General features: G+C 41.3%; 2 protein-coding genes and 1 long non-coding RNA gene across 3 annotated transcripts; 1 reads left to right on the top strand and 2 right to left on the bottom strand.

Annotated features, from left to right (window-relative positions):
- Positions 1–34,091: 34,091 nt before the first annotated feature.
- On the top strand, positions 34,092–100,834 carry LOC143513736 (uncharacterized). The gene is made up of 7 exons (XM_077004472.1): positions 34,092–34,322; positions 34,576–34,642; positions 34,757–35,058; positions 35,731–36,111; positions 36,736–36,873; positions 37,035–37,147; positions 100,351–100,834. The coding sequence occupies exons 1-7, from the start codon at positions 34,107–34,109 to the stop codon at positions 100,832–100,834; spliced, it is 1,701 nt and encodes a 566-aa protein (XP_076860587.1). The 5' UTR covers positions 34,092–34,106.
- Positions 100,835–102,070: 1,236 nt separating this feature from the next.
- LOC143513735 (ribonuclease inhibitor-like) lies at positions 102,071–108,960 on the bottom strand. The gene is made up of 5 exons (XM_077004470.1): positions 108,944–108,960; positions 108,723–108,899; positions 104,610–104,786; positions 103,995–104,171; positions 102,071–102,159 (listed from the first exon to the last, which is right to left on the bottom strand). The coding sequence occupies exons 1-4, from the start codon at positions 108,958–108,960 to the stop codon at positions 104,159–104,161; spliced, it is 384 nt and encodes a 127-aa protein (XP_076860585.1). The 3' UTR covers positions 102,071–102,159; positions 103,995–104,158.
- Positions 108,961–109,012: 52 nt separating this feature from the next.
- On the bottom strand, positions 109,013–112,693 carry LOC143513989 (uncharacterized). Its single transcript, XR_013130743.1, has 2 exons — positions 112,480–112,693; positions 109,013–109,440 (listed from the first exon to the last, which is right to left on the bottom strand). It is a non-coding gene; the product is annotated as an uncharacterized LOC143513989 (long non-coding RNA).
- Between the last annotated feature and the right edge of the window lie 2,404 nt (positions 112,694–115,097).

Below are 115,097 nucleotides of genomic sequence, written 5' to 3'. Positions count from 1 at the left end.
TTGATGAGGTAAACCTACTCCTGACATCATGCTGCTACTGAGTCTCAACCTGTTCCAGCTGTTATGGTCCCCCTGCTTCACCCCAACTCCACTGGGCTGGACAGATGTTCCTGTGCCAGATGTTTTTCAGACATACGTACACCCAGCAAATCCTTAATCAGAACACACTGACATGTTGTTCATTCCCTTATCTGTGTGTCTGCACCTCACTTAGAATCTCTCTCCCTGGACTTTTCCATTCCCCTACATCCAGTCTACTGTACCTCCTCTCCTGATAAGGAGAACACCAATCACACATATGGTTTATTATTCTTACCAAATTGTCTTAAGACCCATCTATTTTGTTCTGTATTCAACTACACATATTATCATTAAACTTTAGAAGTCTTTCCTGATACTTGTGTGTTGTGAATCTGTTCTCCTGGTTCCTGAAGTGTTCACTTAGGGTGACCGGATCAGAGATGGTGAAAAAGAGGACACCTCAGCGTGGGCATATAGTTGATATTTATATGAAAATGCTTTACTGGCCCTTAACAAACACTGCAGAAAAAAAACACTGCCCATAAAGGCTATTTGAACTCTTTTACATTTAAAATGTGCAAAACACAATTATACATTTCCATGACATTCTGTGCTGTGATAAATCATGTGTGGCTCTTTCTCACCAAGTCAAAGTGTTTGTGTTCTTCTTTTCAATGTCTTTACTTACTCTAGTTAGCGCAGCAACATCCCAATCCCAATCTATTAAGTGGCCAATTGACGGCCCCAAAGGGGGGCTGCGCGCCGAAGCCCCCAGATTTTTGCCGGGTCGGCGGATGGGTCAGGCCCCGAGGGGGGGACCCCCAAAGACGAGGGGAGTTGTCCCCCCGCCTCTAGCGCCCCCATGAGGCCGGCAATAAATTATTGAAAAACGGGCGTTTTTCGAGCGATACGCAGTTCGGCCACAGTGTGGAGCACATCCAAATAAATTGGAAGTGGGATAGGTAAGTAAAAAACGTCCCACTTCCAATTTATTTTTCCGATTATTATGGGATGCCTAATCAAATAGATTGCAAATGGGATGTTTTGTGATTACCTATCCCACTTCCAATCTATTTCAGCTATTATGGGATGCCTATTCAAATAGATTGCAATTGGGATGTTTTGTGATTACCTATCCCACTTCCAATCTATTTCAGCTATTATGGGATGCCTATTCAAATAGATTGCAATTGGGATGTTTTGTGATTACCTATCCCACTTCCAATCTATTTCAGCTATTATGGGATGCCTATTCAAATAGATTGCAATTGGGATGTTTTGTGATTACCTATCCCACTTCCAATCTATTTCAGCTATTATGGGATGCCTATTCAAATAGATTGCAATTGGGATGTTTTGTGATTACCTATCCCACTTCCAATTTATTTCCATTATTATGGGATGCCTATTCAAATAGATTGCAATTGGGATGTTTTGTGATTACCTATCCCACTTCCAATCTATTTCAGCTATTATGGGATGCCTATTCAAATAGATTGCAATTGGGATGTTTTGTGATTACCTATCCCACTTCCAATTTATTTCCATTATTATGGGATGCCTATTCAAATAGATTGCAATTGGGATGTTTTGTGATTACCTATCCCACTTCCAATCTATTTCAGCTATTATGGGATGCCTATTCAAATAGATTGCAATTGGGATGTTTTGTGATTACCTATCCCACTTCCAATTTATTTCCATTATTATGGGATGCCTATTCAAATAGATTGCAATTGGGATGTTTTGTGATTACCTATCCCACTTCCAATCTATTTCAGCTATTATGGGATGCCTATTCAAATAGATTGCAATTGGGATGTTTTGTGATTACCTATCCCACTTCCAATCTATTTCAGCTATTATGGGATGCCTATTCAAATAGATTGCAATTGGGATGTTTTGTGATTACCTATCCCACTTCCAATCTATTTCAGCTATTATGGGATGCCTATTCAAATAGATTGCAATTGGGATGTTTTGTGATTACCTATCCCACTTCCAATCTATTTCAGCTATTATGGGATGCCTATTCAAATAGATTGCAATTGGGATGTTTTGTGATTACCTATCCCACTTCCAATCTATTTCAGCTATTATGGGATGCCTATTCAAATAGATTGCAATTGGGATGTTTTGTGATTACCTATCCCACTTCCAATCTATTTCAGCTATTATGGGATGCCTATTCAAATAGATTGCAATTGGGATGTTTTGTGATTACCTATCCCACTTCCAATCTATTTCAGCTATTATGGGATGCCTATTCAAATAGATTGCAATTGGGATGTTTTGTGATTACCTATCCCACTTCCAATCTATTTCCATTATTATGGGATGCCTATTCAAATAGATTGCAATTGGGATGTTGGCCACTACCCACCCCAGGTGGGCTTGTACAAGTTCAGGAATGTCGTAGGGGTCCGAAACTTGATAGGGGGGTAGTGTGGGACCCCCTAAACAACATATTGAAGCCCCGCCCCCTAAAAGTGGGCGTGGCCGGAAGTAGGTGTTCCCATGGGCCGATCGGCTCGAGACTTGATAGGGGGGTAGTGTGGGACCCCTCAAACAACATATTTAAGCCCCGCCCCTAAAAGTGGGCGTGACCGGAAGTAGGTGTTCCCATGGGCCGATCGGCTCAAAACTTTGCAGGGGAGTTCTATTTGGGACCACAAACAACATACTAAAAGCTCGTGTCCGTAGGTGGTCGGGAAGTCGAAAAATGAACCAGGAAGTGGAACAGGAAGTGACTTTCCCGAGGTCGTAGGGTCATGAAATTTCATAGGGGAGGTCTGGGGGGGCACTGGAGCAACATACTGTAAGCACGAGTCCGAAAGCCAAGCGGAATTTTTACACCACTAACCCAAACTCTATCGCATCCCAATTCCAATTTATTTCCATCAGTCAAATAAATTGGAATTGGGATGCCATTCAAATAAATTGGAATTGGACGATTTGTACTTACCGATCCCAATTCCAATCTATTTGAATGGGATCCCAATTCCAATTTATTTCCATCAGTCAAATAAATTGGAATTGGGATGCCATTCAAATAAATTGGAATTGGACGATTTGTACTTACCGATCCCAATTCCAATCTATTTGAATGGGACCCCATTCAAATAAATTGGAATTGGACGATTTGTACTTACCGATCCCAATTCCAATCTATTTCAATGGGACCCCATTCAAATAAATTGGAATTGGACGATTTGTACTTACCGATCCCAATTCCAATCTATTTCAATGGGACCCCATTCAAATAAATTGGAATTGGACGATTTGTACTTACCGATCCCAATTCCAATCTATTTCAATGGGACCCCATTCAAATAAATTGGAATTGGACGATTTGTACTTACCGATCCCAATTCCAATCTATTTCAATGGGACCCCATTCAAATAGATTGGAATTGGACGATTTGTACTTACCGATCCCAATTCCAATCTATTTGAATGGGATCCCAATTCCAATTTATTTCCATCAGTCAAATAAATTGGAATTGGGATGCCATTCAAATACATTGATTTCTAAGTTTTTTTTCTTATCACTAAAACACTTCAAAAATCATTTATCCATGCTCCCCATGTCTGGTTTATGCAAGTTGGGTGTTCAGAGTTGTCAGACTGTGGTGTCCAAAACCCCACTATTTTGATGACTTGAATAAATTGGAAGTGGGATCTCCAGATCTCAGCTTTGGAACATGATAGCACAATTCTTTCACCACTCCTCTCTAAGTTTGAGTCCTCCTAACTCACTGTGTGAGTTTGGTGAAGTTTGCAGAAAGTCAAAATTTTGGCTCAAAAAAACTCACACACTAACCCCTTAGAGTTTTTTTGAGCCAAAATTTTGACTTTCTGCAATCTTCTCCAAACTCACACAGTGAGTCAGGCACACCTAAACTTAGTGCTGAGCGTTGAAATTTTCAAGCTATGTCATTCTAAGGCTGAGATCTGGCGATCCCACTTCCAATTTATTCAAGTCATCAAAATAGTGGGGTATTGGACAGTGGAATTTCAAAACTCTGACCACCCAGTTTGCATCAGACAGACATGGGGAGTATGGATAAATGGTTTTCTAAGCTTAGAATAAGTGTTTTGTAAAATAACTTATAACCTCATTTTACTGCATCCCAATTCCAATTTATTTCCATCAGTTAAATAAATTGGAATTGGGATGCCATTCAAATAAATTGGAATTGGACAATTTGTACTTACCGATCCCAATTCCAATCTATTTCAATGGGATCCCAATTCCAATTTATTTCCATCACTTAAATAAATTGGAATTGGGATGCCATTCAAATAAATTGGAATTGGACAATTTGTACTTACCGATCCCAATTCCAATCTATTTCAATGGGACCCCATTCAAATAAATTGGAATTGGACGATTTGTACTTACCAATCCCAATTCCAATCTATTTCAATGGGACCCCATTCAAATAAATTGGAATTGGACAATTTGTACTTACTGATCCCAATTCCAATCTATTTCAATGGGACCCCATTCAAATAAATTGGAATTGGACAATTTGTACTTACCGATCCCAATTCCAATCTATTTCAATGGGATCCCAATTCCAATTTATTTCCATCAGTTAAATAAATTGGAATTGGGATGCCATTCAAATAAATTGGAATTGGACAATTTGTACTTACCGATCCCAATTCCAATCTATTTCAATGGGATCCCAATTCCAATTTATTTCCATCACTTAAATAAATTGGAATTGGGATGCCATTCAAATAAATTGGAATTGGACAATTTGTACTTACCGATCCCAATTCCAATCTATTTCAATGGGACCCCATTCAAATAAATTGGAATTGGACGATTTGTACTTACCAATCCCAATTCCAATCTATTTCAATGGGACCCCATTCAAATAAATTGGAATTGGACAATTTGTACTTACCGATCCCAATTCCAATCTATTTCAATGGGACCCCATTCAAATAAATTGGAATTGGACAATTTGTACTTACCGATCCCAATTCCAATCTATTTCAATGGGATCCCAATTCCAATTTATTTCCATCACTTAAATAAATTGGAATTGGGATGCCATTCAAATAAATTGGAATTGGACAATTTGTACTTACCGATCCCAATTCCAATCTATTTCAATGGGATCCCAATTCCAATTTATTTCCATCACTTAAATAAATTGGAATTGGGATGCCATTCAAATAAATTGGAATTGGACAATTTGTACTTACCGATCCCAATTCCAATCTATTTCAATGGGATCCCAATTCCAATTTATTTCCATCAGTCAAATAAATTGGAATTGGGATGCCATTCAAATACATTGATTTCTAAGTTTTTTTTTCTTATCACTAAAACACTTCAAAAACCATTTATCCATGCTCCCCATGTCTGGTTTATGCAAGCTGGGTGTTCAGAGTTGTCAGACTGTGGTGTCCAAAACCCCACTATTTTGATGACTTGAATAAATTGGAAGTGGGATCTCCAGATCTCAGCTTTGGAATATGATAGCACGATTCTTTTACCACTCCTCTCTAAGTTTGAGTCCTCCTAACTCACTGTGTGAGTTTGGTGAAGTTTGCAGAAAGTCAAAATTTTGCCCCAAAAAAACTCACACACTAACCCCTTAGAGTTTTTTTGAGCCAAAATTTTGACTTTCTGCAATCTTCTCCAAACTCACACAGTGAGTCAGGCACACCTAAACTTAGTGCTGAGCGTTGAAATTTTCAAGCTAGGTCATTCTGAAGCTGAGATATAGAGATCCCACTTCCAATTTATTCAAGTCATCAAAATAGTGGGGTATTGGACAGTGGAATTTCAAAACTCTGACCACTCAGTTTGCATCAGACAGACATGGGGAGTATGGATAAATGGTTTTCTAAGCTTAAAATAAGTGTTTTGTAAAATAACTTATAACCTCATTTTACTGCATCCCAATTCCAATTTATTTCCATCACTTAAATAAATTGGAATTGGGATGCCATTCAAATAAATTGGAATTGGACAATTTGTACTTACCGATCCCAATTCCAATCTATTTCAATGGGATCCCAATTCCAATTTATTTCCATCACTTAAATAAATTGGAATTGGGATGCCATTCAAATAAATTGGAATTGGACAATTTGTACTTACCGATCCCAATTCCAATCTATTTCAATGGGATCCCAATTCCAATTTATTTCCATCACTTAAATAAATTGGAATTGGGATGCCATTCAAATAAATTGGAATTGGACAATTTGTACTTACCGATCCCAATTCCAATCTATTTCAATGGGATCCCAATTCCAATTTATTTCCATCAGTCAAATAAATTGGAATTGGGATGCCATTCAAATACATTGATTTCTAAGTTTTTTTTTCTTATCACTAAAACACTTCAAAAACCATTTATCCATGCTCCCCATGTCTGGTTTATGCAAGCTGGGTGTTCAGAGTTGTCAGACTGTGGTGTCCAAAACCCCACTATTTTGATGACTTGAATAAATTGGAAGTGGGATCTCCAGATCTCAGCTTTGGAATATGATAGCACGATTCTTTTACCACTCCTCTCTAAGTTTGAGTCCTCCTAACTCACTGTGTGAGTTTGGTGAAGTTTGCAGAAAGTCAAAATTTTGCCCCAAAAAAACTCACACACTAACCCCTTAGAGTTTTTTTGAGCCAAAATTTTGACTTTCTGCAATCTTCTCCAAACTCACACAGTGAGTCAGGCACACCTAAACTTAGTGCTGAGCGTTGAAATTTTCAAGCTAGGTCATTCTGAAGCTGAGATATAGAGATCCCACTTCCAATTTATTCAAGTCATCAAAATAGTGGGGTATTGGACAGTGGAATTTCAAAACTCTGACCACTCAGGTTGCATCAGACAGACATGGGGAGTATGGATAAATGGTTTTCTAAGCTTAAAATAAGTGTTTTGTAAAATAACTTATAACCTCATTTTACTGCATCCCAATTCCAATTTATTTCCATCACTTAAATAAATTGGAATTGGGATGCCATTCAAATAAATTGGAATTGGACAATTTGTACTTACCGATCCCAATTCCAATCTATTTCAATGGGATCCCAATTCCAATTTATTTCCATCACTTAAATAAATTGGAATTGGGATGCCATTCAAATAAATTGGAATTGGACAATTTGTACTTACCGATCCCAATTCCAATCTATTTCAATGGGATCCCAATTCCAATTTATTTCCATCACTTAAATAAATTGGAATTGGGATGCCATTCAAATAAATTGGAATTGGACAATTTGTACTTACCGATCCCAATTCCAATCTATTTCAATGGGACCCCATTCAAATAAATTGGAATTGGACGATTTGTACTTACCAATCCCAATTCCAATCTATTTCAATGGGACCCCATTCAAATAAATTGGAATTGGACAATTTGTACTTACCGATCCCAATTCCAATCTATTTCAATGGGACCCCATTCAAATAAATTGGAATTGGACATATTGTACTTACCGATCCCAATTCCAATCTATTTCAATGGGATCCCAATTCCAATTTATTTCCATCACTTAAATAAATTGGAATTGGGATGCCATTCAAATAAATTGGAATTGGACAATTTGTACTTACCGATCCCAATTCCAATCTATTTCAATGGGATCCCAATTCCAATTTATTTCCATCACTTAAATAAATTGGAATTGGGATGCCATTCAAATAAATTGGAATTGGACAATTTGTACTTACCGATCCCAATTCCAATCTATTTGAATGGGATCCCAATTCCAATTTATTTCCATCACTTAAATAAATTGGAATTGGGATGCCATTCAAATAAATTGGAATTGGACAATTTGTACTTACCGATCCCAATTCCAATCTATTTCAATGGGACCCCATTCAAATAAATTGGAATTGGACGATTTGTACTTACCAATCCCAATTCCAATCTATTTCAATGGGACCCCATTCAAATAAATTGGAATTGGACAATTTGTACTTACCGATCCCAATTCCAATCTATTTCAATGGGACCCCATTCAAATAAATTGGAATTGGACAATTTGTACTTACCGATCCCAATTCCAATCTATTTGAATGGGATCCCAATTCCAATTTATTTCCATCAGTCAAATAAATTGGAATTGGGATGCCATTCAAATACATTGATTTCTAAGTTTTTTTTTCTTATCACTAAAACACTTCAAAAACCATTTATCCATGCTCCCCATGTCTGGTTTATGCAAGCTGGGTGTTCAGAGTTGTCAGACTGTGGTGTCCAAAACCCCACTATTTTGATGACTTGAATAAATTGGAAGTGGGATCTCCAGATCTCAGCTTTGGAATATGATAGCACGATTCTTTTACCACTCCTCTCTAAGTTTGAGTCCTCCTAACTCACTGTGTGAGTTTGGTGAAGTTTGCAGAAAGTCAAAATTTTGCTTCAAAAAAACACACACACTAACCCCTTAGAGTTTTTTTGAGCCAAAATTTTGACTTTCTGCAATCTTCTCCAAACTCACACAGTGAGTCAGGCACACCTAAACTTAGTGCTGAGTGTTGAAATTTTCAAGCTATGTCATTCTGAAGCTGAGATATAGAGATCCCACTTCCAATTTATTCAAGTCATCAAAATAGTGGGGTATTGGACAGTGGAATTTCAAAACTCTGACCACTCAGTTTGCATCAGACAGACATGGGGAGTATGGATAAATGGTTTTTTAAGCTTAAAATAAGTGTTTTGTAAAATAACTTATAACCTCATTTTACTGCATCCCAATTCCAATTTATTTCCATGTGTTAAATAGATTGGAATTGGGATGCCATTCAAATAAATTGGAATTGGACGATTTGTACTTACCGATCCCAATTCCAATCTATTTGAATGGGATCCCAATTCCAATTTATTTCCATCACTTAAATAAGTTGGAATTGGGATGCCATTCAAATAAATTGGAATTGGACAATTTGTACTTACCGATCCCAATTCCAATCTATTTCAATGGGACCCCATTCAAATAAATTGGAATTGGACGATTTGTACTTACCGATCCCAATTCCAATCTATTTCAATGGGACCCCATTCAAATAAATTGGAATTGGACAATTTGTACTTACCGATCCCAATTCCAATCTATTTCAATGGGACCCCATTCAAATAAATTGGAATTGGACAATTTGTACTTACCGATCCCACTTCCAATCTATTTGAATGGGATCCCAATTCCAATTTATTTCCATCAGTCAAATAAATTGGAATTGGGATGCCATTCAAATAGATTGGAATTGGGATCGGTAAGTACAAATCGTACAATTCCAATCTATTTGAATGGGGTCCCATTCAAATAGATTGGAATTGGGATCGGTAAGTACAAATCGTCCAATTCCAATCTATTTGAATGGGGTCCTTAAGGCCTACGACTACAGCGCAATAGATTAATGGCTGCCATACGCCAACGCTTCGAGCTACGGACTTGCAACTTGGGATGGTCCATCGGGCCATCACAGAGACGACCTCGACCGATTTTGGGACCTCTACGTCAAATTTTGGCCCCTCAGGGGCCCCAAATGTATGAAAATTTGGGTTTGACCTTAAGGCCTACGACTACAGCGCAATAGATTAATGGCTGCCATACGCCAACGCTTCGAGCTACGGACTTGCAACTTGGGATGGTCCATCGGGCCATCACAGAGACGACCTCGACCGATTTTGGGACCTCTACGTCAAATTTTGGCCCCTCAGGGGCCCCAAATGTATGAAAATTTGGGTTTGACCTTAAGGCCTACGACTACAGCGCAATAGATTAATGGCTGCCATACGCCAACGCTTCGAGCTACGGACTTGCAACTTGGGATGGTCCATCGGGCCATCACAGAGACGACCTCGACCGATTTTGGGACCTCTACGTCAAATTTTGGCCCCTCAGGGGCCCCAAATGTATGAAAATTTGGGTTTGACCTTAAGGCCTACGACTACAGCGCAATAGATTAATGGCTGCCATACGCCAACGCTTCGAGCTACGGACTTGCAACTTGGGATGTTCCATCGGGCCATCACAGAGACGACCTCGACCGATTTTGGGACCTCTACGTCAAATTTTGGCCCCTCAGGGGCCCCAAATGTATGAAAATTTGGGTTTGACCTTAAGGCCTACGACTACAGCGCAATAGATTAATGGCTGCCATACGCCAACGCTTCGAGCTACGGACTTGCAACTTGGGATGGTCCATCGGGCCATCACAGAGACGACCTCGACCGATTTTGGGACCTCTACGTCAAATTTTGGCCCCTCAGGGGCCCCAAATGTATGAAAATTTGGGTTTGACCTTAAGGCCTACGACTACAGCGCAATAGATTAATGGCTGCCATACGCCAACGCTTCGAGCTACGGACTTGCAACTTGGGATGGTCCATCGGGCCATCACAGAGACGACCTCGACCGATTTTGGGACCTCTACGTCAAATTTTGGCCCCTCAGCATCCCCAAATGTATGCTCGTGACCTCTCTGTGTTAGAAAAAAATCACTTTCAAAAGTTAGCCACGCCCAATCCGTATGACCTAAGGGTCTGTGCTCGGAGTATCTTCCTCAGTGGGTGGGGTATATTAACACTCTGGAAGCACGTGTGGATACGTGCAGGTTTGGTCCTTCAGGGGCCCCACACACATGGTCTTGTGCTTTAAGTGTTAGAGGAGATTCTGCCTAAAAGTGCAAATTCAAATGATAGCCACACCCAAACCATATGACCTATGAGTCTGTGCATGCACTATCTTTATCAATTTGTTGGGTCTAATAACACTCTGCAGGCACGTGTGGATACGTGCAGGTTTGGTCCTTCAGGGGCCCCGCACACATGGTCTTGTGCTTTAAGTGTTAGAGGAGATTCTGCCTAAAAGTGCAAATTCAAATGATAGCCACACCCAAACCATATGACCTATGAGTCTGTGCATGCACTATCTTTATCAATTTGTTGGGTCTAATAACACTCTGCAGGCACGTGTGGATACGTGCAGGTTTGGTCCTTCAGGGGCCCCGCACACATGGTCTTGTGCTTTAAGTGTTGGAGATTCTGCCTAAAAGTGCAAATTCAAATGATAGCCACACCCAAACCATATGACCTATGAGTCTGTGCATGCACTATCTTTATCAATTTGTTGGGTCTAATAACACTCTGCAGGCATGTGTGGATACGTGCAGGTTTAGACTCTCAGGAGCCACAAGTGTGTGCACATTTGTGTTTGACCTTTAGGTGTACGACTACAGCGCAATAGATTAATGGCTGCCATACGCCAACGCTTTGAGCTACGGACTTGCAACTTGGGATCCTCCATCGGGCCATCACAGAGACAACCTCGACCGATTTTGGGACCCCTAGGTTAAATTTTGGGCCCTCAGCGGCCCCAAATGTATGTACATTTCTGTTTGACCTTTGGCCTACGACTACAGCGCAATATCTTTTAGGCTGCCATACGCCAACGCTTTGAGCTACGGACTTGCAACTCGGGATCCTCCATCGGGCCATCACAGAGACGACCTCGACCGATTTTGGGACCCCTACGTCAAATTTTGGCCCCTCAGCGGCCCCAAATGTATGAAAATATGCGTTTAAACTTTAGGCCTCTCCCTACAGTGCAATATCTTTTTTGCTGCCATACGCCAACGCTTCGAGCTACGGACTTGGGCCTTGGGATCCTCTTTTAGGCCATAACATACATGACCTCGACCGATTTTGGGACCCCTACGTCAAATTTTGGCCCCTCAGCGGCCCCAAATGTATGAAAATTTGCGTTTAAACTTTAGGCCTCTCCCTACAGTGCAATATCTTTTTTGCTGCCATACGCCAACGCTTCGAGCTACGGACTTGGGCCTTGGGATCCTCTTTTAGGCCATAACATACATGACCTCGACCGATTTTGGGACCCCTAGGTTAAATTTTGGCCCCTCAGCGGCCCCAAATGTATGAAAATATGCGTTTAAACTTTAGGCCTCTCCCTACAGTGCAATATCTTTTTTGCTGCCATACGCCAACGCTTCGAGCTACAGACTTGGGCCTTGGGATCCTCTTTTAGGCCATAACATACATGACCTCGACCGATTTTGGGACCCCTACGTCAAATTTTGGCTCCTCAGCGGCCCCAAATGTATGAAAATTTGCGTTTAAACTTTAGGCCTCTCCCTACAGTGCAATATCTTTTTTGTTGCCATACGCCAACGCTTTGAGCTACGGACTTGGGCCTTGGGATCCTCTTTTAGGCCATAACATACATGACCCCGACCGATTTTGGGACCTTTACGTCAAATTTTGGCCCTTCAGCGGCCCCAAATGTATGCTTGTGACTGTTCTGTGTTAGAAAAAAAACACCTTTAAAACTTAGCCACGCCCAAACGGTATGACCTAGGGCTCCGTGCTTACAGTATGTTGTTCCAAAGCCCTCTCAGACATCCCTTATGAAATTTCATGACCCTCCGACCTCGGGAAAGTCACTTCCTGTTCCACTTCCTGGTTCGTTTTTTGACTTCCCGCCCACTTACGGACACGAGCTTTTAGTATGTTGTTTGGGGTCCCTAACATAACTCCCCTGCAAAGTTTCGAGCCGATTGGCCCATGGGAACACCTACTTCCGGCCACGCCCACTTTTGGGGGCGGGGCTTAAATATGTTGTTTTAGGGGCCCCACACTACTCCCCTATAAAGTCTCAAGCCGATCGGCCTATGGGAACACCTACTTCCGGCCACGCCCACTTTTTGGGGGCGGGGCTTCAATATGTTGTTTTAGGGGTCCCACACTACCCCCCTATCAAGTTTCGGGCCCCTACGATATTCGGTTCTCTTCCTGTGCTCTTAACTCTAATTCTGAACTTTGTACACGCCCACCTGGGGTGGGTGGTGGCCAACATCCCAATTGCAATCTATTGTGTGTCTAACCATCCCACTTGCCATCTATTTAAGCATGCCAACAGGTAATTGCTTTTTCAATGTGTCCACGAAAAATGAATGGAAATAGATTGGGATTGGGATGCGGCCAATCAGGGTTTAGGGAGGAGCTTCGAAGTCGGGGCGTCGAATGCTGGTTCGTCCCGGGGCCCTCGACCACATATCCGAAAACCGCATGTCTAGGCCCTTCCAGAGCCTTGTAAAAAAATCAGAAAAAAATATTCCTGAAAATTATTTTCAATGGACTAGGTGAATAGGATTTGTGTCCACGAACCATCTATGAGCACTATGTGAGATAAATTGGAATTGGGATGCGGCCAATCAGGGTTTAGGGAGGAGCTTCGAAGTCGGGGCGTCGAATGCTGGTTCGTCCCGGGGCCCTCGACCACATATCCGAAAACCGCATGTCTAGGCCCTTCCAGAGCCTTGTAAAAAAATCAGAAAAAAATATTCCTGAAAATTATTTTCAATGGACTAGGTGAATAGGATTTGTGTCCACGAACCATCTATGAGCACTATGTGAGATAAATTGGAATTGGGATGCGAAAGGGTTAGTAAGGATTTGGTTGGGCGGTGTGAAAATTCCGCTTGGCGTTCGGACTCGGGCTTACAGTATGTTGTGCCGGAGCCCTCTCAGACATCCCCTATGAAATTTCATGACCCTACGACCTCGGGAAAGTCACTTCCTGTTCCACTTCCTGGTTCGTTTTTCGACTTCCCGACCACCTACGGACACGAGCTTTTAATATGTTGTTTGTGGTCCCTAACAGAACTACCCTGCAAAGTTTCGAGCCGATTGGCCCATGGGAACTACAACTTCCGGCCACGCCCACTTTTTGGGGCGGGGCTTAAATATGTTGTTTTAGGGTTCCCACACTACTCCCCTACCAAGTCTCAAGCCGATCGGCCTATGGGAACACCTACTTCCGGCCACGCCCACTTTTGGGGGCGGGGCTTCAATATGTTGTTTAGGGGGTCCCACACTACTCCCCTATCAAGTCTCGAGCCAATCGGACCATGGGAACATCTACTTCCGGCCACGCCCACTTTTGGGGGCGGGGCTTCAATATGTTGTTTAGGGGGTCCCACACTACCCCCCCACCAAGTTTCGGACCCCTACGACCTTCGGTTCTCTTCCTGTGCCCCTACCTTTAATTCCTGAACTTGTACACGCCCACCTGGGGTGGGTGGTGGCCAACATCCCAATTGCAATCTATTTCAATACCAAGCAAACACATGGTATAAATTAGAAATGGGATGTGGGTGGGGTTTGGGGGAGGTGTGTTGAAACCTCCCACTTGCAATCTATTTGAATAGCATGCCAACACATTGAATAAATTGGAAGTGGGATCCCTTGCCAGCTTGCCCATTATGCCACGTGCCACGACTTAAAACTGACTTCGGATCAGTGGCCGGTATCGGGCGTGGTCCACGGACAGCGCGAGGGCGCCCCTACAGGCGTCCACGAAGCCCCTATTGACTTACCAGTGTGGTCAGTAAGGAAATCACAAAGGTGTCCATTCGGCAATTTAGTTAAACGGCAATTGGGATCCAAATTCGGGTTACAATCCCATTGCCCCACTATTGCGTACAATGGCAATTTATTTAGTTCATCAAAATCCCAAAACCCCACTACGTTTACTTACTAAATAAAAATGGTAGCCTAAAAAATAAATACAAAATTTTAAAAATATTCTTTGTATTTGTCATTTAAAAAATTGTACACTAAGCCTATGGCTGATACTTTTCAGTCCACCTCATATTGGGCGTATTTTTCAGCAGACTGAATCTTTCCCAACAGTTGACGATTACTCATCATACTTCAGTTTTACTATTAGGTTACTATTACATCATACTTCAGTGACATGAATTAAGCATGTTAGGTCTCATTGGTGACCCACATGAGGTGAGGTGATGGGGTGAGGTAACCATCACCCTTCCTCTTCGTCATCGGGCCAAGGTCTCCTTGTTCTCCAGATGTACCATTCTGACGCAAGATCAGGCCGTGCTGCTCACCGGTTTGTACGTGTCTTTCTCCTTTGACTGTCATGAGATCACCAAGTGTTCAGAAACAGCAACTGCCCTCCCAAGACTTCTGATTGGTCAGAAAGGGAGGAATGAACTGCTTTGATCTGTGTCCTCTGTCCATGCTGTGCAATTACTGGCCAAGGACACAGAATAATGAAAGGGCATAATTTAGGAGAGTGTCTGAAGTGATCTATCTATCTATCTATCTATCTATCTATCTATCTATCTATCTATCTATCTATCTATCTATCTATCTATCTATCTGTCTGTCTGTCTGTCTGTCTGTCTGTCTGTCTGTCTGTCTGTCTGTCTGTCTGTCTGTCCGTCTGACTGACTGACTGACTGTCTGACTGATGCCAATGTACATAAATTAACAAAAGGCAACTTTGTCTTATCTGTGATGGCAGTTAAAGTAGTATGTGTTGAGCAGTGATATTTCAAGCTTATCCTAAATTTGCACACAGGTCAGAAAGCAAAATTTGCACCCTGGCTACATTCATCTGTGTTAATGTTGCTAGTCATGAAAAAACCTCTTATTCACTTGTGCTTGTTGCTTGCTCTTCATGGTACCCAGCTGAAAGTGCCCACCTCTGATAAGTCAGGAGGCACAGTGAATTTTGGAAGGCTGCTGCTCAATTGCTGCCAGAAGGAGTTTGCGAAGGACAAGGACAGCAACGAGCGCAAGCAGAAGGAGCTGGAAGCCGCATCAGAGGTGCGACAGTCTCACCATCTTGATAGTGCACCTTCCCTCCAAGTGCACAACATTGGATGTGTATTGTTAGCGTGAAGTCCAGTCGTTTTAGTTGTGTTAAATGTGCCGTATATCCGGGCCTCGTCTCGTGTTAACGCCAACCCCCCGATATTTCCCGCCAGGATGAGGAGCGTCAGCGCCTGATCTAGGAGCTGGACGCCATAAAGGACGAGGCCCGCCACCGTTCCCTCGGTAACATCAAGTTTATCGGGGAGCTGTTTAAGGTGGAGATGCTGTCGGAGCTTATATTGCATGACTGTATAGTCAAGCTGCTCCAGAAGAGCCACAGCGAGGAAAGACTAGAGTGTCTCTGCATCCTACTCTCCACCATTGGCAAGGACATCGAGAAGGCCAAGGTATCATGCGCTTATGTTCCTCCTACCTGGCTGTTAACTCTTGGCGGTAGTTTTTACCAGGCGGTAGCCACAAGCATGCTAACGAGAGTCTTGTTTTTGACTAATCAGCCCAAAATGGACCACTATTGCAGCTACATAAGTAAAATAATAAACGCGAGGAAGACCTCATTGAGGATCCGCTGCAAACTGCAAGATGTCCTGGACCTCAGACAGGTAAGTGTTACACACCCATCCGTTGGACTTCTTCAGTGTCTCTACAAATGTTTCCTTGCTTTCATTAATTTATACTCGAATGCTTACTGTACAAGTATAGTTTATAGAACAGCCATTGACCAGCTTCAGTATTTGAGTGTGGAGGTTTCATTGCTAGTCATGCAGAGGTGGTTGGACTGCTTTCCTTTTGCAGGTTTGCTTTTCTTAATTGCCCATCCTGACAAGGTGGCTGCCGTGTTGAATGCATTTTGAAAGCGCTCCTCTCTTTCCAACTATGGTAGAATAACTGGGTGCCCCGGAGGGGTGACCAGGGCCCCAAGACCATCGTCGAGATCCACAAAGAGGCAAACTTGGAGGAGCAGAGGGAGCAGATCAAGGTACCTGAGCAGCTCCTGTCTAAGAAGGACTCCAGTCGGGCGTGTTGGTCACGACGGGGCCCACCCGTCCGGAGGCCGCATCACCCAACCTCAGGAAGATGCCTGGAATTCGGTGCCCATCATTACCAAGACCAGGGTCTCGGCGGGTCCTTTAAAAGGCTTAAATAAAAGATTTTTAAGGTCTTTAAATGTATTGAATTACATTCTTTTTTGAAGAGTGGCATTAAATTTCATCTAAGGGGAGTGAAAAAGCTATTAATGTCCAAAAAGACAAAAAATATTTTCAATTCTACTTCTACAGCGCAAGTCTCAGTCTAACCACACAGTAAAAAAGAAGCATGGTTGGACTAGTATAACACGGCTAAATCAGCCACAGTTTCATTTCAAATTCAATTCAAATACCAATTAAAACAGTAGTATTTTGAACCCATGATTGTTCTTCTATAAAAACATTCACATACACACAGTAGCGCCATTCACTCTAGTTCTCTTGCCAAGTGCATGTGTGCCATGTCTTGCTATTTTTTATCCATCTTAAAATCAATTTATTTACTTAAAAAACCAAGGGCTGATGCAGGAATACCCTCAACTTGGTGATGTCGCCTTAAAGATTCTCCTACCTTTTGCTTCGACATATTTGTAGAAATATTGCCATATTTGAGGCAAGGTTCTCAAAAATGACCATTCAAAAGTAAATACTGCAATCGTGCACAAATGATTTGATGATTTGAGGCTGTGTTTATCAGACATTGTGCTAATAATTTGCAAGGCAAAGCAGGTCTCACATTAACATGGACTACCTGAAAGCTTTGGAGGGGCCCAGCTTGAGAATTCATGTTTTTGCCATGGTAATGGTCTTAATTTTTATTCTTGGAGGTCTTAAGTCATTAAATTTGTAGGTCAACAATGTGCAGATACTCTGCAAGACGCGGCCCATCGACATTGCCTGCAGGACATAAGAATTTGGCTGTCCAATAATTTTTAAAAATGGAATGATGGCCAAACAGAGGCTATTATTATTATTTTTTTATCCAGACAGTGTTACACCAAATGCTAAACATCTGGAGCCTTTATTAATAAATACTCAGAGCTACGTAAGGAATCTCAGCGTTCTCTTTGATTCCACACTTACATTTGATAAACAGATAGTTCCAGTTTTTATCAGCTAAGGAAAATCTCTAAGCTCAAATCTATTTTAACTTTTAAAGATATGGAAACAGTTGTTCATGCTTTTATTACATCATGGCTTGATTACTGTAATTCTCTGTATTTGGGTATCAACCAATCAGCTCTGTCACGCCTTCAGCTTGTTCAAAATGCAGCAGCTAGGCTCCTGACTGGAACTAAGAAAAGGGAGCATATTTCTCCAGTGTTGGCCTCCCTACATTGGCTGCCTGTTAAGTTCAAATTAAATTTAAGTTAACCTTACAAATTCATGTTTGACTGAATATGCCCTCTTAAAGTATGTAGGCATACCGTACTATTTTCATGTTTAACTGAATAAACCATTGAACACGAGTAGCCTACATTTTATTGAGCATGTTTTTTTTCTTCAAGTATCAAAGTAGAACAGCTTTCTCAATCAGTTATTGATGCATTTTGAAAACAGGAGATCCTCTGTATAAAGAACCCTTATCTCAAAAACGGACTTTTAATCATTACTTGGGTAGCACGCATATTCCGAATGAGCCATTTTAATCTAGATTAATTAAGATTAGTTTCAAGATTTCAGTGAGATTAATCTAGATTTAAAAAAAATAATCTATGGCCACCCCTAATTTTAAATAAAGAAAATATTGTCATTTTCAGAGCAAGATAGCCTATAGTCGTCTGACAAAAAGACAGAAAACTATCATTTAAAATTGGGTGAATGCTATTGTCTAATTGCTTGTCTCATGCCTGTGCTATTTTCTAGCTCCACCCTTTTAGCTGTGCTGCCATAGCTAGATTTGCTGGAGCCTTGCACACTATAGTCCATTAATTTATACTTCTCTGTACTAAGGCATGCCTAATGATCTTGTCTCTCCTCTTGATGAGGTAAACCTACTCCTGACATCATGCTGCTACTGAGTCTCAACCTGTTCCAGCTGTTATGGTCCCCCTGCTTCACCCCAACTCCACTGGGCTGGACAGATGTTCCTGTGCCAGATGTTTTTCAGACATACGTACACCCAGCAAATCCTTAATCAGAACACACTGACATGTTGTTCATTCCCTTATCTGTGTGTCTGCACCTCACTTAGAATCTCTCTCCCTGGACTTTTCCATTCCCCTACATCCAGTCTACTGTACCTCCTCTCCTGATAAGGAGAACACCAATCACACATATGGTTTATTATTCTTACCAAATTGTCTTAAGACCAATCTATTTTGTTCTGTATTCAACTACACATATTATCATTAAACTTTAGAAGTCTTTCCTGATACTTGTGTGTTGTGAATCTGTTCTCCTGGTTCCTGAAGTGTTCACTTAGGGTGACCGGATCAGAGATGGTGAAAAAGAGGACACCTCAGCGTGGGCATATAGTTGATATTTATATGAAAATGCTTTACTGGCCCTTAACAAACACTGCAGAAAAAAAACACTGCCCATAAAGGCTATTTGAACTCTTTTACATTTAAAATGTGCAAAACACAATTATACATTTCCATGACATTCTGTGCTGTGATAAATCATGTGTGGCTCTTTCTCACCAAGTCAAAGTGTTTGTGTTCTTCTTTTCAATGTCTTTACTTACTAAATAAAAATGGTAGCCTAAAAAATAAATACAAAATTTTAAAAATATTCTTTGTATTTGTCATTTAAAAAATTGTACACTAAGCCTATGGCTGATACTTTTCAGTCCACCTCATATTGGGCGTATTTTTCAGCAGACTGAATCTTTCCCAACAGTTGACGATTACTCATCATACTTCAGTTTTACTATTAGGTTACTATTACATCATACTTCAGTGACATGAATTAAGCATGTTAGGTCTCATTGGTGACCCACATGAGGTGAGGTGATGGGGTGAGGTAACCATCACCCTTCCTCTTCGTCATCGGGCCAAGGTCTCCTTGTTCTCCAGATGTACCATTCTGACGCAAGATCAGGCCGTGCTGCTCACCGGTTTGTACGTGTCTTTCTCCTTTGACTGTCATGAGATCACCAAGTGTTCAGAAACAGCAACTGCCCTCCCAAGACTTCTGATTGGTCAGAAAGGGAGGAATGAACTGCTTTGATCTGTGTCCTCTGTCCATGCTGTGCAATTACTGGCCAAGGACACAGAATAATGAAAGGGCATAATTTAGGAGAGTGTCTGAAGTGATCTATCTATCTATCTATCTATCTATCTATCTATCTATCTATCTATCTATCTATCTATCTATCTATCTATCTATCTATCTATCTATCTATCTGTCTGTCTGTCTGTCTGTCTGTCTGTCTGTCCGTCTGACTGACTGACTGACTGTCTGACTGATGCCAATGTACATAAATTAACAAAAGGCAACTTTGTCTTATCTGTGATGGCAGTTAAAGTAGTATGTGTTGAGCAGTGATATTTCAAGCTTATCCTAAATTTGCACACAGGTCAGAAAGCAAAATTTGCACCCTGGCTACATTCATCTGTGTTAATGTTGCTAGTCATGAAAAAACCTCTTATTCACTTGTGCTTGTTGCTTGCTCTTCATGGTACCCAGCTGAAAGTGCCCACCTCTGATAAGTCAGGAGGCACAGTGAATTTTGGAAGGCTGCTGCTCAATTGCTGCCAGAAGGAGTTTGCGAAGGACAAGGACAGCAACGAGCGCAAGCAGAAGGAGCTGGAAGCCGCATCAGAGGTGCGACAGTCTCACCATCTTGATAGTGCACCTTCCCTCCAAGTGCACAACATTGGATGTGTATTGTTAGCGTGAAGTCCAGTCGTTTTAGTTGTGTTAAATGTGCCGTATATCCGGGCCTCGTCTCGTGTTAACGCCAACCCCCCGATATTTCCCGCCAGGATGAGGAGCGTCAGCGCCTGATCTAGGAGCTGGACGCCATAAAGGACGAGGCCCGCCACCGTTCCCTCGGTAACATCAAGTTTATCGGGGAGCTGTTTAAGGTGGAGATGCTGTCGGAGCTTATATTGCATGACTGTATAGTCAAGCTGCTCCAGAAGAGCCACAGCGAGGAAAGACTAGAGTGTCTCTGCATCCTACTCTCCACCATTGGCAAGGACATCGAGAAGGCCAAGGTATCATGCGCTTATGTTCCTCCTACCTGGCTGTTAACTCTTGGCGGTAGTTTTTACCAGGCGGTAGCCACAAGCATGCTAACGAGAGTCTTGTTTTTGACTAATCAGCCCAAAATGGACCACTATTGCAGCTACATAAGTAAAATAATAAACGCGAGGAAGACCTCATTGAGGATCCGCTGCAAACTGCAAGATGTCCTGGACCTCAGACAGGTAAGTGTTACACACCCATCCGTTGGACTTCTTCAGTGTCTCTACAAATGTTTCCTTGCTTTCATTAATTTATACTCGAATGCTTACTGTACAAGTATAGTTTATAGAACAGCCATTGACCAGCTTCAGTATTTGAGTGTGGAGGTTTCATTGCTAGTCATGCAGAGGTGGTTGGACTGCTTTCCTTTTGCAGGTTTGCTTTTCTTAATTGCCCATCCTGACAAGGTGGCTGCCGTGTTGAATGCATTTTGAAAGCGCTCCTCTCTTTCCAACTATGGTAGAATAACTGGGTGCCCCGGAGGGGTGACCAGGGCCCCAAGACCATCGTCGAGATCCACAAAGAGGCAAACTTGGAGGAGCAGAGGGAGCAGATCAAGGTACCTGAGCAGCTCCTGTCTAAGAAGGACTCCAGTCGGGCGTGTTGGTCACGACGGGGCCCACCCGTCCGGAGGCCGCATCACCCAACCTCAGGAAGATGCCTGGAATTCGGTGCCCATCATTACCAAGACCAGGGTCTCGGCGGGTCCTTTAAAAGGCTTAAATAAAAGATTTTTAAGGTCTTTAAATGTATTGAATTACATTCTTTTTTGAAGAGTGGCATTAAATTTCATCTAAGGGGAGTGAAAAAGCTATTAATGTCCAAAAAGACAAAAAATATTTTCAATTCTACTTCTACAGCGCAAGTCTCAGTCTAACCACACAGTAAAAAAGAAGCATGGTTGGACTAGTATAACACGGCTAAATCAGCCACAGTTTCATTTCAAATTCAATTCAAATACCAATTAAAACAGTAGTATTTTGAACCCATGATTGTTCTTCTATAAAAACATTCACATACACACAGTAGCGCCATTCACTCTAGTTCTCTTGCCAAGTGCATGTGTGCCATGTCTTGCTATTTGTTATCCATCTTAAAATCAATTTATTTACTTAAAAAACCAAGGGCTGATGCAGGAATACCCTCAACTTGGTGATGTCGCCTTAAAGATTCTCCTACCTTTTGCTTCGACATATTTGTAGAAATATTGCCATATTTGAGGCAAGGTTCTCAAAAATGACCATTCAAAAGTAAATACTGCAATCGTGCACAAATGATTTGATGATTTGAGGCTGTGTTTATCAGACATTGTGCTAATAATTTGCAAGGCAAAGCAGGTCTCACATTAACATGGACTACCTGAAAGCTTTGGAGGGGCCCAGCTTGAGAATTCATGTTTTTGCCATGGTAATGGTCTTAATTTTTATTCTTGGAGGTCTTAAGTCATTAAATTTGTAGGTCAACAATGTGCAGATACTCTGCAAGACGCGGCCCATCGACATTGCCTGCAGGACATAAGAATTTGGCTGTCCAATAATTTTTAAAAAATGGAATGATGGCCAAACAGAGGCTATTATTATTATTTTTTTATCCAGACAGTGTTACACCAAATGCTAAACATCTGGAGCCTTTATTAATAAATACTCAGAGCTACGTAAGGAATCTCAGCGTTCTCTTTGATTCCACACTTACATTTGATAAACAGATAGTTCCAGTTTTTATCAGCTAAGGAAAATCTCTAAGCTCAAATCTATTTTAACTTTTAAAGATATGGAAACAGTTGTTCATGCTTTTATTACATCATGGCTTGATTACTGTAATTCTCTGTATTTGGGTATCAACCAATCAGCTCTGTCACGCCTTCAGCTTGTTCAAAATGCAGCAGCTAGGCTCCTGACTGGAACTAAGAAAAGGGAGCATATTTCTCCAGTGTTGGCCTCCCTACATTGGCTGCCTGTTAAGTTCAAATTAAATTTAAGTTAACCTTACAAATTCATGTTTGACTGAATATGCCCTCTTAAAGTATGTAGGCATACCGTACTATTTTCATGTTTAACTGAATAAACCATTGAACACGAGTAGCCTACATTTTATTGAGCATGTTTTTTTTCTTCAAGTATCAAAGTAGAACAGCTTTCTCAATCAGTTATTGATGCATTTTGAAAACAGGAGATCCTCTGTATAAAGAACCCTTATCTCAAAAACGGACTTTTAATCATTACTTGGGTAGCACGCATATTCCGAATGAGCCATTTTAATCTAGATTAATTAAGATTAGTTTCAAGATTTCAGTGAGATTAATCTAGATTTAAAAAAAATAATCTATGGCCACCCCTAATTTTAAATAAAGAAAATATTGTCATTTTCAGAGCAAGATAGCCTATAGTCGTCTGACAAAAAGACAGAAAACTATCATTTAAAATTGGGTGAATGCTATTGTCTAATTGCTTGTCTCATGCCTGTGCTATTTTCTAGCTCCACCCTTTTAGCTGTGCTGCCATAGCTAGATTTGCTGGAGCCTTGCACACTATAGTCCATTAATTTATACTTCTCTGTACTAAGGCATGCCTAATGATCTTGTCTCTCCTCTTGATGAGGTAAACCTACTCCTGACATCATGCTGCTACTGTGTCTCAACCTGTTCCAGCTGTTATGGTCCCCCTGCTTCACCCCAACTCCACTGCGCTGGACAGATGTTCCTGTGCCAGATGTTTTTCAGACATACGTACACCCAGCAAATCCTTAATCAGAACACACTGACATGTTGTTCATTCCCTTATCTGTGTGTCTGCACCTCACTTAGAATCTCTCTCCCTGGACTTTTCCATTCCCCTACATCCAGTCTACTGTACCTCCTCTCCTGATAAGGAGAACACCAATCACACATATGGTTTATTATTCTTACCAAATTGTCTTAAGACCCATCTATTTTGTTCTGTATTCAACTACACATATTATCATTAAACTTTAGAACTCTTTCCTGATACTTGTGTGTTGTGAATCTGTTCTCCTGGTTCCTGAAGTGTTCACTTAGAGTGACCGGATCAGAGATGGTGAAAAAGAGGACACCTCAGCGTGGGCATATAGTTGATATTTATATGAAAATGCTTTACTGGCCCTTAACAAACACTGCAGAAAAAAAACACTGCCCATAAAGGCTATTTGAACTCTTTTACATTTAAAATGTGCAAAACACAATTATACATTTCCATGACATTCTGTGCTGTGATAAATCATGTGTGGCTCTTTCTCACCAAGTCAAAGTGTTTGTGTTCTTCTTTTCAATGTCTTTACTTACTAAATAAAAATGGTAGCCTAAAAAATAAATACAAAATTTTAAAAATATTCTTTGTATTTGTCATTTAAAAAATTGTACACTAAGCCTATGGCTGATACTTTTCAGTCCACCTCATATTGGGCGTATTTTTCAGCAGACTGAATCTTTCCCAACAGTTGACGATTACTCATCATACTTCAGTTTTACTATTAGGTTACTATTACATCATACTTCAGTGACATGAATTAAGCATGTTAGGTCTCATTGGTGACCCACATGAGGTGAGGTGATGGGGTGAGGTAACCATCACCCTTCCTCTTCGTCATCGGGCCAAGGTCTCCTTGTTCTCCAGATGTACCATTCTGACGCAAGATCAGGCCGTGCTGCTCACCGGTTTGTACGTGTCTTTCTCCTTTGACTGTCATGAGATCACCAAGTGTTCAGAAACAGCAACTGCCCTCCCAAGACTTCTGATTGGTCAGAAAGGGAGGAATGAACTGCTTTGATCTGTGTCCTCTGTCCATGCTGTGCAATTACTGGCCAAGGACACAGAATAATGAAAGGGCATAATTTAGGAGAGTGTCTGAAGTGATCTATCTATCTATTTATCTATCTATCTATCTATCTATCTATCTATCTATCTATCTATCTATCTATCTATCTATCTATCTATCTATCTATCTCTCTATCTATCTGTCTGTCTGTCTGTCTGTCTGTCTGTCTGTACGTCTGACTGACTGACTGACTGTCTGACTGATGCCAATGTACATAAATTAACAAAAGGCAACTTTGTCTTATCTGTGATGGCAGTTAAAGTAGTATGTGTTGAGCAGTGATATTTCAAGCTTATCCTAAATTTGCACACAGGTCAGAAAGCAAAATTTGCACCCTGGCTACATTCATCTGTGTTAATGTTGCTAGTCATGAAAAAACCTCTTATTCACTTGTGCTTGTTGCTTGCTCTTCATGGTACCCAGCTGAAAGTGCCCACCTCTGATAAGTCAGGAGGCACAGTGAATTTTGGAAGGCTGCTGCTCAATTGCTGCCAGAAGGAGTTTGCGAAGGACAAGGACAGCAACGAGCGCAAGCAGAAGGAGCTGGAAGCCGCATCAGAGGTGCGACAGTCTCACCATCTTGATAGTGCACCTTCCCTCCAAGTGCACATCATTGGATGTGTATTGTTAGAGTGAAGTCCAGTCGTTTTAGTTGTGTTAAATGTGCCGTATATCCGGGCCTCGTCTCGTGTTAACGCCAACCCCCGATATTTCCCGCCAGGATGAGGAGCGTCAGCGCCTGATCGAGGAGCTGGACGCCATGAAGGACGAGGCCCGCCACCGTTCCCTCGGTAACATCAAGTTTATCGGGGAGCTGTTTAAGGTGGAGATGCTGTCGGAGCTTATATTGCATGACTGTATAGTCAAGCTGCTCCAGAAGAGCCACAGCGAGGAAAGACTAGAGTGTCTCTGCATCCTACTCTCCACCATTGGCAAGGACATCGAGAAGGCCAAGGTATCATGCGCTTATGTTCCTCCTACCTGGCTGTTAACTCTTGGCGGTAGTTTTTACCAGGCGGTAGCCACAAGCATGCTAACGAGAGTCTTGTTTTTGACTAATCAGCCCAAAATGGACCACTATTGCAGCTACATAAGCAAAATAATAAACGCTAGGAAGACCTCATTGAGGATCCGCTGCAAACTGCAAGATGTCCTGGACCTCAGACAGGTAAGTGTTACACACCCATCCGTTGGACTTCTTCAGTGTCTCTACAAATGTTTCCTTGCTTTCATTAATTTATACTCGAATGCTTACTGTACAAGTATAGTTTATAGAACAGCCGTTGACCAGCTTCAGTATTTGAGTGTGGAGGTTTCATTGCTAGTCATGCAGAGGTGGTTGGACTGCTTTCCTTTTGCAGGTTTGCTTTTCTTAATTGCCCATCCTGACAAGGTGGCTGCCGTGTTGAATGCATTTTGAAAGCGCTCCTCTCTTTCCAACTACGGTAGAATAACTGGGTGCCCCGGAGGGGTGACCAGGGCCCCAAGACCATCGTCGAGATCCACAAAGAGGCAAACTACAAATGATGTCACGACACTATAACCCGCGCGCCAACAGCGACTCCACCCACATTGTGGTGGTCCACCATTGTAATGGAAACGCAACGCGACCGTACCGTTCCGTTGCGAATCGATCCGTATCGAACCGTACCGCTTCAAGCAGGACCTAGTGGAAATGCGCCATCTGTGACCCCTGACACCCTTTTCACACCTCTCTCCCCTCGCTTCACACCCCCCCCCCCTTTCACACCTTTTCCCTCCTCCTGTGCGTTCTGAGTGTGTGTACCAAGAACTGGCTCAGCATTTCTCCTCAAGGTGCTGCGCTTGATGCACACGTATGAATCATGTTTCCCCTCCACACAGGCTTATCAAGAACAATGCATTTGCTTCCATATATGGTAGAATATATCACCTTTGTTAGACTAGCCTTCTTGAGCCCACCCTGTTGCTTGCATGCACAGGGCTGGTCTGTGTATGTATGAATGAGGGGAGCGCCCTCTCATTTTTGAACATTTGGGTACAGCTGGCCTGTGTGAATAAACCTCTCTTCTTTAAGAGTAGTTTGTTCCTCATTTGTTCCGAGAGCTCTCAGCCACACACTTCTCTGCAGCGTGTTACTATCTATTAAGGATTTATAGTGGTGTTCCTCCATGACCCTCCGCTCATTTGCTGAACACAAGAAAAGGGCTTTCTACTGAGAAACAAAACTTTTACAACCTGTATCTTGTTTAGTTCCTCATTGTACTTATATCCCTGTTTGTAACTCTTCTTACCCCATGGTTCTAGCCCTGAAATAACTTGTTACTATTCCTAGTGTGTACTCGTTTTTGTTACTATTCCCGGTCTGTATTTGTTGTTGTTACTATTCCTGGTCTGTATTTGTTGTTGTTACTAATCCCAGTCTGTATTCCTGGTGTATTGTATCCCTGATTGTGCTTCATTACTTGTGCCCCACTCTAGTCTTGTTAAGGCAGTTACTCGGTTTTCCCTGTGTGTTAGTATTTTGATTCCGTTCAGTCCCTGCACCTGTTCAGTCCCTCTGTTTCTTCATGCCCTGACCACCTTGTGTGTCTAAACCCAGTTTGGGTTTCTCCCACAGTTGCTAATAAACCCAACTTCTCTCAGTAATTGTGTCTGCCTCCTACGCTCGTCTACCCACAGTCTGTGTGTGTATGTTTGTGTGTGTCAGTAACTCACTCTAGTTTCTCCAGTTTACAGTGTAGATCCTTCAGTAAAGCAGAGAGCTGCTTCACTCCTGAGTTGAATAGTTTATTGTGGGTCAGATTCAGCTCTCTCAAGTGTGATGAAGGGTTTGACTTCAGAGCTGAAGACAGAGCAGCGCAGCCATCCTCTGAAATATTGCAGTCAGACGGCCTGCAGACAGAAGGAGATAAAACACACCTACAGCTGCACATAACAAATGCATCTCACACATAAGGTCTTTCACATTTCAGAATACACACTCTCAGAAATGAAGCTGCACCAGTCTAATCACCCCAAACACATATGCTGTGTGTGTGTGTTTATTAGAGAGGGATGCTGCGATGTGTGTGTGCATGTGTGTGTATAAATAGAGAGTGAGAAAGAAGGGAGTGTGTGTAAGTGATTAATGTGTATGTGTTCTGATAAATACACTGATAATATGGGTGTTTCAGAGATAGAAAAAGGGTAATAGCAATTATTTGTGTGTATGTGAAAGAGACACACACTATTTTAAAGTGTGTATTTATAAGCACATATATAAAGCATATGTATACATATACTTTTGCATATTTGCCAAATCCGTTACTTTAGTTATCCTTTACTTTAGTTATCTCTCATGCTCTTAACATTTTTATGGTGCTTTGACACTTGTATTCATTTCATACTAATAAAGATACTTTGAACTACTAAGACTGAGAGAAAATTGAGTGAAACATTGTGTGTCTTTGTGTGTGTGAGTGAGTGAGAGAGAGAGAGAGAGAGAGAGAGAGAAAGACAGAGAGAGATTGTGTGTATGCATGTATGAAAAAACAGTAAGTCAGTAACTCACAGCCTTCCTGTGTTGCAGCTAGATAACCTGCAGAGAGAAGGAGAACAACTCCCCCCATGCACTACAACACACACATACACACCACATACTAAATGTCACTTCTACATAAACACAACCAAACACTAACACCCACATACACACACTCAGAAGTTAAGCTGTACAACTCTACATTTTTTAGTGGCACTGAGGCTGATTGTTTTGGGGAACAGTAAGAAATCTTCAGTTGGAAACTTCTTCAGATTTCTTGTCAGAATTCAGTGGACCCCTCACTTTGACCAGTCCTATATGTCTAGCAATGGTTTTACTTAGAGACATTAATCCATGCTGACACTGATTGTACTGTCATGATACGGGGGCCCCCTGCCTGCTGCCTCCGTCCACAGCGGCAGTAGTTTATGTTGTTCTGTTGCTGTTGCATTGTGTTTGTGCCTCAGGTGGGTGGGGACCATTATAATCCCCAGCACCTGAGGGCCATATGTTCATCTATATATAGCTTGTCTTTGTACCAGTACTGCTGGTTATTGTTTCCTTAATTCGGATCATGTCACGGGTTTTTTTGTGCACCTTATTCATTAAATTCCTCCTTTTCCTCAAGAGTTTTGTTTATTCTTAGTCATTAGAAACACTGCACATGTCATGTTCACTTCCTGTTCATAAATCTCACAATGTTAATGTTAATCAAGGAGCACCCCAGGGATCAGTTCTTGGCCATTTCCATGTAATTATCTATATGTTACACCTTGGTCAAATTAGTCATGAATATGGTCTTCACATCCACTGTTATGCTGATGACCACTACCCTAGCACCCCTTGCTATGCTCTCCTATATTCGAGATCTTAAAATGTAGATGAGCATTAATTACCTGACTATCCTTACAAAACTGTGGTTCTAGTCACTGGTCCTAAGTTCATAATTTCCAGACTTCATGGTGCCACGATCTTCTTCTACCCCTGCTATATTGCTAGACTTGGGCTCATAGCCAGCCACCACCACACTGACGCTCTGGTTCATGCTTAATCATGTCCAATCTTGATTATATTAAGTTATTATATCTTGATAACTCTCTTTCTCCTGAAACTCAAAACTTTGTTTGGCAAACCAAAACAAACTGGTCTGCTCACTTTATTATGTCTGCTACGTTACACTGGTTATCTATCTCACAATGCATTCAGTTTAAACTTATTTTCACACACACACACACACACACACACACACACACACACACACACACACACACACACACACACACACACATCTTGGTGAAGCGTACTTACTGGCCATGGCCTCCACTAGACACAGCCAAATGAAAACATGAGCATAGTATTAAAAATGCGTCCACAACACTGTTGTCATTAACGTACCCTTTACCGCCTTGTGTTACAATCTGAAGATGAGGTGTTGGTCAGCCTTTTCTCATAATATCCACTTTTTCGTTGAATGGCCGTCTTGAAAATGGTTGTTATCCTGCGATTCCATGCTTTCCGCTTGTAAAACCTCACGCTAGTGCTGGCTAGCAGCTGCTAACTAGCTAGCACACGAGCTAAAAGCTCACGAGACACCAACCACGACGCACGAGGACCAGCGAGCAGTGTTGCCAACTCCTCAGTAAGGAAAGTAGCTATTGGTTGTCCTTAAAGTCGCTAGAAGTCGCTAAATGACGTCACCACTTAATTTGCATAATACATGTTTTTGAAGTTGTAAAGGAATAACGTTGGGAGAGAAAATGAGTAAAAAAACACCCTAAATATGTTAGAACTACAAATGAACAACATCTGTTGCCTTTGAAATAGGCAGTCACTTCTCAAAAGAACATGGCTTTAATGTTTTGTATAAATAATTTTTACGTAAATTACAACGATTTTTTGCTGTGTTGTTAAATGTTAGTATAAGAGTAGCAGTTAGCAGGATTGAATGAGGTGAAGAATGGCTGAGACTGGGTGAGTTAAATGCAGTGATTTCTTTTCGTGTCTCACTGAAGACTAAAGCATTTATATTTACATCCCGCTCTGTAAATACGGGGCGGGGCGTCAGCGGCAGCTTTGGGCATGCGCAGTTCATTTGCAGTGTGGACGTGGAGACTGCACTGAGTGTTGTGCGGCAGCACCCGCCCCAGAGGACAGCAACTGAAGAGCGTGTGTGTTCAGAGTCTCCAAAAGTCGCTAGATTTGTCGCTAGTCGCTTTTTACTACAAAAAGTCTCTAGAGGGTCTGAAAAATTGCTAAATATAGCGACAAAGTCGCTAAGTTGACAACACTGCCAGTGAGAATACCCTGAGACCATTGGACAAGCCCCCACCATTCTAATTCGAAATATGATTGGTTGATAAAACAGCCCCCTTGTTTTATATCCGTTACCATAGCACCCCTTGTTTTATTAGCATGATGTCACAAAGCGGCAACTGTATATAAACTCGTGCTGAGAGTCATTTGCGGTATACAGACAGAGGAGAGCAGTACGCGGTCTTGGACATAGTTACAAGATTTATTTACGACAGCATATAGACTTCAGCTACGCAGATTGCTGCAGAGGTATGTATGTCTTTTGGACTTTTAGCGCTAAGGATTTCTGACGTTCCTTTGACTTTAATTATAGGGCTTGAAAAGCCCTATATTGTTATTCCTTTTCTCCAAATTTCTGCAATGAATGCGGCCCGAACCGCTTAACGTACAGACTCCGTTCGAACTGCGTTTCGAAGGTCTCGGCTCTGTGTGGTGTGCTATCCGTTTTTGGAGTCGATTAGAGTTATAGATTTTAATAGAATTGAGTTTAAAATGAAAAATGGCCCTATTAAAATGAATGGTGGAATGTTCAGAATTTCAAATCATCACTGCCAGTTAGAGTGTGAGCTGGCATAAAAAATGATCAAAACGTTCTTGGATAAACTGCTGTAAAATCCTTACACCTTGACCTAGACGCTCCATTTAAATTTTAAATGGGAGAGAAACTTGTCCTTTCTGGCACGCCGAGATATCTAATCATTTGATGAATTAGTTTTAGAGTTATGAGCATTTGTTTGGCACTAGACACAGAAAACTGCCCCATTGGCCCCCATATAAATATATCAGAATCAGAATCAGCTTTGTTGAGATTTTTGTGTGTTTTTAACTTGTCATAAATCAGTCATTTTTGGGTCAAACCACACCAATATATATCAAAATCATCAGCAAGGGGTCCTCTCTCACACAATCTCTTCGGTGAAGCGATAGGTTAAATGGGTCCCGAACTACGACCGTTTGATCGGAGGGTGCAAATCACATAAAACAAGGCTTCTCCACTCAGAGTGGCAGAGACAGAGTGTCAGTTATTTTTGAATGTCTCTCCCCCTCCCCTACACACGCACGCGCACACACATGCATCTCTCATACCCACTACACACAGTCACACACATATACGCCACACAGACACACACACATACATACATGCAGATGGGGCAGATGGAGCAGAGGGGCAGATGGGCCAGATGGAGCAGAGGGGCAGCTAGAGCAGAGGGGCAGATGGAACAGAGGGGCAGATGGGGCAGATGGAGAAGAGGGGCAGATGGAGCAGAGGGGCAGATGGGGCAAAGGGGCAGATGAGGTAGATGGGCAAATGGGGCAGATAGAGCAGAGGGGCAGATGAGGGAGAGGGGCAAATGGGGCAGACAGAGCAGAGGGGCAGATGGGGCAGATAGAGCAGAGGGGCAGATGAGGGAGAGGGGCAAATGGGGCAGATGGAGCAGAGGGGCTGATGGGGCAGATGGAGTAGAGGGGGCCGATGGAGCAGAGGGTCAAATGGGGCAAATGGAACAGAGGGGCAGATGAGGGAGAGGGGCAAATGGGGCAGATAGAGCAGAGGGGCAGATGGAGCAGAGGGGGTGATGGAGCAGAGGGGCAGATGGAGCAGAGGGGGCACACCTTTTCAAGCCCTATAGTATTTCCTTCAGGAAATGCAAGTCTAGTTTACCTCAAAGATTGAACTCTAAGCCGGTATGCTTGATTTACAATGAAAGCCTGTCAGTGTTAAAAGAATATAACAATTGGAGGCACCATGTTGAGAAACACCAAGCTTTTGGGACAGCATTGCCTGAAGGGACAGAGGAGAGGGCAACTAAGGTGCAGAGCCTGCTAGCTTCTTATAACAGGAGCTGTTCCACATTACTAAAGACATTTACAGCACAAGAGAGGCCACAGCCGCCTCACTGCGAGTGTCATGAAATTTAGCAAAGAAAAAATGACCCTTCACTGATTCTGAAACTGTCAGAGACTGCATGTTTGTAATATTAGACGAGGTAATCCACGACGATAAAATCAAAGCCAGTGTGACATCTGCAGTCAAAAGCGTGCACACAGCACAGTTGTGTGTATGTGCGCTTCTGTGATGCGGGACACCAATGTTTTCACGAGGAGCTGTCTACAGGGTTTTGAGACTGCTCGGGCGCAAAAGATGGCTCATTATTTTAACTCAACAAATTCTCTGTAGTGTAACATGGAGAGTATATTTCTTCAATTTTGTGGTTTAGTGCCATATGTTCATATTAATGTGCTGTCATTCATATTTTAGCGTGGTCACTGTTAATTGATTTAAGTGCAAAACCTCTGACTTTAAAACATTTCAGTAATAAACCAGAACTCGCAGATGATGAACTCTCAACAGCAGCTGCAGTTCCCCATCTCCGAGGACGCTGCCTACTTCCTTCCAGCTGGACAGGTAATGCTAATGATAGTGTTCAACGTGAATTTAAAAACACCTTGTTACCTTTCCAAGCTGAAATGATTAGTGTGTGTGTGTCGTAGTACTACCCTCAGTACGTGTCCTTGGCCCAGCAGTTCCCTGTGGTCTATCCTGACTGGAGCTCTGCATACGGTGAGGAGAGGCTCTTAACTCAACATAGATTTTGTTAAATGTTAAATGGCCAGTGTAAATGAAAGAGAAAAAAAATGGGGTGGAGCCTAAGGTGTTATCTGATTGTGCCTTGTTTTCTCCAGGTGAGCCGTATTATTACCCTACGCAGGCCCAGTACCTTTCTTCAGGGCCAACTACACCCATCATATTGAGCTCTGCCCTGCAGCAGCAGGCCCCACCCCCTCAGTATGCCCTGCCCCAGCAGTTCCCTGTAGCCAATGAGCCCACGGGTTTCTACTATGGCACCTATCTTGACTGGAGCTCTGCGTACGGTGAGGAGAGGCTCTTAACTCAACATAGATTTTGTTAAATGTTAAATGGCCAGTGTAAATGAAGGAGAAAAAAAGACTTCTTTTCCCTCTCCACATTGGGGTGGAGCCTAAGGTGTTATCTGATTGTGCCTTGTCTCCTCCAGGTGAGCCGTATTATTACCCTACGCAGGCCCAGTACCTTTCTTCAGGGCCAACTACACCCATCATACTGAGCTCTGCCCTGCAACAGCAGGCCCCACCCCCTCAGTATGCTCTGCCCCAGCAGTTCCCTGTAGCCAATGAGCCCACGGGTTTCTACTATGGCACCTATGCTGACTGGAGCTCTGCGTACGGTGAGGAGAGGCTCTTAACTCAACATAGATTTTGTTAAATGTTAAATGGCCAGTGTAAATGAAGGAGAAAAAAAATGGGGTGGAGCCTAAGGTTTTATCTGATTGTGCCTTGTTTTCTCCAGGTGAGCCGTATTATTACCCTACGCAGGCCCAGTACCTTTCTTCAGGGCCAACTACACCCATCATACTGAGCTCTGCCCTGCAGCAGCAGGCCCCACCCCCTCAGTATGCCCCGCCCCAGCAGTTCCCTGTAGCCAATGAGCCCATGGGTTTCTACTACGGCACCTATGCTGACTGGAGCTCTGCGTACGGTGAGGAGAGGCTCTTAACTCAACATAGATTTTGTTAAATGTTAAATGGCCAGTGTAAATGAAGGAGAAAAAACGACTTCCTTTCCCTCTCCACATTGGGGTGGAGCCTAAGGTGTTATCTGATTGTGCCTTGTTTCCTCCAGGTGTGCCGTATTACCCTACGCAGGACCAGTACCAGTCTTCAGGGCCCATCATATTGAGCTCTGCCCTGCAGCAGCAGGCCCCACCCCCTCAGTATGCCCTGCCCCAACAGCGCAGGAGAGAGTGCCAGCAGGTGAGGAGCTGGAAAGGTTGCCTGCTTGAACCTGGTCTCACTCCCAAAAACCATGTCCCACAGATTAGAATACCAGACCCCAAACAGGGTGGATGTGATGTCACGGAAGAGATTATGTCCGGGGCAAGAAACGCATCTACGCCCACACCCATTCAGCTGAGCTCAATACGAAAGGCCTATGTATATGCTTGCATTACGTTAAAATGTTTGTAATTGCTCCAAATTTGACAATGTTCCCCACTCTTTTCCTCAGACTGTGGTCGCAGTGCAGACCGATGATGAAAGCACGCCACCTACAGCTACTGTAGTGATTCCACCCGGTAAGTGTGTTTTCTTAATGTTATTATATCATGTTTTTGTATTTTATTAACTTGGAAACCGAATTGAAATTGCACCTTGTTCAGATGATCATGGGAAACCTGTGTCTATGCCAGCAGCTGCCTCAACCCCCCCGCCTCCATCTAAGGTGCCCGAGCTGGTGGTTCCTTCAAAACTGACAACGGAGCCTAACCTGTCCCAGGGTCTCCAACTGGCCTCACCACTGAGCACAGTGCCTGTTGGACAAGACTCCGATTTCGGAGCGTCTGCCTCCCCGCCACCTCCTCTGACGGACCTTCCTCCAGCAGACATCCCTGCTCTTGAGCCCAAGATGGGTGAGAGTATGGATGCGCCATTGGTATCGGAAGCAGTGCCCCAAGCAGAGAAGGAGCCTGTTGAGGCCCCTTTGGAGCCAGAGGTATGTGCTACTTCTGCTGATGGGCCGAAAGCTGAAAACATCTACATTTGGCAAATGTCTATCCAAAGCCAAAATTGCAGTCGCTGCCATTGCTATTCGACCAGTTTCCATAGTTGAACATGTACAAGGGGTAATGTCATGTCAGAGTTGGAGGAAATTCAGACAAAGAGCGCAATCCTTACTAATATTTAAGGCAGATATAGTGGGGATGTATACAACTCTATTGTTTTTGAAAAAATTGTTTTTGGGACAGTCTCTGTTTGCATTAATGAGTCTTAAGAGACTCTGTCATACAGGAGAGAAACCTGTTGAATTAGCATTTTTTGACTTTGCCAAAACTATTTTTCCAGATATATTTGTCATCTTTGAAGTTTTCTTAAAAATATTTAAAAGTCTCGTCTCGTTATCGTGAACCCAATATCATATCTCGTCTTTGGAGATGAGTGCCACACTTTGGACACTCCTGCTTTAAAGGCACATGTAAATGGACATTCTACATTGTAGAGCATCATGGGATTTGCTCTAGAGTCTAGATTGTTTACTAGCCATGCTGGTGTTGTTGGTTTATGCTAGTTTCACTTGGAGCTGTTGGTTACACCCTTAGTGTGAATTATAGGGGACTTAGTTGAGCTGATTGTCTTAATTAAGATTAACCCCCCACCCCCCCTCCAGCCTCCAGTTTCGAGGTCCTCACAGTGCCAGCGCAAAAGTCCACGCAAGATCATCACCAGTGTCTCATTCAGCAACGACATCCAGCTGAACAAGGCGGAGAAGGCGTGGAGGCCCTCAATGAAGAAGGTGCGCGCCCACAAGGCTGAAGCTGACGAGGAGAACCTGGAGGTGGCCAAGACCCTGGACCTGCTGCGACGTGTGCGCAGCATCCTGAACAAGCTCACGCCACAGATGTTCCAGCCACTGATGAAGCAGCTGACGGAGCTGAGCATGGACACGGAGGAGCGGCTCAAGGGAGTCGTCGATCTTGTATACGAGAAGGCCATCTCTGAGCCCAAGTTCTCCGTGACTTATGCTAAATTGTGTCGCTGCCTGATGATGGTGAGTGTGCACATGCCCACGCGCGAATGGCCAGTTCCACATGTGACCTCTATCTTGTCCCATGTGTTTCTGCAGCTAAACTGCACCAATGGGACTGAGGAGTTCAGGAGGTTGTTCATGTTTTGTTTATTGTTAAAGCTGGACACTGTAATGCATGCATTTCACCAAGTGTTCAGAAACAGCAACTGCCCTCCCAAGACTTCTGATTGGTCAGAAAGGGAGGAATGAACTGCTTTGATCTGTGTCCTCTGTCCATGCTGTGCAATTACTGGCCAAGGACACAGAATAATGAAAGGGCATAATTTAGTGTGTCTGAAGAGATCTATCTATCTATCTATCTATCTATCTATCTATCTGTCTGTCTGTCTGTCTGTCTGTACGTCTGACTGACTGACTGACTGTCTGACTGATGCCAATGTACATAAATTAACAAAAGGCAACTTTTTCTTATCTGTGATGGCAGTTAAAGTAGTATGTGTTGAGCAGTGATATTTCAAGCTTATCCTAAATTTGCACACAGGTCAGAAAGCAAAATTTGCACCCTGGCTACATGTGTTAATGTTGCTAGTCATGAAAAAACCTCTTATTCACTTGTGCTTGTTGCTTGCTCTTCATGGTACCCAGCTGAAAGTGCCCACCTCTGATAAGTCAGGAGGCACAGTGAATTTTGGAAGGCTGCTGCTCAATTGCTGCCAGAAGGAGTTTGCGAAGGACAAGGACAGCAACGAGCGCAAGCAGAAGGAGCTGGAAGCCGCATCAGAGGTGCGACAGTCTCACCATCTTGATAGTGCACCTTCCCTCCAAGTGCACATCATTGGATGTGTATTGTTAGCGTGAAGTCCAGTCGTTTTAGTTGTGTTAAATGTGCCGTATATCCGGGCCTCGTCTCGTGTTAACGCCAACCCCCCGATATTTCCCGCCAGGATGAGGAGCGTCAGCGCCTGATCGAGGAGCTGGACGCCATGAAGGACGAGGCCCGCCACCGTTCCCTCGGTAACATCAAGTTTATCGGGGAGCTGTTTAAGGTGGAGATGCTGTCGGAGCTTATATTGCATGACTGTATAGTCAAGCTGCTCCAGAAGAGCCACAGCGAGGAAAGACTAGAGTGTCTCTGCATCCTACTCTCCACCATTGGCAAGGACATCGAGAAGGCCAAGGTATCATGCGCTTATGTTCCTCCTACCTGGCTGTTAACTCTTGGCGGTAGTTTTTACCAGGCGGTAGCCACAAGCATGCTAACGAGAGTCTTGTTTTTGACTAATCAGCCCAAAATGGACCACTATTGCAGCTACATAAGTAAAATAATAAACGCGAGGAAGACCTCATTGAGGATCCGCTGCAAACTGCAAGATGTCCTGGACCTCAGACAGGTAAGTGTTACACACCCATCCGTTGGACTTCTTCAGTGTCTCTACAAATGTTTCCTTGCTTTCATTAATTTATACTCGAATGCTTACTGTACAAGTATAGTTTATAGAACAGCCATTGACCAGCTTCAGTATTTGAGTGTGGAGGTTTCATTGCTAGTCATGCAGAGGTGGTTGGACTGCTTTCCTTTTGCAGGTTTGCTTTTCTTAATTGCCCATCCTGACAAGGTGGCTGCCGTGTTGAATGCATTTTGAAAGCGCTCCTCTCTTTCCAACTATGGTAGAATAACTGGGTGCCCCGGAGGGGTGACCAGGGCCCCAAGACCATCGTCGAGATCCACAAAGAGGCAAACTTGGAGGAGCAGAGGGAGCAGATCAAGGTACCTGAGCAGCTCCTGCCTAAGAAGGACTCCAGTCAGGCGTGTTGGTCACGACGGGGCCCACCCGTCCGGAGGCCGCATCACCCAACCTCAGGAAGATGCCTGGAATTCGGTGCCCATCATTACCAAGACCAGGGTCTCGGCGGGTCCTTTAAAAGGCTTAAATAAAAGATTTTTAAGGTCTTTAAATGTATTGAATTACATTCTTTTTTGAAGAGTGGCATTAAATTTCATCTAAGGGGAGTGAAAAAGCTATTAATGTCCAAAAAGACAAAAAATATTTTCAATTCTACTTCTACAGCGCAAGTCTCAGTCTAACCACACAGTAAAAAAGAAGCATGGTTGGACTAGTATAACACGGCTAAATCAGCCACAGTTTCATTTCAAATTCAATTCAAATACCAATTAAAACAGTAGTATTTTGAACCCATGATTGTTCTTCTATAAAAACATTCACATACACACAGTAGCGCCATTCACTCTAGTTCTCTTGCCAAGTGCATGTGTGCCATGTCTTGCTATTTGTTATCCATCTTAAAATCAATTTATTTACTTAAAAAACCAAGGGCTGATGCAGGAATACCCTCAACTTGGTGATGTCGCCTTAAAGATTCTCCTACCTTTTGCTTCGACATATTTGTAGAAATATTGCCATATTTGAGGCAAGGTTCTCAAAAATGACCATTCAAAAGTAAATACTGCAATCGTGCACAAATGATTTGATGATTTGAGGCTGTGTTTATCAGACATTGTGCTAATAATTTGCAAGGCAAAGCAGGTCTCACATTAACATGGACTACCTGAAAGCTTTGGAGGGGCCCAGCTTGAGAATTCATGTTTTTGCCATGGTAATGGTCTTAATTTTTATTCTTGGAGGTCTTAAGTCATTAAATTTGTAGGTCAACAATGTGCAGATACTCTGCAAGACGCGGCCCATCGACATTGCCTGCAGGACATAAGAATTTGGCTGTCCAATAATTTTTAAAAATGGAATGATGGCCAAACAGAGGCTATTATTATTATTTTTTTATCCAGACAGTGTTACACCAAATGCTAAACATCTGGAGCCTTTATTAATAAATACTCAGAGCTACGTAAGGAATCTCAGCGTTCTCTTTGATTCCACACTTACATTTGATAAACAGATAGTTCCAGTTTTTATCAGCTAAGGAAAATCTCTAAGCTCAAATCTATTTTAACTTTTAAAGATATGGAAACAGTTGTTCATGCTTTTATTACATCATGGCTTGATTACTGTAATTCTCTGTATTTGGGTATCAACCAATCAGCTCTGTCACGCCTTCAGCTTGTTCAAAATGCAGCAGCTAGGCTCCTGACTGGAACTAAGAAAAGGGAGCATATTTCTCCAGTGTTGGCCTCCCTACATTGGCTGCCTGTTAAGTTCAAATTAAATTTAAGTTAACCTTACAAATTCATGTTTGACTGAATATGCCCTCTTAAAGTATGTAGGCATACCGTACTATTTTCATGTTTAACTGAATAAACCATTGAACACGAGTAGCCTACATTTTATTGAGCATGTTTTTTTTCTTCAAGTATCAAAGTAGAACAGCTTTCTCAATCAGTTATTGATGCATTTTGAAAACAGGAGATCCTCTGTATAAAGAACCCTTATCTCAAAAACGGACTTTTAATCATTACTTGGGTAGCACGCATATTCCGAATGAGCCATTTTAATCTAGATTAATTAAGATTAGTTTCAAGATTTCAGTGAGATTAATCTAGATTTAAAAAAAATAATCTATGGCCACCCCTAATTTTAAATAAAGAAAATATTGTCATTTTCAGAGCAAGATAGCCTATAGTCGTCTGACAAAAAGACAGAAAACTATCATTTAAAATTGGGTGAATGCTATTGTCTAATTGCTTGTCTCATGCCTGTGCTATTTTCTAGCTCCACCCTTTTAGCTGTGCTGCCATAGCTAGATTTGCTGGAGCCTTGCACACTATAGTCCATTAATTTATACTTCTCTGTACTAAGGCATGCCTAATGATCTTGTCTCTCCTCTTGATGAGGTAAACCTACTCCTGACATCATGCTGCTACTGAGTCTCAACCTGTTCCAGCTGTTATGGTCCCCCTGCTTCACCCCAACTCCACTGCGCTGGACAGATGTTCCTGTGCCAGATGTTTTTCAGACATACGTACACCCAGCAAATCCTTAATCAGAACACACTGACATGTTGTTCATTCCCTTATCTGTGTGTCTGCACCTCACTTAGAATCTCTCTCCCTGGACTTTTCCATTCCCCTACATCCAGTCTACTGTACCTCCTCTCCTGATAAGGAGAACACCAATCACACATATGGTTTATTATTCTTACCAAATTGTCTTAAGACCCATCTATTTTGTTCTGTATTCAACTACACATATTATCATTAAACTTTAGAAGTCTTTCCTGATACTTGTGTGTTGTGAATCTGTTCTCCTGGTTCCTGAAGTGTTCACTTAGGGTGACCGGATCAGAGATGGTGAAAAAGAGGACACCTCAGCGTGGGCATATAGTTGATATTTATATGAAAATGCTTTACTGGCCCTTAACAAACACTGCAGAAAAAAAACACTGCCCATAAAGGCTATTTGAACTCTTTTACATTTAAAATGTGCAAAACACAATTATACATTTCCATGACATTCTGTGCTGTGATAAATCATGTGTGGCTCTTTCTCACCAAGTCAAAGTGTTTGTGTTCTTCTTTTCAATGTCTTTACTTACTAAATAAAAATGGTAGCCTAAAAAATAAATACAAAATTTTAAAAATATTCTTTGTATTTGTCATTTAAAAAATTGTACACTAAGCCTATGGCTGATACTTTTCAGTCCACCTCATATTGGGCGTATTTTTCAGCAGACTGAATCTTTCCCAACAGTTGACGATTACTCATCATACTTCAGTTTTACTATTAGGTTACTATTACATCATACTTCAGTGACATGAATTAAGCATGTTAGGTCTCATTGGTGACCCACATGAGGTGAGGTGATGGGGTGAGGTAACCATCACCCTTCCTCTTCGTCATCGGGCCAAGGTCTCCTTGTTCTCCAGATGTACCATTCTGACGCAAGATCAGGCCGTGCTGCTCACCGGTTTGTACGTGTCTTTCTCCTTTGACTGTCATGAGATCACCAAGTGTTCAGAAACAGCAACTGCCCTCCCAAGACTTCTGATTGGTCAGAAAGGGAGGAATGAACTGCTTTGATCTGTGTCCTCTGTCCATGCTGTGCAATTACTGGCCAAGGACACAGAATAATGAAAGGGCATAATTTAGGAGAGTGTCTGAAGTGATCTATCTATCTATCTATCTATCTATCTATCTATCTATCTATCTATCTATCTATCTATCTATCTATCTATCTATCTATCTATCTATCTATCTGTCTGTCTGTCTGTCTGTCTGTCTGTCTGTCTGTCCGTCTGACTGACTGACTGACTGTCTGACTGATGCCAATGTACATAAATTAACAAAAGGCAACTTTGTCTTATCTGTGATGGCAGTTAAAGTAGTATGTGTTGAGCAGTGATATTTCAAGCTTATCCTAAATTTGCACACAGGTCAGAAAGCAAAATTTGCACCCTGGCTACATTCATCTGTGTTAATGTTGCTAGTCATGAAAAAACCTCTTATTCACTTGTGCTTGTTGCTTGCTCTTCATGGTACCCAGCTGAAAGTGCCCACCTCTGATAAGTCAGGAGGCACAGTGAATTTTGGAAGGCTGCTGCTCAATTGCTGCCAGAAGGAGTTTGCGAAGGACAAGAACAGCAACGAGCGCAAGCAGAAGGAGCTGGAAGCCGCATCAGAGGTGCGACAGTCTCACCATCTTGATAGTGCACCTTCCCTCCAAGTGCACAACATTGGATGTGTATTGTTAGCGTGAAGTCCAGTCGTTTTAGTTGTGTTAAATGTGCCGTATATCCGGGCCTCGTCTCGTGTTAACGCCAACCCCCCGATATTTCCCGCCAGGATGAGGAGCGTCAGCGCCTGATCGAGGAGCTGGACGCCATAAAGGACGAGGCCCGCCACCGTTCCCTCGGTAACATCAAGTTTATCGGGGAGCTGTTTAAGGTGGAGATGCTGTCGGAGCTTATATTGCATGACTGTATAGTCAAGCTGCTCCAGAAGAGCCACAGCGAGGAAAGACTAGAGTGTCTCTGCATCCTACTCTCCACCATTGGCAAGGACATCGAGAAGGCCAAGGTATCATGCGCTTATGTTCCTCCTACCTGGCTGTTAACTCTTGGCGGTAGTTTTTACCAGGCGGTAGCCACAAGCATGCTAACGAGAGTCTTGTTTTTGACTAATCAGCCCAAAATGGACCACTATTGCAGCTACATAAGTAAAATAATAAACGCGAGGAAGACCTCATTGAGGATCCGCTGCAAACTGCAAGATGTCCTGGACCTCAGACAGGTAAGTGTTACACACCCATCCGTTGGACTTCTTCAGTGTCTCTACAAATGTTTCCTTGCTTTCATTAATTTATACTCGAATGCTTACTGTACAAGTATAGTTTATAGAACAGCCATTGACCAGCTTCAGTATTTGAGTGTGGAGGTTTCATTGCTAGTCATGCAGAGGTGGTTGGACTGCTTTCCTTTTGCAGGTTTGCTTTTCTTAATTGCCCATCCTGACAAGGTGGCTGCCGTGTTGAATGCATTTTGAAAGCGCTCCTCTCTTTCCAACTATGGTAGAATAACTGGGTGCCCCGGAGGGGTGACCAGGGCCCCAAGACCATCGTCGAGATCCACAAAGAGGCAAACTTGGAGGAGCAGAGGGAGCAGATCAAGGTACCTGAGCAGCTCCTGTCTAAGAAGGACTCCAGTCGGGCGTGTTGGTCACGACGGGGCCCACCCGTCCGGAGGCCGCATCACCCAACCTCAGGAAGATGCCTGGAATTCGGTGCCCATCATTACCAAGACCAGGGTCTCGGCGGGTCCTTTAAAAGGCTTAAATAAAAGATTTTTAAGGTCTTTAAATGTATTGAATTACATTCTTTTTTGAAGAGTGGCATTAAATTTCATCTAAGGGGAGTGAAAAAGTTATTAATGTCCAAAAAGACAAAAAATATTTTCAATTCTACTTCTACAGCGCAAGTCTCAGTCTAACCACACAGTAAAAAAGAAGCATGGTTGGACTAGTATAACACGGCTAAATCAGCCACAGTTTCATTTCAAATTCAATTCAAATACCAATTAAAACAGTAGTATTTTGAACCCATGATTGTTCTTCTATAAAAACATTCACATACACACAGTAGCGCCATTCACTCTAGTTCTCTTGCCAAGTGCATGTGTGCCATGTCTTGCTATTTGTTATCCATCTTAAAATCAATTTATTTACTTAAAAAACCAAGGGCTGATGCAGGAATACCCTCAACTTGGTGATGTCGCCTTAAAGATTCTCCTACCTTTTGCTTCGACATATTTGTAGAAATATTGCCATATTTGAGGCAAGGTTCTCAAAAATGACCATTCAAAAGTAAATACTGCAATCGTGCACAAATGATTTGATGATTTGAGTCTGTGTTTATCAGACATTGTGCTAATAATTTGCAAGGCAAAGCAGGTCTCACATTAACATGGACTACCTGAAAGCTTTGGAGGGGCCCAGCTTGAGAATTCATGTTTTTGCCATGGTAATGGTCTTAATTTTTATTCTTGGAGGTCTTAAGTCATTAAATTTGTAGGTCAACAATGTGCAGATACTCTGCAAGACGCGGCCCATCGACATTGCCTGCAGGACATAAGAATTTGGCTGTCCAATAATTTTTAAAAAATGGAATGATGGCCAAACAGAGGCTATTATTATTATTTTTTTATCCAGACAGTGTTACACCAAATGCTAAACATCTGGAGCCTTTATTAATAAATACTCAGAGCTACGTAAGGAATCTCAGCGTTCTCTTTGATTCCACACTTACATTTGATAAACAGATAGTTCCAGTTTTTATCAGCTAAGGAAAATCTCTAAGCTCAAATCTATTTTAACTTTTAAAGATATGGAAACAGTTGTTCATGCTTTTATTACATCATGGCTTGATTACTGTAATTCTCTGTATTTGGGTATCAACCAATCAGCTCTGTCACGCCTTCAGCTTGTTCAAAATGCAGCAGCTAGGCTCCTGACTGGAACTAAGAAAAGGGAGCATATTTCTCCAGTGTTGGCCTCCCTACATTGGCTGCCTGTTAAGTTCAAATTAAATTTAAGTTAACCTTACAAATTCATGTTTGACTGAATATGCCCTCTTAAAGTATGTAGGCATACCGTACTATTTTCATGTTTAACTGAATAAACCATTGAACACGAGTAGCCTACATTTTATTGAGCATGTTTTTTTTCTTCAAGTATCAAAGTAGAACAGCTTTCTCAATCAGTTATTGATGCATTTTGAAAACAGGAGATCCTCTGTATAAAGAACCCTTATCTCAAAAACGGACTTTTAATCATTACTTGGGTAGCACGCATATTCCGAATGAGCCATTTTAATCTAGATTAATTAAGATTAGTTTCAAGATTTCAGTGAGATTAATCTAGATTAAAAAAAATAATCTATGGCCACCCCTAATTTTAAATAAAGAAAATATTGTCATTTTCAGAGCAAGATAGCCTATAGTCGTCTGACAAAAAGACAGAAAACTATCATTTAAAATTGGGTGAATGCTATTGTCTAATTGCTTGTCTCATGCCTGTGCTATTTTCTAGCTCCACCCTTTTAGCTGTGCTGCCATAGCTAGATTTGCTGGAGCCTTGCACACTATAGTCCATTAATTTATACTTCTCTGTACTAAGGCATGTCTAATGATCTTGTCTCTCCTGTTGATGAGGTAAACCTACTCCTGACATCATGCTGCTACTGAGTCTCAACCTGTTCCAGCTGTTATGGTCCCCCTGCTTCACCCCAACTCCACTGCGCTGGACAGATGTTCCTGTGCCAGATGTTTTTCAGACATACGTACACCCAGCAAATCCTTAATCAGAACACACTGACATGTTGTTCATTCCCTTATCTGTGTGTCTGCACCTCACTTAGAATCTCTCTCCCTGGACTTTTCCATTCCCCTACATCCAGTCTACTGTACCTCCTCTCCTGATAAGGAGAACACCAATCACACATATGGTTTATTATTCTTACCAAATTGTCTTAAGACCCATCTATTTTGTTCTGTATTCAACTACACATATTATCATTAAACTTTAGAAGTCTTTCCTGATACTTGTGTGTTGTGAATCTGTTCTCCTGGTTCCTGAAGTGTTCACTTAGGGTGACCGGATCAGAGATGGTGAAAAAGAGGACACCTCAGCGTGGGCATATAGTTGATATTTATATGAAAATGCTTTACTGGCCCTTAACAAACACTGCAGAAAAAAAACACTGCCCATAAAGGCTATTTGAACTCTTTTACATTTAAAATGTGCAAAACACAATTATACATTTCCATGACATTCTGTGCTGTGATAAATCATGTGTGGCTCTTTCTCACCAAGTCAAAGTGTTTGTGTTCTTCTTTTCAATGTCTTTACTTACTAAATAAAAATGGTAGCCTAAAAAATAAATACAAAATTTTAAAAATATTCTTTGTATTTGTCATTTAAAAAATTGTACACTAAGCCTATGGCTGATACTTTTCAGTCCACCTCATATTGGGCGTATTTTTCAGCAGACTGAATCTTTCCCAACAGTTGACGATTACTCATCATACTTCAGTTTTACTATTAGGTTACTATTACATCATACTTCAGTGACATGAATTAAGCATGTTAGGTCTCATTGGTGACCCACATGAGGTGAGGTGATGGGGTGAGGTAACCATCACCCTTCCTCTTCGTCATCGGGCCAAGGTCTCCTTGTTCTCCAGATGTACCATTCTGACGCAAGATCAGGCCGTGCTGCTCACCGGTTTGTACGTGTCTTTCTCCTTTGACTGTCATGAGATCACCAAGTGTTCAGAAACAGCAACTGCCCTCCCAAGACTTCTGATTGGTCAGAAAGGGAGGAATGAACTGCTTTGATCTGTGTCCTCTGTCCATGCTGTGCAATTACTGGCCAAGGACACAGAATAATGAAAGGGCATAATTTAGCAGAGTGTCTGAAGAGATCTATCTATCTATCTATCTATCTATCTATCTATCTATCTATCTATCTATCTATCTATCTATCTATCTATCTGTCCGTCTGTCTGTCCGTCTGTCTGTCTGTCTGTCTGTACGTCTGACTGACTGACTGACTGTCTGACTGATGCCAATGTACATAAATTAACAAAAGGCAACTTTGTCTTATCTGTGATGGCAGTTAAAGTAGTATGTGTTGAGCAGTGATATTTCAAGCTTATCCTAAATTTGCACACAGGTCAGAAAGCAAAATTTGCACCCTGGCTACATTCATCTGTGTTAATGTTGCTAGTCATGAAAAAACCTCTTATTCACTTGTGCTTGTTGCTTGCTCTTCATGGTACCCAGCTGAAAGTGCCCACCTCTGATAAGTCAGGAGGCACAGTGAATTTTGGAAGGCTGCTGCTCAATTGCTGCCAGAAGGAGTTTGCGAAGGACAAGGACAGCAACGAGCGCAAGCAGAAGGAGCTGGAAGCCGCATCAGAGGTGCGACAGTCTCACCATCTTGATAGTGCACCTTCCCTCCAAGTGCACAACATTGGATGTGTATTGTTAGCGTGAAGTCCAGTCGTTTTAGTTGTGTTAAATGTGCCGTATATCCGGGCCTCGTCTCGTGTTAACGCCAACCCCCCGATATTTCCCGCCAGGATGAGGAGCGTCAGCGCCTGATCGAGGAGCTGGACGCCATAAAGGACGAGGCCCGCCACCGTTCCCTCGGTAACATCAAGTTTATCGGGGAGCTGTTTAAGGTGGAGATGCTGTCGGAGCTTATATTGCATGACTGTATAGTCAAGCTGCTCCAGAAGAGCCACAGCGAGGAAAGACTAGAGTGTCTCTGCATCCTACTCTCCACCATTGGCAAGGACATCGAGAAGGCCAAGGTATCATGCGCTTATGTTCCTCCTACCTGGCTGTTAACTCTTGGCGGTAGTTTTTACCAGGCGGTAGCCACAAGCATGCTAACGAGAGTCTTGTTTTTGACTAATCAGCCCAAAATGGACCACTATTGCAGCTACATAAGTAAAATAATAAACGCGAGGAAGACCTCATTGAGGATCCGCTGCAAACTGCAAGATGTCCTGGACCTCAGACAGGTAAGTGTTACACACCCATCCGTTGGACTTCTTCAGTGTCTCTACAAATGTTTCCTTGCTTTCATTAATTTATACTCGAATGCTTACTGTACAAGTATAGTTTATAGAACAGCCATTGACCAGCTTCAGTATTTGAGTGTGGAGGTTTCATTGCTAGTCATGCAGAGGTGGTTGGACTGCTTTCCTTTTGCAGGTTTGCTTTTCTTAATTGCCCATCCTGACAAGGTGGCTGCCGTGTTGAATGCATTTTGAAAGCGCTCCTCTCTTTCCAACTATGGTAGAATAACTGGGTGCCCCGGAGGGGTGACCAGGGCCCCAAGACCATCGTCGAGATCCACAAAGAGGCAAACTTGGAGGAGCAGAGGGAGCAGATCAAGGTACCTGAGCAGCTCCTGTCTAAGAAGGACTCCAGTCGGGCGTGTTGGTCACGACGGGGCCCACCCGTCCGGAGGCCGCATCACCCAACCTCAGGAAGATGCCTGGAATTCGGTGCCCATCATTACCAAGACCAGGGTCTCGGCGGGTCCTTTAAAAGGCTTAAATAAAAGATTTTTAAGGTCTTTAAATGTATTGAATTACATTCTTTTTTGAAGAGTGGCATTAAATTTCATCTAAGGGGAGTGAAAAAGTTATTAATGTCCAAAAAGACAAAAAATATTTTCAATTCTACTTCTACAGCGCAAGTCTCAGTCTAACCACACAGTAAAAAAGAAGCATGGTTGGACTAGTATAACACGGCTAAATCAGCCACAGTTTCATTTCAAATTCAATTCAAATACCAATTAAAACAGTAGTATTTTGAACCCATGATTGTTCTTCTATAAAAACATTCACATACACACAGTAGCGCCATTCACTCTAGTTCTCTTGCCAAGTGCATGTGTGCCATGTCTTGCTATTTGTTATCCATCTTAAAATCAATTTATTTACTTAAAAAACCAAGGGCTGATGCAGGAATACCCTCAACTTGGTGATGTCGCCTTAAAGATTCTCCTACCTTTTGCTTCGACATATTTGTAGAAATATTGCCATATTTGAGGCAAGGTTCTCAAAAATGACCATTCAAAAGTAAATACTGCAATCGTGCACAAATGATTTGATGATTTGAGGCTGTGTTTATCAGACATTGTGCTAATAATTTGCAAGGCAAAGCAGGTCTCACATTAACATGGACTACCTGAAAGCTTTGGAGGGGCCCAGCTTGAGAATTCATGTTTTTGCCATGGTAATGGTCTTAATTTTTATTCTTGGAGGTCTTAAGTCATTAAATTTGTAGGTCAACAATGTGCAGATACTCTGCAAGACGCGGCCCATCGACATTGCCTGCAGGACATAAGAATTTGGCTGTCCAATAATTTTTAAAAAATGGAATGATGGCCAAACAGAGGCTATTATTATTATTTTTTTATCCAGACAGTGTTACACCAAATGCTAAACATCTGGAGCCTTTATTAATAAATACTCAGAGCTACGTAAGGAATCTCAGCGTTCTCTTTGATTCCACACTTACATTTGATAAACAGATAGTTCCAGTTTTTATCAGCTAAGGAAAATCTCTAAGCTCAAATCTATTTTAACTTTTAAAGATATGGAAACAGTTGTTCATGCTTTTATTACATCATGGCTTGATTACTGTAATTCTCTGTATTTGGGTATCAACCAATCAGCTCTGTCACGCCTTCAGCTTGTTCAAAATGCAGCAGCTAGGCTCCTGACTGGAACTAAGAAAAGGGAGCATATTTCTCCAGTGTTGGCCTCCCTACATTGGCTGCCTGTTAAGTTCAAATTAAATTTAAGTTAACCTTACAAATTCATGTTTGACTGAATATGCCCTCTTAAAGTATGTAGGCATACCGTACTATTTTCATGTTTAACTGAATAAACCATTGAACACGAGTAGCCTACATTTTATTGAGCATGTTTTTTTTCTTCAAGTATCAAAGTAGAACAGCTTTCTCAATCAGTTATTGATGCATTTTGAAAACAGGAGATCCTCTGTATAAAGAACCCTTATCTCAAAAACGGACTTTTAATCATTACTTGGGTAGCACGCATATTCCGAATGAGCCATTTTAATCTAGATTAATTAAGATTAGTTTCAAGATTTCAGTGAGATTAATCTAGATTTTAAAAAATAATCTATGGCCACCCCTAATTTTAAATAAAGAAAATATTGTCATTTTCAGAGCAAGATAGCCTATAGTCGTCTGACAAAAAGACAGAAAACTATCATTTAAAATTGGGTGAATGCTATTGTCTAATTGCTTGTCTCATGCCTGTGCTATTTTCTAGCTCCACCCTTTTAGCTGTGCTGCCATAGCTAGATTTGCTGGAGCCTTGCACACTATAGTCCATTAATTTATACTTCTCTGTACTAAGGCATGTCTAATGATCTTGTCTCTCCTCTTGATGAGGTAAACCTACTCCTGACATCATGCTGCTACTGAGTCTCAACCTGTTCCAGCTGTTATGGTCCCCCTGCTTCACCCCAACTCCACTGCGCTGGACAGATGTTCCTGTGCCAGATGTTTTTCAGACATACGTACACCCAGCAAATCCTTAATCAGAACACACTGACATGTTGTTCATTCCCTTATCTGTGTGTCTGCACCTCACTTAGAATCTCTCTCCCTGGACTTTTCCATTCCCCTACATCCAGTCTACTGTACCTCCTCTCCTGATAAGGAGAACACCAATCACACATATGGTTTATTATTCTTACCAAATTGTCTTAAGACCCATCTATTTTGTTCTGTATTCAACTACACATATTATCATTAAACTTTAGAAGTCTTTCCTGATACTTGTGTGTTGTGAATCTGTTCTCCTGGTTCCTGAAGTGTTCACTTAGGGTGACCGGATCAGAGATGGTGAAAAAGAGGACACCTCAGCGTGGGCATATAGTTGATATTTATATGAAAATGCTTTACTGGCCCTTAACAAACACTGCAGAAAAAAAACACTGCCCATAAAGGCTATTTGAACTCTTTTACATTTAAAATGTGCAAAACACAATTATACATTTCCATGACATTCTGTGCTGTGATAAATCATGTGTGGCTCTTTCTCACCAAGTCAAAGTGTTTGTGTTCTTCTTTTCAATGTCTTTACTTACTAAATAAAAATGGTATGCTAAAAAATAAATACAAAATTTTAAAAATATTCTTTGTATTTGTCATTTAAAAAATTGTACACTAAGCCTATGGCTGATACTTTTCAGTCCACCTCATATTGGGCGTATTTTTCAGCAGACTGAATCTTTCCCAACAGTTGACGATTACTCATCATACTTCAGTTTTACTATTAGGTTACTATTACATCATACTTCAGTGACATGAATTAAGCATGTTAGGTCTCATTGGTGACCCACATGAGGTGAGGTGATGGGGTGAGGTAACCATCACCCTTCCTCTTCGTCATCGGGCCAAGGTCTCCTTGTTCTCCAGATGTACCATTCTGACGCAAGATCAGGCCGTGCTGCTCACCGGTTTGTACGTGTCTTTCTCCTTTGACTGTCATGAGATCACCAAGTGTTCAGAAACAGCAACTGCCCTCCCAAGACTTCTGATTGGTCAGAAAGGGAGGAATGAACTGCTTTGATCTGTGTCCTCTGTCCATGCTGTGCAATTACTGGCCAAGGACACAGAATAATGAAAGGGCATAATTTAGCAGAGTGTCTGAAGAGATCTATCTATCTATCTATCTATCTATCTATCTATCTATCTATCTATCTATCTATCTATTTATCTATCTATCTGTCCGTCTGTCTGTCCGTCTGTCTGTCTGTCTGTCTGTACGTCTGACTGACTGACTGACTGTCTGACTGATGCCAATGTACATAAATTAACAAAAGGCAACTTTGTCTTATCTGTGATGGCAGTTAAAGTAGTATGTGTTGAGCAGTGATATTTCAAGCTTATCCTAAATTTGCACACAGGTCAGAAAGCAAAATTTGCACCCTGGCTACATTCATCTGTGTTAATGTTGCTAGTCATGAAAAAACCTCTTATTCACTTGTGCTTGTTGCTTGCTCTTCATGGTACCCAGCTGAAAGTGCCCACCTCTGATAAGTCAGGAGGCACAGTGAATTTTGGAAGGCTGCTGCTCAATTGCTGCCAGAAGGAGTTTGCGAAGGACAAGGACAGCAACGAGCGCAAGCAGAAGGAGCTGGAAGCCGCATCAGAGGTGCGACAGTCTCACCATCTTGATAGTGCACCTTCCCTCCAAGTGCACATCATTGGATGTGTATTGTTAGAGTGAAGTCCAGTCGTTTTAGTTGTGTTAAATGTGCCGTATATCCGGGCCTCGTCTCGTGTTAACGCCAACCCCCGATATTTCCCGCCAGGATGAGGAGCGTCAGCGCCTGATCGAGGAGCTGGATGCCATGAAGGACGAGGCCCGCCACCGTTCCCTCGGTAACATCAAGTTTATCGGGGAGCTGTTTAAGGTGGAGATGCTGTCGGAGCTTATATTGCATGACTGTATAGTCAAGCTGCTCCAGAAGAGCCACAGCGAGGAAAGACTAGAGTGTCTCTGCATCCTACTCTCCACCATTGGCAAGGACATCGAGAAGGCCAAGGTATCATGCGCTTATGTTCCTCCTACCTGGCTGTTAACTCTTGGCGGTAGTTTTTACCAGGCGGTAGCCACAAGCATGCTAACGAGAGTCTTGTTTTTGACTAATCAGCCCAAAATGGACCACTATTGCAGCTACATAAGCAAAATAATAAACGCGAGGAAGACCTCATTGAGGATCCGCTGCAAACTGCAAGATGTCCTGGACCTCAGACAGGTAAGTGTTACACACCCATCCGTTGGACTTCTTCAGTGTCTCTACAAATGTTTCCTTGCTTTCATTAATTTATACTCGAATGCTTACTGTACAAGTATAGTTTATAGAACAGCCGTTGACCAGCTTCAGTATTTGAGTGTGGAGGTTTCATTGCTAGTCATGCAGAGGTGGTTGGACTGCTTTCCTTTTGCAGGTTTGCTTTTCTTAATTGCCCATCCTGACAAGGTGGCTGCCGTGTTGAATGCATTTTGAAAGCGCTCCTCTCTTTCCAACTACGGTAGAATAACTGGGTGCCCCGGAGGGGTGACCAGGGCCCCAAGACCATCGTCGAGATCCACAAAGAGGCAAACTTGGAGGAGCAGAGGGAGCAGATCAAGGTACCTGAGCAGCTCCTGTCTAAGAAGGACTCCAGTCGGGCGTGTTGGTCGCGACGGGGCCCACCCGTCTGGAGGCCGCATCACCCAACCTCAGGAAGATGCCTGGAATTCGGTGCCCATCATTACCAAGACCAGGGTCCCGGCGGGTCCTTTAAAAGGCTTAAATAAAAGATTTTTAAGGTCTTTAAATGTATTGAATTACATTCTTTTTTGAAGAGTGGCATTAAATTTCATCTAAGGGGAGTGAAAAAGCTATTAATGTCCAAAAAGACAAAAAATATTTTTAATTCTACTTCTACAGCGCAAGTCTCAGTCTAACCACACAGTAAAAAAGAAGCATGGTTGGACTAGTATAACACGGCTAAATCAGCCACAGTTTCATTTCAAATTCAATTCAAATACCAATTAAAACAGTAGTATTTTGAACCCATGATTGTTCTTCTATAAAAACATTCACATACACACAGTAGCGCCATTCACTCTAGTTCTCTTGCCAAGTGCATGTGTGCCATGTCTTGCTATTTGTTATCCATCTTAAAATCAATTTATTTACTTAAAAAACCAAGGGCTGATGCAGGAATACCCTCAACTTGGTGATGTCGCCTTAAAGATTCTCCTACCTTTTGCTTCGACATATTTGTAGAAATATTGCCATATTTGAGGCAAGGTTCTCAAAAATGACCATTCAAAAGTAAATACTGCAATCGTGCACAAATGATTTGATGATTTGAGGCTGTGTTTATCAGACATTGTGCTAATAATTTGCAAGGCAAAGCAGGTCTCACATTAACATGGACTACCTGAAAGCTTTGGAGGGGCCCAGCTTGAGAATTCATGTTTTTGCCATGGTAATGGTCTTAATTTTTATTCTTGGAGGTCTTAAGTCATTAAATTTGTAGGTCAACAATGTGCAGATACTCTGCAAGACGCGGCCCATCGACATTGCCTGCAGGACATAAGAATTTGGCTGTCCAATAATTTTTAAAAATGGAATGATGGCCAAACAGAGGCTATTATTATTATTTTTTTATCCAGACAGTGTTACACCAAATGCTAAACATCTGGAGCCTTTATTAATAAATACTCATAGCTACGTAAGGAATCTCAGCGTTCTCTTTGATTCCACACTTACATTTGATAAACAGATAGTTCCAGTTTTTATCAGCTAAGGAAAATCTCTAAGCTCAAATCTATTTTAACTTTTAAAGATATGGAAACAGTTGTTCATGCTTTTATTACATCATGGCTTGATTACTGTAATTCTCTGTATTTGGGTATCAACCAATCAGCTCTGTCACGCCTTCAGCTTGTTCAAAATGCAGCAACTAGGCTCCTGACTGGAACTAAGAAAAGGGAGCATATTTCTCCAGTGTTGGCCTCCCTACATTGGCTGCCTGTTAAGTTCAAATTAAATTTAAGTTAACCTTACAAATTTATGTTTGACTGAATATGCCCTCTTAAAGTATGTAGGCATACCGTACTATTTTCATGTTTAACTGAATAAACCATTGAACACGAGTAGCCTACATTTTATTGAGCATGTTTTTTTTCTTCAAGTATCAAAGTAGAACAGCTTTCTCAAGCAGTTATTGATGCATTTTGAAAACAGGAGATCCTCTGTATAAAGAACCCTTATCTCAAAAACGGACTTTTAATCATTACTTGGGTAGCACGCATATTCCGAATGAGCCATTTTAATCTAGATTAATTAAGATTATTTTCAAGATTTCAGTGAGATTAATCTAGATTTAAAAAAATAATCTATGGCCACCCCTAATTTTAAATAAAGAAAATATTGTCATTTTCAGAGCAAGATAGCCTATAGTCGTCTGACAAAAAGACAGAAAACTATCATTTAAAATTGGGTGAATGCTATTGTCTAATTGCTTGTCTCATGCCTGTGCTATTTTCTAGCTCCACCCTTTTAGCTGTGCTGCCATAGCTAGATTTGCTGGAGCCTTGCACACTATAGTCCATTAATTTATACTTCTCTGTACTAAGGCATGTCTAATGATCTTGTCTCTCCTCTTGATGAGGTAAACCTACTCCTGACATCATGCTGCTACTGAGTCTCAACCTGTTCCAGCTGTTATGGTCCCCCTGCTTCACCCCAACTCCACTGCGCTGGACAGATGTTCCTGTGCCAGATGTTTTTCAGACATACGTACACCCAGCAAATCCTTAATCAGAACACACTGACATGTTGTTCATTCCCTTATCTGTGTGTCTGCACCTCACTTAGAATCTCTCTCCCTGGACTTTTCCATTCCCCTACATCCAGTCTACTGTACCTCCTCTCCTGATAAGGAGAACACCAATCACACATATGGTTTATTATTCTTACCAAATTGTCTTAAGACCCATCTATTTTGTTCTGTATTCAACTACACATATTATCATTAAACTTTAGAAGTCTTTCCTGATACTTGTGTGTTGTGAATCTGTTCTCCTGGTTCCTGAAGTGTTCACTTAGGGTGACCGGATCAGAGATGGTGAAAAAGAGGACACCTCAGCGTGGGCATATAGTTGATATTTATATGAAAATGCTTTACTGGCCCTTAACAAACACTGCAGAAAAAAAACACTGCCCATAAAGGCTATTTGAACTCTTTTACATTTAAAATGTGCAAAACACAATTATACATTTCCATGACATTCTGTGCTGTGATAAATCATGTGTGGCTCTTTCTCACCAAGTCAAAGTGTTTGTGTTCTTCTTTTCAATGTCTTTACTTACTAAATAAAAATGGTAGCCTAAAAAATAAATACAAAATTTTAAAAATATTCTTTGTATTTGTCATTTAAAAAATTGTACACTAAGCCTATGGCTGATACTTTTCAGTCCACCTCATATTGGGCGTATTTTTCAGCAGACTGAATCTTTCCCAACAGTTGACGATTACTCATCATACTTCAGTTTTACTATTAGGTTACTATTACATCATACTTCAGTGACATGAATTAAGCATGTTAGGTCTCATTGGTGACCCACATGAGGTGAGGTGATGGGGTGAGGTAACCATCACCCTTCCTCTTCGTCATCGGGCCAAGGTCTCCTTGTTCTCCAGATGTACCATTCTGACGCAAGATCAGGCCGTGCTGCTCACCGGTTTGTACGTGTCTTTCTCCTTTGACTGTCATGAGATCACCAAGTGTTCAGAAACAGCAACTGCCCTCCCAAGACTTCTGATTGGTCAGAAAGGGAGGAATGAACTGCTTTGATCTGTGTCCTCTGTCCATGCTGTGCAATTACTGGCCAAGGACACAGAATAATGAAAGGGCATAATTTAGGAGAGTGTCTGAAGTGATCTATCTATCTATCTATCTATCTATCTATCTATCTATCTATCTATCTATCTATCTATCTATCTATCTATCTATCTGTCTGTCTGTCTGTCTGTCTGTCTGTCTGTCTGTCCGTCTGACTGACTGACTGACTGTCTGACTGATGCCAATGTACATAAATTAACAAAAGGCAACTTTGTCTTATCTGTGATGGCAGTTAAAGTAGTATGTGTTGAGCAGTGATATTTCAAGCTTATCCTAAATTTGCACACAGGTCAGAAAGCAAAATTTGCACCCTGGCTACATTCATCTGTGTTAATGTTGCTAGTCATGAAAAAACCTCTTATTCACTTGTGCTTGTTGCTTGCTCTTCATGGTACCCAGCTGAAAGTGCCCACCTCTGATAAGTCAGGAGGCACAGTGAATTTTGGAAGGCTGCTGCTCAATTGCTGCCAGAAGGAGTTTGCGAAGGACAAGAACAGCAACGAGCGCAAGCAGAAGGAGCTGGAAGCCGCATCAGAGGTGCGACAGTCTCACCATCTTGATAGTGCACCTTCCCTCCAAGTGCACAACATTGGATGTGTATTGTTAGCGTGAAGTCCAGTCGTTTTAGTTGTGTTAAATGTGCCGTATATCCGGGCCTCGTCTCGTGTTAACGCCAACCCCCCGATATTTCCCGCCAGGATGAGGAGCGTCAGCGCCTGATCGAGGAGCTGGACGCCATAAAGGACGAGGCCCGCCACCGTTCCCTCGGTAACATCAAGTTTATCGGGGAGCTGTTTAAGGTGGAGATGCTGTCGGAGCTTATATTGCATGACTGTATAGTCAAGCTGCTCCAGAAGAGCCACAGCGAGGAAAGACTAGAGTGTCTCTGCATCCTACTCTCCACCATTGGCAAGGACATCGAGAAGGCCAAGGTATCATGCGCTTATGTTCCTCCTACCTGGCTGTTAACTCTTGGCGGTAGTTTTTACCAGGCGGTAGCCACAAGCATGCTAACGAGAGTCTTGTTTTTGACTAATCAGCCCAAAATGGACCACTATTGCAGCTACATAAGTAAAATAATAAACGCGAGGAAGACCTCATTGAGGATCCGCTGCAAACTGCAAGATGTCCTGGACCTCAGACAGGTAAGTGTTACACACCCATCCGTTGGACTTCTTCAGTGTCTCTACAAATGTTTCCTTGCTTTCATTAATTTATACTCGAATGCTTACTGTACAAGTATAGTTTATAGAACAGCCATTGACCAGCTTCAGTATTTGAGTGTGGAGGTTTCATTGCTAGTCATGCAGAGGTGGTTGGACTGCTTTCCTTTTGCAGGTTTGCTTTTCTTAATTGCCCATCCTGACAAGGTGGCTGCCGTGTTGAATGCATTTTGAAAGCGCTCCTCTCTTTCCAACTATGGTAGAATAACTGGGTGCCCCGGAGGGGTGACCAGGGCCCCAAGACCATCGTCGAGATCCACAAAGAGGCAAACTTGGAGGAGCAGAGGGAGCAGATCAAGGTACCTGAGCAGCTCCTGTCTAAGAAGGACTCCAGTCGGGCGTGTTGGTCACGACGGGGCCCACCCGTCCGGAGGCCGCATCACCCAACCTCAGGAAGATGCCTGGAATTCGGTGCCCATCATTACCAAGACCAGGGTCTCGGCGGGTCCTTTAAAAGGCTTAAATAAAAGATTTTTAAGGTCTTTAAATGTATTGAATTACATTCTTTTTTGAAGAGTGGCATTAAATTTCATCTAAGGGGAGTGAAAAAGTTATTAATGTCCAAAAAGACAAAAAATATTTTCAATTCTACTTCTACAGCGCAAGTCTCAGTCTAACCACACAGTAAAAAAGAAGCATGGTTGGACTAGTATAACACGGCTAAATCAGCCACAGTTTCATTTCAAATTCAATTCAAATACCAATTAAAACAGTAGTATTTTGAACCCATGATTGTTCTTCTATAAAAACATTCACATACACACAGTAGCGCCATTCACTCTAGTTCTCTTGCCAAGTGCATGTGTGCCATGTCTTGCTATTTGTTATCCATCTTAAAATCAATTTATTTACTTAAAAAACCAAGGGCTGATGCAGGAATACCCTCAACTTGGTGATGTCGCCTTAAAGATTCTCCTACCTTTTGCTTCGACATATTTGTAGAAATATTGCCATATTTGAGGCAAGGTTCTCAAAAATGACCATTCAAAAGTAAATACTGCAATCGTGCACAAATGATTTGATGATTTGAGGCTGTGTTTATCAGACATTGTGCTAATAATTTGCAAGGCAAAGCAGGTCTCACATTAACATGGACTACCTGAAAGCTTTGGAGGGGCCCAGCTTGAGAATTCATGTTTTTGCCATGGTAATGGTCTTAATTTTTATTCTTGGAGGTCTTAAGTCATTAAATTTGTAGGTCAACAATGTGCAGATACTCTGCAAGACGCGGCCCATCGACATTGCCTGCAGGACATAAGAATTTGGCTGTCCAATAATTTTTAAAAAATGGAATGATGGCCAAACAGAGGCTATTATTATTATTTTTTTATCCAGACAGTGTTACACCAAATGCTAAACATCTGGAGCCTTTATTAATAAATACTCAGAGCTACGTAAGGAATCTCAGCGTTCTCTTTGATTCCACACTTACATTTGATAAACAGATAGTTCCAGTTTTTATCAGCTAAGGAAAATCTCTAAGCTCAAATCTATTTTAACTTTTAAAGATATGGAAACAGTTGTTCATGCTTTTATTACATCATGGCTTGATTACTGTAATTCTCTGTATTTGGGTATCAACCAATCAGCTCTGTCACGCCTTCAGCTTGTTCAAAATGCAGCAGCTAGGCTCCTGACTGGAACTAAGAAAAGGGAGCATATTTCTCCAGTGTTGGCCTCCCTACATTGGCTGCCTGTTAAGTTCAAATTAAATTTAAGTTAACCTTACAAATTCATGTTTGACTGAATATGCCCTCTTAAAGTATGTAGGCATACCGTACTATTTTCATGTTTAACTGAATAAACCATTGAACACGAGTAGCCTACATTTTATTGAGCATGTTTTTTTTCTTCAAGTATCAAAGTAGAACAGCTTTCTCAATCAGTTATTGATGCATTTTGAAAACAGGAGATCCTCTGTATAAAGAACCCTTATCTCAAAAACGGACTTTTAATCATTACTTGGGTAGCACGCATATTCCGAATGAGCCATTTTAATCTAGATTAATTAAGATTAGTTTCAAGATTTCAGTGAGATTAATCTAGATTTTAAAAAATAATCTATGGCCACCCCTAATTTTAAATAAAGAAAATATTGTCATTTTCAGAGCAAGATAGCCTATAGTCGTCTGACAAAAAGACAGAAAACTATCATTTAAAATTGGGTGAATGCTATTGTCTAATTGCTTGTCTCATGCCTGTGCTATTTTCTAGCTCCACCCTTTTAGCTGTGCTGCCATAGCTAGATTTGCTGGAGCCTTGCACACTATAGTCCATTAATTTATACTTCTCTGTACTAAGGCATGTCTAATGATCTTGTCTCTCCTCTTGATGAGGTAAACCTACTCCTGACATCATGCTGCTACTGAGTCTCAACCTGTTCCAGCTGTTATGGTCCCCCTGCTTCACCCCAACTCCACTGCGCTGGACAGATGTTCCTGTGCCAGATGTTTTTCAGACATACGTACACCCAGCAAATCCTTAATCAGAACACACTGACATGTTGTTCATTCCCTTATCTGTGTGTCTGCACCTCACTTAGAATCTCTCTCCCTGGACTTTTCCATTCCCCTACATCCAGTCTACTGTACCTCCTCTCCTGATAAGGAGAACACCAATCACACATATGGTTTATTATTCTTACCAAATTGTCTTAAGACCCATCTATTTTGTTCTGTATTCAACTACACATATTATCATTAAACTTTAGAAGTCTTTCCTGATACTTGTGTGTTGTGAATCTGTTCTCCTGGTTCCTGAAGTGTTCACTTAGGGTGACCGGATCAGAGATGGTGAAAAAGAGGACACCTCAGCGTGGGCATATAGTTGATATTTATATGAAAATGCTTTACTGGCCCTTAACAAACACTGCAGAAAAAAAACACTGCCCATAAAGGCTATTTGAACTCTTTTACATTTAAAATGTGCAAAACACAATTATACATTTCCATGACATTCTGTGCTGTGATAAATCATGTGTGGCTCTTTCTCACCAAGTCAAAGTGTTTGTGTTCTTCTTTTCAATGTCTTTACTTACTAAATAAAAATGGTAGCCTAAAAAATAAATACAAAATTTTAAAAATATTCTTTGTATTTGTCATTTAAAAAATTGTACACTAAGCCTATGGCTGATACTTTTCAGTCCACCTCATATTGGGCGTATTTTTCAGCAGACTGAATCTTTCCCAACAGTTGACGATTACTCATCATACTTCAGTTTTACTATTAGGTTACTATTACATCATACTTCAGTGACATGAATTAAGCATGTTAGGTCTCATTGGTGACCCACATGAGGTGAGGTGATGGGGTGAGGTAACCATCACCCTTCCTCTTCGTCATCGGGCCAAGGTCTCCTTGTTCTCCAGATGTACCATTCTGACGCAAGATCAGGCCGTGCTGCTCACCGGTTTGTACGTGTCTTTCTCCTTTGACTGTCATGAGATCACCAAGTGTTCAGAAACAGCAACTGCCCTCCCAAGACTTCTGATTGGTCAGAAAGGGAGGAATGAACTGCTTTGATCTGTGTCCTCTGTCCATGCTGTGCAATTACTGGCCAAGGACACAGAATAATGAAAGGGCATAATTTAGCAGAGTGTCTGAAGAGATCTATCTATCTATCTATCTATCTATCTATCTATCTATCTATCTATCTATCTATCTATCTATCTATCTATCTATCTATTTATCTATCTATCTGTCCGTCTGTCTGTCCGTCTGTCTGTCTGTCTGTCTGTACGTCTGACTGACTGACTGACTGTCTGACTGATGCCAATGTACATAAATTAACAAAAGGCAACTTTGTCTTATCTGTGATGGCAGTTAAAGTAGTATGTGTTGAGCAGTGATATTTCAAGCTTATCCTAAATTTGCACACAGGTCAGAAAGCAAAATTTGCACCCTGGCTACATTCATCTGTGTTAATGTTGCTAGTCATGAAAAAACCTCTTATTCACTTGTGCTTGTTGCTTGCTCTTCATGGTACCCAGCTGAAAGTGCCCACCTCTGATAAGTCAGGAGGCACAGTGAATTTTGGAAGGCTGCTGCTCAATTGCTGCCAGAAGGAGTTTGCGAAGGACAAGGACAGCAACGAGCGCAAGCAGAAGGAGCTGGAAGCCGCATCAGAGGTGCGACAGTCTCACCATCTTGATAGTGCACCTTCCCTCCAAGTGCACATCATTGGATGTGTATTGTTAGAGTGAAGTCCAGTCGTTTTAGTTGTGTTAAATGTGCCGTATATCCGGGCCTCGTCTCGTGTTAACGCCAACCCCCGATATTTCCCGCCAGGATGAGGAGCGTCAGCGCCTGATCGAGGAGCTGGATGCCATGAAGGACGAGGCCCGCCACCGTTCCCTCGGTAACATCAAGTTTATCGGGGAGCTGTTTAAGGTGGAGATGCTGTCGGAGCTTATATTGCATGACTGTATAGTCAAGCTGCTCCAGAAGAGCCACAGCGAGGAAAGACTAGAGTGTCTCTGCATCCTACTCTCCACCATTGGCAAGGACATCGAGAAGGCCAAGGTATCATGCGCTTATGTTCCTCCTACCTGGCTGTTAACTCTTGGCGGTAGTTTTTACCAGGCGGTAGCCACAAGCATGCTAACGAGAGTCTTGTTTTTGACTAATCAGCCCAAAATGGACCACTATTGCAGCTACATAAGCAAAATAATAAACGCGAGGAAGACCTCATTGAGGATCCGCTGCAAACTGCAAGATGTCCTGGACCTCAGACAGGTAAGTGTTACACACCCATCCGTTGGACTTCTTCAGTGTCTCTACAAATGTTTCCTTGCTTTCATTAATTTATACTCGAATGCTTACTGTACAAGTATAGTTTATAGAACAGCCGTTGACCAGCTTCAGTATTTGAGTGTGGAGGTTTCATTGCTAGTCATGCAGAGGTGGTTGGACTGCTTTCCTTTTGCAGGTTTGCTTTTCTTAATTGCCCATCCTGACAAGGTGGCTGCCGTGTTGAATGCATTTTGAAAGCGCTCCTCTCTTTCCAACTACGGTAGAATAACTGGGTGCCCCGGAGGGGTGACCAGGGCCCCAAGACCATCGTCGAGATCCACAAAGAGGCAAACTTGGAGGAGCAGAGGGAGCAGATCAAGGTACCTGAGCAGCTCCTGTCTAAGAAGGACTCCAGTCGGGCGTGTTGGTCGCGACGGGGCCCACCCGTCTGGAGGCCGCATCACCTAACCTCAGGAAGATGCCTGGAATTCGGTGCCCATCATTACCAAGACCAGGGTCCCGGCGGGTCCTTTAAAAGGCTTAAATAAAAGATTTTTAAGGTCTTTAAATGTATTGAATTACATTCTTTTTTGAAGAGTGGCATTAAATTTCATCTAAGGGGAGTGAAAAAGCTATTAATGTCCAAAAAGACAAAAAATATTTTTAATTCTACTTCTACAGCGCAAGTCTCAGTCTAACCACACAGTAAAAAAGAAGCATGGTTGGACTAGTATAACACGGCTAAATCAGCCACAGTTTCATTTCAAATTCAATTCAAATACCAATTAAAACAGTAGTATTTTGAACCCATGATTGTTCTTCTATAAAAACATTCACATACACACAGTAGCGCCATTCACTCTAGTTCTCTTGCCAAGTGCATGTGTGCCATGTCTTGCTATTTGTTATCCATCTTAAAATCAATTTATTTACTTAAAAAACCAAGGGCTGATGCAGGAATACCCTCAACTTGGTGATGTCGCCTTAAAGATTCTCCTACCTTTTGCTTCGACATATTTGTAGAAATATTGCCATATTTGAGGCAAGGTTCTCAAAAATGACCATTCAAAAGTAAATACTGCAATCGTGCACAAATGATTTGATGATTTGAGGCTGTGTTTATCAGACATTGTGCTAATAATTTGCAAGGCAAAGCAGGTCTCACATTAACATGGACTACCTGAAAGCTTTGGAGGGGCCCAGCTTGAGAATTCATGTTTTTGCCATGGTAATGGTCTTAATTTTTATTCTTGGAGGTCTTAAGTCATTAAATTTGTAGGTCAACAATGTGCAGATACTCTGCAAGACGCGGCCCATCGACATTGCCTGCAGGACATAAGAATTTGGCTGTCCAATAATTTTTAAAAATGGAATGATGGCCAAACAGAGGCTATTATTATTATTTTTTTATCCAGACAGTGTTACACCAAATGCTAAACATCTGGAGCCTTTATTAATAAATACTCATAGCTACGTAAGGAATCTCAGCGTTCTCTTTGATTCCACACTTACATTTGATAAACAGATAGTTCCAGTTTTTATCAGCTAAGGAAAATCTCTAAGCTCAAATCTATTTTAACTTTTAAAGATATGGAAACAGTTGTTCATGCTTTTATTACATCATGGCTTGATTACTGTAATTCTCTGTATTTGGGTATCAACCAATCAGCTCTGTCACGCCTTCAGCTTGTTCAAAATGCAGCAACTAGGCTCCTGACTGGAACTAAGAAAAGGGAGCATATTTCTCCAGTGTTGGCCTCCCTACATTGGCTGCCTGTTAAGTTCAAATTAAATTTAAGTTAACCTTACAAATTTATGTTTGACTGAATATGCCCTCTTAAAGTATGTAGGCATACCGTACTATTTTCATGTTTAACTGAATAAACCATTGAACACGAGTAGCCTACATTTTATTGAGCATGTTTTTTTTCTTCAAGTATCAAAGTAGAACAGCTTTCTCAAGCAGTTATTGATGCATTTTGAAAACAGGAGATCCTCTGTATAAAGAACCCTTATCTCAAAAACGGACTTTTAATCATTACTTGGGTAGCACGCATATTCCGAATGAGCCATTTTAATCTAGATTAATTAAGATTATTTTCAAGATTTCAGTGAGATTAATCTAGATTTAAAAAAATAATCTATGGCCACCCCTAATTTTAAATAAAGAAAATATTGTCATTTTCAGAGCAAGATAGCCTATAGTCGTCTGACAAAAAGACAGAAAACTATCATTTAAAATTGGGTGAATGCTATTGTCTAATTGCTTGTCTCATGCCTGTGCTATTTTCTAGCTCCACCCTTTTAGCTGTGCTGCCATAGCTAGATTTGCTGGAGCCTTGCACACTATAGTCCATTAATTTATACTTCTCTGTACTAAGGCATGTCTAATGATCTTGTCTCTCCTCTTGATGAGGTAAACCTACTCCTGACATCATGCTGCTACTGAGTCTCAACCTGTTCCAGCTGTTATGGTCCCCCTGCTTCACCCCAACTCCACTGCGCTGGACAGATGTTCCTGTGCCAGATGTTTTTCAGACATACGTACACCCAGCAAATCCTTAATCAGAACACACTGACATGTTGTTCATTCCCTTATCTGTGTGTCTGCACCTCACTTAGAATCTCTCTCCCTGGACTTTTCCATTCCCCTACATCCAGTCTACTGTACCTCCTCTCCTGATAAGGAGAACACCAATCACACATATGGTTTATTATTCTTACCAAATTGTCTTAAGACCCATCTATTTTGTTCTGTATTCAACTACACATATTATCATTAAACTTTAGAAGTCTTTCCTGATACTTGTGTGTTGTGAATCTGTTCTCCTGGTTCCTGAAGTGTTCACTTAGGGTGACCGGATCAGAGATGGTGAAAAAGAGGACACCTCAGCGTGGGCATATAGTTGATATTTATATGAAAATGCTTTACTGGCCCTTAACAAACACTGCAGAAAAAAAACACTGCCCATAAAGGCTATTTGAACTCTTTTACATTTAAAATGTGCAAAACACAATTATACATTTCCATGACATTCTGTGCTGTGATAAATCATGTGTGGCTCTTTCTCACCAAGTCAAAGTGTTTGTGTTCTTCTTTTCAATGTCTTTACTTACTAAATAAAAATGGTAGCCTAAAAAATAAATACAAAATTTTAAAAATATTCTTTGTATTTGTCATTTAAAAAATTGTACACTAAGCCTATGGCTGATACTTTTCAGTCCACCTCATATTGGCGTATTTTTCAGCAGACTGAATCTTTCCCAACAGTTGACGATTACTCATCATACTTCAGTTTTACTATTAGGTTACTATTACATCATACTTCAGTGACATGAATTAAGCATGTTAGGTCTCATTGGTGACCCACATGAGGTGAGGTGATGGGGTGAGGTAACCATCACCCTTCCTCTTCGTCATCGGGCCAAGGTCTCCTTGTTCTCCAGATGTACCATTCTGACGCAAGATCAGGCCGTGCTGCTCACCGGTTTGTACGTGTCTTTCTCCTTTGACTGTCATGAGATCACCAAGTGTTCAGAAACAGCAACTGCCCTCCCAAGACTTCTGATTGGTCAGAAAGGGAGGAATGAACTGCTTTGATCTGTGTCCTCTGTCCATGCTGTGCAATTACTGGCCAAGGACACAGAATAATGAAAGGGCATAATTTAGCAGAGTGTCTGAAGAGATCTATCTATCTATCTATCTATCTATCTATCTATCTATCTATCTATCTGTCTGTCTGTCTGTCTGTCTGTCTGTCCGTCTGACTGACTGACTGACTGTCTGACTGATGCCAATGTACATAAATTAACAAAAGGCAACTTTGTCTTATCTGTGATGGCAGTTAAAGTAGTATGTGTTGAGCAGTGATATTTCAAGCTTATCCTAAATTTGCACACAGGTCAGAAAGCAAAATTTGCACCCTGGCTACATTCATCTGTGTTAATGTTGCTAGTCATGAAAAAACCTCTTATTCACTTGTGCTTGTTGCTTGCTCTTCATGGTACCCAGCTGAAAGTGCCCACCTCTGATAAGTCAGGAGGCACAGTGAATTTTGGAAGGCTGCTGCTCAATTGCTGCCAGAAGGAGTTTGCGAAGGACAAGGACAGCAACGAGCGCAAGCAGAAGGAGCTGGAAGCCGCATCAGAGGTGCGACAGTCTCACCATCTTGATAGTGCACCTTCCCTCCAAGTGCACATCATTGGATGTGTATTGTTAGAGTGCAGTCCAGTCGTTTTAGTTGTGTTAAATGTGCCGTATATCCGGGCCTCGTCTCGTGTTAACGCCAACCCCCGATATTTCCCGCCAGGATGAGGAGCGTCAGCGCCTGATCGAGGAGCTGGACGCCATGAAGGACGAGGCCCGCCACCGTTCCCTCGGTAACATCAAGTTTATCGGGGAGCTGTTTAAGGTGGAGATGCTGTCGGAGCTTATATTGCATGACTGTATAGTCAAGCTGCTCCAGAAGAGCCACAGCGAGGAAAGACTAGAGTGTCTCTGCATCCTACTCTCCACCATTGGCAAGGACATCGAGAAGGCCAAGGTATCATGCGCTTATGTTCCTCCTACCTGGCTGGTAATTCTTGGCGGTAGTTTTTACCAGGCGGTAGCCACAAGCATGCTAACGAGAGTCTTGTTTTTGACTAATGTAGGAATAATGTTTGTAGGAACTCACTTACTTCTCCTGCACACTCAGTGACTCAGGTCTGACACACTGGAACCCATGCTCCTAGTAAGTGCTACATTCCAGTTATTTTAAATAGCCGGTGGCATGGCTCTCAGAATCGAAATAAAAATGTAATCAGAAGAAAACACAAGGGCACAAAACATTGTAACAAACAAAATTTGATCCCAGTGAAATGCACAAGTGATGTAAGTGATGCCGATCAAACACATCAAGTCTTCAAAGTCTCCTTACTAAACGTCCGCTCACTCACAAACAAGACTTTTATAATAGCTAAATTAATTGAAGATTATTGTCTGGACTTTCTTTTTCTAACAGAGACTTGGCTTGATAGCAATGGAGCAATAGTGCTAAATGAAGCTTCGCCTCCTGACTTTAACTATTTTAATGTCTCTAGAGTAAATAAGAGAGGTGGTGGTGTTGCATGTTTTTACCATAAAGCATTCCGCTGTAAGCAGATCTCATTAGGGGAACATCCTATGTTTGAATATCTGGCAGTACAACTCAACAGTACTTATTCAGTTCTTTTGATTGTTATCTATCATCCTCCCAGACTACATGCAGACTTTCTTGAAGATTTTGAAGAAATGCTTTCAAGGATTTTAATTGATTTTGATTATGTTTTAATTGCTGGGGATTTTAATATTCACATGGATATATCCACAAATCCAATCACTTCAGAGTTCATGAGGATGCTTAACTCTTTTGATCTCATACAGCATGTATCAGGCCCAACTCATAAGCATGGCCACATTTTAGATTTGATCATTTCTAAAAGCATAGAGGTTAATAATACTGAAATTATTGATGTTGCAATTTCTGACCATTTTGGCGTATTTTTCAATATGTCATTATCTACTAGAACACTCAGTGAAAAGCGTACAATAACCAAGCGTTATCTCAGTGCTGGCAGTGCCGTGGCCTTCACAGACATGATACAGTCCCTCCCTCCCCTCTCAGAAAATGGGAATGAGCTAGTTGAAACATTCACACAGAGAGTTAAGAACTGTATTGATGCTGTGGCACCAAAGGTAACTAAAATTATCTCTGGTAAAATTAGGATGCCCTGGAGAAACACTCCTTCTATTGTAAAATTTAGGCAAGAATGTAGGCAGGCTGAGAGACGTTGGCGAAGGTCAAAATTGCAAGTACATTTTGATATTTATAAAACAACATTGCACAATTACAACAGTGAAGTGAAATCAACAAGGGAAAACTATTTCTCTACCTTAATCAATTCATCAAATAATAACTCGGCTGTCCTGTTCAGAAGTATTGATCAGCTAGTAAACCCCACCTCCTGTGTCTTCCCTGAGACTGTTTCAGTTGAAAAATGTGATGAGTTTGCAATATTTTTTAGGGACAAGATCACTAGTATAAGGCAGAACATAGCAACAAGCACTAATAGACTATCAAACCTTATATCAGTTACTCAGCCTAACTTTAATATGTCTTATTTCCAAGAAGTTGACATGGTAACACTACTTGATGTGATTTCATCACTAAAATCCTCTACTTGTGAACTGGACCCTTTACCTACATGCTTTTTCAAGCAGGTTCTGAGCTCATTAGCAAATGAAGTTCTAACGATTGTTAATCAGTCTCTGCAATTGGGTGAATTCCCTAACTTTTTTAAAACAGCAATGGTTAAACCACTATTAAAGAACAGAAATCTTGATCCCACAATTCTCAATAATTATCGACCTATATCTAACCTTTCCTTTCTTAGCAAAATCATTGAAAAAGTTGTGTCAATCCAGTTGAATGATTATGTAAAAGTAAATCAAATAAATGACACTTTTCAATCTGGTTTCAGAGCTCTCCACAGCACTGAAACAGCCCTAGTTAAGGTAGTAAATGACTTGAGATTGAATAAGGATGCAGGCAAACTCTCAGTCCTTTTTCTGCTGGATTTAAGCGCCGCTTTTGACACAGTTGATCATGAAATTCTTCTTGATCAACTACAGAGTTGGGTAGGCCTTAGTGGCTTAGTCTTAGACTGGTTTAGATCATACCTAACTGGGCGTGATTACTATGTAGCATTAGGTACCTCTTCCTCCACACGTCAAAAAATAACTTGTGGCGTCCCCCAAGGATCAATTCTTGGGCCGTTACTATTCAACCTATATATGCTTCTGCTACCACATATCATTAATAAACATGGTATTAGTTATCATCAATATGCAGATGACACTCAACTTTACATTTCTCTAGAACCTAAGGCCCTAAAATCAATTTGCTCACTGTTTGACTGCATAGATAATATACAGACATGGATGTCTGACAATTTTCTGCAATTAAATAAACAGAAGACAGAGGTTCTTGTTCTTGGCAGTGATTCACAAAGGAATGATGTCCAGACCTATTTAAATAAAATGAATCTGAATGCCAGACAATGTGTTAAGAACCTGGGCGTCACCTTTGATAATGAGCTCAGCTTCAAATCACACATCATGACTACATGCAAGACAGCTTATTTTCACCTTCGAAACATTGCTAAGGTCCGGGATATGCTCACTCCTGCTGACAGTGAAAAACTTGTCCATGCGTTTATCACATCAAGGCTAGATTATTGTAACGCTGTTCTATCTGCTCTTCCAAAGAGCTCTATTTCGCACCTACAGCGAGTTCAGAATGCGGCTGCAAGGGTTCTGACCCGCAGGAGAAAGAGAGATCATATTACACCTGCACTCCACTCACTGCACTGGTTACCTGTCAGCTTTAGGATAGATTTTAAGGTTCTAGTCATGGTTTTTAAATGTCTTCATGGTCTTGCCCCTCTTTACCTCAGTGAAATGATGGTTAGATATGTTCCAGTCAGGTCTCTGAGGTCTTCAAACAGTAATCTACTGGTGATTCCTAGATGCCGATTAAAGATTGGCGAGGGTGCTTTTAGCCACTTTTTAGCCCAAAGCTCTGGAATTCTCTTCCTGAAGAGCTCAGATGCATTTCATCCCTGAATAGTTTCAAGAACAGTCTCAAAACTTTCCTGTTTAGATCTGCTTTTAGTTAAGAAATTCTAGTCTATTATTTTATAATTTGTCACTTTATTTAATTATTTCTTTTTACCTTTAATTTTAATATTTTATTTTTATCTTCTTATATTTACTTATCTTAATTAGTTTTATTTACTTTACTTTTTTATTATATTGTTTACTTTACTTTTTTACATTTTATGTTATTTTACTTTAATTTCTTTAACATTTTCTTTTTGTCTTCTTTTTATGTTTCTTTTATTTATACTGTAAAGCACTTTGAGTTGCATGTATGTATGAAAGGTGCTATATAAATAAAGATTATTATTATTATTATTATTATTAATCAGCCCAAAATGGACCACTATTGCAGCTACATAAGCAAAATAATAAACGCGAGGAAGACCTCATTGAGGATCCGCTGCAAACTGCAAGATGTCCTGGACCTCAGACAGGTAAGTGTTACACACCCACCCGTTGGACTTCTTCAGTGTCTCTACAAATGTTTCCTTGCTTTCATTAATTTATACTCGAATGCTTACTGTACAAGTATAGTTTATAGAACAGCCATTGACCAGCTTCAGTATTTGAGTGTGGAGGTTTCATTGCTAGTCATGCAGAGGTGGTTGGACTGCTTTCCTTTTGCAGGTTTGCTTTTCTTAATTGCCCATCCTGACAAGGTGGCTGCCGTGTTGAATGCATTTTGAAAGCGCTCCTCTCTTTCCAACTATGGTAGAATAACTGGGTGCCCCGGAGGGGTGACCAGGGCCCCAAGACCATCGTCGAGATCCACAAAGAGGCAAACTTGGAGGAGCAGAGGGAGCAGATCAAGGTACCTGAGCAGCTCCTGTCTAAGAAGGACTCCAGTCGGGCGTGTTGGTCACGACGGGGCCCACCCGTCCGGAGGCCGCATCACCCAACCTCAGGAAGATGCCTGGAATTCGGTGCCCATCATTACCAAGACCAGGGTCTCGGCGGGTCCTTTAAAAGGCTTAAATAAAAGATTTTTAAGGTCTTTAAATGTATTGAATTACATTCTTTTTTGAAGAGTGGCATTAAATTTCATCTAAGGGGAGTGAAAAAGTTATTAATGTCCAAAAAGACAAAAAATATTTTCAATTCTACTTCTACAGCGCAAGTCTCAGTCTAACCACACAGTAAAAAAGAAGCATGGTTGGACTAGTATAACACGGCTAAATCAGCCACAGTTTCATTTCAAATTCAATTCAAATACCAATTAAAACAGTAGTATTTTGAACCCATGATTGTTCTTCTATAAAAACATTCACATACACACAGTAGCGCCATTCACTCTAGTTCTCTTGCCAAGTGCATGTGTGCCATGTCTTGCTATTTGTTATCCATCTTAAAATCAATTTATTTACTTAAAAAACCAAGGGCTGATGCAGGAATACCCTCAACTTGGTGATGTCGCCTTAAAGATTCTCCTACCTTTTGCTTCGACTTATTTGTAGAAATATTGCCATATTTGAGGCAAGGTTCTCAAAAATGACCATTCAAAAGTAAATACTGCAATCGTGCACAAATGATTTGATGATTTGAGGCTGTGTTTATCAGACATTGTGCTAATAATTTGCAAGGCAAAGCAGGTCTCACATTAACATGGACTACCTGAAAGCTTTGGAGGGGCCCAGCTTGAGAATTCATGTTTTTGCCATGGTAATGGTCTTAATTTTTATTCTTGGAGGTCTTAAGTCATTAAATTTGTAGGTCAACAATGTGCAGATACTCTGCAAGACGCGGCCCATCGACATTGCCTGCAGGACATAAGAATTTGGCTGTCCAATAATTTTTAAAAAATGGAATGATGGCCAAACAGAGGCTATTATTATTATTTTTTTATCCAGACAGTGTTACACCAAATGCTAAACATCTGGAGCCTTTATTAATAAATACTCAGAGCTACGTAAGGAATCTCAGCGTTCTCTTTGATTCCACACTTACATTTGATAAACAGATAGTTCCAGTTTTTATCAGCTAAGGAAAATCTCTAAGCTCAAATCTATTTTAACTTTTAAAGATATGGAAACAGTTGTTCATGCTTTTATTACATCATGGCTTGATTACTGTAATTCTCTGTATTTGGGTATCAACCAATCAGCTCTGTCACGCCTTCAGCTTGTTCAAAATGCAGCAGCTAGGCTCCTGACTGGAACTAAGAAAAGGGAGCATATTTCTCCAGTGTTGGCCTCCCTACATTGGCTGCCTGTTAAGTTCAAATTAAATTTAAGTTAACCTTACAAATTCATGTTTGACTGAATATGCCCTCTTAAAGTATGTAGGCATACCGTACTATTTTCATGTTTAACTGAATAAACCATTGAACACGAGTAGCCTACATTTTATTGAGCATGTTTTTTTTCTTCAAGTATCAAAGTAGAACAGCTTTCTCAATCAGTTATTGATGCATTTTGAAAACAGGAGATCCTCTGTATAAAGAACCCTTATCTCAAAAACGGACTTTTAATCATTACTTGGGTAGCACGCATATTCCGAATGAGCCATTTTAATCTAGATTAATTAAGATTAGTTTCAAGATTTCAGTGAGATTAATCTAGATTTTAAAAAATAATCTATGGCCACCCCTAATTTTAAATAAAGAAAATATTGTCATTTTCAGAGCAAGATAGCCTATAGTCGTCTGACAAAAAGACAGAAAACTATCATTTAAAATTGGGTGAATGCTATTGTCTAATTGCTTGTCTCATGCCTGTGCTATTTTCTAGCTCCACCCTTTTAGCTGTGCTGCCATAGCTAGATTTGCTGGAGCCTTGCACACTATAGTCCATTAATTTATACTTCTCTGTACTAAGGCATGTCTAATGATCTTGTCTCTCCTCTTGATGAGGTAAACCTACTCCTGACATCATGCTGCTACTGAGTCTCAACCTGTTCCAGCTGTTATGGTCCCCCTGCTTCACCCCAACTCCACTGCGCTGGACAGATGTTCCTGTGCCAGATGTTTTTCAGACATACGTACACCCAGCAAATCCTTAATCAGAACACACTGACATGTTGTTCATTCCCTTATCTGTGTGTCTGCACCTCACTTAGAATCTCTCTCCCTGGACTTTTCCATTCCCCTACATCCAGTCTACTGTACCTCCTCTCCTGATAAGGAGAACACCAATCACACATATGGTTTATTATTCTTACCAAATTGTCTTAAGACCCATCTATTTTGTTCTGTATTCAACTACACATATTATCATTAAACTTTAGAAGTCTTTCCTGATACTTGTGTGTTGTGAATCTGTTCTCCTGGTTCCTGAAGTGTTCACTTAGGGTGACCGGATCAGAGATGGTGAAAAAGAGGACACCTCAGCGTGGGCATATAGTTGATATTTATATGAAAATGCTTTACTGGCCCTTAACAAACACTGCAGAAAAAAAACACTGCCCATAAAGGCTATTTGAACTCTTTTACATTTAAAATGTGCAAAACACAATTATACATTTCCATGACATTCTGTGCTGTGATAAATCATGTGTGGCTCTTTCTCACCAAGTCAAAGTGTTTGTGTTCTTCTTTTCAATGTCTTTACTTACTAAATAAAAATGGTATGCTAAAAAATAAATACAAAATTTTAAAAATATTCTTTGTATTTGTCATTTAAAAAATTGTACACTAAGCCTATGGCTGATACTTTTCAGTCCACCTCATATTGGGCGTATTTTTCAGCAGACTGAATCTTTCCCAACAGTTGACGATTACTCATCATACTTCAGTTTTACTATTAGGTTACTATTACATCATACTTCAGTGACATGAATTAAGCATGTTAGGTCTCATTGGTGACCCACATGAGGTGAGGTGATGGGGTGAGGTAACCATCACCCTTCCTCTTCGTCATCGGGCCAAGGTCTCCTTGTTCTCCAGATGTACCATTCTGACGCAAGATCAGGCCGTGCTGCTCACCGGTTTGTACGTGTCTTTCTCCTTTGACTGTCATGAGATCACCAAGTGTTCAGAAACAGCAACTGCCCTCCCAAGACTTCTGATTGGTCAGAAAGGGAGGAATGAACTGCTTTGATCTGTGTCCTCTGTCCATGCTGTGCAATTACTGGCCAAGGACACAGAATAATGAAAGGGCATAATTTAGCAGAGTGTCTGAAGAGATCTATCTATCTATCTATCTATCTATCTATCTATCTATTTATCTATCTATCTGTCCGTCTGTCTGTCCGTCTGTCTGTCTGTCTGTCTGTACGTCTGACTGACTGACTGACTGTCTGACTGATGCCAATGTACATAAATTAACAAAAGGCAACTTTGTCTTATCTGTGATGGCAGTTAAAGTAGTATGTGTTGAGCAGTGATATTTCAAGCTTATCCTAAATTTGCACACAGGTCAGAAAGCAAAATTTGCACCCTGGCTACATTCATCTGTGTTAATGTTGCTAGTCATGAAAAAACCTCTTATTCACTTGTGCTTGTTGCTTGCTCTTCATGGTACCCAGCTGAAAGTGCCCACCTCTGATAAGTCAGGAGGCACAGTGAATTTTGGAAGGCTGCTGCTCAATTGCTGCCAGAAGGAGTTTGCGAAGGACAAGGACAGCAACGAGCGCAAGCAGAAGGAGCTGGAAGCCGCATCAGAGGTGCGACAGTCTCACCATCTTGATAGTGCACCTTCCCTCCAAGTGCACATCATTGGATGTGTATTGTTAGAGTGAAGTCCAGTCGTTTTAGTTGTGTTAAATGTGCCGTATATCCGGGCCTCGTCTCGTGTTAACGCCAACCCCCGATATTTCCCGCCAGGATGAGGAGCGTCAGCGCCTGATCGAGGAGCTGGATGCCATGAAGGACGAGGCCCGCCACCGTTCCCTCGGTAACATCAAGTTTATCGGGGAGCTGTTTAAGGTGGAGATGCTGTCGGAGCTTATATTGCATGACTGTATAGTCAAGCTGCTCCAGAAGAGCCACAGCGAGGAAAGACTAGAGTGTCTCTGCATCCTACTCTCCACCATTGGCAAGGACATCGAGAAGGCCAAGGTATCATGCGCTTATGTTCCTCCTACCTGGCTGTTAACTCTTGGCGGTAGTTTTTACCAGGCGGTAGCCACAAGCATGCTAACGAGAGTCTTGTTTTTGACTAATCAGCCCAAAATGGACCACTATTGCAGCTACATAAGCAAAATAATAAACGCGAGGAAGACCTCATTGAGGATCCGCTGCAAACTGCAAGATGTCCTGGACCTCAGACAGGTAAGTGTTACACACCCATCCGTTGGACTTCTTCAGTGTCTCTACAAATGTTTCCTTGCTTTCATTAATTTATACTCGAATGCTTACTGTACAAGTATAGTTTATAGAACAGCCGTTGACCAGCTTCAGTATTTGAGTGTGGAGGTTTCATTGCTAGTCATGCAGAGGTGGTTGGACTGCTTTCCTTTTGCAGGTTTGCTTTTCTTAATTGCCCATCCTGACAAGGTGGCTGCCGTGTTGAATGCATTTTGAAAGCGCTCCTCTCTTTCCAACTACGGTAGAATAACTGGGTGCCCCGGAGGGGTGACCAGGGCCCCAAGACCATCGTCGAGATCCACAAAGAGGCAAACTTGGAGGAGCAGAGGGAGCAGATCAAGGTACCTGAGCAGCTCCTGTCTAAGAAGGACTCCAGTCGGGCGTGTTGGTCGCGACGGGGCCCACCCGTCTGGAGGCCGCATCACCCAACCTCAGGAAGATGCCTGGAATTCGGTGCCCATCATTACCAAGACCAGGGTCCTGGCGGGTCCTTTAAAAGGCTTAAATAAAAGATTTTTAAGGTCTTTAAATGTATTGAATTACATTCTTTTTTGAAGAGTGGCATTAAATTTCATCTAAGGGGAGTGAAAAAGCTATTAATGTCCAAAAAGACAAAAAATATTTTTAATTCTACTTCTACAGCGCAAGTCTCAGTCTAACCACACAGTAAAAAAGAAGCATGGTTGGACTAGTATAACACGGCTAAATCAGCCACAGTTTCATTTCAAATTCAATTCAAATACCAATTAAAACAGTAGTATTTTGAACCCATGATTGTTCTTCTATAAAAACATTCACATACACACAGTAGCGCCATTCACTCTAGTTCTCTTGCCAAGTGCATGTGTGCCATGTCTTGCTATTTGTTATCCATCTTAAAATCAATTTATTTACTTAAAAAACCAAGGGCTGATGCAGGAATACCCTCAACTTGGTGATGTCGCCTTAAAGATTCTCCTACCTTTTGCTTCGACATATTTGTAGAAATATTGCCATATTTGAGGCAAGGTTCTCAAAAATGACCATTCAAAAGTAAATACTGCAATCGTGCACAAATGATTTGATGATTTGAGGCTGTGTTTATCAGACATTGTGCTAATAATTTGCAAGGCAAAGCAGGTCTCACATTAACATGGACTACCTGAAAGCTTTGGAGGGGCCCAGCTTGAGAATTCATGTTTTTGCCATGGTAATGGTCTTAATTTTTATTCTTGGAGGTCTTAAGTCATTAAATTTGTAGGTCAACAATGTGCAGATACTCTGCAAGACGCGGCCCATCGACATTGCCTGCAGGACATAAGAATTTGGCTGTCCAATAATTTTTAAAAATGGAATGATGGCCAAACAGAGGCTATTATTATTATTTTTTTATCCAGACAGTGTTACACCAAATGCTAAACATCTGGAGCCTTTATTAATAAATACTCATAGCTACGTAAGGAATCTCAGCGTTCTCTTTGATTCCACACTTACATTTGATAAACAGATAGTTCCAGTTTTTATCAGCTAAGGAAAATCTCTAAGCTCAAATCTATTTTAACTTTTAAAGATATGGAAACAGTTGTTCATGCTTTTATTACATCATGGCTTGATTACTGTAATTCTCTGTATTTGGGTATCAACCAATCAGCTCTGTCACGCCTTCAGCTTGTTCAAAATGCAGCAACTAGGCTCCTGACTGGAACTAAGAAAAGGGAGCATATTTCTCCAGTGTTGGCCTCCCTACATTGGCTGCCTGTTAAGTTCAAATTAAATTTAAGTTAACCTTACAAATTTATGTTTGACTGAATATGCCCTCTTAAAGTATGTAGGCATACCGTACTATTTTCATGTTTAACTGAATAAACCATTGAACACGAGTAGCCTACATTTTATTGAGCATGTTTTTTTTCTTCAAGTATCAAAGTAGAACAGCTTTCTCAAGCAGTTATTGATGCATTTTGAAAACAGGAGATCCTCTGTATAAAGAACCCTTATCTCAAAAACGGACTTTTAATCATTACTTGGGTAGCACGCATATTCCGAATGAGCCATTTTAATCTAGATTAATTAAGATTATTTTCAAGATTTCAGTGAGATTAATCTAGATTTAAAAAAATAATCTATGGCCACCCCTAATTTTAAATAAAGAAAATATTGTCATTTTCAGAGCAAGATAGCCTATAGTCGTCTGACAAAAAGACAGAAAACTATCATTTAAAATTGGGTGAATGCTATTGTCTAATTGCTTGTCTCATGCCTGTGCTATTTTCTAGCTCCACCCTTTTAGCTGTGCTGCCATAGCTAGATTTGCTGGAGCCTTGCACACTATAGTCCATTAATTTATACTTCTCTGTACTAAGGCATGTCTAATGATCTTGTCTCTCCTCTTGATGAGGTAAACCTACTCCTGACATCATGCTGCTACTGAGTCTCAACCTGTTCCAGCTGTTATGGTCCCCCTGCTTCACCCCAACTCCACTGCGCTGGACAGATGTTCCTGTGCCAGATGTTTTTCAGACATACGTACACCCAGCAAATCCTTAATCAGAACACACTGACATGTTGTTCATTCCCTTATCTGTGTGTCTGCACCTCACTTAGAATCTCTCTCCCTGGACTTTTCCATTCCCCTACATCCAGTCTACTGTACCTCCTCTCCTGATAAGGAGAACACCAATCACACATATGGTTTATTATTCTTACCAAATTGTCTTAAGACCCATCTATTTTGTTCTGTATTCAACTACACATATTATCATTAAACTTTAGAAGTCTTTCCTGATACTTGTGTGTTGTGAATCTGTTCTCCTGGTTCCTGAAGTGTTCACTTAGGGTGACCGGATCAGAGATGGTGAAAAAGAGGACACCTCAGCGTGGGCATATAGTTGATATTTATATGAAAATGCTTTACTGGCCCTTAACAAACACTGCAGAAAAAAAACACTGCCCATAAAGGCTATTTGAACTCTTTTACATTTAAAATGTGCAAAACACAATTATACATTTCCATGACATTCTGTGCTGTGATAAATCATGTGTGGCTCTTTCTCACCAAGTCAAAGTGTTTGTGTTCTTCTTTTCAATGTCTTTACTTACTAAATAAAAATGGTAGCCTAAAAAATAAATACAAAATTTTAAAAATATTCTTTGTATTTGTCATTTAAAAAATTGTACACTAAGCCTATGGCTGATACTTTTCAGTCCACCTCATATTGGGCGTATTTTTCAGCAGACTGAATCTTTCCCAACAGTTGACGATTACTCATCATACTTCAGTTTTACTATTAGGTTACTATTACATCATACTTCAGTGACATGAATTAAGCATGTTAGGTCTCATTGGTGACCCACATGAGGTGAGGTGATGGGGTGAGGTAACCATCACCCTTCCTCTTCGTCATCGGGCCAAGGTCTCCTTGTTCTCCAGATGTACCATTCTGACGCAAGATCAGGCCGTGCTGCTCACCGGTTTGTACGTGTCTTTCTCCTTTGACTGTCATGAGATCACCAAGTGTTCAGAAACAGCAACTGCCCTCCCAAGACTTCTGATTGGTCAGAAAGGGAGGAATGAACTGCTTTGATCTGTGTCCTCTGTCCATGCTGTGCAATTACTGGCCAAGGACACAGAATAATGAAAGGGCATAATTTAGGAGAGTGTCTGAAGTGATCTATCTATCTATCTATCTATCTATCTATCTATCTATCTATCTATCTATCTATCTATCTATCTATCTATCTATCTATCTATCTATCTGTCTGTCTGTCTGTCTGTCTGTCTGTCTGTCCGTCTGACTGACTGACTGACTGTCTGACTGATGCCAATGTACATAAATTAACAAAAGGCAACTTTGTCTTATCTGTGATGGCAGTTAAAGTAGTATGTGTTGAGCAGTGATATTTCAAGCTTATCCTAAATTTGCACACAGGTCAGAAAGCAAAATTTGCACCCTGGCTACATTCATCTGTGTTAATGTTGCTAGTCATGAAAAAACCTCTTATTCACTTGTGCTTGTTGCTTGCTCTTCATGGTACCCAGCTGAAAGTGCCCACCTCTGATAAGTCAGGAGGCACAGTGAATTTTGGAAGGCTGCTGCTCAATTGCTGCCAGAAGGAGTTTGCGAAGGACAAGAACAGCAACGAGCGCAAGCAGAAGGAGCTGGAAGCCGCATCAGAGGTGCGACAGTCTCACCATCTTGATAGTGCACCTTCCCTCCAAGTGCACAACATTGGATGTGTATTGTTAGCGTGAAGTCCAGTCGTTTTAGTTGTGTTAAATGTGCCGTATATCCGGGCCTCGTCTCGTGTTAACGCCAACCCCCCGATATTTCCCGCCAGGATGAGGAGCGTCAGCGCCTGATCGAGGAGCTGGACGCCATAAAGGACGAGGCCCGCCACCGTTCCCTCGGTAACATCAAGTTTATCGGGGAGCTGTTTAAGGTGGAGATGCTGTCGGAGCTTATATTGCATGACTGTATAGTCAAGCTGCTCCAGAAGAGCCACAGCGAGGAAAGACTAGAGTGTCTCTGCATCCTACTCTCCACCATTGGCAAGGACATCGAGAAGGCCAAGGTATCATGCGCTTATGTTCCTCCTACCTGGCTGTTAACTCTTGGCGGTAGTTTTTACCAGGCGGTAGCCACAAGCATGCTAACGAGAGTCTTGTTTTTGACTAATCAGCCCAAAATGGACCACTATTGCAGCTACATAAGTAAAATAATAAACGCGAGGAAGACCTCATTGAGGATCCGCTGCAAACTGCAAGATGTCCTGGACCTCAGACAGGTAAGTGTTACACACCCATCCGTTGGACTTCTTCAGTGTCTCTACAAATGTTTCCTTGCTTTCATTAATTTATACTCGAATGCTTACTGTACAAGTATAGTTTATAGAACAGCCATTGACCAGCTTCAGTATTTGAGTGTGGAGGTTTCATTGCTAGTCATGCAGAGGTGGTTGGACTGCTTTCCTTTTGCAGGTTTGCTTTTCTTAATTGCCCATCCTGACAAGGTGGCTGCCGTGTTGAATGCATTTTGAAAGCGCTCCTCTCTTTCCAACTATGGTAGAATAACTGGGTGCCCCGGAGGGGTGACCAGGGCCCCAAGACCATCGTCGAGATCCACAAAGAGGCAAACTTGGAGGAGCAGAGGGAGCAGATCAAGGTACCTGAGCAGCTCCTGTCTAAGAAGGACTCCAGTCGGGCGTGTTGGTCACGACGGGGCCCACCCGTCCGGAGGCCGCATCACCCAACCTCAGGAAGATGCCTGGAATTCGGTGCCCATCATTACCAAGACCAGGGTCTCGGCGGGTCCTTTAAAAGGCTTAAATAAAAGATTTTTAAGGTCTTTAAATGTATTGAATTACATTCTTTTTTGAAGAGTGGCATTAAATTTCATCTAAGGGGAGTGAAAAAGTTATTAATGTCCAAAAAGACAAAAAATATTTTCAATTCTACTTCTACAGCGCAAGTCTCAGTCTAACCACACAGTAAAAAAGAAGCATGGTTGGACTAGTATAACACGGCTAAATCAGCCACAGTTTCATTTCAAATTCAATTCAAATACCAATTAAAACAGTAGTATTTTGAACCCATGATTGTTCTTCTATAAAAACATTCACATACACACAGTAGCGCCATTCACTCTAGTTCTCTTGCCAAGTGCATGTGTGCCATGTCTTGCTATTTGTTATCCATCTTAAAATCAATTTATTTACTTAAAAAACCAAGGGCTGATGCAGGAATACCCTCAACTTGGTGATGTCGCCTTAAAGATTCTCCTACCTTTTGCTTCGACATATTTGTAGAAATATTGCCATATTTGAGGCAAGGTTCTCAAAAATGACCATTCAAAAGTAAATACTGCAATCGTGCACAAATGATTTGATGATTTGAGGCTGTGTTTATCAGACATTGTGCTAATAATTTGCAAGGCAAAGCAGGTCTCACATTAACATGGACTACCTGAAAGCTTTGGAGGGGCCCAGCTTGAGAATTCATGTTTTTGCCATGGTAATGGTCTTAATTTTTATTCTTGGAGGTCTTAAGTCATTAAATTTGTAGGTCAACAATGTGCAGATACTCTGCAAGACGCGGCCCATCGACATTGCCTGCAGGACATAAGAATTTGGCTGTCCAATAATTTTAAAAAAATGGAATGATGGCCAAACAGAGGCTATTATTATTATTTTTTTATCCAGACAGTGTTACACCAAATGCTAAACATCTGGAGCCTTTATTAATAAATACTCAGAGCTACGTAAGGAATCTCAGCGTTCTCTTTGATTCCACACTTACATTTGATAAACAGATAGTTCCAGTTTTTATCAGCTAAGGAAAATCTCTAAGCTCAAATCTATTTTAACTTTTAAAGATATGGAAACAGTTGTTCATGCTTTTATTACATCATGGCTTGATTACTGTAATTCTCTGTATTTGGGTATCAACCAATCAGCTCTGTCACGCCTTCAGCTTGTTCAAAATGCAGCAGCTAGGCTCCTGACTGGAACTAAGAAAAGGGAGCATATTTCTCCAGTGTTGGCCTCCCTACATTGGCTGCCTGTTAAGTTCAAATTAAATTTAAGTTAACCTTACAAATTCATGTTTGACTGAATATGCCCTCTTAAAGTATGTAGGCATACCGTACTATTTTCATGTTTAACTGAATAAACCATTGAACACGAGTAGCCTACATTTTATTGAGCATGTTTTTTTTCTTCAAGTATCAAAGTAGAACAGCTTTCTCAATCAGTTATTGATGCATTTTGAAAACAGGAGATCCTCTGTATAAAGAACCCTTATCTCAAAAACGGACTTTTAATCATTACTTGGGTAGCACGCATATTCCGAATGAGCCATTTTAATCTAGATTAATTAAGATTAGTTTCAAGATTTCAGTGAGATTAATCTAGATTTAAAAAAAATAATCTATGGCCACCCCTAATTTTAAATAAAGAAAATATTGTCATTTTCAGAGCAAGATAGCCTATAGTCGTCTGACAAAAAGACAGAAAACTATCATTTAAAATTGGGTGAATGCTATTGTCTAATTGCTTGTCTCATGCCTGTGCTATTTTCTAGCTCCACCCTTTTAGCTGTGCTGCCATAGCTAGATTTGCTGGAGCCTTGCACACTATAGTCCATTAATTTATACTTCTCTGTACTAAGGCATGCCTAATGATCTTGTCTCTCCTCTTGATGAGGTAAACCTACTCCTGACATCATGCTGCTACTGAGTCTCAACCTGTTCCAGCTGTTATGGTCCCCCTGCTTCACCCCAACTCCACTGCGCTGGACAGATGTTCCTGTGCCAGATGTTTTTCAGACATACGTACACCCAGCAAATCCTTAATCAGAACACACTGACATGTTGTTCATTCCCTTATCTGTGTGTCTGCACCTCACTTAGAATCTCTCTCCCTGGACTTTTCCATTCCCCTACATCCAGTCTACTGTACCTCCTCTCCTGATAAGGAGAACACCAATCACACATATGGTTTATTATTCTTACCAAATTGTCTTAAGACCCATCTATTTTGTTCTGTATTCAACTACACATATTATCATTAAACTTTAGAAGTCTTTCCTGATACTTGTGTGTTGTGAATCTGTTCTCCTGGTTCCTGAAGTGTTCACTTAGGGTGACCGGATCAGAGATGGTGAAAAAGAGGACACCTCAGCGTGGGCATATAGTTGATATTTATATGAAAATGCTTTACTGGCCCTTAACAAACACTGCAGAAAAAAAACACTGCCCATAAAGGCTATTTGAACTCTTTTACATTTAAAATGTGCAAAACACAATTATACATTTCCATGACATTCTGTGCTGTGATAAATCATGTGTGGCTCTTTCTCACCAAGTCAAAGTGTTTGTGTTCTTCTTTTCAATGTCTTTACTTACTAAATAAAAATGGTAGCCTAAAAAATAAATACAAAATTTTAAAAATATTCTTTGTATTTGTCATTTAAAAAATTGTACACTAAGCCTATGGCTGATACTTTTCAGTCCACCTCATATTGGGCGTATTTTTCAGCAGACTGAATCTTTCCCAACAGTTGACGATTACTCATCATACTTCAGTTTTACTATTAGGTTACTATTACATCATACTTCAGTGACATGAATTAAGCATGTTAGGTCTCATTGGTGACCCACATGAGGTGAGGTGATGGGGTGAGGTAACCATCACCCTTCCTCTTCGTCATCGGGCCAAGGTCTCCTTGTTCTCCAGATGTACCATTCTGACGCAAGATCAGGCCGTGCTGCTCACCGGTTTGTACGTGTCTTTCTCCTTTGACTGTCATGAGATCACCAAGTGTTCAGAAACAGCAACTGCCCTCCCAAGACTTCTGATTGGTCAGAAAGGGAGGAATGAACTGCTTTGATCTGTGTCCTCTGTCCATGCTGTGCAATTACTGGCCAAGGACACAGAATAATGAAAGGGCATAATTTAGCAGAGTGTCTGAAGAGATCTATCTATCTATCTATCTATCTATCTATCTATCTATCTATCTATCTATCTATCTATCTATTTATCTATCTATCTGTCCGTCTGTCTGTCCGTCTGTCTGTCTGTCTGTCTGTACGTCTGACTGACTGACTGACTGTCTGACTGATGCCAATGTACATAAATTAACAAAAGGCAACTTTGTCTTATCTGTGATGGCAGTTAAAGTAGTATGTGTTGAGCAGTGATATTTCAAGCTTATCCTAAATTTGCACACAGGTCAGAAAGCAAAATTTGCACCCTGGCTACATTCATCTGTGTTAATGTTGCTAGTCATGAAAAAACCTCTTATTCACTTGTGCTTGTTGCTTGCTCTTCATGGTACCCAGCTGAAAGTGCCCACCTCTGATAAGTCAGGAGGCACAGTGAATTTTGGAAGGCTGCTGCTCAATTGCTGCCAGAAGGAGTTTGCGAAGGACAAGGACAGCAACGAGCGCAAGCAGAAGGAGCTGGAAGCCGCATCAGAGGTGCGACAGTCTCACCATCTTGATAGTGCACCTTCCCTCCAAGTGCACATCATTGGATGTGTATTGTTAGAGTGAAGTCCAGTCGTTTTAGTTGTGTTAAATGTGCCGTATATCCGGGCCTCGTCTCGTGTTAACGCCAACCCCCGATATTTCCCGCCAGGATGAGGAGCGTCAGCGCCTGATCGAGGAGCTGGATGCCATGAAGGACGAGGCCCGCCACCGTTCCCTCGGTAACATCAAGTTTATCGGGGAGCTGTTTAAGGTGGAGATGCTGTCGGAGCTTATATTGCATGACTGTATAGTCAAGCTGCTCCAGAAGAGCCACAGCGAGGAAAGACTAGAGTGTCTCTGCATCCTACTCTCCACCATTGGCAAGGACATCGAGAAGGCCAAGGTATCATGCGCTTATGTTCCTCCTACCTGGCTGTTAACTCTTGGCGGTAGTTTTTACCAGGCGGTAGCCACAAGCATGCTAACGAGAGTCTTGTTTTTGACTAATCAGCCCAAAATGGACCACTATTGCAGCTACATAAGCAAAATAATAAACGCGAGGAAGACCTCATTGAGGATCCGCTGCAAACTGCAAGATGTCCTGGACCTCAGACAGGTAAGTGTTACACACCCATCCGTTGGACTTCTTCAGTGTCTCTACAAATGTTTCCTTGCTTTCATTAATTTATACTCGAATGCTTACTGTACAAGTATAGTTTATAGAACAGCCGTTGACCAGCTTCAGTATTTGAGTGTGGAGGTTTCATTGCTAGTCATGCAGAGGTGGTTGGACTGCTTTCCTTTTGCAGGTTTGCTTTTCTTAATTGCCCATCCTGACAAGGTGGCTGCCGTGTTGAATGCATTTTGAAAGCGCTCCTCTCTTTCCAACTACGGTAGAATAACTGGGTGCCCCGGAGGGGTGACCAGGGCCCCAAGACCATCGTCGAGATCCACAAAGAGGCAAACTTGGAGGAGCAGAGGGAGCAGATCAAGGTACCTGAGCAGCTCCTGTCTAAGAAGGACTCCAGTCGGGCGTGTTGGTCGCGACGGGGCCCACCCGTCTGGAGGCCGCATCACCCAACCTCAGGAAGATGCCTGGAATTCGGTGCCCATCATTACCAAGACCAGGGTCCCGGCGGGTCCTTTAAAAGGCTTAAATAAAAGATTTTTAAGGTCTTTAAATGTATTGAATTACATTCTTTTTTGAAGAGTGGCATTAAATTTCATCTAAGGGGAGTGAAAAAGCTATTAATGTCCAAAAAGACAAAAAATATTTTTAATTCTACTTCTACAGCGCAAGTCTCAGTCTAACCACACAGTAAAAAAGAAGCATGGTTGGACTAGTATAACACGGCTAAATCAGCCACAGTTTCATTTCAAATTCAATTCAAATACCAATTAAAACAGTAGTATTTTGAACCCATGATTGTTCTTCTATAAAAACATTCACATACACACAGTAGCGCCATTCACTCTAGTTCTCTTGCCAAGTGCATGTGTGCCATGTCTTGCTATTTGTTATCCATCTTAAAATCAATTTATTTACTTAAAAAACCAAGGGCTGATGCAGGAATACCCTCAACTTGGTGATGTCGCCTTAAAGATTCTCCTACCTTTTGCTTCGACATATTTGTAGAAATATTGCCATATTTGAGGCAAGGTTCTCAAAAATGACCATTCAAAAGTAAATACTGCAATCGTGCACAAATGATTTGATGATTTGAGGCTGTGTTTATCAGACATTGTGCTAATAATTTGCAAGGCAAAGCAGGTCTCACATTAACATGGACTACCTGAAAGCTTTGGAGGGGCCCAGCTTGAGAATTCATGTTTTTGCCATGGTAATGGTCTTAATTTTTATTCTTGGAGGTCTTAAGTCATTAAATTTGTAGGTCAACAATGTGCAGATACTCTGCAAGACGCGGCCCATCGACATTGCCTGCAGGACATAAGAATTTGGCTGTCCAATAATTTTTAAAAATGGAATGATGGCCAAACAGAGGCTATTATTATTATTTTTTTATCCAGACAGTGTTACACCAAATGCTAAACATCTGGAGCCTTTATTAATAAATACTCATAGCTACGTAAGGAATCTCAGCGTTCTCTTTGATTCCACACTTACATTTGATAAACAGATAGTTCCAGTTTTTATCAGCTAAGGAAAATCTCTAAGCTCAAATCTATTTTAACTTTTAAAGATATGGAAACAGTTGTTCATGCTTTTATTACATCATGGCTTGATTACTGTAATTCTCTGTATTTGGGTATCAACCAATCAGCTCTGTCACGCCTTCAGCTTGTTCAAAATGCAGCAACTAGGCTCCTGACTGGAACTAAGAAAAGGGAGCATATTTCTCCAGTGTTGGCCTCCCTACATTGGCTGCCTGTTAAGTTCAAATTAAATTTAAGTTAACCTTACAAATTTATGTTTGACTGAATATGCCCTCTTAAAGTATGTAGGCATACCGTACTATTTTCATGTTTAACTGAATAAACCATTGAACACGAGTAGCCTACATTTTATTGAGCATGTTTTTTTTCTTCAAGTATCAAAGTAGAACAGCTTTCTCAAGCAGTTATTGATGCATTTTGAAAACAGGAGATCCTCTGTATAAAGAACCCTTATCTCAAAAACGGACTTTTAATCATTACTTGGGTAGCACGCATATTCCGAATGAGCCATTTTAATCTAGATTAATTAAGATTATTTTCAAGATTTCAGTGAGATTAATCTAGATTTAAAAAAAATAATCTATGGCCACCCCTAATTTTAAATAAAGAAAATATTGTCATTTTCAGAGCAAGATAGCCTATAGTCGTCTGACAAAAAGACAGAAAACTATCATTTAAAATTGGGTGAATGCTATTGTCTAATTGCTTGTCTCATGCCTGTGCTATTTTCTAGCTCCACCCTTTTAGCTGTGCTGCCATAGCTAGATTTGCTGGAGCCTTGCACACTATAGTCCATTAATTTATACTTCTCTGTACTAAGGCATGCCTAATGATCTTGTCTCTCCTCTTGATGAGGTAAACCTACTCCTGACATCATGCTGCTACTGAGTCTCAACCTGTTCCAGCTGTTATGGTCCCCCTGCTTCACCCCAACTCCACTGCGCTGGACAGATGTTCCTGTGCCAGATGTTTTTCAGACATACGTACACCCAGCAAATCCTTAATCAGAACACACTGACATGTTGTTCATTCCCTTATCTGTGTGTCTGCACCTCACTTAGAATCTCTCTCCCTGGACTTTTCCATTCCCCTACATCCAGTCTACTGTACCTCCTCTCCTGATAAGGAGAACACCAATCACACATATGGTTTATTATTCTTACCAAATTGTCTTAAGACCCATCTATTTTGTTCTGTATTCAACTACACATATTATCATTAAACTTTAGAAGTCTTTCCTGATACTTGTGTGTTGTGAATCTGTTCTCCTGGTTCCTGAAGTGTTCACTTAGGGTGACCGGATCAGAGATGGTGAAAAAGAGGACACCTCAGCGTGGGCATATAGTTGATATTTATATGAAAATGCTTTACTGGCCCTTAACAAACACTGCAGAAAAAAAACACTGCCCATAAAGGCTATTTGAACTCTTTTACATTTAAAATGTGCAAAACACAATTATACATTTCCATGACATTCTGTGCTGTGATAAATCATGTGTGGCTCTTTCTCACCAAGTCAAAGTGTTTGTGTTCTTCTTTTCAATGTCTTTACTTACTAAATAAAAATGGTAGCCTAAAAAATAAATACAAAATTTTAAAAATATTCTTTGTATTTGTCATTTAAAAAATTGTACACTAAGCCTATGGCTGATACTTTTCAGTCCACCTCATATTGGGCGTATTTTTCAGCAGACTGAATCTTTCCCAACAGTTGACGATTACTCATCATACTTCAGTTTTACTATTAGGTTACTATTACATCATACTTCAGTGACATGAATTAAGCATGTTAGGTCTCATTGGTGACCCACATGAGGTGAGGTGATGGGGTGAGGTAACCATCACCCTTCCTCTTCGTCATCGGGCCAAGGTCTCCTTGTTCTCCAGATGTACCATTCTGACGCAAGATCAGGCCGTGCTGCTCACCGGTTTGTACGTGTCTTTCTCCTTTGACTGTCATGAGATCACCAAGTGTTCAGAAACAGCAACTGCCCTCCCAAGACTTCTGATTGGTCAGAAAGGGAGGAATGAACTGCTTTGATCTGTGTCCTCTGTCCATGCTGTGCAATTACTGGCCAAGGACACAGAATAATGAAAGGGCATAATTTAGCAGAGTGTCTGAAGAGATCTATCTATCTATCTATCTATCTATCTATCTATCTATCTATCTATCTATCTATCTATCTATCTATCTATTTATCTATCTATCTGTCCGTCTGTCTGTCCGTCTGTCTGTCTGTCTGTCTGTACGTCTGACTGACTGACTGACTGTCTGACTGATGCCAATGTACATAAATTAACAAAAGGCAACTTTGTCTTATCTGTGATGGCAGTTAAAGTAGTATGTGTTGAGCAGTGATATTTCAAGCTTATCCTAAATTTGCACACAGGTCAGAAAGCAAAATTTGCACCCTGGCTACATTCATCTGTGTTAATGTTGCTAGTCATGAAAAAACCTCTTATTCACTTGTGCTTGTTGCTTGCTCTTCATGGTACCCAGCTGAAAGTGCCCACCTCTGATAAGTCAGGAGGCACAGTGAATTTTGGAAGGCTGCTGCTCAATTGCTGCCAGAAGGAGTTTGCGAAGGACAAGGACAGCAACGAGCGCAAGCAGAAGGAGCTGGAAGCCGCATCAGAGGTGCGACAGTCTCACCATCTTGATAGTGCACCTTCCCTCCAAGTGCACATCATTGGATGTGTATTGTTAGAGTGAAGTCCAGTCGTTTTAGTTGTGTTAAATGTGCCGTATATCCGGGCCTCGTCTCGTGTTAACGCCAACCCCCGATATTTCCCGCCAGGATGAGGAGCGTCAGCGCCTGATCGAGGAGCTGGATGCCATGAAGGACGAGGCCCGCCACCGTTCCCTCGGTAACATCAAGTTTATCGGGGAGCTGTTTAAGGTGGAGATGCTGTCGGAGCTTATATTGCATGACTGTATAGTCAAGCTGCTCCAGAAGAGCCACAGCGAGGAAAGACTAGAGTGTCTCTGCATCCTACTCTCCACCATTGGCAAGGACATCGAGAAGGCCAAGGTATCATGCGCTTATGTTCCTCCTACCTGGCTGTTAACTCTTGGCGGTAGTTTTTACCAGGCGGTAGCCACAAGCATGCTAACGAGAGTCTTGTTTTTGACTAATCAGCCCAAAATGGACCACTATTGCAGCTACATAAGCAAAATAATAAACGCGAGGAAGACCTCATTGAGGATCCGCTGCAAACTGCAAGATGTCCTGGACCTCAGACAGGTAAGTGTTACACACCCATCCGTTGGACTTCTTCAGTGTCTCTACAAATGTTTCCTTGCTTTCATTAATTTATACTCGAATGCTTACTGTACAAGTATAGTTTATAGAACAGCCGTTGACCAGCTTCAGTATTTGAGTGTGGAGGTTTCATTGCTAGTCATGCAGAGGTGGTTGGACTGCTTTCCTTTTGCAGGTTTGCTTTTCTTAATTGCCCATCCTGACAAGGTGGCTGCCGTGTTGAATGCATTTTGAAAGCGCTCCTCTCTTTCCAACTACGGTAGAATAACTGGGTGCCCCGGAGGGGTGACCAGGGCCCCAAGACCATCGTCGAGATCCACAAAGAGGCAAACTTGGAGGAGCAGAGGGAGCAGATCAAGGTACCTGAGCAGCTCCTGTCTAAGAAGGACTCCAGTCGGGCGTGTTGGTCGCGACGGGGCCCACCCGTCTGGAGGCCGCATCACCCAACCTCAGGAAGATGCCTGGAATTCGGTGCCCATCATTACCAAGACCAGGGTCCCGGCGGGTCCTTTAAAAGGCTTAAATAAAAGATTTTTAAGGTCTTTAAATGTATTGAATTACATTCTTTTTTGAAGAGTGGCATTAAATTTCATCTAAGGGGAGTGAAAAAGCTATTAATGTCCAAAAAGACAAAAAATATTTTTAATTCTACTTCTACAGCGCAAGTCTCAGTCTAACCACACAGTAAAAAAGAAGCATGGTTGGACTAGTATAACACGGCTAAATCAGCCACAGTTTCATTTCAAATTCAATTCAAATACCAATTAAAACAGTAGTATTTTGAACCCATGATTGTTCTTCTATAAAAACATTCACATACACACAGTAGCGCCATTCACTCTAGTTCTCTTGCCAAGTGCATGTGTGCCATGTCTTGCTATTTGTTATCCATCTTAAAATCAATTTATTTACTTAAAAAACCAAGGGCTGATGCAGGAATACCCTCAACTTGGTGATGTCGCCTTAAAGATTCTCCTACCTTTTGCTTCGACATATTTGTAGAAATATTGCCATATTTGAGGCAAGGTTCTCAAAAATGACCATTCAAAAGTAAATACTGCAATCGTGCACAAATGATTTGATGATTTGAGGCTGTGTTTATCAGACATTGTGCTAATAATTTGCAAGGCAAAGCAGGTCTCACATTAACATGGACTACCTGAAAGCTTTGGAGGGGCCCAGCTTGAGAATTCATGTTTTTGCCATGGTAATGGTCTTAATTTTTATTCTTGGAGGTCTTAAGTCATTAAATTTGTAGGTCAACAATGTGCAGATACTCTGCAAGACGCGGCCCATCGACATTGCCTGCAGGACATAAGAATTTGGCTGTCCAATAATTTTTAAAAATGGAATGATGGCCAAACAGAGGCTATTATTATTATTTTTTTATCCAGACAGTGTTACACCAAATGCTAAACATCTGGAGCCTTTATTAATAAATACTCATAGCTACGTAAGGAATCTCAGCGTTCTCTTTGATTCCACACTTACATTTGATAAACAGATAGTTCCAGTTTTTATCAGCTAAGGAAAATCTCTAAGCTCAAATCTATTTTAACTTTTAAAGATATGGAAACAGTTGTTCATGCTTTTATTACATCATGGCTTGATTACTGTAATTCTCTGTATTTGGGTATCAACCAATCAGCTCTGTCACGCCTTCAGCTTGTTCAAAATGCAGCAACTAGGCTCCTGACTGGAACTAAGAAAAGGGAGCATATTTCTCCAGTGTTGGCCTCCCTACATTGGCTGCCTGTTAAGTTCAAATTAAATTTAAGTTAACCTTACAAATTTATGTTTGACTGAATATGCCCTCTTAAAGTATGTAGGCATACCGTACTATTTTCATGTTTAACTGAATAAACCATTGAACACGAGTAGCCTACATTTTATTGAGCATGTTTTTTTTCTTCAAGTATCAAAGTAGAACAGCTTTCTCAAGCAGTTATTGATGCATTTTGAAAACAGGAGATCCTCTGTATAAAGAACCCTTATCTCAAAAACGGACTTTTAATCATTACTTGGGTAGCACGCATATTCCGAATGAGCCATTTTAATCTAGATTAATTAAGATTATTTTCAAGATTTCAGTGAGATTAATCTAGATTTAAAAAAATAATCTATGGCCACCCCTAATTTTAAATAAAGAAAATATTGTCATTTTCAGAGCAAGATAGCCTATAGTCGTCTGACAAAAAGACAGAAAACTATCATTTAAAATTGGGTGAATGCTATTGTCTAATTGCTTGTCTCATGCCTGTGCTATTTTCTAGCTCCACCCTTTTAGCTGTGCTGCCATAGCTAGATTTGCTGGAGCCTTGCACACTATAGTCCATTAATTTATACTTCTCTGTACTAAGGCATGTCTAATGATCTTGTCTCTCCTCTTGATGAGGTAAACCTACTCCTGACATCATGCTGCTACTGAGTCTCAACCTGTTCCAGCTGTTATGGTCCCCCTGCTTCACCCCAACTCCACTGCGCTGGACAGATGTTCCTGTGCCAGATGTTTTTCAGACATACGTACACCCAGCAAATCCTTAATCAGAACACACTGACATGTTGTTCATTCCCTTATCTGTGTGTCTGCACCTCACTTAGAATCTCTCTCCCTGGACTTTTCCATTCCCCTACATCCAGTCTACTGTACCTCCTCTCCTGATAAGGAGAACACCAATCACACATATGGTTTATTATTCTTACCAAATTGTCTTAAGACCCATCTATTTTGTTCTGTATTCAACTACACATATTATCATTAAACTTTAGAAGTCTTTCCTGATACTTGTGTGTTGTGAATCTGTTCTCCTGGTTCCTGAAGTGTTCACTTAGGGTGACCGGATCAGAGATGGTGAAAAAGAGGACACCTCAGCGTGGGCATATAGTTGATATTTATATGAAAATGCTTTACTGGCCCTTAACAAACACTGCAGAAAAAAAAACACTGCCCATAAAGGCTATTTGAACTCTTTTACATTTAAAATGTGCAAAACACAATTATACATTTCCATGACATTCTGTGCTGTGATAAATCATGTGTGGCTCTTTCTCACCAAGTCAAAGTGTTTGTGTTCTTCTTTTCAATGTCTTTACTTACTAAATAAAAATGGTAGCCTAAAAAATAAATACAAAATTTTAAAAATATTCTTTGTATTTGTCATTTAAAAAATTGTACACTAAGCCTATGGCTGATACTTTTCAGTCCACCTCATATTGGCGTATTTTTCAGCAGACTGAATCTTTCCCAACAGTTGACGATTACTCATCATACTTCAGTTTTACTATTAGGTTACTATTACATCATACTTCAGTGACATGAATTAAGCATGTTAGGTCTCATTGGTGACCCACATGAGGTGAGGTGATGGGGTGAGGTAACCATCACCCTTCCTCTTCGTCATCGGGCCAAGGTCTCCTTGTTCTCCAGATGTACCATTCTGACGCAAGATCAGGCCGTGCTGCTCACCGGTTTGTACGTGTCTTTCTCCTTTGACTGTCATGAGATCACCAAGTGTTCAGAAACAGCAACTGCCCTCCCAAGACTTCTGATTGGTCAGAAAGGGAGGAATGAACTGCTTTGATCTGTGTCCTCTGTCCATGCTGTGCAATTACTGGCCAAGGACACAGAATAATGAAAGGGCATAATTTAGCAGAGTGTCTGAAGAGATCTATCTATCTATCTATCTATCTATCTATCTATCTGTCTGTCTGTCTGTCTGTCTGTCTGTCCGTCTGACTGACTGACTGACTGTCTGACTGATGCCAATGTACATAAATTAACAAAAGGCAACTTTGTCTTATCTGTGATGGCAGTTAAAGTAGTATGTGTTGAGCAGTGATATTTCAAGCTTATCCTAAATTTGCACACAGGTCAGAAAGCAAAATTTGCACCCTGGCTACATTCATCTGTGTTAATGTTGCTAGTCATGAAAAAACCTCTTATTCACTTGTGCTTGTTGCTTGCTCTTCATGGTACCCAGCTGAAAGTGCCCACCTCTGATAAGTCAGGAGGCACAGTGAATTTTGGAAGGCTGCTGCTCAATTGCTGCCAGAAGGAGTTTGCGAAGGACAAGGACAGCAACGAGCGCAAGCAGAAGGAGCTGGAAGCCGCATCAGAGGTGCGACAGTCTCACCATCTTGATAGTGCACCTTCCCTCCAAGTGCACATCATTGGATGTGTATTGTTAGAGTGCAGTCCAGTCGTTTTAGTTGTGTTAAATGTGCCGTATATCCGGGCCTCGTCTCGTGTTAACGCCAACCCCCGATATTTCCCGCCAGGATGAGGAGCGTCAGCGCCTGATCGAGGAGCTGGACGCCATGAAGGACGAGGCCCGCCACCGTTCCCTCGGTAACATCAAGTTTATCGGGGAGCTGTTTAAGGTGGAGATGCTGTCGGAGCTTATATTGCATGACTGTATAGTCAAGCTGCTCCAGAAGAGCCACAGCGAGGAAAGACTAGAGTGTCTCTGCATCCTACTCTCCACCATTGGCAAGGACATCGAGAAGGCCAAGGTATCATGCGCTTATGTTCCTCCTACCTGGCTGGTAACTCTTGGCGGTAGTTTTTACCAGGCGGTAGCCACAAGCATGCTAACGAGAGTCTTGTTTTTGACTAATGTAGGAATAATGTTTGTAGGAACTCACTTACTTCTCCTGCACACTCAGTGACTCAGGTCTGACACACTGGAACCCATGCTCCTAGTAAGTGCTACATTCCAGTTATTTTAAATAGCCGGTGGCATGGCTCTCAGAATCGAAATAAAAATGTAATCAGAAGAAAACACAAGGGCACAAAACATTGTAACAAACAAAATTTGATCCCAGTGAAATGCACAAGTGATGTAAGTGATGCCGATCAAACACATCAAGTCTTCAAAGTCTCCTTACTAAACGTCCGCTCACTCACAAACAAGACTTTTATAATAGCTAAATTAATTGAAGATTATTGTCTGGACTTTCTTTTTCTAACAGAGACTTGGCTTGATAGCAATGGAGCAATAGTGCTAAATGAAGCTTCGCCTCCTGACTTTAACTATTTTAATGTCTCTAGAGTAAATAAGAGAGGTGGTGGTGTTGCATGTTTTTACCATAAAGCATTCCGCTGTAAGCAGATCTCATTAGGGGAACATCCTATGTTTGAATATCTGGCAGTACAACTCAACAGTACTTATTCAGTTCTTTTGATTGTTATCTATCATCCTCCCAGACTACATGCAGACTTTCTTGAAGATTTTGAAGAAATGCTTTCAAGGATTTTAATTGATTTTGATTATGTTTTAATTGCTGGGGATTTTAATATTCACATGGATATATCCACAAATCCAATCACTTCAGAGTTCATGAGGATGCTTAACTATTTTGATCTCATACAGCATGTATCAGGCCCAACTCATAAGCATGGCCACATTTTAGATTTGATCATTTCTAAAAGCATAGAGGTTAATAATACTGAAATTATTGATGTTGCAATTTCTGACCATTTTGGCGTATTTTTCAATATGTCATTATCTACTAGAACACTCAGTGAAAAGCGTACAATAACCAAGCGTTATCTCAGTGCTGGCAGTGCCGTGGCCTTCACAGACATGATACAGTCCCTCCCTCCCCTCTCAGAAAATGGGAATGAGCTAGTTGAAACATTCACACAGAGAGTTAAGAACTGTATTGATGCTGTGGCACCAAAGGTAACTAAAATTATCTCTGGTAAAATTAGGATGCCCTGGAGAAACACTCCTTCTATTGTAAAATTTAGGCAAGAATGTAGGCAGGCTGAGAGACGTTGGCGAAGGTCAAAATTGCAAGTACATTTTGATATTTATAAAACAACATTGCACAATTACAACAGTGAAGTGAAATCAACAAGGGAAAACTATTTCTCTACCTTAATCAATTCATCAAATAATAACTCGGCTGTCCTGTTCAGAAGTATTGATCAGCTAGTAAACCCCACCTCCTGTGTCTTCCCTGAGACTGTTTCAGTTGAAAAATGTGATGAGTTTGCAATATTTTTTAGGGACAAGATCACTAGTATAAGGCAGAACATAGCAACAAGCACTAATAGACTATCAAACCTTATATCAGTTACTCAGCCTAACTTTAATATGTCTTATTTCCAAGAAGTTGACATGGTAACACTACTTGATGTGATTTCATCACTAAAATCCTCTACTTGTGAACTGGACCCTTTACCTACATGCTTTTTCAAGCAGGTTCTGAGCTCATTAGCAAATGAAGTTCTAACGATTGTTAATCAGTCTCTGCAATTGGGTGAATTCCCTAACTTTTTTAAAACAGCAATGGTTAAACCACTATTAAAGAACAGAAATCTTGATCCCACAATTCTCAATAATTATCGACCTATATCTAACCTTTCCTTTCTTAGCAAAATCATTGAAAAAGTTGTGTCAATCCAGTTGAATGATTATGTAAAAGTAAATCAAATAAATGACACTTTTCAATCTGGTTTCAGAGCTCTCCACAGCACTGAAACAGCCCTAGTTAAGGTAGTAAATGACTTGAGATTGAATAAGGATGCAGGCAAACTCTCAGTCCTTTTTCTGCTGGATTTAAGCGCCGCTTTTGACACAGTTGATCATGAAATTCTTCTTGATCGACTACAGAGTTGGGTAGGCCTTAGTGGCTTAGTCTTAGACTGGTTTAGATCATACCTAACTGGGCGTGATTACTATGTAGCATTAGGTACCTCTTCCTCCACACGTCAAAAAATAACTTGTGGCGTCCCCCAAGGATCAATTCTTGGGCCGTTACTATTCAACCTATATATGCTTCTGCTACCACATATCATTAATAAACATGGTATTAGTTATCATCAATATGCAGATGACACTCAACTTTACATTTCTCTAGAACCTAAGGCCCTAAAATCAATTTGCTCACTGTTTGACTGCATAGATAATATACAGACATGGATGTCTGACAATTTTCTGCAATTAAATAAACAGAAGACAGAGGTTCTTGTTCTTGGCAGTGATTCACAAAGGAATGATGTCCAGACCTATTTAAATAAAATGAATCTGAATGCCAGACAATGTGTTAAGAACCTGGGCGTCACCTTTGATAATGAGCTCAGCTTCAAATCACACATCATGACTACATGCAAGACAGCTTATTTTCACCTTCGAAACATTGCTAAGGTCCGGGATATGCTCACTCCTGCTGACAGTGAAAAACTTGTCCATGCGTTTATCACATCAAGGCTAGATTATTGTAACGCTGTTCTATCTGCTCTTCCAAAGAGCTCTATTTCGCACCTACAGCGAGTTCAGAATGCGGCTGCAAGGGTTCTGACCCGCAGGAGAAAGAGAGATCATATTACACCTGCACTCCACTCACTGCACTGGTTACCTGTCAGCTTTAGGATAGATTTTAAGGTTCTAGTCATGGTTTTTAAATGTCTTCATGGTCTTGCCCCTCTTTACCTCAGTGAAATGATGGTTAGATATGTTCCAGTCAGGTCTCTGAGGTCTTCAAACAGTAATCTACTGGTGATTCCTAGATGCCGATTAAAGATTGGCGAGGGTGCTTTTAGCCACTTTTTAGCCCAAAGCTCTGGAATTCTCTTCCTGAAGAGCTCAGATGCATTTCATCCCTGAATAGTTTCAAGAACAGTCTCAAAACTTTCCTGTTTAGATCTGCTTTTAGTTAAGAAATTCTAGTCTATTATTTTATAATTTGTCACTTTATTTAATTATTTCTTTTTACCTTTAATTTTAATATTTTATTTTTATCTTCTTATATTTACTTATCTTAATTAGTTTTATTTACTTTACTTTTTTATTATATTGTTTACTTTACTTTTTTACATTTTATGTTATTTTACTTTAATTTCTTTAACATTTTCTTTTTGTCTTCTTTTTATGTTTCTTTTATTTATACTGTAAAGCACTTTGAGTTGCATGTATGTATGAAAGGTGCTATATAAATAAAGATTATTATTATTATTATTATTATTATTATTAATCAGCCCAAAATGGACCACTATTGCAGCTACATAAGCAAAATAATAAACGCGAGGAAGACCTCATTGAGGATCCGCTGCAAACTGCAAGATGTCCTGGACCTCAGACAGGTAAGTGTTACACACCCACCCGTTGGACTTCTTCAGTGTCTCTACAAATGTTTCCTTGCTTTCATTAATTTATACTCGAATGCTTACTGTACAAGTATAGTTTATAGAACAGCCGTTGACCAGCTTCAGTATTTGAGTGTGGAGGTTTCATTGCTAGTCATGCAGAGGTGGTTGGACTGCTTTCCTTTTGCAGGTTTGCTTTTCTTAATTGCCCATCCTGACAAGGTGGCTGCCGTGTTGAATGCATTTTGAAAGCGCTCCTCTCTTTCCAACTACGGTAGAATAACTGGGTGCCCCGGAGGGGTGACCAGGGCCCCAAGACCATCGTCGAGATCCACAAAGAGGCAAACTTGGAGGAGCAGAGGGAGCAGATCAAGGTACCTGAGCAGCTCCTGTCTAAGAAGGACTCCAGTCGGGCGTGTTGGTCGCGACGGGGCCCACCCGTCTGGAGGCCGCATCACCCAACCTCAGGAAGATGCCTGGAATTCGGTGCCCATCATTACCAAGACCAGGGTCCCGGCGGGTCCTTTAAAAGGCTTAAATAAAAGATTTTCAAGGTCTTTAAATGTATTGAATTACATTCTTTTTTGAAGAGTGGCATTAAATTTCATCTAAGGGGAGTGAAAAAGCTATTAATGTCCAAAAAGACAAAAAATATTTTCAATTCTACTTCTACAGCGCAAGTCTCAGTCTAACCACACAGTAAAAAAGAAGCATGGTTGGACTAGTATAACACGGCTAAATCAGCCACAGTTTCATTTCAAATTCAATTCAAATACCAATTAAAACAGTAGTATTTTGAACCCGTGACTGTTCTTCTATAAAAACATTCACATACACACAGTAGCCCCATTCACTCTAGTTCTCTTGCCAAGTGCATGTGTGCCATGTCTTGATATTTGTTATCCATCTTAAAATCAATTTATTTACTTAGAAAACCAAGGGCTGATGCAGGAATACCCTCAACTTGGTGATGTCACCTTAAAGATTCTCCTACCTTTTGCTTCGACATATTTGTAGAAATATTGCCATATTTGAGGCAAGGTTCTCAAAAATGACCATTCAAAAGTAAATACTGCAATCGTGCACAAATGATTTGATGATTTGAGGCTGTGTTTATCAGACATTGTGCTAATAATTTGCAAGGCAAAGCAGGTCTCACATTAACATGGACTACCTGAAAGCTTTGGAGGGGCCCAGCTTGAAAATTCATGTTTTTGCCATGGTAATGGTCTTAATTTTTATTCTTGGAGGTCTTAAGTCATTAAATTTGTAGGTCAACAATGTGCAGATACTCTGCAAGACGCGGCCCATCGACATTGCCTGCAGGACATAAGAATTTGGCTGTCCAATAATTTTTAAAAATGGAATGATGGCCAAACAGAGGCTATTATTATTATTTTTTTATCCAGACAGTGTTACACCAAATGCTAAACATCTGGAGCCTTTATTAATAAATACTCAGAGCTACGTAAGGAATCTCAGCGTTCTCTTTGATTCCACACTTACATTTGATAAACAGATAGTACCAGTTTTTATCAGCTAAGGAAAATCTCTAAGCTCAAATCTATTTTAACTTTTAAAGATATGGAAACAGTTGTTCATGCTTTTATTACATCATGGCTTGATTACTGTAATTCTCTGTATTTGGGTATCAACCAATCAGCTCTGTCACGCCTTCAGCTTGTTCAAAATGCAGCAGCTAGGCTCCTGACTGGAACTAAGAAAAGGGAGCATATTTCTCCAGTGTTGGCCTCCCTACATTGGCTGCCTGTTAAGTTCAAATTAAATTTAAGTTAACCTTACAAATTCATGTTTGACTGAATATGCCCTCTTAAAGTATGTAGGCATACCGTACTATTTTCATGTTTAACTGAATAAACCATTGAACACGAGTAGCCTACATTTTATTGAGCATGTTTTTTTCTTCAAGTATCAAAGTAGAACAGCTTTCTCAAGCAGTCATTGATGCATTTTGAAAACAGGAGATCCTCTGTATAAAGAACCCTTATCTCAAAAACGGACTTTTAATCATTACTTGGGTAGCACGCATATTCCGAATGAGCCATTTTAATCTAGATTAATTAAGATTAGTTTCAAGATTTCAGTGAGATTAATCTAGATTTAAAAAAATAATCTATGGCCACCCCTAATTTTAAATAAAGAAAATATTGTCATTTTCAGAGCAAGATAGCCTATAGTCGTCTGACAAAAAGACAGAAAACTATCATTTAAAATTGGGTGAATGCTATTGTCTAATTGCTTGTTTCATGCCTGTGCTATTTTCTAGCTCCACCCTTTTAGCTGTGCTGCCATAGCTAGATTTGCTGGAGCCTTGCACACTATAGTCCATTAATTTATACTTCTCTGTACTAAGGCATGTCTAATGATCTTGTCTCTCCTCTTGATGAGGTAAACCTACTCCTGACATCATGCTGCTACTGAGTCTCAAACTGTTCCAGCTGTTATGGTCCCCCTGCTTCACCCCAACTCCACTGCGCTGGACAGATGTTCCTGTGCCAGATGTTTTTCAGACATACGTACACCCAGCAAATCCTTAATCAGAACACACTGACATGTTGTTCATTCCCTTATCTGTGTGTCTGCACCTCACTTAGAATCTCTCTCCCTGGACTTTTCCATTCCCCTACATCCAGTCTACTGTACCTCCTCTCCTGATAAGGAGAACACCAATCACACATATGGTTTATTATTCTTACCAAATTGTCTTAAGACCCATCTATTTTGTTCTGTATTCAACTACACATATTATCATTAAACTTTAGAACTCTTTCCTGATACTTGTGTGTTGTGAATCTGTTCTCCTGGTTCCTGAAGTGTTCACTTAGGGTGACCGGATCAGAGATGGTGAAAAAGAGGACACCTCAGCGTGGGCATATAGTTGATATTTATATGAAAATGCTTTACTGGCCCTTAACATACACTGCAGGAAAAAAACACTGCCCTTAAAGGCTATTTGAACTCTTTTACATTTAAAATGTGCAAAACACAATTATACATTTCCATGACATTCTGTGCTGTGATAAATCATGTGTGGCTCTTTCTCATCAAGTCAAAGTGTTTGTGTTCTTCTTTTCAATGTTTGTCCTTACAAAATAAAAATGGTAGCCTAAAAAATAAATACAAAATTTAAAAATATTATTTGTATTGGCACAAAATTAGTCATATAAAAAATTTTACACTAAGCCTATGGCTGATACTTTTCAGTCCACCTCATATTGGGCGTATTTTTCAGCAGACTGAATCTTTCCCAACAGTTGACGATTACTCATCATACTTCAGTTTTACTATTAGCTTACTATTACATCATACTTCAGTGACATGAGATAAGCATGTTAGGTCTCATTGGTGACCCACATGAGGTGAGGTGATGAGGTGAGGTAACCATCACCCTTCCTCTTCGTCATCGGGCCAAGGTCTCCTTGTTCTCCAGATGTACCATTCTGACGCAAGATCAGTGCAGACAAGCCTAGTAGTTTTCTTGTGAAGTCCTCCACCAGCGAGCTGCTCACCTGCCTGGGTGAGTTCCTGTGCCGACGTTCCTGTCTGCTGAAGGACCTCTCTGCCCATGAGCCCTTGCAGTGTGTTCGCAGTGTGGACCGCTCCTTGACACTGACAGGATGGCAACAGCAAGGCTTCTTCACTCCAGGCACCGTGGTCTTCCTCTACATGCTGTGTCGTGACATCGTTTCAGCTGAGGTGGCCACCAAGGAGGAGCTGCAGGCCGTGCTGCTCACCGGTTTGTACGTGTCTTTCTCCTTTGACTGTCATGAGATCAGCTACCCAGACAAACCTTTCCTGCTGGAAGAAAATAGAGGGGCCTTTTGGACCCGAGCCCTGGAAATCGTGAACCGGATGAGTGGCAAGATGCTGCATATTAATAACAACCTGCAGTATTTTGGACAGATCTTCAATGACCTCAAGAACAGGGTAGATAATTAAAGCAATAAATAATAAAGTGTTTTTGTTACATTTATTCTTAGTAAAAAATAAACAACAACAAAAAACAGTACCACATCTTAGTCAAGGGATCCATTTGAGAGACCAAGCTCCCAATCAGTGTGGCCAAGGGACTCTGTAAACATTGTTCTGCAGCAACGAATAGAGCTGGAACCACTGCTGTGTGTCTCATTATCCCATGAGCAAAGCACACGTGGATCATCATCACTTTTATTTATAAAATGCCTGCCCCTAATTATGCTCTAGGTATTCCCAGGTCTTAACATTATTTAATGCCCGTGTACTGCTGCAAAGTTTAGAATATACACTTATACCTCTTGAACTCTGGGCAACTTAGGTAATTAAATCAGTTTTTAATGAATGATAATAAGGAAAGAAGGTAATGTTAATGTCTACCTTCTGCACCTCCAGTCCTGCGTGCCTTGTGCACAGTAAACAAGCTGTACTGCCTCTGCTTGCTTCAGGGATGTTGTGAGGGAAGCGGCCGGCATGCACCCTTCTGGCCACTAGAGGGCCTCATCCCCTGAATACTAGTGGTCTCCATGGATCCATGGATGAAGACACATCCAAAGCAAATGCTTTAGCAGAGCCCTTCAAACAGTCCATATCATTACCAGGTATAGTGTGGCCTAAAATGTACATGCAATTACAATTATTCATTTATTATCAAAAACATTTTGTTTATTTGTCATTTGCACAGCAGGTACAGGACATTAGTGCACTGAAAGACTTGTGGCGAGGCACAGGGAAAACTCTCCACATAAAGATTGCACAAACACACACAGAATAAATTAAGTGCTCATTTTGGAAATATTATAAACAACATATAAATATACACAAGACTAAGACAGACAGTTAGGGAGGGACTATGTACAAAAGCTCTCCACTTTAGTCAATGTGAGTGTGATGAGAGAGAAGAAATTGTAAGTACAGCTAGGGTGACCAAACATCCGTATTTACCGGGACATGTCCGTATTTCTCGTCCGGCTTCCCGGGTTTTTTTTTTTAAGTGAGGAAATGTCCTGGTTTTTAAATGACCTTCATCGGGCCATTAATTCTACAGGCACTAGGACCCTGTGCACGGCGCTGCATGACACGCAATCCCTGAGCCCCCCCCCCCCATGCTCAACAACTTTCGTTGGAACTCCCATGGTTTGGAGGGAGCCAACAAACCACAGCACTCACTGCTACTTCTGTGCAATTGATGTGACTGGGATCAACAGAAAGTTCCGGAGCAGCCTCAAGTATCCTGATCTTCAATCCACACGTCGTCCTGTAGCTCATTGTGATGAAATTCCAGTACCTGTCTTTGGAGAACTTCCTGATATTAGTGACAAAGATTCCTCCAGTGTTGTTTTTGCTACTGAACCTCATTTGAACTTGTCTTTAGGAATTTCAATTAAAATGTTTGATCAGCCTGTCATTAGATTTTCCACTTGTATTTTGAGTATGATTCCAAATCCAGACCTCCATGGGATAATAATTTTGATTTTGAATCTGGAACTCACTACCATCTGCGCACCATCTTGCATTTTCTTTATAAAAACTTTCTCTGTCTTGTTTGGAATATTTTATTTAATTTAGTTTTATCTTTAATGTTTATTTCCTCTGTCTAATTTCACGATTGTATTTTATTGTACGGTGTACTTGGGTGCTAGAAAGGCGCTATTAAATAAAATGCATCATTATTATTATTATTATTATTATTTACATTGATCATTTTTATGTTATTTTATTCTCCACACATGTGTGTGTGTGATAGAAAAAACTGACGCATCAGTTGTACACAGAAACAGCTGATGGGTCAGCAGAGGAATGACAGATAACATAGTGCTTTCCGTCTCTGCACATTGCTCTGATGCAGGTTACAATAAACCATACCTGTCAAGTTTTGTATAAAAAAATACGGTACATTTCCCGTATATGACGTCATCATCTAATTTGCATAATCAGTTATTTGCATATAGCTGCAATTGAGGCTGTTGGAGAGACGAAAACATCTTTGGAGTGGCAAAAACTGAAGAAAAAACACCCCAAATATGTTTTGAACTACAAATGAATAAAAAAATAAAAAATTTTTAGTGGTATTTCTAGCTACAAATGGGGACATCTCCTGGGCATATTTCTGTGCCTTTAGCCCGCGTTTGTGCTTGGCAGATTGTTCATGCTGACGGACATCGTTCCTTCCCCCATGAGAGACACTAAAATCACAGCTACAAATCTTACCGAATGAGTAGCTATGCCCCTTCATGCTCCTCTTTAGGAAAGTAAATTCCCTGTCCCATTCGTCAAAATACTTACACGTATGCTTAGCTTTTTTGGCAGGACTGCCTTCTCTCGTTAAATCCGTCTCTGATTTGTTGTTCCAGGTTTGCTCCCACTGTCGACACTAAACCCGCGAGTTTTCAATTTTTATTTTTTTTAAGCATTCATGTGCCGCTCCAAACAGAATTCTTTCACTAACCTTGCGAGAACTGCCACCTGCAGAAGTCTGGGAGCCAGTTCTCACAAGGCTAGTGACAGAATTCTGTTTGGAGCGGCACATGAATGCTTTAAAAAAAATAAAAATGAAAAATGAAAATACGGGACAAATACGGGAAAATAAAAATACGGGATTACGCCGGGACAGAATGGTAAAATACGGGACTGTCCCGGCCAAAACGGGACACTTGACAGGTATGCAATAAACACACATACAAAAGTACATGATTACATACTGAATCGCACTATTCAAAGTCCTTCTGCTAATCAGAATGACATGTACATAAATCTTTACAAACCACCCCAAACTACTTTATTTTCTGTGTGTGTGTGCGCATGAGTGTGTGTGATAGAAAGAGAATTCAAAAGGGACAGAGAAAGAGTTTTAATGTTTGTGTGAGAGTAAGTGTATGTGTGACGCAGGATGTCGATGTGACAAAGATACAGAGTTACAGTTACAGAGATAGTGAAAGATTTTGAGAGAAATATATAATAGAAAATGCTATACTGTGCGTGAGAGAAAAAGACAGATATAGACTGTAAATATGTGTGTGTGTGTGTGTGTGTGTGTGTGTGTGTGTGTGTGTGTGTGTGTGTGTGTGTGTGTGTGTGTCTGCATAGACATGTGTGTGCATAAAAAGCTAGTACGTCAGTAACTCACTTTAGTTTCTCCAGTTTAAAATATGGATCCTCCAATAGAGCAAAGAACTGCTTTACTCCCGAGTCTCCTGGTTTATTGTAATCCAGATTAAGCCCTCTAAGGTGTGACGAGGGACTTGACCTTAGAGCTGAAGTTAGAGCAGCACGGCCTTCCTCTGGAATACGTCAGCTACTTAGACTGCAGAGAGAAGGAGATAAACTCCTCACACTTACAGCTCAACACACAAACACATATGCATGAATGCACACAAAATATCTCACCAACAGATACATGCTTACTTGACATGCTTACCACTATTAACTCCATGCCCACAACACATGGAATATGTGGAGAATATTTTACATATATGGAATATTCTGGGAGAAAGATGCAGTTATATGTGTATGTGTGTAAAGAGAGAGAGAGGGAGAGAGAGATTGAGCAAGTAAGAGAGAGAGAGCACTGTGTGTTTGACAAATATGGTGATAATGAGTGTTATAGAAAGATCAAAAGTGTGAGAGAACAACAAAGAGATGGAGAAAAGACTGTGGCACTAATAATGAGTGTGTGTGTGTGTGTGCGTGTGCGTGTGTGTGTGTGTGTGTGTGTGTGTGTGTGTGTGTGTCAGTATCTCACTCTAGTTTCTCCAGTTTACATAATGGATCTTCCAGTAGAGCAGACAGCTGCATAACTCCTGAGTCTCCTGGTTTGTTGTGGTTCAGATTCATCTCTCTCAGGTATGATGAGGGATTTGACCTCAGAGCTGAAGCTAGAGCAGCACAACCTTCCTGTGTAATACTGCAGTTATACAATCTGAAAGAAAGAAGACTCACACTTACAGCTCAACACACAAAACACACACACACACACACACACACACACACACACTCACACACACACACACACACCTATGCATGCATGCACACAAAATGTCTCTCCGACACACACACAAACTTACTTGGAATAAAGCTCCAACACTATTAACTCAACTCCCACAACAAATGTTATTTATATAGAGAGATTCTGTTTATATAAAGAGAGCTTCTGTGTGATACAGTAATAATGATACAGTAATACTGTAATGATACAGTAATAATGTACTAATACAGTAATGTGTGTCTGTGTATCTGGCTAATAAAGTAATAATGTGTGTGTCTGTGCATCTGATTAATACAGTATTAATTTGTGTATGTATGTATGTGTGTGTGTGTGTGTGTGTGTGTGTGTGTGACTGTGTGTGTGTGACTAATACAGTAAAAATGTGAGAGATCAAAAGGGCTGGAGAAAAACTGATGTTATGGAAGAGTTTTCCAGATTCAGTTTCCAATTTCCAATCTTTAATCTGAGGCTTAGGAATCACCTATTTAATCAATCCTTCAGTTAATTTACTGCAAATGAAGGTGTACAACGTGGCCATCCATTCGTATAGTCCTCTGGTAATCTGAGATGTTGATGCTGTTATACGGCCACGTCACGTGTTCAGTGTAGATTGTGATGAAGATTTGAGTTGAATGCAGAAGCTCAGTGAGCCCTCATGACTGTTGTCACCTCCAGGTCCCTCCTTTTAGTTGTGCTGCAATAGATACGCCTGCCAGAGCCACATGCTAATCACTGGCACTGGTACAACCTGCTGGGCCAGACAATGGAGGATGAATTTTTGAGTCTTGTTCTTCTCATGGTTTCTTCTTAATCCCCACCTAAGTTGATTTTCCTTGACACTGTCACCCCTAGCTTGATCATCAGGGATCTGATTTGTAAATGTGCTTTGTGACAACATGTGTTGATGAATCGGATGTGGGCTATGGCCGATGCCCTGACAAAAGCTCGCCCTCATGACATGCAGCATCTGCTCCTGAAACCGTAGCAGAACGTTGAACCTTAAGAGGGGACCGGCTTTGTCTTTGTATTTGATGAATGAATAAAAGTGTTGTGATCTTATTGCATTTTAATCACAAAAGAGGGGATTGAAGGAATATTTTATCTTCCTCTGTCTGCTGTAACTCTGAACATTATGTCCCCTAATGCTCTCTTGGCGCATTTCCACTAGGGCCTGCTTGGCGCGGTACGGTTCGATTCGCGACGGTTTGTGAGTGTTTGCATTAGTACCAGGTACCAGTTTGCCGGTACCTTCAGGTACTTTTTTTGTACCTACTCGCTCGAGGTTCTAACCGTTCCAAAGCGGTACAGTTCTGTGACGTGGAGGAACAGCATGACACTGATTGGCCAGGGAGTGTCGTCACAGGTTGCGTCACAGGAGAGCGACTCCTCCGCTATCGACTCCTCAGCCATTTTTAAAACCCAAAAGCGATTACCGGGCGGTGAAGGACCATAACGGACGCAGCGGAGCAAACCGCAAAGACTGGAAATGGTTCCAGCAAATGGATGCCATATACGGTCACCGGCCAGCCAGTAACGGAAGAGAAAACGTGCTGGACACGGCAATGTCGGTGCTGGAGGCCACGGAGAATGGTGAGTGTATTGTGATTTCACAGTTTTACTAGGCTCGTAAAAGATGTAATATGAACGTAATATGAACGCATCTATTGTAAACGCAGGAATTTAGAGCTGTGTTTGTAGTTAATGTTACCACCACAGTCACTACTGTACAATAGCTAGCTCTTAGCCACAGCGTGGAGCCTTGCTAGTTGCTAGTTAGCTGTAGCCATAAACAAAGCATGAGCAGCGATGACGTGCTACACATTTTGTGCAGTTACGATATATTGTTGTTGCTTTCACGGGAATGCTTGTGTTTAATATTTGTTTCTTTTTTACGTTCAAGATTCCCCTTCCACTGACGAGGCGAGCGCCTCTTTGGAACCTCCCGCCTCCCCCGCATCATCCGTGTCATACACGGAACCAACGGTCTCTATACCGGCTGGATCTCAAACGCCTGTCCGGCGGCCCAATACAGGTGAGGAACACAAAAAACATGTGAAGCACCGGAGTAGCATGAGTACCGAGTGCATTTCAGTTTTACTAATCAACTCCCATTACCCTCTTTTTTGTCAAGGCAAGCGAAAAAGGACCCAGACGGACTTGGATATCGGCGCACATCTTCTGGAGATGCAGGCACAGGATGTGCGGATGCACGAGCATTGATTGTCGAGCCGTGATTGTAGCGAGGCCCGGGAACAAGAAGCCGAGCTGAGGAGAGCGGAGTTGGCAGAAAATGTTTCCTTCAACTGGGCTTTCCTCGGGGTGCTTGGCGAACTTGTGAACACCATGCGAGACAGACGCCAGTAAAAGCACACAAAATGTTGCTTGTAGTACAATAAATATTTATTTCATATAAAGCTATACGTTATTTTTTGGTAATTTGCTTTTTGCACTTTTTTAACTATAACTATATTATTTACATATTTTGTACTTTAAATATCTATATTTCATAATAAATTTTGATTTCATTTGATTGTATGACTGATGCTTTTTATGCAGGGTGTGTTCAGCCTGTTTGAGTAATACCAAATTATTACCAATAATTAGAGTAACCACATACAATAATGAAGATAAAGATAAATAAGATACAATAATGGTATGTGTTAAGGGGCATCGACCGGTGACCGGTCGCATACAAATGATGTCACGACACTACAACCCGCGCGCCAACAGCGACTCCACCCACATTGTGGTGGTCCACCATTGCAATGGAAACGCAACGCGACCGTACCGTTCCGTTGCGAATCGATCCGTATCGAACTGTACCGCTTCAAGCAGGCCCTAGTGGAAATGCGCCATCTGTGACCCCTGACACCCTTTTCACACCTCTCTCCCCTCGCTTCACACCCCCCCCCCCCTTTCACACCTTTTCCCTCCTCCTGTGCGTTCTGAGTGTGTGTACCAAGAACTGGCTCAGCATTTCTCCTCAAGGTGCTGCGCTTGATGCACACGTATGAATCATGTTTCCCCTCCACACAGGCTTATCAAGAACAATGCATTTGCTTCCATATATGGTAGAATATATCAACTTTGTTAGACTAGCCTTCTTGAGCCCACCCTGTTGCTTGCATGCACAGGGCTGGTCTGTGTATGTATGAATGAGGGGAGCGCCCTCTCATTTTTGAACATTTGGGTACAGCTGGCCTGTGTGAATAAACCTCTCTTCTTTAAGAGTAGTTTGTTCCTCATTTGTTCCGAGAGCTCTCAGCCACACACTTCTCTGCAGCATGTTACTATCTATTAAGGATTTATAGTGGTGTTCCTCCATGACCCTCCGCTCATTTGCTGAACACAAGAAAAGGGCTTTCTACTGAGAAACAAAACTTTTACAACCTGTATCTTGTTTAGTTCCTCATTGTACTTATATCCCTGTTTGTAACTCTTCTTACCCCATGGTTCTAGCCTTGAAATAACTTGTTACTATTCCTAGTGTGTACTCGTTTTTGTTACTATTCCCGGTCTGTATTTGTTGTTGTTACTATTCCTGGTCTGTATTTGTTGTTGTTACTAATCCCAGTCTGTATTCCTGGTCTATTGTATCCCTGATTGTGCTTCATTACTTGTGCCCCACTCTAGTCTTGTTAAGGCAGTTACTCGGTTTTCCCTGTGTGTTAGTATTTTGATTCCGTTCAGTCCCTGCACCTGTTCAGTCCCTCTGTTTCTTCATGCCCTGACCACCTTGTGTGTCTAAACCCAGTTTGGGTTTCTCCCACAGTTGCTAATAAACCCAACTTCTCTCAGTAATTGTGTCTGCCTCCTACGCTCGTCTACCCACAGTCTGTGTGTGTATGTTTGTGTGTGTCAGTAACTCACTCTAGTTTCTCCAGTTTACAGTGTAGATCCTTCAGTAAAGCAGAGAGCTGCTTCACTCCTGAGTCGAATAGTTTATTGTGGGTCAGATTCAGCTCTCTCAAGTGTGATGAAGGGTTTGACTTCAGAGCTGAAGACAGAGCAGCGCAGCCATCCTCTGAAATATTGCAGTCAGACGGCCTGCAGACAGAAGGAGATAAAACACACCTACAGCTGCACATAACAAATGCATCTCACACATAAGGTCTTTCACATTTCAGAATACACACTCTCAGAAATGAAGCTGCACCAAATCAAATCAAATCAAAGTTTATTTGTATAGCGCTTTTCACAACACATGTCACAAAGCGCTTTACAGGATTTAAAAGGTTAACAATACTATGGGCCCAGAACCCTAATGAGCAAGCCAAAGGCGACAGTGGCGAGGAAAAACTCCCTATGATGGTGGGGAATAGGAAGAAACCTCGGGAGAACCAAGACTCAAAAGGGAACCCATCCTCCATTGGGCGGCCCGTTAACACACAAATTACACAAAATACAGACAAATACACAAGCCACACACAAATCACACAATCAGACTAAGTAAAGGTAAAAATGAAAGTTCTGGGTTTTGATATTGTCATTGTAAATGTCTGTTGATGAACGCCAGGCTTTCATTCCATGTCGGAGCAGCGATGCTGGTATTGTAGGCTCCGACTGCAGTGTTACTCTCCAGGTGAACCTTGGAGAAAAGATACGAGATGTAGTAAATATGTAACAAATTAATCAAAGGCCAAACTAAACAGATGAGTCTTTAATCGAGTTTTAAACATTGAGACTGTGTCTGAGTCCCGAATAGAGGCAGGAAGATTATTCCACAATTGTGGAGCTTTAAAAGAAAAGGCTCTTCCACCTGCTGTGATCTTTTTGATCCTAGGAACAGTTAATAACCCTGCGTCCTGTGAGCGAAGTGAACGCGCTGGGTTATATTGTTCAATAAGTTCACTAAGATAGTCTGGAGCTAAGCCATGCAGCGTTTTATATGTTAATAAAAGTATTTTATAGTCAATACGGAATCTAATTGGCAGCCAGTGTAATGACGATAGTACGGGACTAATGTGATCAAACTTTTTAGTTTTTGTTAAAACTCGTGCTGCTGCGTTCTGAACCAGCTGGAGTTTGTTTATCGATTTACCAGAACATCCAGCTAAGAGACTGTTGCAATAGTCTAAACGAGAGGATATGAATGCATGGATTAGTTTTTCTGCATCACTAGTATTTAATATGTTTCTAATTTTGGCAATGTTGCGCAAGTGAAAGAACGCTACCCTAGTTATATTATTAATATGTGTATTGAACGAGAGATCTGGGTCTATTGTGACGCCCAAGTTCTTTACCTCTGCGCTGGGGGTTATAGTAAAAGAATGTAGATTCAATGCTACATTATGTATCTTGTCTCTCGCAGCCCTAGACCCAACTATTATTAATTCTGTTTTATCGGGATTTAGTGCTAGAAAGTTACACGCCATCCAATGTTTAATCTCTTCTACACATTTCTCTATTTTACTGTTTGCGCCTAAATCATCGGGTTTTGCCGATAAATATAGCTGAGTGTCGTCTGCGTAGGAATGGAAACTGATGTCGTGCTTATGCATAATCTCGCCTAGGGGTAACATGTACAGTGTGAATAGAAGTGGTCCTAGGACTGTCCCTTGTGGGACACCGTATTTAACCTGCACAGATTTAGAGGTTTTATTATTAACACTTACACATTGGAAACGGTCAGTCAAATATGATCTAAACCAGGAGAGTGCGACTCCTTTAATACCTACCGTGTTTTCTAGTCTATCCAGCAAAATGTTGTGGTCTACAGTATCAAAAGCTGCACTAAGATCTAACAGTACAAGGAACGAGACTAGCCCATTATCGGCCGATATTAGTAAATCATTCACTACCCTGAGTAAAGCTGTTTCAGTGCTGTGGTTTGGTCTAAATCCTGATTGGAACTTTTCATGGATACTATTTGATTGGAGATGGTGGTTTAACTGATTGGAAACTGCTTTTTCTAAAATTTTAGAGATAAATGGGAGATTAGAAATGGGTCTATAGTTGGCTAGAATCTGCGGATCTAGATTCTGTTTTTTAATCAAGGGTCTAATTACGGCGCATTTTAATTGTTTGGGCACGTACCCTAGGTTAAGGGAACAGTTAATCATATTAAGTAAGGGCCCTGCAATGGCTGGGAGTAGGTCTTTAAATAGACGGGTTGGAACTGGGTCGAATATACATGATGTAGGCTTAGATGAATTAATCAGTGTTGTGAGCTCTTTTTGCGATATAGGATCGAAGACATTTAGCTCGGTAATATTTTTGGATGCATAGTTACTAATAACTAAACTACTGGGGTTGGATTGGAGGTTAGGCTGCAATGTATTATGACTCTGTAGTCGGATATTATCTATTTTATTATTAAAAAAGTTTAAAAATTCATCGCTAGTGTGTGTAAGTGTTGTATTAGAACTAGTGTCGTTGATATTTCTTGTTAGTTTTGATACAGTCGCGAAGAGAAATCTAGGGTTATTTTTGTTGTTTTCTATTAGTGTCGAATAGTATGCGGCTCTAGCTTTTATTAAGGCATGTTTGTATTTGACTATGGCGTCTTTCCATGTGATTCTAAACACTTCTAGTGAGGTGGATCTCCATTTTCGCTCCGCTGCTCGAGCTGCCTGTTTTAGAAGACGGGTGTGGTCGTCATACCATGGTGCAAGCTTTTTCTCCCTAATTAATTTTGTTTTAACTGGAGCTACACTGTCTAAGGTATTGCTGAGTGTGTAATAAAACTGTTGTGTTGCCTGTTCTAATTCATTGGGCTGCAGTGGCATAGTGTTCGGTAGCTCTGGTAGTAAGTTTATAAATGTTGCTGCAGTGTCGGATGTGATAGTGCGCGTGGTTTTTGTATGGCGCATCTGATGTACATCGTATAAAGCCATTTCATATATTAGTAGGGAATGATCTGAAATGGCGTCATTTTGGGGGATGACTGCCAAATGTTCTATGTTTAATCCGTAAGTAAGTATTAAGTCTAAGGTGTGTTTACAGCGGTGGGTAGGCCCTGTCACATTTTGGGCTATACCTACTGAATCTAGTATGGAGTCGAACGCGATTTTCAGTGGGTCTGATTCATTTTCATAATGAATGTTGAAATCACCCACAATTACAAATCTCTCGATGGTTAAGACTATTTCCGAAAGAAACTCAGCAAATTCCTTAAGAAATTCTGAGTAAGGACCCGGCGGTCGATAGATGGTCACTAGTTTAAGCTTTGTTTTATTGCCTATAAGATTATTGCCTATTTCACCTATCAGAGCCTCGAATGAGTTAATAGAGGTGGTTGGTTTTACAGTAAAACCTATATCTATGTCATATATTGTGGCTACTCCACCTCCACGCCCTGTGATACGGGGCTGATGAACATAACTGTATCCAGGAGGAGCTGCTTCATTAAAACTTACATATTCGTCCACTCTAGCCCATGTCTCTGTTAAACAGAGTGCATTTAGTCTGTTATCTGTGATTATTTCGTTTACTATCACAGCTTTTGATGCAAGCGATCTAATGTTTAAAAGTCCTAGCCTTAGCTTAATATTGCTGCTTACTTCGCGTTGATTATTTAATTTAATTTTAATTAGATTTTTAAAACATATCGCCCTGTTATTCTTATACCTGCCACGGCTAACAGACACAGTCTCAATGGTTTGGTAGTTAGGGAAGTAAGTTCTACTTAGCTGATTTGCGTGGTTTGTTGTGGCTGGTCAGGCTCGGCGTAGCACGTCCTCGATGTTCCGGGAGAGGACTGCCGAGCCTAGGCGACTGGGGTGAAGTCCATCTCGGCGGTAGAGTGACGGACGCTCACGGAAACTCTCCCAGTTGTCGACGTAGTCCACGCCGACGCTGCCACAGGTGTCCCGGAGCCAGCTGTGGAGACAGAAAAGACGGCTAAATCACCTAATCACCCCAAACACATATGCTGTGTGTGTGTGTTTATTAGAGAGGGATGCTGCGATGTGTGTGTGCATGTGTGTGTATAAATAGAGAGTGAGAAAGAAGGGAGTGTGTGTAAGTGATTAATGTGTATGTGTTCTGATAAATACACTGATAATATGGGTGTTTCAGAGATAGAAAAAGGGTAATAGCAATTATTTGTGTGTATGTGAAAGAGACACACACTATTTTAAAGTGTGTATTTATAAGCACATATATAAAGCATATGTATACATATACTTTTGCATATTTGCCAAATCCGTTACTTTAGTTATCCTTTACTTTAGTTATCTCTCATGCTCTTAACATTTTTATGGTGCTTTGACACTTGTATTCATTTCATACTAATAAAGATACTTTGAACTACTAAGACTGAGAGAAAATTGAGTGAAACATTGTGTGTCTTTGTGTGTGTGAGTGAGTGAGAGAGAGAGAGAGAGAGAGAGAAAGACAGAGAGAGATTGTGTGTATGCATGTATGAAAAAACAGTAAGTCAGTAACTCACAGCCTTCCTGTGTTGCAGCTAGATAACCTGCAGAGAGAAGGAGAACAACTCCCCCCATGCACTACAACACACACATACACACCACATACTAAATGTCACTTCTACATAAACACAACCAAACACTAACACCCACATACACACACTCAGAAGTTAAGCTGTACAACTCTACATTTTTTAGTGGCACTGAGGCTGATTGTTTTGGGGAACAGTAAGAAATCTTCAGTTGGAAACTTCTTCAGATTTCTTGTCAGAATTCAGTGGACCCCTCACTTTGACCAGTCCTATATGTCTAGCAATGGTTTTACTTAGAGACATTAATCCATGCTGACACTGATTGTACTGTCATGATACGGGGGCCCCCTGCCTGCTGCCTCCGTCCACAGCGGCAGTAGTTTATGTTGTTCTGTTGCTGTTGCATTGTGTTTGTGCCTCAGGTGGGTGGGGACCATTATAATCCCCAGCACCTGAGGGCCATATGTTCATCTATATATAGCTTGTCTTTGTACCAGTACTGCTGGTTATTGTTTCCTTAATTCGGATCATGTCACGGGTTTTTTTGTGCACCTTATTCATTAAATTCCTCCTTTTCCTCAAGAGTTTTGTTTATTCTTAGTCATTAGAAACACTGCACATGTCATGTTCACTTCCTGTTCATAAATCTCACAATGTTAATGTTAATCAAGGAGCACCCCAGGGATCAGTTCTTGGCCATTTCCATGTAATTATCTATATGTTACACCTTGGTCAAATTAGTCATGAATATGGTCTTCACATCCACTGTTATGCTGATGACCACTACCCTAGCACCCCTTGCTATGCTCTCCTATATTCGAGATCTTAAAATGTAGATGAGCATTAATTACCTGACTATCCTTACAAAACTGTGGTTCTAGTCACTGGTCCTAAGTTCATAATTTCCAGACTTCATGGTGCCACGATCTTCTTCTACCCCTGCTATATTGCTAGACTTGGGCTCATAGCCAGCCACCACCACACTGACGCTCTGGTTCATGCTTAATCATGTCCAATCTTGATTATATTAAGTTATTATATCTTGATAACTCTCTTTCTCCTGAAACTCAAAACTTTGTTTGGCAAACCAAAACAAACTGGTCTGCTCACTTTATTATGTCTGCTACGTTACACTGGTTATCTATCTCACAATGCATTCAGTTTAAACTTATTGTGGCGTGGTGTGGTAGAAAGAAGTTGCAGAGAAGTCCATTCTCCAAACAGAACAGAGGTTTTATTGTTCTTTGTAATAAAACTGGCACTCACAGGCACAATCAGTATAACTCGAGGCCTAAATGAGGTACGCCTTGCACATGAAACACAGGGGGAGGTCATGACGACGGCAACGTTACACATACATGGAGGGGAAACTAAGATAATGCACAGGTACACAAAAGGATGGACCGGGGTGACTTAACTAATAAAACACAATAAATAATCATTAAAAACACTATACAAACATAAACATCGCATAATTAAACACAACAGGGCCGGGGCCGCAAGGGCTCATGGGTAATGGTGTCACCCTCCGGCACCCCCCATTGGCCCGACGCTACACAGCCCCCCCCCAAGAGGTCAGCCGTCCCGGCGACCACACACAAGACAGTCCAGTAGCGTATAAGGGCAGAAACATGGCATCAAACACACAATTACAGCCGTATGAGGCAGATCCTACTCAACGCGCATGTGAAGCGCAAATACAATCCTGGAGGAAAGAAAAAAACAGCAAGGGCAGTACAACTCAAGACATACGCATGTCGTGTACAAGGCATTAACATGAGCACAGCAGTACGGTAACGTTGTCAAGGTGGCATCAAAAAGATTAGGCATCACCACAATGC

This window comes from Brachyhypopomus gauderio, chromosome 5, assembly GCF_052324685.1.
Source record: "Brachyhypopomus gauderio isolate BG-103 chromosome 5, BGAUD_0.2, whole genome shotgun sequence".
Classification (NCBI taxonomy): domain Eukaryota; kingdom Metazoa; phylum Chordata; class Actinopteri; order Gymnotiformes; family Hypopomidae; genus Brachyhypopomus; species Brachyhypopomus gauderio.
Note: the sequence above shows the minus strand (reverse complement) of the source record. Positions and strands in the feature narration are given on the sequence as shown.

Coding starts and splice junctions, on each gene's coding strand:
- LOC143513736 (XM_077004472.1), top strand. CDS start 34,107: ATGAAGGAGAAAAAACGACTTCCTTTCCCTCTCCACATTGGGGTGGAG. Junction 36,874..37,034: donor AGCTGGAAGCCGCATCAGAG/GTGCGACAGTCT, acceptor ATTTCCCGCCAG/GATGAGGAGCGTCAGCGCCT. Junction 37,148..100,350: donor CTGTTTAAGGTGGAGATGCT/GTCGGAGCTTAT, acceptor ACGCAAGATCAG/TGCAGACAAGCCTAGTAGTT.
- LOC143513735 (XM_077004470.1), bottom strand. Junction 104,787..108,722: donor TGTAAACTGGAGAAACTAGA/GTGAGTTACTGA, acceptor TCTTTCTTTCAG/ATTGTATAACTGCAGTATTA.